The 144179-nt window shown below is 42.7% G+C and overlaps 1 protein-coding gene across 3 annotated transcripts; it reads left to right on the top strand.

Annotated features, from left to right (window-relative positions):
* The first annotated feature begins 48625 nt into the window (after positions 1 to 48625).
* On the top strand, positions 48626 to 113703 carry MINDY4 (MINDY lysine 48 deubiquitinase 4). 3 transcript variants are annotated; one of them, XM_010394806.4, is made up of 18 exons: positions 48626 to 48818; positions 50384 to 50503; positions 51062 to 51264; positions 53831 to 54089; positions 55087 to 55508; positions 66905 to 66963; positions 67303 to 67412; positions 68397 to 68513; positions 71146 to 71234; positions 74840 to 74941; positions 75902 to 75965; positions 76970 to 77035; positions 77332 to 77399; positions 92279 to 92342; positions 94469 to 94630; positions 103923 to 104103; positions 107724 to 107796; positions 112540 to 113703. In XM_010394806.4, exons 1-18 carry the CDS (start codon positions 48780 to 48782, stop codon positions 112586 to 112588), a joined length of 2247 nt encoding a protein of 748 aa, XP_010393108.3. In that variant the 5' UTR covers positions 48626 to 48779; the 3' UTR covers positions 112589 to 113703. The 3 variants fall into 3 exon arrangements, with proteins under 3 accessions (XP_010393108.3, XP_010393107.3, XP_010393109.3); XM_010394805.4 differs by having other exon boundaries at positions 48626 to 48842; XM_010394807.4 differs by lacking the exons at positions 74840 to 74941; positions 75902 to 75965; positions 76970 to 77035; positions 77332 to 77399 and having other exon boundaries at positions 48626 to 48842.
* The last annotated feature ends 30476 nt before the right edge of the window (positions 113704 to 144179 follow it).

The following is a 144179-nucleotide window of genomic DNA, read 5'->3' as shown; positions in this document are numbered from 1 at the left end:
AGAAAATTTGCTTAGATAACAAATCTGCATAGAAATGGGAGATGCTGTCATGCCTGATAGATGATCGTGGGACAGCCCAATTGCATTACCAGGAAGACAGTAAACATTCTTGCTCTCCTTTTTAAAATAAATTATGCCCCTGTTAATACATGTTTTGCTTCCATAATAATGCCAAAAATGAAATTACTGGTCCTGCATCAAAACACATCAAAGCTAAATGTGCTCATTTTCCGTTGCAGCTGTTGGATGCTCCCAGCTCTTCAAAGACCATTTCCTGGGACTTCTTGAGAGCCTCTTCACACTGAGTCACCAAGAGTAATCTTGCTTCCCTGGAGATGTCTGCTAGAAAGCAGAATTTTGGGGAAGCTGCTGAGCTGAGGGAAGTTTTCCCAGCTTCTCCACAGACCTACTGCTGTTATTCCCTCCAAGCTCTGAAGCAAAGATGCACCACAAAGACCATGAGAGGATGGGGCCAGCAAAGCCTCTCTGTGGCCTCTGTGAGTGCAAGATTACCAGAAACCATGGAAAATAAAGTAACTGAGGCGTCATAAATTTTCAAGATGCCTTAACGGGTCAAATTCCTTGAGTTTTTTCTGTGTGCAGCCCAACAGCTCCAGGGTGAAGGGGAGCCTGGTGTGTGGAACTCCTTGCAGTGGGAAAACCCAATGGAAGCTGTTCATGTACCTGCTGGATCTGGTGACCAAAGAGTCCTCTGAGGCTGTGACAACCAAAAATCCATTTCACAACTGCTTTAAGGCAACTGTACAGCAATTCTGCGGGCCCAAAATCTGAGCCTCTGAGATTTTTGAACACTGATGCTGATTATCAGGGAATGCTACAGGAAAGAGTCAAGGTCGGAGTGTGTTTTGGAGAGGCCAGAAGCAATTTGTGCAACCACAGACAGCAGGTCACTTCTTTAGGCTTTGTTCCCTTCAGTGTGGCAGCTCAAAACTATAAGCCAGATGTAAAACACAGGATAATAAAAATATATTTCAAAAGGAACTAAGCACTTCTGTGGAAAAGGGTTGGAAAACTGGAGTTGGAAGCTTTATGGTCCTCTCTTTTTCCAGAAGGACAGCATGAAAACAAAAGGTGACATCCATGGCTGAAGTCATCTCAGGAAAACTGGGAAGGATTTGAAGAATTTTAACAAAATTGTGGCCACTGCCAAGCCATGGTGTCACTGGGGTTCATTATCTGCAATATTGGATCACAAATCTAATCACAAATCAAAGATTGCAAAGGCCCACAGAAGAGCAGTCCTATGCATCAAAAAGTAATCAATCCTTGGACAAAAAAGCAATCTGGATCATATTTCAGTGATACAGTAAGAACCTTGGATGCTAAACTAAGCCGTAGGAATAAATGAAATAAATCAATAAAAAATGAGAGCTCCAGTCATTCTCTTGGCCCACTTTGAATTTGCATTACAAGCACAGGGAGTGGGGGTGAGAGAGAAGAAGGGATAATTAATTACATAACCCCTTCCCAGTTCTCTCCACTCAAGTGACAAAACAGGACTCCTTATGGAATTTGACCAGAAGCCATTTGGATCACAGAGCTGTGTTGTCTTGTGGCACCTCCTAATTACTGTGGTCCCAGTGGTACATTAATTGTGATGGTCACCAGCTGGGGACTCCTTTCAGACACCTTCCATTGAATATTGCTCCAGCATTTTCCAATCAATAGGAAATATGATTACTAGTTCTTTGCCCATGAAACATTTGATTTCTTCCCAAATACACTGCAAGAGCAGGTGACAAACTGTGCACGATGCCAGCCCAGAGCAGAGGGAACAGATTGCAAAGTCATTGCAAGATGGGAGAGGCAATTTCAGGTGGATAGAGCAGTTATTCAGGGTTTTTAGCTGCCCTGATGGGTTAAGACTTGTAAACCATCACGGTTGCGTGTGTTGGCATTTTTTGCATCCAATGGGATGATTTACTGATCTAATTAATTAAGATGCAATCAGTAAGATGAGCTGGGAAATTAAGACTGAGTCCTACCTTGGTTTCAAGGGGTGATGCTGTCAGGAGCTCAGATTTGCCATGTGCAGGAGGTGAGGCAGTTTGGAGCTGCAGGTACTGGCAGTGGGAAATTTCTGGATCTTTCTCCATAGGGTGAGTTGGGATCATGAAAAAATAAGGTTAATGGGAAGATAACACAAGACCAAGGGCTGTGGGAAGGAAAAAAATCTTCTGTTATTTCTGATTCAGTATATTCCAGCAAAAAAAGGATAAAAATTAATTCCCCAGGGAATTAGTGGCTGGACTGTAACATCCCCTCAGTGGGGACACAGATCTGTCCAGATGTCCCACTTCATTGCAGAGCATGCAGGGGTGGTGGCAGCTCATTTTCTTCCCCCTGAGTGCTCCTGGCTGCATTTTATTGCTGTCCCTCCACCTGAAGCATTTGCAAATGCACGAGTGGCTCAGGAAGCTGCCGGCCCTGGGGCAGGTGAACCCATTTCACCCGGACATCAGGGAGCAACGAAGAGGGTTCTCTCTGTGCACAGAACAGATTTCTTTCAGCAGAAAGGCATCACCCCCTCTAGAGAGAGATGCCTTCATTAGCAGACTCTGCTCAGCTTGACACTCACATTTCTAACAGCCCAGAAAAAGCCAGAAGAACAAGGAGCTTCTACCTACAGGGTCTCAGCTGGTGTTTGACACTCAAAGCATGTAAGTAATAATCAAGCTGTGCTAATTTCCAGCAGCCAAAGAGTTGACCTTAACAAGGCATTTTTAGGACTATTTGCTGTTTCTCATATGGACAGGACTCTTTGCTTGATGGCCAGGAACTTCAATTAGGTTTTTTTTGCTTAGAAGAGGTGAGAATTTGGACTGGACGTGATTAAATCTTGGTTACTGACCGTGTGAAGCCTCTGCAGAGCTTCAAAGACAGTTTGCAAAAATCCCACCAGGCATCTATAATAGTTCAGGGCAACATCTCCCACACAACTTCAGGAGTAGCTCACAGACTTCCTACAGTGCTGCAACTCTCTCGATAGGACTGGGGAGAGGTTTATCCCAACAGGAAGGACTTGGTGGTCTTGGAGGTCTTTTCCAACATAAATGAGCCTGTGATTCTATGGTTTTATCTGAGGATTCTAGATGTTTAAGCCTGAAGTAGTAGCAGGAATTTAATTAGTAATTTAAACACGAAGCAGAACCCTTCTCCCTCCAGGTTCTCTCTTTCACTGGCTCTCCTTCTGGTATCATTGCCAAATCTGGTCCCTGAGGAATACAGGGTAGTGAGCTGATCAGTTTAAAACCCACCAGGTATTGGAGGCTGGTTTCCCATAGCAGAGCCATGGCTGGGGACATTTATTTTACTCCTGTGGAGTGATGGGTCTGAAGAAGGGCAAGTTTACTTTAGATATTGGGAAGAAATCCTTCCCTGTGAGGGTGGGGAGGCCCTGGCACAGGGTGCCCAGAGCAGCTGTGGCTGCCCCTGGATCCCTGGAAGTGTCCAAGGCCAGGTTGGATGGGGCTTGGAGCAGCCTGGGATAGTGGAAGGTGTCCCTGCCCATGGCAGGGGGGTGGAACTAAAGGATCTTTAAGGTCCCTTCCAATCCAAACCCTTCTGGGATTCTGTAATTCTAAGTAAATCACTTTGGAATTTGAGAAATGAATTCTACAATTGAAAAGGGACAACACTGGTATCCCAGTGTCCAACACCTGACAACATCCAACACTTGACAATATCCATTAGAGCTGAGCTGGGCTGTAGGGCCAGCCTGGGAGAACTGCAGCAAGTAATAAAATTGATCCTTTTTCCTGCCTTACAGCTTTGATTAATCACCTTAGCATTGACTCTTGCTTAACCAGACATGATTAAGAAGGTGTGAATGTCACCTTTGAGGAATGAGGGGATAACTGGGAGTGTTTAAGTCAAAAGAGTCAGCCCAGAAATGAGTCTGAGTGCACATTTAGATGTGCTAATCACACCATCCTCAGTGCCTGGCTGTGACGTTTCTTTCTGAATTAGTTTTGTGTTTCAGATGAACAACAGGATCCTTTACTCAATTACAGCAGCACTCCTGATGAGTTTGTTGGCATATTTGCTAATTTTCCCATGACAGTGTGTTTTGGAGGGTGCACATACATTATTAATGAACTGAAATTGCCTGGTATTCGATCAGTTCTCTTTTACCCAGATGTTGATACCACATAGAATCAGACTCCTTTCCTGAATGGAATTTCCCCTTTATTTTGCCACAGACTTTTTTTCCTTTAGATGATCCTGGCATGTTAAAAAATACATAAAAAACCAAATATATAAATGAATAAATCCTCAACGTTTCTCATTTTCACTCTCCAGACTAGAATTGCCATCGGAAAGATATTTTTAAGCATTTTGATCATGCTCTGTGTATAAGTTAGGCTGATTTCAAGCAGAAATGGTTGATAAAGTGCATTGGATTGCAGGAGGCACAAGTTTCACTCCTTCCTCTGCCACTGACCCCTGGAAAACCCTGGTCCAGTCACTTAGAGGAAATTTATCTTCCCTAAGTTTAGACTTTGGCCTAAATGAGTTTCCCAGGCAATGGAAAGAGGCAGCTTTCTCCAAGGAGAGGTTCAGTTGATGCTAAAATGGGAGGGAGAAGAATTAATCACCCACTGGAAGTGTCTCTCTGCCTCTAATTAGCACTCACCACAAATAAAAGAAACAAGAGAAATGAGCTGGTAGAGGCAGAACAGGTGGCAGAGCTGCCACCTCACTTGCTCTTCACTTCCAGAGAATTACAGATGAATCACACAGTTATGAGTGAAAACCAGATTTGGTCAAGTTTTAAGCATGAAATATCCTCATTCTGGGGTATGGTTTCGTCCTACTGATAATTTAAGAAAGACAAACCCAAAAACAAACCTGGAAAAAACTCTCCAGTGTAAACTCACTCCCAAACATCTTTGTTCCCAGCCAGATCCAGTTACAGGCTCTGAAAATAAATTTCACTGTTAGGGGATGCAGAAAGGAAAATCTGGCTGCACGAGCTCTTCATGAGCAAATAAAGAGAAAAGATGAGATGGGAGGGAAAAGACCTTTGGAGAAAGGTTTTAACAGGAAAATGTGGAAATGTGCAGCCCTATTCAGCTCCCTGTTTAGCACCTATTGTAATCTCAGGCACTGTGGGTGGATCCTGCCCAGCCTCAGGAGCCTCTGCTACTTCTCCTAAATCCTGTCACCTCCCTGGAAGCACCCGCAGGTCCCCCCGTGTGGGGTAGTGCCACCAGATTGCCACCAGGCAACTGAGTCCAGCCCTGGAGTGCCCTGGAGCTCATGGAATTCTGCTCCTTGAGTTAAATGGGGATTATTTAAGGTCTGCCTGAGCATTCTGGGATATCCAGATTTCAACAAACTTTCAGCAAGTTGAAAGAGTCTGTGGGAACATGGGAAGTATTTTAAGCAGGAGAAGGAATTCACGGTGCCAAAGGCAGAGGGAAGCATCTGGGCCCCGGAGCAGATTGTGAATTTTCACTCTGAGCTGAATCGAGGCTGAGAGTTGTGCAAATCTGACAACATTTTGGTCCAAAGTGATGGAAATAGACATTGCAAAACTATCTCTAATTGGCACACTGATAAATTGTTAAATCTTTCCCTGAGCTCAAACGTGTGCAAGTGCAGTCCAGGTGGAATAGACCAAATTAGGTCAGAGCCTTGAATTCTCTGCATCTCTCTGGCACATTTAAGACACTGATCAGACTAAGCCCAGATAAGCCCATCAGCACTAACAGAACTTGGCTAGACTTCAGCATTTATCATATTCTCCATAGAGTGACTAATAAAATCAGATTATTCCATTGTGGCATTCAAATACATTCACATTCACCAGCTAAACAGAGATTTTGTATGTAGGGCTTGCTGCAACATTCTGATTTTCATTCAAGTTATCATTAAAAAGTATGAATGAGGTCGCTGAAGATTAGAATTTTTCATCCTAAGGAAAACATTTTTAAATTCATTTTCAGGCTGCACTGGTGCCAGCTATTTCATTCTGACAAAACCGAATATTATTGTTTGGATTTTGCTATTAGCCAGCAGGAAATGTCAAAGAAAAGCTGTTAATTTGTTTTTGGAGTGCTTCATCCAAGAGATACATTTCTGCTGGGTACCAGATTCTACTGAATCAACATGTTTAACTTCACTGATACTGTCTCAAGTTTAAAACACACAAATTATAAGTAACAAGGCAACTTCAGCAGAGCAGGCGCACTGATCATCACCTCTTGACATCAGCCCATTAACTGTGGGCTTGCAAACAGTCAGGGTGTGTTTAAATTGGGGATTTAAACAGCAGCAGGCATTCTCTTTGGTGTCACTTTGCCTTGTATCCACATTTGGAGCTGGCAGCAAACATTTCCACCTGAGACAAGTGAAATTCACCTTTTTTCTAAGTGGAACCAAAGCCAAATTTGCACATCGTGGCACTGGGTAGGGCAGCCCACCTGCAGTGTGGGTTCATGTCCTTTAGGACAAAGCAAGGGGGCCTTCCTTATAAAAACCTTATTACAGAGAGGGTTGAAGATCTCTGGAAGGGCTGTGGAAGATGACAGGATGTGGGGATCTCCTGTGCCAGTGCCAGCTTCCCTCGGAGAAACAACCAGTGCCATACAAAATAGACACAATGGCTCTTAACAGAGTAGTGGTCATCATCAGAAACTGGGTTCCAGCAGCTGTCTGCCCATCACCACCTTCCTCTTATCCAGCTGGATGAAACTTTGTGGATCCATGGATACAGCAAGATGTAGAACTTACCTTGGCCTTCTCTGCTTTGGTTTGAGACAGCCCTGAAGCACCTGGGAGCACTGCCAGCACAGGGGTGGCCGTGACAGGGCCTCTATAAAAATACAACAGGAGCCCCAAAGAACTCAGAATTCAGTAGTTTGTATCAGCATCCATGGTCAGTTCATATGTCCAACAAAACCAGATTTTGATTTCTTTCCCTTCTTTCCCACTCTAAGACAATTTTGTTCCTAAACCAGGTGGCATTCTAGACAGGAAGGAGTCAGCTTCAGTTGTATTTGCAAATATATCCCAATTATAATATTAACAGCAGCAATTTCAGTTTTTAGACCTCCTTCCAGTTCTATCCAAGCTCCATCATTATGTATTTGTTGAGTGATTTCCTCATTGCAAGCACTTTGAGGTGGAACTCACCCACATTTGTAACATACTTGGAGTTTCTCTGTTACCAGAATCACCCCAAGCCATTTTGTTCAAGCTCTTTGATTTTGTGCTGGGTTTCACATCTATAAAACACGATTGTAATAAATTGACTGGAAGATGCATGTGCAAAGCACAGAACTTCAGAGAGGTCATAAGGTGAGAAAGGACCCATATGGCGTCTTTTTATGCCTCTCCAGTGCACAGATTTCAGGCATAATGGGTGCTGGATTAAATTAACACTTGTTTATCTCTTGGTCAAGTCAGTGGAATAATAATAATAAGAAAAAACAGCAAACAGGATCAAGTGACCATTTGTCCCTTTGGGTGTTAATTCCAGAAAGTGGGAGGATCAGAGTGCTTGGATGCTCTAACCCCTCAAGACAACACCTTTAATTTTAAATGCAAAGCCCTTCCTCCTCTGGCATCCAACACACAATTATATTGCACTTACCCAAATGGGAAATTCACTTGCCATCAGCTCCCTGAAAACAACCTGCCTTTTTCCTCCCAAGTGTGTCCTGCAGGAAAATAACATTTGTACTCATAGATTTATCTTCATGAACCACAGCTGAATTTCTTTTGGAATCTTCTTTTCTTGTCAGGACACGCCAGCATCATAAATCTCTTGTGAAAATGAAGAGGGCTATTAAAAAAGGGTGTTTCTTGTGGAGTTACCATTCCTGCAGCTCAAGTTGTGTTTTGTTACTCCTTCCTGTCCCAAAGGTGTGTTACACTGAGATTCCTTAATATCTGTCACAAAATTACTGCTGCTCAAATAACAAGAAGCCAACTCAACAATGAAAAAGAAAGAGAATCTGGGAGAAAAACAGCTTTTAGAGCACAAACAAAACAGTGCCCAGACCCATCATGGCCACATCTAGGGACAAACCCAGCATTAGGGCAGGTGACCATTAAACAGCACTGTAGGGGTGTTACAGGGCACTGCTCAGCTCCTTTCCACAGCCAGTGCTTTCCCAGAGTTTTGGCACCCAGCAGGTAAGAAAGAGCAGAGCATCAATCTTTGTGTGCAGTGAGAGCTCGGGGAATTTAGGAGTGGCAGTACTGAGAGGAGCAAAAATCAATCCAAGAATCAAAGGCGGTTCAGCTTCTTGTCACTGCTCAGATCCTTATGTTTTCACTTGGATAAGCACAGAGCTGCCTCATTCCCATCCTCCCTTTCCCCATGAAGTGGAAGGTGATGCCGTTGAAAAGGACACTTGTGTGAGAGCTGGACCAGAAGCACCAAGTGAGTTCACACTTGAATTTACCAGGTGTTGACCTGCTGAAAGGGAGGTGTTGAACTGCTAAAAGGCATCCCTGACCCTCCAGTGGTGCTTAGTCAGGTCTCTGGAATCCCTTAAGGAGGTTTACTTCAGGATTAAAAGGTATTAGGCATGTAGATTAGAGAGAGGTGTTTGATTCATTTCCTCTTTATCTCCGCTTCACTCCTGAAGATCTTTTAGTGCCAGTCAGGCTGCCCTAACTCGTATTTGTGCTCGGGTTGTACTGACTGTAGTGAATTGATCCCACTGCAACCTGCAGCCCTGTTCAGCTCACCCTAAATCAGACTTTAAACCTGATCAGCTGAACTGCCAAACCGTGGCAGGGGGGTTGGAACTGGATGATCTTTAAGGCCCTTTCCAACCCAAAACTTTCCTCGGTTCTCTGATTCTCTGACATCCTTCCCAGAGTTATTATGGATTGTGGGGCTTATACTGAACCCAGCGTTACTGTGATGGGGAAAGGCTCTGTTGCAGTCTTCAGGCTGCTGAGATCCCACTGCAGCACTCTTGGAAGGGCCAGGGACAGAACAAAGCCCCCAGAGGCTGCTGCCTTTGCTGGTGGGAAGTCAGGCACGGCACTTTCCTGCCTGCCAATCTCCAGCATTGCCTGGAGACAGGAGAGAGGACTGTGAGCGAGACGCCAAGGCTGCTGCTTTGCCTCTGAGAGCTGAACTTCCACCTTGGAGGGAGAACAGCCAGGGCCAGGCGAAGAACTGTTTAAAAACACAGCACAAAAGCAATTAAAGAGAAGAGTCCCAGCTGATCAGTCCTTGAAGTACCTCAGCACTGAGAGTGCTCTGACAGCTTCAAGTACTTTGAATTGCAGCATCCACTGGCAATGGCTGTGAAACAGCAGGGAAGTCACAGATGAGATGCTGAATGTGACTGATATTGCCCCATCAGTGACCCCCTGTGACATCTTGATGCCTTTGCTTTAGCAAACAAGGACACTCAAGGTTTGATGGGGCCCTGATCAAGCCCAGGTTTCACTGGAGATCCCCTGAATTTCTTCCTGGGCTTTCTGACTGAACGGAATGTGAGGCTTTATCACAGCTGTGGATTTGTTGATGCTCAGTACAACCAGAAATGTTGGATCTGTCTACACCAGGTGAGAATGAAGCCCAATCCTTCCTGAAAGTGTCAGATTTCCCACATTATACACAGACCCACATGCTGGCCTGCCTGCAAACACTCCAGCTGACAACAACCCTGTGGATTTAACACACCAGACTCAGAATTAACTCCCAAATCTAACACAGATTTTTCTGTGAGAACCTGTGAGGTTTCACTTCATCTCTGTGTGCCCTCTATCTCGACAGAGGAAATGCCACATCTGGTGTCTTGAACCATCTGGAAATAGTTGTCAGCTCTCTGTATTGCCCAGAATATAATTTTCTTGAACTGTTCAACACATGTTACTGTAGTGGATTCATAAATAGTATTATGAAATAGTCAAACTTCACTAAAAACTTTGGATCCCAAAGTTAAAAGCAGGAAGTCTGGACTATGTAAGTTATACTCACCGGGTTTTGGTGTTACCACTTTCTTTGATTTTTAGCACAAAAAACCATTACCAGGATTTCCTTAAGAGATAGGTTTACAAAAAGCAATATTAATAAGAATCATGACGTTTCAATTGAGCTCCAGTTTCTTGCAAACCTGTTGAACTGCCCAGGTTTGCTTCAAATTGGATGCAGCTTTCTCAGGAAAGGTCATGAACCTTGGTAATACCTTTATAACCATCCCAGCTTTAGAAAGGTTTCTGGGGAAAATTAAGTGCCTAAAGGCTAAACTGTATCCTGTCTCAGAGCTCCCACGTTAAGGTCATATTTAGAGGGTATAAATTAGCTGTGTCTGTTAGTAGCTCTCTGACCTTAAGCCTTCAATGTAAAATCCTGTAGTTTTTGGCTTAAAGTGAATTAGAAAAAACACAAAGCAGGTAGTTAAGTGGATAAAATGACAGAGCAGCAACGGCACACAGATGTTGTTATGTTCCTGCAAAGACTGTCCTTTGCAACCTCCAAGCTGTCTTTTCTACTCGTTCTCCAAAATATGCATTATATTTAACATTAAAACGAGAGCTTGTAGCACCGGGTATCTTTGCCCATCTGTTTCTCCTCTGAAGTGCTCAGTATTTTAGGAAACTAATAAAAATAACAGAGTGGTGAGAGCCAAGTTTTTGCCGAAGGGACTCGTTGTTTTGGAGCTGTGCTGGGAGAACTGGCCCCTTCCCAACAAGGTGCACATAAAAGTCCACCCTGTGCTGGGTTATGACAATCCCCCAGCCTCGCCTCTGAGCCTATAGAAGCCATAAAGCTGCTGGATCACCCTGCAGAGAGCTTGAGGCCAAAGCTGTGTGTAATGTGCCCCTCCTAAATGCTGCTCTTTGAAGTCTTTGCAGCTGATGTGTCTCTAAAACTGCCTGTGGGACTGATCCACTGAAATCACTCTGAGCTTTTTCCATTTCCTCCATCCTCTTTTTTAAGCTATAAGCACATGCCCCAGTGTCTCCTTGGGGGATGGAGGGAAGGATTGGGCCTTTTCTGAACTTTTACTGTCCTCTTACCTCCACACTTGAAGGTGCCTGTGGCAGACGGTTCAGCTGCTGGGGTTGTTTCTGCTCCAGGCTGAAACCTTGGATGTTCCCAGCTGTGGTCCTTCTCTCTGGCCCCTCCCTAACCTCCTGATCCTGGTTCTGCTGCTTCCCTCCCCTCTCCTCTCACCTTCTCTCCACCCCAAACTCTGGTATCAACCCACTGACTTCTTCCCAAGCCTGGCAAACTTGTCCTCTAAGCACCAAGAGAAGGAGAGCTGATGGAGAAGATGGAGGTGATGACAGGATAGCATCAACCGGCTCCCTGGATGCCTGTGAGGAGCAACAGGCATCACCAAGGACGTCCTGCTCACTGTCCTCTTGAATTCTCTCCAAACCCATGTTTAAGACCTTGACCCTCAGCCCTGTGTGTCATTTCCTCCCGAGGGGAGAAGGAGGGGCAGGCACTGATCTCTTCTCTCTGGTGACAGTGACAGGACCTGAGAGAATGGCTGGAGCTGTGTCAGGGGAGGTTTAGGTTGGATATTAGGGAAAGGTTCTTTCCCCACAGGGTGCTGGAGCACTGAACAGGCTGCCCAGGGAATGTTACAGCCCCAAGGCTGCCAGAGCTCCAGGAGTGTTTGGACACTGCTCCCAGGCACAGGGTGGGATTGTTGGGGTGTCTGTGCAGGGCCAGGAGCTGGACTCAACCTTGTGGGCCCGACTCAGGAGATTCCATGGTTCTAAGCTATTTCCAGCACAAAAGAGCACAGTCATTATACTCCATGACCTGGAGCGGGTTGGGTTTGGTAGGTGGAGTCGTACCCAGTGGTCCTTCAGGGGAGCAGATGTGCACTTGAGTGGATGCTCCAAATACCTGATTTACCTGCAGGAATGTAGGACTCAACCTCAGCACAAAGAGTCTCATCCAAAGGCCACCAGAGTCACTGAAAAGTCTGCCCTGAACCACAGCTGGGGGAGCTCTGCCAAAAGCCAGAGCTGTGCAGCAAAGAAAGATCGCTTACACTGATTCCTGCCATTCCCATCTTGCTCCTTCCATTAACGCTATTTCCTCCCCTCCTTTCCCCTCTCCTTCCTCTCCTCTTTCAGCATGAAAACGAGCCTGCCAGACAATGCATTCACAAGTTAACACAGTGCAACAGACTGTGACTACATTAAGAGCAGCGCACAGGCAGGTTTTACATGCAGGCTCCGGGGAACGAGCAATGAGATAGGAGGATGGAGCTTGGCACTGCTGTGAAGCTGAGCAGCTTCAGCTATAAAAAGAAGCCTTTTACACGGATATATAAAATGAAATAGTGTCTGAAAGCCTCTCTGCTTTTGGAGAGAAGCATTAAGCAGCAGCACACGAGCACCAAGCTGGTGACCTGGATTGGACATGTGCAGGAGAAAGGTGTCCAGAGGCCTCAGGCTGCCTGCAGCCTGCGGGTGCATTCAGGCTTGACGGTGGTTTATGTGGGCAAGAGGGGTCCCAGGTCTGGCTTGCTGCTTGTGGGCAGGTGCTTCACACATGGCTTTCCCCCTCTGTGGGTTTGGAAGCTGTTTTAGGATGAAATGTGATGATATAACCGTTCACTGCACTCCTCTAAGCAATTCTAAGGAACTGTGGAAACTCTTTGTACAAGCTACAGCTACAGCAGTGGTGACATTGCCCAAAAACGCTCATGTTGTTTTAGGATCCTGGGCCAGGACTTCAAGCAGGGCTTGCAGTGCAAAGGCTCTGGAAGCGTGAACACCAGACAGGGCTTGTCACCCATCACCCATCACCCGTCACTTCCAAGCATCTGTCAATTCACTGCTGCCCTGGGTCACAGCCCAGCAACTCTTGGGAACAGCATTTCTCACACAGAGTATCTGGAGCTCATTTTGAGACTTCAAGAGTTCAGTCCCTCAGCTCCTTGGCTGATAATTTCTTCTTCTGGGGTAAAAAACCAGGGGCCTTGCTGCCCGAGATTTTTTCTTTCATCCAACATTGGTTCTTGATATTTTGTATTAGTTTAATGACCTCTTAAATACTTTGCCCTTTCTTTTGGAACTTGCAGTTCTGGGTTGCAATCAGGTCACCTCTCAATCATCTTTCTGACAAACTGAAGAGACTGAGCTCATTAAATCACTTACTAAAAGTGCTTTCCCCAGCCCTCTAATAATCTTATGTATTGCTTCTCCTCCCTGATTAGTTTATCTGTATGCTGACACCAAAAGACATCATGTGGGTCTGACCAGGGCTCCCAGTTAAGGGGATTTTTTACCCAACTGCTCCTCTCCCAAAACACCAAAAATGTTGATCAGACACCTCCTTCCAAACCACACAAACAACTTCCAGTCTGTGACTACCAGGGCAGACTGAACTTCTCAGATTTACACCCACAAGATTGTCTTCAGAGTCATTGTTTTCCAAAGACTCTATTTATTCTCCAAGAATTACCTGCGTTCTTAGAGGCAGCAGACTGCATTTGTCTGCAATAAAAAGACCATTTGCACAAGGCTTGCTGACAAGCAGTCAGAATTGCCCTCTCTAAATGTCTTGTCTTCATTATTATTTATAGGTGCTTCATCATTTTGACACCCACAAATTTTATCGACTGCAATTGCATATTTGCTTTGGGATCATTAATGACACTGTTGATAGTGCTGGGCTCAGAGCCAATCTTGTAAAACGCCAGTAAAGCATCTAAAAAGTCGTTTCATTAGCGACAGGAATGCTGTCACCCTAGTTCTTAATCATTTGAAAGTGTTTCTAAGGGTAAGAATATCTATTCACATGATCTATTGCTCATTATTGTCCAAAATATTGCTCAATATTAATTAAAAACATTTGAAAGATGCTTTGGAGTATTTATGCACAAAGCTTTCCAATTTCCCTTGATCAAGTGTCCAACAGACCTATGCTCAATAAAGCCACGCTGGCACATGGGATAATTGCATTGTGCCTTCACTAATCAAATCTCATATCAGCTTTTCCATAATTCTGCCCAGGGCTGGAAATCCAATAAACTGGCATGTAGTTAACCGGATTATTTGATACTTAAACTTCTAAAATTAGTTCCTTGCTCATTTCTCAAAATATCCAGCGACACATCCCATTGAATCCCAAAATAATGAAACATTTCCAATTGTTTGGGCTTAATCCACTCTCAGAGATGCTCTGACACAGGGGCTCTAGCAGATTGAGCTGCAGAGGAGCTGCTGAGATTGAATTAAACATACTCCCAGCTCCTCAGCCACTTAAAAACCTTAACACAAACCTAACTTTGTTTATCTACCTATATAATTCTATAATCTGCTCATCACCATAGCAACCAAACTATCACACCCTCAGCATACCGCAAGTAACTGCATTAGGAAGGAATCTTCCCCTCTAGAAATGTCCCTGCTTAGCTTTTCATTAATCCCCATGGCCACTCACTTCACACTAACGCTGCAAGCTCAAGGAAGCACAAATGTGTGAACTCACAGTCACGGAAGAGGTTTCAAGAAATATCTGGCGCTTACCACTTGAATTTATGGATGAGTTAGCCCGCTTCTCTCACTGTGAACAGTTTTGTCTCACAGCTTTAGGGAGCTCTGCTCACAGCTCAGGGCTCACACACTCCCTCTCATGAGAGCAGAAACACATCTTGGGAAATTAAAAGTATTTGTGACCTCCTTTCTTGGTTGGTTTTTTGTTGTTTTTTTTGTTTGGTTTTTTTTTTTAACAGAAAAAGTTTCAGCTCTGTAGACAAAGTCCAGATCTAGAGACAGAATAAAAAAAGTTATACCACTCTAATTGAATTCCACTCTCCTTAAATCCAGAGTTTATAGTGTGCTCCTCCTGGGGTCCTGGACTCCATTATTTCATGGCCATTATTGCCAAGATTGTCAGAGAATAGTTTGGGTTGGAAGGGACCTGAAAGATCATCCAGTTCCAAACCCCTGCCAGGGGCAGGGACACCTTCCACTATCCCAGGCTGCTCCAAGTCCCGTCCAACTTGGCCTTGGACACTTCCAGGATGGGGCAGCCACAGCTTCTCTGGACACCCTGAGCCAGGGCCTCACCACCTTCTAAGTAAAGAACTTCTTCCTAAAATCTAATCTAAATATCTCCTCTTTTAGTTTAAAACTGTGCCCCCTCATCCTATCATTATCTGCCTGTGTCAAAAGCTGCTCTTCCTTTTTTTTATGAGCCCTTTTTAGGTACTGGAAGGCCACAATAATCTCTCCCCAGAGCCTTGTCTTCTCCAGGCTGAACAGCCCCAACTCTCTCAGCCTGTCCCCAGAGCAGAGATGCTCCAGCCCTCAGAGCATCTTAAGGACCAAACATCTCCAGAAGCCACTACCCCCCAAAACCCAGATGAAAACCAAAAGTCAAGGCTGAGGAAAAAGGAAAGAGGGGATCTTTGGAACATACTGTTTCTAAACTTCCTGATTCAAACTGGAGCCAGTGCAGTTTTTAATGTGGCCTCTGGCTAATTAGAGAGGAAAGTGCAAAAAAGCAGCGGATAACCTTTCAGTGACTCTGAAGGGAGGCAAACAGCACACACATTGCTGGAGTCACAGCCAGGATGAGGATCCAGGAAAGGTTCATTTGGGTCTTACACTCCTCTCTATCAAACGTTAAGAAATGCATTTTCTCCTACATAAAGAGGCAGAACTGAAAGTCATCCTCTCATCTCTCCCCAGTCTAGACACAGCTGGCACACCCACATCCACCACAAGGAGAAGAGAAATCCTCAGCTAAGCCAAAACCCTGTACCAGGAGTTCTCAGTCAAGGTATTTCATGGATGAATTTCAATTCCTGACATCTGTAAAATCTGGATAAAGAGCCTCACATGCTGAGTAACAGAGCTCTGAGGATTAAGCAAGTTCTGAGCCATGCCCTGCAGACACCATGTCCTTGCTCCAGAGCTCATTGTACACAGCCTTTGATTCTGCTTTTAGTACCTCTCCAGCAAGCAGTTATACAAATAAATGTCAGGTTACATGACTGTTTAATTATACAGGGAAGAAGAAGGCACAAAAGCCCTCAGTAGAGACACTTTAAATAATTTGTATTAGCTGGAGTGCAGTGAAATATTAAACTGAAAGAAATGGCCTTCAGAAGTTGTGATCTTGCCCTTTGTGGCAAGGACACGCTGTACCCTGGTCTGGATTTTGATTTCTGGCCAAACTGCTGGTTCTTCAACCCAGCCCAGGCCAGTGACCTTCTCTCAAAGGTGGTCCTGGAAACAGCAGGTCTTGGAAAAGGGCAGATCTTCCTGCAGTTTAGAAAGCCAGATTAACAGCTGGTTTAAAGCTTGGTTCATAGAATCACAAAATTGTTTTGGTTGGAGGAGACCTTAAAGATCATCTCATTCCAACCCCCCAAACTGAATATGTGAACCCAACGTTGGTTTGCATGTTCTGGACCAGTGCAAACATGAATTAGTGTTCTGAACACTGTAGCTGTGGCCAAAAGGAGACATCCAGCACCATCTGCCATAATTTGGTCAGGAAGGAGACTCCAGGTCCTTATTCCTGAGCTTGGAAAGAGAGTTTCACACCTGCCATACTGTGACCCCATTTCTTCCACCATGTTTTTCTCCTCAACAACATCTATAATCACTCATTGTTACAACAGTCCTACACTACAAAGAATACTACAAAGGGAAAAAATGGGAAAATAAGAGAAGTTTGGGGAATAAAGGATTAAAAAGAGGGCTATTAAAGGATGCAGGCATATTGCAAGAACAACTCCAGATGAAATATGCTCAGAAAACAGAGGGATAAGGTGAGGGCAGGAGGTCAGAGTGGCTGTGGGGAGGGGACCTGCTGAAGCCCTGGCACAAGGCCGGCTGCTGACGTGTCAGCCTTAACAACCACTTTGTAGAGCAAACACCAGAGGGCATCTCCTGGGTTTTGACTTGTTCATTCCCATCAGCAGGACACTTCTCCTGTCAGTGTTTCTGTCCATAATGGCCAAACCCTCCTGCTTAGTTAGCTCCATGCAGCACCACCATGGACAGAGCCACCTGCCCCCCTGGCTCTGACCCAGCTGGGTTAGAGCTCATTACACTGCAGGCACATTTCCAGGCCAGCACTGACACCCTCCTCCCAACACTATTTCCACCCAGAGACTGCCAGCTGCCTCTGCCAGTGGTCATTCCCAGTGCCACCACCACCAACCATCAGAGGCCGATGGCCCCTCTCACTCCCTTGGGACAGATGGTTCCACCAGAGTAGCTCTCAATCCCAAAATAACACATTTGATGGTGGTGTGAGCAGGTTGGCACAGGAGACAGTTGGTGGCTGTTCTTCAAAGCTGACAGCCACTCTCCACTCCCCCAAACCTGCTCCTGCAGACAGACGCCCACCCCAGTCCAAACCCGAGCCCAGGCAGCTCGGGGGCTGTCCCTGACAGTGCCACTGTGTCACGCATGGCTGGGATGACTGAGCACCTCTTCCCCCTGTAGCAACAGCAGGGTCTATTCTGTGTTTATTTCCTGGCTCAAATCTTTCCATTTGTTAGGTTTGGCTCGATTCCCCGTACAGCTGAAGAGCCAAAAAGCCAAGGGCAGAGGGCTGCTATTTCACCTTTGATAGATGGGAACTGAAGTTACTCTTGGCAGCTGACTTGAGGCTGCTGTAAAGAAAAAATTGGGGCCTGGTCACCACAGGGCAGTGCTCTGCAGGTTCTGGTAACGGGGTTAATTGGGATTACCTGAGCTTGGCTTTAATCAGCACCAGGAACATAGGAACATATTCTTTTCAGGATTATTTTTCTGAAGTGTATTTAGAAATGTCATGGTGGGTTTAGATTATGGTCAGAGCAACTACAGGTTCCATAAATGAGTGAAAAAAACCCCGAAACAACAATGAAACAATGAGATCTCTTCAATATCACCTCAAAGTTGTACTGTAAGTACAGAACTGCGCTAAATACATGAGTCTGATGTAAGAAGAGAGTCTGACAAAGTCAGGGATCTTAAATCTTTTGGAGTTTTCTTAATTACAAGAGCTCTAGTTCCTAAAGTTGTTCAGTCTTTTCCTGCCTTTTGTATAAATTTTAGAAACACAGCAAGTGTTTAAGGTACACATATAATGCTCACAAAGAGCAACGTGAAGTTTTGTAGAGGTTCACACACCGTGAGAAAGAAATGATAATGTCATTTAGTTTTTATATGCTGCCTTTTTATCAGGACACCTCAAAGACAGCCCTCAAGCAAAGGACATTATCTTCTGATTTACACAGATCACAAACTGCAGCACCATTGCTTTGTGCAGCTTCTCCCACCTTGCTCTTGGAAGAGCCACGACCACAAAGGGTGAGTGTGGGGTTGAATTTATTACTTTAACCATCACCCAGTGTGGCCCCTCAGACACCTCCTGGCTACAAAACCTGTACCCCAGCCTCTATCAAACCTGATTTGGATCTTAGCTGATGGAAGCAGCTCCCCAAAACCCAGTGGAGCCATATCTAGGTTTGCCAGCTGAATATCAGGTCCTCTATATTTCATGTTAATGTGTCCCTGCAATCCACCATGTCTGTTCTAAGTGTTTCTTAATCTTTTATTATTTCTACGTCAAGGACTGCAGAATTTTCTGCCTTTATATAATTTAAACGTCTGAGAAGACCAAAAAATTCCATTTTAATTCCTCTTTCTAATGGGTAAGTATTTAAACCCGTTCCTAATCAGTTAGCCTTACTTTGAGGGCCAATCTCTGAGTAAGTAGGCTGTGACAGAAACGAGCTCTGCGATCTAAGTGCCACAGATGCCTCAGGGCAGATTTAGACTTAATGACAGATGAACCCAGCTCCAGCCAAATCCGTGGCAGCCTGTTTTCATCTCAGCAGTCAGCAGGAATGAAATCCCATTGGAATCTGGTGGGGGTTCAGACTGGATTTTTTCACTCTTGGAGAAGAAAGAGGGGAAAAGTCCAGAATACTGAAGTCACTTGGGAGTTAAGGTCTACCTTCCAGCAAGTATTTTTGATCATCTTTCCCCCACAAGTTCTAGGTCTAAAACTGTTGTGTGGAGGTGGCAGATCCTGGGACAGGTGGCAGGGACTTGTGGCAGTATGTAGTGGAGATGTGGGGGGAGAATAAGTGATCTTTAGTCCTCCAGATACCTTGTTAATCCTGAACTCCACATTAACGTTGGAAATGGGCCAGTGACCCCCAGCAGGCCCTTATGTGTTAGAAAACCCTCGTGTGACCCCAAGAGCCCGAACCACACAGGCAGCCCTTTCAGGAACCTGCTTGCCCACAGTTCCAGATTGTCCATAATTCAGGGGTTTTGCATTCTGTGTTATCCTCTGCAATGATATTCTGGTATATTGGCCCAGAGGGCTGATCTGAGATCCCCTACGTGGAAACCCAGAAGGAAGCACAGTCCTGTGGGGCCACATGAAGAAAATAGGCTTGTAAATGTGATTTTCTGTGTTGGGAAAAGCCTTCAGCTTTCCCAGCAGGCATGAGGTCCCCATTACCTCTGCATATGGTAAATTATGCAATAATGCAGGCATTGCTTAGATTTCAAAATTCAACAAATTCAATGAATTTTGAAATTGTTGACCTTCTCAGTGCTTTGATTTATGATTAATGGCTTTAAAGCTCATGGTACAGGGGTTGGAACCAGATCCACCTTGGCTAATGAAAGTGTACCATGACCCACCGGGTTTTAGCATCCTGATTCCTCTTCAGGTTGGTTTGATCACTCCACAAATTCCCTGTTCAGTCAAGGCACTGGGCAGCTGTTGCCAGAGGAAGCCTGTGCTTGTTGCCTCATTCCTCCACGAGCTCAGCAGCTATTCTTTCCAGCTGGAAAAATCTGAATTGTTTCCAAACATTTTCCTTCCTGAAATACCAGAAGCGATATAAAGAGTTTACTTTGCTTGGCAAGCTTGGCTTTCTCAAATCTACCTATTTCCCTTGTGCAGGTCTTCCCTCTCTCTCACAGGACAAGAAAGCTTAACCCAGGAAGCAGATTCACCCCAGGCAAAGGGGGCTGTGGGAGCAACTGTGAGGTGTAGTTAAAAAATGATGAGTGGTTCAGGTGTGCACAGCAGAAATGAGTATTGTACTACAGCCAAATAAATAACAGTAATAACATGTTAATGTTATTGTAGAAACAACAACAACAATAATAATAATAATAATGATGAAATAACTCAATAAATTACTCTTCCTTCTGCCCCAGATGTTTTACAAATGACCTTGCCTGTAACTGGAAGCAATTTCCCTCTATCTGCAAGTTTCCATTGGCTCCTCATGCCAACGTTACATCCAAGTTTTCCAGATATATCAGATTTTTTGCCAGCTGTCTCAGGACAGCATCAGGATTTTGCCTTGGGCTGCACATGTGTGTTAGGTAAACCCTGCACACCCAGAGAGACGCCAGAGTGATTGAGGAGAAACTGGACCCAGCCCAGCATCAATTATTCCTTTGGAGATGGAGATTAATTTCACCTTGCTTCAACCACCTTTGAACTCACATCTCAGACTGCTGGCAGGATTGGACAGGTGTGGTGACAGCAAATGATGCTCAGGTAAAATGCTGCCTGCTTTGGGAAGGCTGTGGAAAGTTATTATTCCTTTCCATGTGGCACACAACTTCTGGAATGTTGTATGGGTCCTCCTGCATAAGCAAGATGTTGACAAATTTGAGTGAGGGCCATGAAGGTAGTTTGGGGTCCACCAACCTGGGGGATGTGATGAATGAGAAGAGCCTGGAAGAGTTTTTTCATCGTGGAGAAGGTCAAGGGGAATCTAAATGACTTCTTTTAACTCTCAAGTAGGGGAAAATAGAGATGAGGAGCCAGACTGCTGAGCAAGGCATGGTAGATGGACGTGAAACAGCAGTTACAGGGTGAAGGGAGGGAAATTCCCACCTGAAAAATGAAAACTGGTTTTGCCATGACAGTGGTGGAGCATGGGAAAAGAGCCTCTGAGAGGCTGGGAAACCTCACAGAATCATGGATTGGTTGGGATTAGCAGGGATTTCTAAAGACCTTCTAGCCCAACCCCTTTTTTTAAGCAGGGTCAGTGACAACAGGTTGCCCAGGACCATGTCCAGATGGGTTTTGAGTATTTCCAAAGAAAGAGACTCCACAGCTTCTTGTGGCAACCTGTTCCAATGTTCAACCACAATGTTCAACCAACAGTCCATCGCTGGAGATTTTCAGAACTGCACTAAAACCTTGAGCAGCCTGGTCTGGGATAGAAGCCAGAACTGGTCTGGGCAAGATTTTGGGAACAGACACTCTAAGGGTGACTTCCAACCTGAAGAGTTTAATGGTTTTCCAAATGATGACCACAGATGTTTCAAGGCTCCAGCTCTATGAATGCAAAAGTCCATTAGATTCCAGTTAAAAGAAAACATGTGCCATTTTTATTGCTATGAAAAACCACAAAATGCAGAGTTAGGGATTCCTCTACACTCATTACTGGCAGCAACAGATTGAGAATTCTCTCCATTTCCCAAATTTCACTCCGGCAACTTCCCCATCATCACCTTGATTCTTAACTTTCCGTCCTACTTTTTGTATCAGTTTAAGTTCATGAACTCCAACTTCCCATGTGCCTTTTAGCTGTAAGTGCACAGTATTATTTTTTAAAACCAGAAATGGATGAGAAACATGTGCAAAGTAAAAGAATAATGCACAGCAGGCAGCTGGGGTCCCGCATCTGACGTGTGCCACATTGTGAGGAAACACCTGGAGGGATACATGGCATTAAATTTGTGCACATAATGAGGGTAAGGTTGGGTGAACATCTGCATTTGGACTCACCGTGACCCAGAAACACTGTAAAATGGGATTGCCGTGAAAGACTGTGGCCAGTCTTACCCATGAAAAAGCTTACCTTCTACTCAAAAGCTCTTAAATTCGTCCCTGCAGCTGCTGGCTGTTCTTGGAACAGGTGGCCCACACCTGTCTTTTTTGCTTCAGTACCAGGGCATTTCCCTAGGAACACATCAGAACCAGTCTTTGAAATATTTTTCCCTCCAGAAGAGTTTGGGTTGGAAGGGACCTGGAAGCCCATCCAGTGCCACCCCCTGCCATGAACAGGGACACCTTCCACTATCCCAGGCTGCTCCAAGCCCCATCCAACCTGGCCTTGGACACTTCCAGGGATCCAGGAGCAGCCACAGCTTCTCTGGGCACCCTGTGCCAGGGCCTCCCCACCCTCACACCGAGGAATTTCTTCATAATACCTCATCTAAACCTCTCCTCTTTCAGTTTTAAGCCATTCCCCCTTGTCCCATCACTCCATGCCCTTGTCCAAAGTCCCTCTCCAGCTTTCTTGGAGACCCTTCAGGCACTGGAAAGAGCTCTAAGGTCTCCCTGGAACCTTCTTGTCTCCAGGCTGAACCACCCCAACTCTTTCAGCCTGTCCTTGTAGAAAGGTGGAGCTAATATTCCATTTTTCTGAGCAATTTTCAAACAAGGACAAGAAATTATACTGACCCCACATGTTGTTAGAGCTGTGAACATATTCACTCCCAAAGAATAAGCAATTTTAAAAATATATATTTAGGTACCTACTTGGGAGAGAACAGAAATGAAATTCAGAGAAGCTCATTATCACAAGTATATGGACACTAAGGCATAATTATACATATCTGCTGAAGACAAAGCCACTGCATTGATTCTTTTCCCATTTTCTAGGTATTTAGCAGCTATTTAACCTTCCTTGCTGAGAGGATGGTACCTGGAATTTGCATCATTTCTGTGTCTGTCCAGTACAGCTTGTGGTAAAAGGACTCATTTGTCAGCACCCAGCGCACTGAGGTAACACTGGTCCTTCAATAAGTGCTTCAACAGCTGGTCTTAGAGCTACTTAGAAATTTCTGTGCAATTAATAGCACATTTTCCCTGAAAGCAAAAGCCTCATCATTTCCATGCTCATTCAGCCTCAAGGTTTTTCACCCATGCTGGTCAGTTTTACACCCAGCACCGGTGCCCTGAGTTACCTGGCAAAATCTCTTTTGAAGAGAAAAAGTTGGTAACAACTGAAATAATTAAAAAGATACAAAAAAAATCACCACCACCACTGCTGCTGCTGGCTGAAGGTCCCTTCCAAAGTGGGATGCAAAATTAAACACTTCCAGGGAAGGATGAAAATATCCATCAATTCTCTTAATTATGAAAGCATCGGGGGTCTTGCTGAGATGGGGCTTTGTTGCTTGAGTTGCTGTAGCATCTTTTGAGGATGGTGCCAAAAGAAAAGAGTGAAGGAGAGCGAGACAGGGACAGTTATTCTTGTTTTATACTGGGAGGCTTGAGGGGCAAAATGATTAAAAGGCTTCTGCAAAGGTTCACCAAAAAATCTTTCAGGCTGAGAACAGAGTCCAGACACCTTTGGTCTCTTCAGAGCACAGCTACAGGCTGTTCATCCTTGGTACCAGTCTGGTAAAGCTTTTTTACTCTATTTTTGCTCAAGGCAGACAGAAAATTCCCTCTTTTACAGCCTGAAGCCTCCATACAATACGTGGAAGTGTCTGACAAAAGCCCTTCAGCCACAACACACAGACTGCTCCCCATCACAGCCCCGGCAACATCATCACCCCAGCGCTGCTTCACACACCGGCCACAGCCTCATCTCAAAGTCCTCTGCAGGAAAAACTAGCTTTGCACCCACCCTGGGACCCTCTGAGTTTTTAGGAGGCCTGGAGTAGCAGAGAAGGGGTTTGTAACTGATTTGGTGCTAATCCTACTCTTAGATGTGAACTGCAATTGAATTAGTGCTGGTAATTTTGTCTCCTCTCTATAGTCATTGTTCTCCAGGCAGCCTGGAAATTGATCTTCCAAATTTGATCAGAAATCGGCCACCAATTCATCCTTGCACAAATTACTGAGTTTTCCTCCCCCCTTTTTTTTTTTTATTTTAATGCAGCCTGAGAGCTATTTCATCTCACAGCAGCAAAATTTTACTGAAATTCGAGTTACAACAACCTATTTCCTCAGAACTATACTAAAAACCGGATTATTTTCTCCCTTATCAAAATGGTTTGAGCAACAATGTTCAGGGTCTCTCTAGGAAAATACCTACTCTGTCTCTTGATGCAAACCCCGGCATTCATTTTTCTACATCTACTCAAAAGTGACACACCAGCCCTAGAGCAGAATGAGGGTTCATGTGGCATCAAGAAAACTCTGTTTTTTCCAAACATCAACATCTCACTTGACCACATCCCACCATAAACATGATTGCTTTAAAGTTGTTCATAGTTATTATGTGAGTATGATACTGCTCAAACCAAGATATAAAATATTCAGAAAACACATGTTTCTCAAACAGAAATGCCAGACTTGGGGATGAAATAACTGAAGGAATTGAAGAAATGAGACATACCAAGGTGCCTAACACCAAAAATATCTCAGTTTTTTAAAAAGTCGTTCATTCCTCTCAAAACACTGTTGTGCATAAATAGCATTGACAGAAAATCATTACAGCCAAAGAAAATTGCCACAGGGGTGATGAAGTCTGATGTCTCAAAATGCTAAAAAACGTCATTTCGGTAATTCCTAAGTTCCGAGGAACAAGTTTTTTATGTTTTTGACAAAATTGGTAGCAGTTATGCCTCACGCAAAAGAAATAATTGAGAGGATGGAATGGTTCTACTCCAAGTGGCTGCTTTCAGTGCAGTGCTTGAAAACAAAACGAGATCCATTGAGCCAAAACAGCGAAATTATTACACGGCGATGGAAGTGCATCCAAGTGGTTGTTTGCTGTTAAAAACTTCAGTGCTAATAATGGAGTGAAAACATGAAATTCTGAGTGAGAGGCGTTCCATGACAGCATTCCCACTCCGAGGCCCTCATTCCCACTCCGAGGCCCTCATTCCCACTCCGAGGCCCTTTCCCCACGCGTGGGTTGAGGTGCTGCTGTTCTGTGTGTGGGGAGGCTGGGATGCACAACGGGTTTTCTGCAGGGTGAACAGCAGAAGGGCACTACAGCCTCCCAAACATCTCTGCCAGGGCACAGCCACCCATCCCAGAGACCCCCCACCCTCCCCAAGGTGCATCTCAGTCTTGGCAGCACATCCAGCGTGTCACAGCCCTCCCAAGAATTCCCCCCTGGCAAGCCCATCCCAAAGGGCACAACCCAGAGGGACAATTGCTCCAGCCACAATCACCCAGGTGGAGGTGGTGGAGCACACAGAGGCCAGCTCAGGTGGCTGATTCTTCTCCCCCACTTGCACATGGGTGCATTCACACTCCAGTTAGTGTGAAGAACAACCTCACGCTGCCACTGAGGGGAACTTTTGTGAAGCCTCCCGTGGCCTGCCCAGGCTCCCAGAGACTGGAGAGTGCAGAAAACTGAGGGGTTTGGGGAAATGGAGGCACCCACATTTCCTTTCCCAAGTGGTGCCTGGCTGAGAGCAGAGCAGGGTGGAAGGGGTCAAAAAATCCCCATGCTAGGGCAGGATGGCAAACAGAGAGAGAAAGAGGCCAACAGACTGTGCTGAGGTAGCCTGTGATCCTTGCAGCTCCGCCATAGGGCTGATCTTCCTGCATCCTGCCCAAGCTCCAGGGAATGAAATGGTGCAGCGTCCATTCCACCCTGCTCCAGCAAGCTGCACCTTAGCAGAAACTTGCTTTAATAGATTTCTCTTTCTGCACCTGCTTTTCCCTCTTTGTTCTCACTGAGAAGTTATCAGAAGGGCAAGGGAGGGTTATCCACAGAATGATGTTCTCATGCAGCCCCGAGACCTGTTCCACCAGGGAACCCAAATTTTACAATTTCTAATCCACTGTGCCATGTCACAGTTTGAGAGGGTGATAAAGAAGTGCAGCTCTCAAGGAGAGAGATTTTGTGGTTAAGTTAGTGCATCTGAGGCTGGTGTATCCTTGCTTTTATTTTTTCTTTTTATCAACTCACTTTCCACCTTGTCCAGCTCCCCTTGTGCTTGCCGTGCTCAGCTGCCAGATCCACGGGGCAGGCACTCCCAGTCTGGGCAGTTTTCACACCAAATAACCACACATCAAGAATGAGAACACAGCTCTTGAGGCAGAGGCTGTTTTCTGTGTCAGGCAGCTCCTGAAGCTTCTCACCAGGGCACAGATTGGAAATTCTCCATTGTCCCAGTCTCAATTATTATGAAAAAGTAGCAGAGAGAAGGCAAATTCTGATAACTGAGTCAGGAGAGCAGAAAAATTAGTTGCTCTGAGTGATTCATCACCTGAGACAACTGATGTAATCCTTCCCAAATTCAATTACAGCTAATTAAAAATAATTCTCTCATCTGAGTTGATCACTTGTGGTTCCAAGTTCCAGTTCAATCCTGCTGTAACAGCGACCATAAAACTGAACAGTCTGAGGGAAGCTGCAAGGTCTTCTCCTGATGCAGCCAGGGTTAAACCACAACACACTGAGCTGGCAGCTTGCTGGCACATGGGTTGGAGTACAGAAAGATGGAATTGCAGTCCTGAGTATCTCATTCCCTTCCCGTTTGCTCTCCCTGTGCCCCCAGCCAAGGTCAGATTGCCTGGGAGAAGCAGCACTGCAGAAAGTGCTGCTGCACTTCACACACAACTTCCCTTGGAATTGCATTATCTAGTGTGCAAATGAGTGCTGCTCTGGCTCCTGACCACATTTCTTTGTTGTCCAGCACCAGCAGACAGATGAATATTTTATTATTTGTCCATACTCAGTCTGAGGTCCAGTTCTGGTGACCAGCTCCAGCATTTGCTCTGGATAAAAATGCCCTGTCCAGTCAGCAATCTTCCTCTGGCATTTGGGATGCACAAAGAGATAATGATGATGATGATGATAAATATAATAATATAGTAGTAGTAGTAGAAGTAGTAACTTGGAGACATAAGCTTAGTTCTTGGAAGGATTTTAAAAGCCATCCCTCTTCCCTGCATTCAGCAGGATCAGATCTCACCCAGTTGCAGGAGTTAGACATACGTACTCTGCTATCATTCACTGGAAAACAACTCAGGAAGCAGCTCCAAGTCATAAAGCACCTTCCTCTGCTTCCTGCCCCACGGCCATAAGTGCTTAACTCCTGGGAGTCTCTATTAGCAATTCTTTGATTGTGTTATCTGGGTAATAAACCAACTACTCACACGGCTTTTACTGACAGCAACTACAGGACTTGCACTAGCAAAACGAAGCTGCTGTTTGCTTTCAAGCTGCCAAGATCAACACAAGCCAGAACGGCAGTGACAGGAAATATATCATGAAAGGACACGGTTCAGGAGGGAAAACAATATTCTGGTGTTTTCACCCTCAACCCAAGCAAGACTCGCTAATGACTGACCTTATTAAAATATTGGAAAATGGATGTTTTGTCCCATGGGCTTCAGGACATGCGAGGCCAGTGATTGTTTTCTGGGTATATCAGGGCACAGAAATGCTTCTCAAAAATGTGATTTTCCCTGGGGCAGTCATTGCTCTCTGACACATCCCTTCTTGAGGGGATCAGAATACGCTGCTTAGAAGAAAACCAGAGTGGATCTCCAATCCAAGGGAAGAACACTTCACGGGGGAGACTTCCTCTGGCTCCTGGAGAGAACAATTAAGCCATGTTGCACATGATGTAATTATCCACATTTTTACAACCTTTTGTGTCTTAATCACTATTACAGTATGCTTGGCAAGGCGTCACTCGGCAGCTCACAATCGCAGCCTTTGACTGCATTATTTCATTCATTAAATTATGAAAGCAGCCAAAGAAAGCTGCAAACACAGGCTCTGGTTTCTGGCCAGCCACAGCCCTCCAAGCACACCCAGCTGACTGGAGGGGCAGGACTATTTACTCATTTTAAATGAATTGTCCTCAATTAGGCTGCACAGCATCTTTTTGGCATGTTTCTACAACAGCTGAGAAACTGCAAGTGTCAGCTTCTGGGTAGATGCTGCTTTCTTCATTTTTATGGTATGTTTTTTTGGTGTTTTGAGATGGGAAGAGAAAGTTCCTGCACGCTCTCAACATGCTGTGTTGACTTCATCCCAAAGGAGAAAAAGAAGTATTTTGCAAGGTTATATAAAAAAAATAAATAAAAATATTCATTGTGATTTTTACATCTTCTGTCCATGTTGTCCTGCTCCAAGCAAGGCTTAGCTTTGAGCTTCTCTTAGCTCCAGAAAGCTCTGCTGGCCGGGCATCTATGGGGTTCCTCACCCACAAAGAATCTCCTGAGGCTGGAAATGGAGCTGGTCTTCTGCACCCACACTGGGGACAGCACTTTCCACAGATTTTCACAGAACTTGTAGGAATGCTAAAGATTTCTGGTCTCTTTCCTGCATCATGTTCCAAATTATGCCATGCTAATAAAGGTATTAAGGATTAACAGATAGGAATCTGAAAGAAAAGAACCCAAAAAAGATTAGCAAGACAGATGGAAAGAGAATTTTAACAAGGGCATGGAAAAATGGCTTTAAACTGACAGAGGGAAGGTTTAGATTTTAGGAAGAAATTCTTCCCTGTGAGGGTGGGGAGACCCTGGCACAGGGTGCCCAGAGAAGCTGTGGCTGCCCCTGGATCCCTGGAAGTGTCCAAGGCCAGGTTGGATGGGGCTTGGAGCAGCCTGGGATAGTGGAAGGTGTCCCTGCCATGGCAGGGGGTGGCACTGGATGATCTTTCAGGTCTTTTGCAACCCAAACCATTCTGTGATTAAGAAAACATTACCTTTACTCAATTACACTAAAAATATTGTTGCATAAATTATAGAATAGAGCAAAATAGAATAGAATGGAATAATTTCAGTGGAGGTGATTTACAATGATCACCTAATCCAACTGCCTGACCAATCTAGGGCTGACCAAAAGTCATGTTAAGGCCATTGTCCAAATGCTTCTTAAACCCTGACAATCTTGGAGCACCAACCACCTCTCTAGGAAGCCTGTTCCAGTGTTTGCCAACCCTCTCAGTAAAGAAATGCTTCCTCCTGTTCCATCTAAGCCTCCTCTGGCACAGCTTTGAATGAGAAATTGTTACTTTTTCACTAAAAGAATCATAATTCTCTCAAACACTTGACAGTCCCTGGCACATACGTCCAGATTAGCTTTTCTCCTGGAATCAAGACTCATCCCTCCATCTTCACTTTGCTGTCAATTTATTGCGGTGATGAAAAAAAGGCACTGGAAAGAAATTCAGCCAATGCCACTGTGATACAAAAAGCATCCAAAAATGAGTCTGAGCCAGAAATATTTTAGTTCTGGAGCACAACGAAAGAGAAGGTGGCACCTGGCTGCATCTTGCCTACGAAGAAGATACAATAATCTTACCAGGAGCCCTGGCAGTGGTGATGTTAGAGGAGACAGGAGCAGAATTTGGCAACATATTAAGATTTTATGTCTAAACCTTTCACCAGGTTGGTGATATTACAAATATCAAAAATATCAAAATTACATATTTTCATGTTTTAGGGAGCAACCTCAGCTGACACCTGATTTGTGATCAAGGAAACAGGAATTAAAATAGAGCCCACACCTTCTGTCATAGTGTTTTACAGCTCTCCACCATTTTGGTCATTCAGTAGTTTCACCTTTCCATCTTTTTGCATATTCAAACAGGTAAGTGCAGGTCCTGTCATTTTATATTGCACCTCAAAACCAGCTGCTTCTTCTACTCTCCACATCCTCAAATCTTCATGGAAAGCTTCCTCTGCTCCTCTCACAAGACATTTTCATAGCAGAAAATTGAATCACAAAATTATTCCACTCTTGGTTTCAAAGTGTGTTTAAGTATGGTATAAATTCACTTCCCAGTAAACATAGAGGGCACCATCACTGATGTAAACTACAAATGTTTAGACTCAGATTGATTTCTGAGATTGATTGTCAAAACAGAGAGATGCTTGTAAATAAGGAAATTTAACAAATGCTTCTTAATAAATAGTTGGGGAAAAAAAATCTGCAGTTACTGGTCTGTTAACACTCTACGAGTGATTGATTATGGACTTATGATAATGGTAGTTCATTTTAAGAGCTTCCACAGGGATGTAAATCAGCTTTAATTTAAAGATGATATGAAAAATCACTTGTTGAAATATGAGTTTGTGAATAAAATTCAGTGATAAATTACATGGTTGATTTAATTGGATCAAAAGCGCTCTGCCGCACTTAATTCAGCTCTATTTATTTTCACATAAATGGATGCACTGAAAGCATTTTAAGGGTAACTCTGGTATGATTTAAAGAAAGAGAAGTCTCAGTTTGTGGCTCAGTAGTGGCACTCAGAGAATACGGGGTGATTTACAGGACTTAAAGTGGTGCTGAGGAAGCACAACTAAAATACAGCAGCGTGTTCTGAAGGATCCTCATTTTAGCAATGGCACAGAATTTCTATGAGGCAACTCTTGTGTTTAAACATTTGGTCTTTAGGAAGACTGAAAACACCAAAAGATGTTTTTGGTGGGTTTTTATCCCTTAATCCTACTTCTGTGCTAGATGCAGGCAACCCAGGGAGCAGTCCCAGTCTCTCAGAGAAGCTCCTGTTGAATGGGCAGCTGAAAACCCTCTCAGTAAAGAAATGCTTCCTCCTGTTCCATCTAAGCTTCCCTGGCACAGATTTCAATGAGAAATTGTTACTTTTTCACTAAAAGAATCATAATTCTCTCAAACACTTGACAGTCCCTGGCACATATGGCGGATTAGCTTTTCTCCTGGAATCATTCTGAGATGTAAATTGGAGGACACACGATACAGAGGCCTGTGTGATCACAGAAATCCTGGAATGAACCAAACCCAGGCTTCACTCCCAAAGGAGCTGATTTTTGCCTCTTTAGAGGGCCTGGGAATTAACCAGCATGGTCAATCACAGCTCATAGAAAGCAGGGAGCCAAGCTGGTTAACAGGGGTAGTCTTGCCCCTCATTAGTATGGCAGACTCTGGAGTGATTTTTTTCCCCAAAAAAGTAAATGAGACCATCAGGGATTGAGTGGCCTGTTGTAACAGGAAGGATTCTTGTTTTTTGAAATAAGTAGAATACCTATTTTCTGCAAGTCAATCCTCCTGGGATAACTGGGCATCTAGGACCTGTCATTTTGTCATCCATATATTTCATACTAAACACAAGTTTTCAGTTTGTTCTGTTCCGAATCAGATACCCCAAAAATATTCCTGAGAAAGTATGCAGGCCAATGATGTGGGTAAATAAATCCTTACATGTTTGGGCAGGACTGTTTTTGTGCTTGATTTCTATTGCCATAGCAATTTGCAGTGGGATGGTTGGTACTGAAAAAACACTGGCTCAGGAGAGGAGCCACCACAGTAAACAGCAATAAAAGAGCTGCAATGTCAGTATCTAAAAGTAAAAACATATCAGCACCTTGTATCAAAGTGGTCACAGCCTGACAGAGTTCAGGGAGGGTTTGGGAAATGCTCTCAGGCACAGGGTGGGATTGTTGGGATGTCTGTGCAGGGCCAGGAGTTGGACTCGATGATCCTGATGGATCCCTTCCAACTCAGCCTATTCTGTGATTCTGTGAGTCCTACTTCTGCAAAAAGCTTAGGGTCTTCCTTTAGGCTGCCCAGAGCAGCTGTGGCTGCCCCATTCCTGGAAGTGTCCAAGGCCAGGTTGGATGGGGCTTGGAGCAACCTGGAATAGTGGAAGGTGTCCCTGCCCATGGCAGGGGGTTGGAATGATGATCTCTCAAGTCCCTTGCAACTCAAACCATTCCAGGATTCTATGATTTATTTACTTGCTGTGGAAATATTTGCATCTGGGCCTTTATGCTCAAATATCAGAGAAAGTGGTTTGGCGTTCAGCTTTTGGAGGTAAATCCATGATTTGGAGTACCAAGAGGATAAAATCCTGATGATGTTTTTTAGACTAGATATACCTAGATGTTGTCTAGTGAAAGGTGTCCCTGCCCATGGCAGAAGGTGGAAGGAGATGCTCTTCATAGTCCCTTCCAACCCAAACCTTTCTGTGATTGCTTTAACTTTCAGTGGAATATCCTGTTTAGTTGTTTCATCATTTTGTCTGGCCAAAGACGGCTAAGAAAGCTAAAATGTCAGCCAAGAAGGTTCAATTCCATTGATTTTTCACTCCTCTTAAGGTGGGCAGTAAGCTCCAGGTGCCCAGTTGGCACAGTGTATCTGGCCATTGGATCCCAACTATTCTTTCAGGTTTCCGTTTCCAGGAAATGGGGAGACTGGCACCTCCAAGAGGTGATTTATCCCACCTATTTGGGATACAATCTGTTCAAGAATAGATGGCACAAATCACTCACCGAATGCCACCTGCTTGCTGCACTGCAAGGCAACTTAGCTCAGCCACCCAGAATTTCAGCATCTTGTTCCAAGTCAGATGATTCCTGTTGCAGGAAGAAATCCATCCAGTTCCCTAAGTCACCTGATGAATTGTGATGTCCTCAACCCGTTGGATTCACTTTGCTGGGAAAATGCAGCACCTGCACAGTTTTTAAAGATCTTGCCTTCAGGGTAGAAGCTCATGGAATAAAAGCCCTCTTGATTTGAAGGCAGGTTGGTTTTGGTACAGGTCTTGTGGACATGCAGAAAAGCCCATTATTAGTTCTCCCAGCATGCCCATGAAAAAAGGATTCTGAAGTGATTAAACACAGTAAATTATAACTCTGTTAAACCCACCTGGCTCCAGGATCCCTTTTATGTGTTGAAAGCAGTACTAAGGACAGTAAGAAATTTAGCTGGGGGCTGATTTCATTGCAAGGAGAGCAAAATGCCACATGTAGGGAGTAACTGGGACCCCTCACTTGCACATCAGGAAGGGACAGGGAAGCCAAAACCCTGCTGTTTGATTTACAAGAGCCATTCTGACTTTTTACAGTTGTGAGGAGAGTCAGAAAAATGCTTGAGCAGAATGTAACAATGGCAAGAGATAAACTTCCTATAATTTTGTATTTTACTATTTTGTTTTCCAATATAGGCACTTACTCTAGAGTATCCTACTGTTTTGAGAGCCCAAAAATGCTGCCAGTCACAATGAAAGAGGACAGAGTGGATCAAATTCAACCCAGGGTCGATACTGCTGGAACAAGCACTTGTTTTGAATGACTAGAAGTGGAGAAAAAAAATAGAAAAAAACCAAGAAGTTGGTCGGAAATTGAACTCAGCTTGCTGATGAAGGGTTCACCAAGGTCTTTAAGTCATTATTGTGGATCTCCTTACTCGTGTCCTCTCACTTGTCCTTCAGTTCCTTTCCAAGCATCTCCAGTTCCCTGTGCTGCTTCTGGATGGGGCAGAGTCTAAACTGGCTCTTCCCCAGTGGCCAGCTGAACTTCAGGGAGTGTATTTTTCAGGCATTATTCAAACACTTCCAGCGAGACTTTCCTTTTCAAGACCCGATTCGAATCAAGAAATCTTTGTTGTCGGTAGTGTTGCATCATAAAATTAGGCAATTACTCTTGTAAATCTGTCAGGGCTCTAAGTAATTATCTAATTTAGAACAGTTAAAAAAAAAAGGCAGGAAAATTCCACTCTCTGGGGTGCGTTGCTTAGAGGAATTAACCTGGGGGATAGGGATGTGCTGATGAAATCTATTCCATGGGGTGAGTTGGGTCAGCAGGCAGAAACGTCCATGAATATATGGCCAACCTAAAATGAGTGCTCCTTTCACTGCAGTCATCCTCTTTTCCTGTTCCAGTTGCACCAAATTAGAAAGGTTATTGCAAGGAATCAAATTCCTGCCTTCAGCTGTCTAGACAAAGGTTATGGGGAAGACAAAACCAGACTGAAAGGACAAGAGGCAATGGACACAAACTGCACCAAGGGGAATTTGGGGAGGAATAAGCAACAGCTTTTTTCAATGTGAGACTGGTGCAGCACTGGGACAGGTGCCTGGAACGCCTGTGGAATCCCTGTCCTTGGGGATTTTCAGCACTCAGCTAATAAAATCCTCAGGCCACATGATCTGCCTTGGAAGTGTATCCTGCTTGAAACCAAGGTTGGACCAAGAGCTCCAGAGATCCCTTCCAACCTAACTGGCTTTGTAATTCTAACAAGCAGAGACACAACTCTGTAATTCTGTACTTCTTACAACCTTGTGAAGTAGAGGCAGGGTTGACCCAAGCAAGACCCTTCACTGTGTCAAGCTGAAACCACAGGAACAGAGTCTCTTGTGCTGGGACCGTGGAAATCCTTCAGCATCTGAGATGAAGTTAACATTGAACCAGAATTTATCAAAATCCTGGGCAGAGCGGGTCTTCGGTGACATTTTCAGAGAATCATAGAATGGTTTGGGTTGGAAGGGACCTGAAAGATCATCTTGTTCCACCTCCTCCCGTGGGCACGGACACCTTCCACTATCCCAGGGTGTTCCAACCTGGCCTTGGACACTTCCAGGGATGTGGCAGCCACAGCTTCTCTGGGCACCCTGTGCCAGGGCCTCACCCGCCTCCCAGTTTCTTGGGAGGAGAAGAATTTCTTCCCAATATCTCTTCCCAATATTTCTTCCTAATATCCTCCTTCCTAATACCTTCCTAATATCTCTTCATAATATCCTCATCTAACCCTGCGCTCCTTCAGCTCAAGGCCATTCCCCCTTGTCCTGTCCCTATAGGCCCCTGTGAAATTTTAGGCCTAAAGGTATCATGCTTTCAAATACCTGGAAAATAAGGAAAAAGAACTACAAACATTTTAGAGCAATTTGTACACACAACCATCCTTCTCCATATTTCCCCCTTCCCAGTGCTCTGTCACCCTGAGACAACAACTCCTGGGCTCGAATCTTGCTGCAAAAACAGCATCTGACATCGGTGAGAGCTTGTCTTTGACAGCAAAGCCTGCTGCTGCTGCAGAAAGCTGCCTTCTCCCCCCATCCATCACGGCAGCACCCGCCCTGTGGATCCACACTGGCAGCCACATATATTCCAAAGTGTCCCTATTTTTCACAAAGCAGATGCACAGTTTCCCAGCCAGTTCTACTCGAGAGAGTCCCTATCCCTCCCTCCATCTGCTCCCCGGGCCTACACAGGCAACAAACTGTGCAACCTTGTAATGAGGAGCTTGGCTTGGTGCCTCCACCAAAAAAAAAAAAAAAAAGAAAAAAAAGAAAAAAAAACCCCTCCTCCACTTCAGCTAGTTTTAGTATCTATAATTAGCTCCCCTCAAAAAAACATGAACATAAGACCGTAGATATTTTTGATAAAGCTTGAGTGATGATCCTAAAGAGAGCACAGGAATATCTTAGAGCCCCAAATGTTTCAAAGCTTCCTTCTGGACGTTTGTAATTTACAATAAGCTTCTAATATGGAAGGCATGCCTTCAGTAGGAAGGGAAACAGGATGGGAAATGCTTGCTAGGGCTGCTGGAAAGGCAGGACACAATTTCCATTGGAATTTTACCTTTCCATTCCCCCCAGTGAAAAATTATAATGTTTCTCCAGAAGAGCAAATTCCAATACCTTTGATGGCTGGGCAGACCTCAAGGTCTTCATTCAAATGAGATGAACATGTGAAGTAGGAACAGCCCTCAGGCACAAGACATTTTAAATCCAAATTTTAAATACCTCTGAATTTCAAAAGAGATTAAGGTTCAGGGACACTCTGTTACAGGAGGGAAGAACAAAACTGACATTGGAGACAAGACTGATTTCATAGAAAATGAATGTTCTTAACAGCCAAACATTTTAGTTGTAGGTTAACTGTAAATCAGAGACTGTCTGAAGGGGAAAGATTTGGCCTTACCTCTTGTCCAGAATCTCAATTAAAAATAATTTTTACTTTCCCCTGAAATTTCTCTGTACCAAATTTCAACTGAATGCTCCTGTTGCAATCAATTCCTGCTCCATTCCCCAATCTAACGCCACTCCCGTGAATGTTTTCACTGAACAATCCCGTAGCACAAACAAAACCTCCCCATGCATCTGGAAGGGGGAAGCAGAGGCTCCAACAATTAGACGTTATCATTAAACAACATCACGCTAATGAGAGCAGTTGTTCAAAAAAGGAAGGGCATTGTTAGAGGGGAATAAACACCCCGGGAAACAGAGCAATCAAAAGAAGTGACACTCACATTAGCAACAACCGTGACCTTACAGTCCTGCTGGAGTAAATAGATATTTGCTCATGCATAAATATTAGGAGGGAAACGTGCCTCAACAAATAAAGGATTAAACTTTGAGAACACCCACAAACAATAGGAGAAAACAAAGAGGCCACAGATACCTCTCTGGAAGCATGTGAAGAGGGTTGTTCTCCGCCATCCTGCGCTCACAGCCTGCTCCTGGGAAGCCTCTGCCACTGGAAGCTTCAGCTGCGTGAGGATTTCTGCCTGTTAAAATGTGGGGAAAGTGACTGGTGAAATGGTAACATCCAAACCAGGCACCTCTTCTTGAGGCTCACCTGTGCAGCAGAATTTGTGTGACCCAGGCTGGTGGCAGGAGAGATGGTGATGAGCTATAAATTCTACTCCCACTCAAATCACGGACCCTTCATGGGCCTCATGAAACTCATTCCTTACTCAATTTCTCTAAATCTTTGTTTTCAAGGCATGGATGGAGCTCCTCACCTCCAGGACTGTTGTTAAGGCGAGAGAATCCACTGGAAATGAGATCTTCTGGGTGCCATTAAAATTTTAGAATAGAAGCAAAGCTTAGCCAGGCCTTGCACTGCAGATTTTCTTGCTCCTTCTTTTGAAATACCCAATATCATAGAAACATAGAATCATAGAAGGGTTTGGATTGGAAGGGACATTAAAAATGATCTCATTCCAATTCCACTGTCAAGGGCAGGGACACCTTCCACTAGACCAGACCTGGGTAGATCTAGTCTAAACCCCAAGTTTTTATCCTCTTGGTACTCCAAAACATGGATTTACCTCCAAAAGTTGAACTCCAGACTTTGTAGTAAGGTCTGGGTCAGTTAATCTGAGTCAAACATACTTTAGAAGACCATGTGGGAACTTGCCATTATCCAGGGGCTGGGGTGCAAATACAGAACAAAATTGTCTTGTTTTTGATGGCAGCAATGCTGAGGGCTGAAAAAAAGGCCAGGACAGCAACCACAATATGTTTTTTCTTCATATATATCTACATACACATGACCACATACACAAGGCTGCACGCTTATGTCTGACTTCAGCCTTATTTCTCAATCCAAACATTAAATATTTTCAATTATTGTGTAGCTCTGCAGCTGTCAATAAACTGAATTTGCCACACAGCCTGGGTACCAAACCCAAACAAGTTTGTAAGCTGCTGGACTGGAAATTATTCAAATTACTGTGTAACAAAAGGCTTGGATTCCTGCAGAAGCCTGGGACAGATAGACTTCAGCTTGGCTCTCAGCAAATATCCAAGCATTCCTTTTTTTAGCAGAAGTACTCATAAGAAATTAGTTTGGAGATCTCAGGGGTGCATATTTGAGGCTCCAGAGAGGATCTGTACACACACAAGAATGTGATTCATGCCAGAGCTGCTCATCCAATCAAGGAACGGAAATGCTGCTACTGCTTGTGGTTCATTTACCCAAACGCTCCCAAATACCACAAAGGAAATTTAGAATAGTTGGGACCACTGTGACAGGGAAGATATTCCAAAAATGCATGATCAAAATTCTTATATTGCAGTAAAACTGCCGTGCTGCTCTCAGAGTGGAATAAAAGGAAAAAGTTGTTTTAAGTGGGTTCTCAACACCTGTAACTGTTACTGGTAAGAAAAAAAAAAAAAATTGGATAAGCAGCAGATGAGGATCTGTAAAATCAGCATTTTCTTAATTCATTACTGAGAAAATTATTTAATTCTTATATTAAATTACATTTCAACTTTAACTAGCCACAAATTTGCTATGATATGGAGTAAAAGGCAATATTCTGTTGAAAGTTTCTCTTTTATTTACAGTTAGGAGAACATGAGGAGGCTCAGCTCTCCAAACAAGCCTCTGGAAAAATGAAATCATGAATCAGGAGCTCTCTCTAGTGTTTCAGTATCAGACTGCAGTGAGGAGCTAAGGAATCCTTCATGTTTCACTTGGCATTTTCATAAATCATTTTAGCTGTCCACCTTGTCCATATTAAAGCCAAAATTCCTTGCCTGAGCTCTGATTTCCTTCTGTTAGTATTTAACAAATACTTCCTCATCTGGCTCTCCCATTTTACAACAAAATGAACATACTCCTGTGTTTTGATGTACATTTTGGTGTCAATTAATATCAAGTCAGTAAATTACAGTTTATTTTGCAGGCTCCAAGGAGAGCAGCATTTATCATGGACAATCCTTAGCAAATTTCTAGTGAGGATTTTACTCTAAAACACAAGACAGAAGAAAGGAGGGCAAAAGCAACAACTAAAAATCTGAAGCAGTTTATGTGGGATTTATACTAAATTCTCAATTCATTCATGACCTCGTTTTTAGAAATGAGTCCATTTACATAAATACAGCCTGCATGCAGCTGTCTTTCTAATTTTTTTTCCTCTTCTTGATTTTTAAATTTTAATTCCCAATAAAATAACACACTTTAGGCAGACAGGTCAATGCCAGGGCATGTAGGGACTGGAAAAGGGGGAATGGCTTTAAGCTGACATAGGGCAGGTTTAGATTGGATATTAGGAAGAAATTCTTCCCTGTGAGGGTGGGGAGGCCCTGGCACAGAGTGCCCAGAGAAGCTGTAGCTGTGCCTGGATCCCTGGAAGTGTCCAAGGCCAGGTTGGATGGGGCTTGGAGCCACCTGGGATAGTGGAAGGTGTCCCTGCCATGGGACCTCTTTAAAGTTTCTTCCAATGCAGCCCAGCCCAACCCAACCCAACCCAACTCAACACAATCCAACCCAACCCACCCAACCCAATCTAACCCAACCCAACCCAACCCAACCCAACCCAACTCAACCCAATCCAACCCAACCCAACCCAATCCAACCCAACCCAACCCAATCCAACCCAATCCAACCCAACCCAACTCAACTCAACTCAATCCAACCCAACTCAACCCAACCCAACCCAACCCAACCCAACTCAACCCAACTCAACCCAATCCAACCCAACCCAACCCAACCCAACCCAATCCAACCCAACCCAATCCAACCCAACCCAATCTAATCCAACCCAACCCAACCCAACCCAACCCAACCCAATCCAATCCAACCCAACCCATTCTGTCATTCTGGGATTCCATGATCATGCACTCCAGCCTAGAGGGAAAAAAAATGGACCCGTGTTTTTTACACGGCCTGTCACCTGTAAATTGGCAAAGTGACCTTCTTCAAGAAGAGGATAGAAAGTACCAGGAGGAGCAGGACACCAAACACTTCAACAGAAGTGTGCAGTGGGCTGCAAATTGTGGGAGAAAAGGAAAAGAAGGAAATGTGAAGCCTTTGAAAACTACAAAAAGAGCCTTTGAAACCTACAGTCGGAAAAGCTTTTTAAGGACAGATGTAAAATCTTCTGCAGTCTGCTCATTGCTGAGAGGAAAAAAAATTAAAAAAGGCACTGGGGATGTTGTCCACAGCAGGTGAATTCCTTAATAGTCAGAAAGTGGTTGGACATTTTAGTGGAAGAAAAGAGTGTCCTGCAGCATGCAGAGTGCTGAACAGCCACCCTGCAGAGATGATGGGGGGAACATTTGCATTTACCTGAGACAAAAGTGCTCCAAAGATGCAGGTAATTTGTACTTTCCCTTAGGAAAGGGACAAAAGGATGGCACCAGGAAGAAAAGTGCTCAGTGTGTCAATGTCTCGGTGGAACTGTGCATAAACCAAACAGAACAGCAACAATTTGGCAGGAGGTGATGATAATTCATACCTGAATTCAAAACCCACAGGAGGAGGAAAAGCTTGAGATGGACTGAAATTTGAGGGCAAAACTTTGGGAAGTAGAGGCCTTTGATTCATCCTTAACAGCTTTACAGGTGTCTGAAAGGACACTAAAGCAGGGCCTTCTGGTTGCTCCATCTTAAGTCTGTCTCAAAATCCCCTCACAAAGGAAAAATAAAAAGGAAAGGGATCTCAAACCCAAATCAAAATCTCTTATTTCTGTCTCAGTCAGAACAACTGGATACTCTAAGAAGTGATGCTCACAGATAAAGGATTGCAGAGGAGATGTAAGAGCAAGGCTAGTCCAGAGTGGGAGCCAGCAGATTCCATCAAGGCCAGCAAAAGCATGATGGGGACAAAGGAAACATCTTATTCTGCTGACAATGATATGCAGAGAAAAAGAAAACATCTCCTGTATTCTTCTGATTCACATTCTTGTATTAAACATATGTTGTACCTTGAGGGAAAAAAATCTTAAAAGAGGAAAAGGATGTTTGAAATATGACTTGACAGCCAGAGTGTGTGTTTGGTCCCTGTAATTTATTCTGCATTTTGTTTATTGCTCAGTCTATGTGCCAAAAGATGTTATTGTTCACCACTGGATTGGAGTTAATTATTTTCCTGACAACAGCGCCAGTTCCTATTTAAATACCAAAATATACTCTTGATTTTCCACACAGCCACATTGGCGGGTACTGGAGCCAATGTGAAATCTCCCCACAGAGTTTCTGTGGATCTTTGAGGGACAGAATGTTGTAGAAAAAGAAAATTATGTAGCCACCAAACTTAGAGAGCTTCTGCTGAGGTCTGTAAGAAGTTGGGGCACTCGGATGAGGTTCAGCCATCTGAACAGACCATGAGAAACTACTGGACACAACATTAGAAACTGCTGGATATAAATAACAGTGAAAAGGTGGAGAAATAGCACCGTGAGGGATGGTTGTATTTCTGTGAGAGCCTCAGCAGACATCAGGACAGTCACCCATAAGACAGGATGGAATAAAAACAGGGAGAATATAAGAGAAACAGGCTATCAGCTACCATGGAACGGCTGCACAAGGAAGAACAGCAAATCCTGCTGTTACCAGATGCTGTGGGAATGCTCCAAGTACAGCCCCACTGTGCACCTGCATGGATTCCATATTTCCAGCAGGATAATGGCCAACATTTGTTCATAACTATTTTCCAAGCACTAAGGTGAGACAATGGTCTCTGCCTCCTGCTCCCTAATACCTTGCATTAGCAAATAGTCCCGGAGATTGTGACTAAATTAGCTTTTAACTATTGAAAATGCAATGTTCATGGGGATATGACAACCTGGTATTAGGAAACTAATAACAGCATTGTACCCAAAAGACACACATGTCATTATACACAAGCTATGGTTAACAGTGATTCAGGATTCCAGCAGTTCCTTAACAACAGGGCTCAGGAAGAACAAAGCATCCATCATATTCCTACATGAAATACTACAACAATATAATAAATTACACAGCTGCTTCCTCTCAAGGCCTTGGATGCAATTATAAAACTCAGTGGTGGGCAAGTACATATTGTTGGCTCTCATTTCTTTTAAGAAGTTTAATTCTTACCTGTGTTTCATAACTTTTCTGTAACAGAAAGCTGAGATTCCAATTAAACCAGTCCTCCTTCACCAGAGGAGTGAGACAAAAAGATGGATGAAGCTCCAGATTGAAACAATGCCACAGCTCAGAGTTCCTGAGTTATAAGGATTGTGATGCTGTATTTCAAACTGTGTCTGGCAGTTCTGTGATTATTTGCTCGCTGTTTGCAACTCTGAAATACTCAGAACTGCACAGAGAAGCAGCCAAGGCTACCAGGCAGTGTAAAAATGAAGGGTTTTTGAAGGCCTGTCCTTTGTTCCCAATCCTCCTGAAACTGATGGGGAGTGACGAATGCTGTAAAAAAAAAGCCTGGTGTCATGCCTTTTCTTTTTTACAGAATGAAACAGCTTTTTAATCCAGCATCAAAACAGTTCTTAAGGAAATATTAACCAAACCACACTGGAGGAATCCAAGCCAACGTGACACTTACCAAAACAGGTCTTTTGATTTGTTTTAATAATAGGGTCTAAAATAACAGGGGCTATAATAATATTAATAGTTTAAAGTTGCTGGGAGAGAGGAACCTCAATCCATCCCATTCCTCACATCCAACAGAAGATGCTCAGTGTCTGGAGAGGGATTACAGCCATCAGGGGAACGCCTGAAGAGCAGGACAAAGGAATTCCAGCCACTCCAGACAGGAAGGCTTCACCAGGGGTCCTGCTTAGTTGTGGCTGCCCCATCCCTGTGTCCAAGTGTCCAAGGCTAAGCTGGACAGGGCTTGGAGCAACCTGGGATAGTGGAAGGTGTCCCTGCCCATGGAAGGGGTGGGACTGGATGAGCTTTAAGGTTCCTTCCAACCCAACCCATTCTGTGATTCTATGATTCAATACTGATTAAACAATACACAACAAGATAAACAGAATCCACTTGTGGCCCAGGCAGATTCTGCTGGTTTCATTCAGCACAGCAGCAGAAAGTTACCTTGATATTGAATTGTTCAGGGGGTGGGTGATATTTTAGTATTTTTTTCCCTAAGAGTGCATTCTTCAGGTATCAACTCGACAGGCTAATAATTTTTGCAGCCCTGATTTACAGCAGCATTCCTGAGCAGGAGAACAGTGTAACAGCTTTCCAGCATCAGCCCAACATCTCATCCTTGAAAAGCTTTATGAAACTTCTTGCCATTATTGTTTTACTCCTCCAGTCATTTCTACCTTTGAGTTCCAACACTTAAATGAAGGTAGGTCTGATAAACACAGGCAACAAGATGATACTTGGATTTAAGTGACAGATTCTTTGGAGGGAGATGCCAGGGCAGGCTCCCAGGGCTGGGACTGCAGCAGCTTCAAAGGCAAATTGTGCTCTGGTTGAATTACTAGAGAATTATACATGTTTGTAGTGTAACAGCATGAAGGTGTTACAGGAAAAGAGAACCCTTGAGGCCAGGAATCCCGTAATCTAATTCCAGTTTAGCACTGGAACTGGATTCCCACCAGGGCAATGACAGTGATCAGGAAATGCTGAGCACAGCAAGTGCAAATTTTGGACTGGGAGCAGTTAAATCACCTAGAGAGAATGGGTCTGGAATTCTTCAAGATGAGAAGCAAACTCAAAACTTCTACAAGAACCTATACAGGAATCCACAGGAAAGATGCTGTTTTGGATTTAGACTCAAGTGGTGCTTGGAAAACAGTTCAAGTGGAATCACTGGAAAAGCTGTTTTTTAGTGGTGCTCACAACAAAATTGTATTGCTGTAGAAAAGAGCTGATGAGTGAAAAAAGCACCAGATAAAAAAACGGGAAGAAATGGAACAATGTAGAAACCAGGCTATAAGACAAGAAAATGATGAAAAGAACAGCCCCAAAAGCAGGAACTATCACATCTACAAACAGTCCAAGGACTACATAGAACACTCTGTTAGAGGGCCAGATAAAACATGGACCAAAGCGAAAAAAAGAAGAAAGAAAATCCAATTAATTTTTGCTTGGCTCAACAGGGAGTTCAGGAGTCTGAAGGAAAAGGTCAGAATTTAAAGAAGTGGAAAGCTTGCCCACATGCAGAGAGCAGAAAAGCATAAAACATGGCAGGTCAAAGCTAAACAAGAAATTAAGAGGATGAGAATTAATTTGAACAGCACCTTACAGTGGACACCCAACTTCCTGGTAAGAAGTTCTTGAAGAACATTAAAGGAGGAGGCCAGCTCAGGAACCACCAGGAATGCTTGATGGAGAAAATGCAGCAAAACCACTCTTTACTGGGCTGTTCTGACACAGACCTTGGCGAGATTCCCACATCTCTGACATCCTTTGTGGTGAATCAAGAAACACTGAACCAAACCAAAGCTGTCAATAACCCCCCAGAACTGATTCTCATTCTCTACAGTGTGAACCTGCAAAGCTGCTGGCAAGGGCAGGTCACCCACACCAAAAACACCTTCCCTCTTTTAATACTTTTTTCAGTGTATCAGCAGTAATTTCCTGTATTCCTGTTCACAGTCAACACAAACTAATGTACATTTTTAAATAAAACGTACAATTGCAGAACTGAAATGGAATTTTTTCTAATCAATACCTGTACCAATGAGCCAAGTTCAAGCTAAATGAGTCATTTTACTCAAACCCAAATTCTATAAATTGAAGGGAGTGTCACAGCCTTCAAGAGCTTAAGCACCACTTTAAAAGAATCTGTCAATTATTTAATAGAGATTCTTCCCTAATACAATGTTGCCAATCTATGTCTCACATCCAAGGTTAATTTAGGGCTTAAAATGGAGCATTTCAAGTACTGTTGCATTAAATAATTTATCTTGGAAAAAAAATGTAAAGAACAAGTAGAAAATTATTCATGTGAATAAAGAACATGAATCACAGAGGAGAGAAAATTATAGCTATATAATGCAGACATGCAATGATCGATCCTTTATATGAAGTGACACGAAGGAAGGAAATTTAAATTGTAGGGTGAAACTATAGCTACATACAGTAATTTTAGGGTTTTTTTAAGCAGCAAAGAATCTGGTTCACCACAGATTCTGGTCCAATCAGTCAAGGTCCTACCAAGCCATCCAGACAACCTCTGTAAATCCACTCAGGTGCATCTTTACTGTCACTACACACTCTGAGAATCACAGAATCTCCTGAGTTGGAAGGGAACCACAAAGACCATCAAAGTCCAGCTCCCAATCGTTCCTTCCAAAGATCTCCAATCTCAAGCACAAACACCACACACAAGCACACAAACACTTCAAGTTCCACAGGAGAACCCACCTCTGTGACATTTAGACAAAGGAAGGTCAGTCCCAAGGCAATTCCAGGGATGGGCATCATAGAATCACGGAATGGTTTGGTGTGGAAGGGACCTTTAAAACTCATTTAGTCCCACCCCCCTGTCATGATCTTCAACCAGATCATGTTGATCTTGTCCAACCTGACCTTGAATGTTTCCAGGGATGGGGCATCCATTGATCTCTGGGCACCCTGTGCCAGCTCCTCTCATGAAGCCTCAAAGGGCAGTTTAATTCTCTTTCCAAAGACACTTCAGAAGGTGGCCAAGAATCACACCATTTATCTGCCCACATTAGTGGTGATCAGGACTCCAAATCATTTCAGACCGCCTACCTGAACATGGAGACCCCCAGAGCCAGATGACAAAGAACCACCTCCCTGTCCAGGGAGTTTTGCTGCTTCCCCTAGGCTTGGACCAGCCATGCTGAGGAGAAGCTGCCAGGCTCATCCAGCCCTTGGGCACTTGCTGCTCCTTCACATGGGTCAAGGGAGACCATGAAAACATCAACACAAGAGGCCTGGAGCTCTGTGATAGACAGCAGGGTGCAATGAAGGAATTGAGGAATGCTGCCAAGGCATGGTCAGAAAAGCCAGAATTATTCACCCCCTTGGCTCTGGGGGGTTTAGATCACACTGGATCACATCCCAATGATCTGTGCATGGGAAATGTCACACACATTTTTGGTACCCCTGGCACACGGAGGACACTGATCAGCAGGACTGAGTTCAGTAGATGGTCATCAGATGGGCAGAGGGTGGAGCACGTGCCCGAGGGGACAGGGCTGCTCCAGCCCGGAGAGGAGAAAGCTGCAGGAAGGAAGAGATCTGCTGTGTCAGGAAAGGTCCAGCTCAGCATATTCTGTGATTCTGTGACCATGTGGAACCACAGAGAGAGTATCAAATGGGACAACCTGAAAAACACACTGCCCTGACTATCACAGGAGTCATCAGCCTGAAAGAGCACAGACGAGTAACAGGCAACAGAGAAGGGAACCCGAATAACTCACCCAGAGAAAAAGAGCCCCAGCAGCATCTCCTCCGAGTCTTGTCACAGAAGAGCCACCAGTGAGACCATGAAAAGGCTCTCCTGCACATCTTTTGGGCTGAGGAGGGGATTTATGTGATGCAGGGAAGAGCTTTACAGCATTTTTCAGAACTCATTGCCAAGTTTAGGGAAGGAACCAAAGGCAGGAGAAGGTAGGGGTCAAGGTGATTTGGGAAAGATGAGCTCCAGGAAAATACAAAGGTGACTCAGGAGTTAGAAGAGGCTGGCTGTGTGCAGCCAGGGCTAGCCAGTGTGTCTGTGTTTGTGCCCGTGGTCAGTGCAGTCTGTCCTGTGTCCTCATTAAACTTTATTTCCAACTACTCTCTCAGGTGAGTTACTCTCTATTCTGTGGCTCTGTGTTTTCAGAGATCTGACTCATCTGTTTCTTTCTTGAACTTTTAACTCATTCCCCCCCCCCCCCCCCAACTTCTCTGAACAAGCTAAGGGCTGTAAAAAAGAGACAGGCAACAGAAAAAGAAATAACTGGACCAAAAGAATGTTTTGGCAACAAGGAGATCAACCAACTTTCTTGTTCCTCACCACAAATACCAGCCAAGTCATTTCCTGTACAAATCAGCCACTCTCCAACCCCCTTATTCACAAAAATGCCTTTTGTTCACAAAAAGTTGCTGGATTTAGCATTTAAATTTCTTTTAATACATTTCACTTTCTGCTGTTACATACAAAGAAATATTCTGCATTTCTACAAAAAACCACAGGAACATTAACTAGACAAATAAAGATCACCTTAAACAGAGTATAAAACATCAAGCTTAAGTGCAATTATGTTCTCCAAAGCACAGAGCAGAGAACAAAGGCAGTCAGCAAACTGCAGCTCACACGTAGCTGTGTACAATTATACAAGCCATGCGTAATTACTTTTGTTCTAATTACTTTGCATTGGTATCAGGCTTTACTGTACTCTAAATTCTCTAGGAAAAAGTTGTCAGCCAACTGCAGGTGCCTCTTAAAAGCCAGAGCTATTACAGTCATTGAGTGTTACCCACTCTGGAAAAAAAAGGTATTTACAGACACCACAATGCTGAAAGAAAACTTTGAGAAGCCTTTCCAGACCTCCCATGCGCTGGATTGCTGGAAGTGTCACATTACTGGAAGCATCTCCCTTAGCCCCTAACCAGAAGAATGTTTTTAGACTGTGTATGACCAGTAGCTGGTGATTCTGAACCAGCCAAATTGTCTCACAGCCCCAGCTGCTGTGTGCCAGGAGGTGAGCTCCACGTGCCTGCCATGACTGCCACCCACTGGGACCCTGAAGCTGGGACAGGGACACTTGTGAGCTTCATGACTGATTAAAAGCAGAAGCCTGTAAGGCAGCCCCAGCTCCTGTTGATTAACAGACCTGCACACACAGGAGTGCCACGTCCCCAGAGTGTGGCGGCTCAGCAGCCCTTTGCTCAGACAGAGATTAGGATATGTGGGAAATGTGCCTCAGGAATCCCTCTGCAGCAGCTGTGAAGATGCTGGAAAATTGGAGCAGGTGGGATGCAGCTGATGGGCTAAGAAAAAAGTGATTAAGTGCACAGGGGTGCAGGTCAGAGCTCAGAGAAACCATTGCAAGCTGGTTTGTCTGTGGATTACAGAGCATCCTGCTGCCGAACTGGGCTTGCTGCACTGGAGGGGGCTGTCACTGACGTGAAGAATAATCAAATTTGTGGGACCAGAGTGATGAGATGGGCAGGCACCCCTGTGCCTCAAGAGCATCACACCTCAGCAGACACTGCCACTCAATGCAACCAAAAATTATTCTGAAGGTCTTGGAGAAAGGCAATCTCAGAGAATGGGAATCTCATCTCCAAAAAGTTGTGCAGGTGGTTAACACAAACCCTGTAGTCCACCACAGTCCACCATTTGAACACCTCAGGCTCAGCTTAACTTGGCAAAAGACTCAGCCTGTTCTGATGACAACCTCCACAACCTGGCCTCCAGAAGTTCTTTCCCAGGCGCAGGGATGGATGGAGCTTGCAGGGCTGGAGGCTTTAAGAAGCAGTGGGCCACAGCTTCTCTGGGGGAGGACATCACAAACTCAGGCAAAATCACCTCCAGGCTGCCCTGAGATAAATGAAACAACACTGGGAAAACCTATTGTATTCTGAAACTTAATCAAGTCAGAGAAGTAATTGAGCTTAACAAAACACCTGGAATTATTTAGGGACCTCTGAAACGGAAAGGACACAGCCAGCCAGGCTGGGTACACTCCAGTGAGAGCTCCAGTCTGTACCTGACATGATGCTGGAGCAGGAACTTCCTGTATTCCTCAAGCTCTGACTGCCCATCCATTCATCAGAGGGACAGGGATGGAGTCCATGCATTGTTCGGTGAAAATAAGGGAATACAAGCCTTGGAAAGGCTTTATATGCTGTACACAGCTACTGAATGTGGGTTAAATAAAAGACAGAGCCACACTCACCTCAGAGAGCACAGTGAAATGGGTGAGACAGAACAGCCAGGAGCTGAAGCAAGAGAAATTTGAAACAGATTGGGAAAATGACCCACACAAGAGTGACCAAATTTTGGGAGAGGTTGGCCAGGCTGTGGAATCTCAACAGCCAGGGGCACAGGGTACTCTGATCAGATCCCCAAGCTGAAGAGTGTCACCATAGTCTCAGCCTTGATCATGTAGGTGTAACCTGAAAGGAAAGGCTCAGCTGATGAATGTCCCGCCCCAGACACTGCCAGTGTGAGAGATTCAGCTTCTCTGAGCAGCTGCTTTTTTTTTGCATTTTTTCGTATTTTTTTAAAAAAAAAATTTATAAAGTTTTATGCAGAGAGTGCCGTTTTACTAAAGGCACGCACATGGTCGGTTAAAAGTCGCATTAGCACAGAATTATTCGACTGCAGATAACTACGCAGAGTTCTTTAAAAATAAAAGAAATAACCATAAATCCGTTCCCTCTCTAAGAGCTGAACACTCCTTTCTTAAATATTTTTATTACTATTTATTTATTTATTTATTTAAATTTAAAGCAACCACCCAGCCGCTCGCTACCAACTCTCTCCATCCCAAACCCCTGCCCAGCTTCCTTCCTTCCTTCTTCCCTCCCTCCCTTCCCAGGGGGAGGAGTTGTCCCCGCTTCCGATGACATGGTACCCACAGCAACATCCCTGCGGGCTCCGTCGCGGTGCGGCCGCCGCGGGCAGCGGCGATGCCGCCGGGCTGCCATGGACTGAACAGCATCCCCGCACCCCAAACCCGCTTTTTTGGGGCTAAAACATGGACAACGCCTTCGTGGAAGAAGTGGCCGCATCACTGGTGAGAGAGTTTCTCAGTAGAAAGGTAAACTTGTCTCGATTTTGTCCCAGCTGAGCCCCGGTGGGGATGGCACTGGGGAAAATGGGAAGGACGGGAAAAATTGAGGGATGCTCGGGGACTTATTCCAGCCTGGAATCAGCTGGATGTGAAGGGTGGGAGGCTCTGGGGTGAGCAGCTGGACTACATCTCCCACAGTGCCCTTTCATTCCCGGCGATGGAGCCGCTTCCTCCCGCTCGGGGAAGCCCCATCCTTACTCGCACAGGGCTGCGAGACTGGAAATTAAATCAAGAAACGCACTTTCAGTTCGGTTTTTCTTGTTGTTTGCAGTTTCAGTTTGATGGTTTTTTATTTTTTAAAATTTGTTTTTGCTTTTTTTCCTTCCTGAATTACCTGTTTTGATGTTGTCCTTCTGTTTGCAAGCGGTATACAAAGCCTAATTTATTTATTTACTTTTTTAAGGCAGAAGGTAACAGTTTTAGAGAAACTGTTCAGCTGTATTTTCCCTCCCAATTTTCAGTAATAACTCAGCAGAAAACCCGTTTTTTAGGGGGGGAAGGAGTTGAGATAAAGGGAGGAAAGAGGCCATTGTATCTGTCACGAATTTAATACTATAAAGGGAATTTTGGACCACACAGGGATATGGGGAGTGTGGGATTGAGCAGACTGAAAACCCACCTTCACATTTCTGTGTAGCAGTGCCTATGACCTTGTATTTCTGTTAAATCCTAGGGAAATACTGCTGATGTCAGACTCCCAGTGTCAGGAATGAGTTGTTTCATATCAGAAATTAAACAGCCACTGTCTCATTAAGTGCTGCACAAAACTCATGTTTTGCATCCGGTCTCCAAATTCACATTTTCAAAACAAGGGGCACTGATAATCCTTTGTGCTTCTGCCTCCCCCACATCTTTCATACCCATCAGAGCCTACAGAGATAATGATCCTTTATTTACCACAACTTGCCCTTAATTTCATAAATCTGAGCCAGACACTCTGTCAGCAGAAAAATAAATCCTTTGTTGTGACAATAACGTCTTCAAAAGGAAGGAATCTGGGCTTTCTCTCTCAAAACAGTAGTCTTGTGTTGTATCACTTAAATTAGTTTGGGATCCAACTCACAATAAATCAGCCTCTCCTCCCAGAAAGTGAGATGCACATAGATTTTGTCTCTGAGGTGCCCATGGGTGCTGACCACAGACTGAAAGTCAAAGTTTGAAGACCCCAAACCAGCTGATGCTGTGGAGATCTGACTGATTTCCAACCTGAAGCTGGCTGGAATAACTTCAGCTCAGGGCCCTTCATACCAACCATCAGTCTTAGGAGGCTGTTTAGCTGCTCAAGTCACCTGCAAAGAGGCTTTTGTTTTTCTGTGTTCAGCAATTTCCATCTCACATAGCACCTTAATTATTTCCACATCCGTGGGCTGTGATAATTCAATATTGTACCATTACAGCACAGGTTCTGAGGGTTACCTGGTTACCAGTTGCTGCCATCCACAAGTTTCATGTCACACCAAACAAAACTGAGAGTGAAAGATTCGGGGTCTGACACTTTTCCTTCTCAGGGTTTGAAGAAAACCATCACCACCATGGACCGGGAGCTTCCCCGCTCTGCACTCAGCATCAATAACAGGAATGAGCTCCGGAATGTCCTGCACCTGCACTCCTTGTACAAACAGAACAAGGTGAGGCAATCCATGGTGCTTCCCTAATTGTGGAAGTATCCTTGCATGCCCATTTCTACTTGTAGCTTTATACATGGCACAGCAGATGAAAATTACTCTCTGAGCATTTATTATCCTTTAAAATTCAATATAAATAGGTCACTCATGACTTCAGGCACACGATGCTTTTGGTCAGCAGCCTGAGATACCTTCATATAAGTCGATAAATGCCACTTCAAAAAACCCTCTCCCAGTGTAGAAAAGGTGCATTTGAGCACAGTTTCCACACTTTGGAATATTGAGATAAAATGAGAGCCAGAAATCGCCATGACAGGTTGCTTTTTTGTGTCGTTCTTCCTTCATTTAACACAGCAGCACCTTTGAGCTCTCGACATTCTCTAGCTGCCATCTTCCAGTTCCCTGGATTGTTTGTACAGTCACACCTGGGATACACCCCCAGGTAACTGTAGGAAATAGTTAAAATGTTCAGTTGCTGTACAGGGTAAAAATAACACCCTGCAGCCAGACCAACACAGCGTTCCAATAGTCACCGAGAGCTTTATTTCTCTTTTTGGCTAGGCAAAGGAGAACCCACTGAAAACACTGCTTGAAATTATTACTAATTACTTCCTGGAGCACCGTGGGACTTCCAGGAGCACGGCTTCCAGCTCTGCTCTGTCAGCTCCTCAGAGTAAGAGCTCAGCATCCCACCCATCCGACCTCCCAGATGAGGACCATGGCAATGCCAATGCACTGGATGAAAGCAAAACTCAGGCCTCCAGGTACAGTCTGATTTATTTCTCTTTGCCCTTTCTATTCACTTAGTTTTTCTTAATTAAGGGAAATAGTGTTAAATGTTTTATCATTTCTTCAGCTCTACCACATTTTTATTAGCTATCCTCGTAACACAAAGCTTAACTTCCCAGATTATTAAAATGTCCTGTGCAAGCCCCCCTTCAAAAATGATCTTTTGTGTTCCCTGACAATTCTGAAGGCTGATAAACTCAGTTGCATCTTTCAGTCACGGAAGTACATAGAAATAGGAGATTTCATGCCTTTTAAATTGGAAATACTCAAATTGAAGCAGGTTTGGAGGTGAAACAAACCCCCTGTGCTCAAAATACAGGTATATTCATGGCTTACACAGGCAAAGGTTTGCTGTCTTAAATTCAGTGTTGTTACAAATTGTGTAGGTTCAGATCTTGCAGAAAACCTGAAAATAGCATATAATCAAGTTTTTCATTTGTTAGTGCCTCAAAGAGGATTAACAGCCCTGTGCTTCCATAGAAAGCTTTTAAAATGGTCAGAGAAGAGTAATTCACCTTCCCAGCTCCACTCTCAGGGAATTAATCAGGTTTTGCTCTTCATCCTAAATGCAGCATGCTCAAAGGAGCCAAGTCAGTGCTTGAAAAAAACCCATGAAGTCATTTCTTATTGGGGAAGAAAGCCAAGATGTTTTAAGTTGAGCTCAGAAGGAACACTTGAAAAGGAGGCAGTGCAAAGGCTTTTTTCCTCTTTTCTTTTTTCTTCCTCTTTTTTTTTTCCTTTTTTCTCGTCCTCTTTTTTTTTTTTTTTCCCCTTTTTCTTTCCCTTTTATGGATCTCTCCCACTGAGGAGTCCCTGACACTGCTCTGTGAGAGCTCAGCTGTGCCCAGCAGTGTTAACATTGGAAGGAACCTTAAAGATCATCTCATTCCACCCCCTTCCTTTATCCCAGGTTGCTCCAAGCCCTGTCCAATCTTACCTTGGACACTTCCAGGGATGGGGCAGCCACAGCTTCTCTGGGCATCCTGTGCCAGGAGCTCACCATCCTCACAGGGAAGAATTCCTTCCCCAATCTCCCATCTAACCCCTCCCTCTGTCAGTTTAAAGCCATCAGCCCTTGTCCTGTGGCTGCAGAGTTGCCATAAAAAGGGTTATTGTGGGCAGGTTGAGAGGTTGGCTCAGCCACGTTCTTTTTCAACCCACAAACTGAACCAGTCAGGGAAACACCACAGCAAAGCACAGCTCTGGATCATCCTCACCACTGCCATCCCCTCTGGGCAAAGGAAAGTCAGGGATTGCCAAGGTCAACCAGCCAGTGCCTGAAATTAGTTTTAGTTTCAACTACCTGGGTAATTGTTAACGATGCTTTCAGGGGTGGAGAGTATAATCAGACAGGACTCTGCACAGTTCCTTATTAACGAGTCTGCTTTCCTTTTAACTTTCCTTTTGGAGGTTTGTGTGAGTGTCTGTAACTGTTAAAAGAGTCTCTAAGCCAGCACCCCTTGGCAATGAGGAGTTATGTGCAGCTGGGTCAGGAGTAGCATTCCTTACTTTTCCTGATGATTCCAGAGGCAGATCATGCTCCCAGAGATGGATCATGCTCCCTTTATTTACATGCACAGCGTGTCCTCACAACACAAGACACACCCCTGGAAAAATGGGTTAAATAAAAGGAACATTTTTGTGGTACAAGATGTTTCAACTTATGGACTTGCTTTACAATGAATTAGGATGGAGGATGACACCCCAGAGTGAAAAACAGGTTCAGGGGCTTGTTTCCTTGTGTTAAGGAAGGTGAGCATTTTTGGGTTACACAGAACATAAATTTATACCCAGAACTCAGTAAAATAATTTCCATCACAAAAGTGCCTTTCTTTCTGGACTGAAATAAGTGTTCTACATCTCAACAAAGAGTGAGAGAGGTCAGTAAAGTCAGTCTAAGTTACATGAGAACAGAAGATGTGAGCAAAAGTGTTAACAAATTTCCAAACAGATGGAGAAGGAATGGGAACTGCTGGTTGTAGTTTAGGACCTGTCTGGTATAACATATAAATTGTGCTTTCTACTATGATACTCAGTCATACAGTCACAGAATGGTTTGGGCTGGAAGGGACCTAAAAGATCATCCAGTCCCACCCCCTGCCGTGGGCAGGGACACCTTCCACTGTCCCAGGCTGCTCCAAGCCCCATCCAACCTGGCCTTGGACACTTCCAGGGATCCAGGGGCAGCCACAGCTTCTCTGGGCACCCTGTGCCAGGGCCTGCCCACCTCCCAGAGAAGAATTTCTTCCCAATATCTCATGTAAATTTCCCCTCTTTCAGTTTGAGCCCTTTTTACATCAAAATATGTAAACATGGGATTGTGTTACCCATATTATAACCAATCGTGGCACATAATAATGATACTGAAAGAATGTCCTCAAGTCCTACATCCAGGTGTTTGAGTGACAAGTGACTGCATTTGATTACCACTCCGAGATAAACTGTTGCTTAATTTGACAGCAGTGCTTTACTTAGCTTGTTTTATTAATCTACTTGTGCATTACTTTGCTGTTTCAAGCTTTTCCTCTTTCTTCCCTCTAGGTATGATGTTGAGAATCCACTGGATAAAATCCCTCCACCCAGAAAACATCAGCACAGGAGTGAAAAATGCCACCCAGGGACAACCCACAGCAGTAACTTACCCTGTGCTTGGGACAAGAAGTTAAAAGACAGTCAAGAGGATTTAAAGGCAGCTCCGGTTTCTGAGGAGCTGAAATCCACAGGGAAGGAGAAGCCAAGGCCCAGGGCTGGTCTCACTGCCAAGGGAATGATGGCTGGACCAGTAGCAAGTCCACCAGAGGTGATTCCCAACACTTAACAAAGTATTTGGCTTGCCCATGGATTTTATATCCAGCCTGCTGGGATAAAAATCATTTGCATAAAGTATTCAGATGACTTCTGCATGTTAATCCATTAAATCTGCAGGCTGAAAAGGTGCAGTGAGTTAGGGAAATTGTTCTGCCTAATTGAGAATTTCAGATATAGACACTGTAGGCAGCTGCCCCTGCATGTCTGTGATCTCAGGTCACCAAATTCCTTTATAAATCTTTCCCTTTCTTGAAATCTCTTGACAGATTTGGTTTTCTGTTTTCCTATGAAAATTGCTTTTTTACCTTCACAGTGTCTGTTTTACTCTGGTTTTCCAAGACCTCACATTTAATCAGTGGCAGTTTGGAACTGGAAATTGCTTTCAGTTCGAAATATGTTTCAGAACTGATCAAATCAGACTATATTGCATCAAGAAGTGCTCTCAAAACACAGTTAAGAATTTCTTGCCCTTTTTTTTTTTTTCCTTTATGCTGCTTTTATATAGACAGGGACTTTTCCAATGTAAAATTAAGCTTGTAATAATGAGAAATTTAACTATTTTAACTGTGACATTTAGATAATACTGAAGAGCATGTGGAAGTTAAATGAATTAGCTGGGTTTTTATAAATATCTCTGATTTAAAAAAAAAGACCAGTGGTAGACACCAGTGAAATATCTTATGTATCTTGATTTCCTGAGCTGTGTACAACCCCAAGATAAGCTTTTAGGAGGTATTTTGCTGATTTTCTTGGGTAAAGGAAAGCGTATTTTAATGGAATGTAGCATCTTTAATACTGGTCAAATTTTAAGTGAAAGTGTTTGTCTTATTTATTACTGATTTTTTAAAAAATCTGATTTACTCCAGAAGCTGTTTCCTAATAACAAATTGTTTAGCCCAGAAATCACTCCTAGAGCTTTCCTTTTCTTCTCATGTTTATTTAAAGATGGTAAAATTTTAATCTGTGGCTGTCATGGCACTTTTTTCCAGGATCTCCAAAAAAGGAGGCTTTCCAAACGATCCACGAGCATCAGCAGCACAGCACAGCTCAGGGGTGAAGGACATCTTGAAGAACAAGACCTGAGTGTCCCAAGCACTGATTTTCAGGAAAGCAAAGCATCTCCAACAAAATCAAATGCGGAATTTACATCAAAAACTCTGCCAAGCTCACACACCAGTTCTGCCTCGGAAAAACCAAGGAACAGCCCCAAAGATCCAGATGACTTTTTTTCCAAGCTGCTGTCTGAGAGAGAGAGGGCCAAGACTGAGGAAAGAAAATCACTTCCAAGCTCTGGTGCAGACAGCAGTGAAAAAAGCCTTAAAGTGAGTGCCCCTCACAGACATTCGGGGGCTGGGAGAGAAAAGAAGGAGAGATCCCTCAAGAAAACTGAGAGTCGGTTGTCAGGTCACAGGTGAGAGTATTTCTGGGAATATTATGCTAAACTAGATTTTTGTTGTTGTTCTGCACGATTTCATAATGATATAAAAGTTTTAGAAGTGTCTCCTGTGAGCTCCAAATATATATTTTTGGCTTTTCTCTCCCTTATATTCTTAATTGATCTTTTTTTAATTTTTTTTTTTTTTCTGGGTGAAATCAAAGAGCGAGAGGCATGGCATTTTGTTTATTTACACACTAAAACAGGAGCCAGATTTCTTAATATTATTATTGCTATTTTGTTTTCCAGTTTAATTTCTTGTAAGCCTGAGATACCACGTGTGGAGGCCCTGTTGAGAAGGAAGCAATTATACATTAGGTCTCTCCACATTTATGTTAAGGGCTGTGGGAATTATCAAACTGGGGATCTGCTGGAGCTGCAGGTGGGCCCGGAGTGGCACTTGCTTCCTCTCTGGAACCAAAAATCAGCTGAGAAAGAGCTGCAAGCATTACACAGTGCATTGGCTTGTTTAATTTGTGAAAGACTACTGTGTAATAGGGCAAAGTACTACAGTCTAAAGTCTTAAAACTTCTGGTTTCATACAGCTTCACTGAGCCTCCAAGGTGGTGCTGCCCCATCACTTCACCCTTTCCACTCACAGGATGGTTTTTTACCTCACACTCAGCATTAATTGAGGTGGAGAAGAGAGCTTCAGTGGCCTTTGGCAGCTCCCTAGCAAAGCTGAGAACATTGAGTGTATTCCTGGTATTTGATAGTCAGTGGATGTATAGTTCATTGGGGACGAGCCTCAGAGGCATGGTGGACTGGACGGAATTCTTTGGGAAAGCTGTTGAGAAAAGCCAGTAACAAAGTCTTGTGCAAACTTCACTTGCTAAGGGCTGGGTCCTACACTGGGCTCACAACAATCCCAGCCAGCCCTGCAGGCTTGGGAAAGTGTCTGGAAAGCTGGCCAGTGGAAAGGACCTGGGGTAATGGTGACAGTGGCTGAATGTGAGCCAGGAGTGACCAGGTGGGCAGGAAGGGCGGTGGCACCTGGATTGGATCGGGAACAGGGTGGCAGCAGGAGCAGGGCAGTGATTGCCCCCTGTGCTGGGCACTGGTGAGGCCACACTTCCAATTCTGGGGTCACTTTTGGGTTCCTCACGACAAGAAGGACATTGAGGGGCTGGAGTGTGTCCAGGGAAGGGAATGGAGTTGACAAGGGGCTGGAGAATTCCTGAGGGAGCTGGGAAAAGGGCTCAGGCTGGAGCAAAGGAGGCTCAGGGGGGACCTTGTGGCTCTGCACAAGTCCCTGACAGGAGGGGGCAGCTGGGGGGGTCGGGCTCTGCTCCCAGGGAACAGGGACAGGAGGAGAGGGAACGGCCTCAGGCTGGGCCAGGGGAGGTGTAGACTGGATCTTAGGGAAAATTTCTTCACTGAAGGCATTGGGACAGGCTGCCCAGGGCAGTGGTGGAGTCACCACTCCTAGAAGTTTTCAAAAGGTGTGTGGATGTGGCGCTTGGGGACAGGGGTTAGTGGTGAACATGGTGATGCTGGGTTACTGGTTGGACTCGATGATCTTAGAGATCTCTTCCAACCTCAACAGTTCTGTAATTCTGTGGTTCACTCAGATGTAGTTGGACATGCTGACGCCTCCCAACCTTTGGCAGAAAGAGCTGAAAAGGAGAAGCTGGGCTGGAAGGGGGGTGACCCACAGCACAGCACACAATGTGCTGCCATCCTGTGCTCCGTCCCCGCAGGGACGGAGTGAAAACAATTCCCTCAGAGCTGGTTTGGTCTCAGCAGGAGCAGGAGAGGGAGCCCTTTCCTAAGCAGAGCCTGTTTGCAGAGGAACACGGGTTCACTCCTGGCAGGCAGCGTGAGTTAGAACCAGCAGAGCCTTGGAATCCGTGCCGAGCTCTGAGCTCCTGGAAGCGCCCACAGAAGCCAGCAGGGCTGCTGAGACTCCTGGAGTTAAGTGGAAGGAGCAGAGACTCCAAATAAACATCCAAAGTACAAGGCCTGGCTATTTCGAGACTTCTATTTCCCTTCAGCCAAATCCTGCAGTGTTTGAGAGCCCTGCAGATTTTGGCCAAAGTGATTAAGCATTTTAAAGAATAAAAAATTACAATGTGGGAGCAGATATTTGTCTGGATCCTCTTCCGTTCTCTGTTACCTGACATTAATGCTAATCTAAGTATTTAGATGAGTAGCTGAAAACCTCTATAATATTAACCACAGCTGGTTCATTCACAGCATCTGCAATTCTGGTTTTGTTTCCCATAGAAAACTGAAGATAAATCTTATTTCTCCTTCCATTTGCTTTACCTTTTCATTCTCTTTTCTCCCATGCCAAAAGTGCTGTTGCAGCATAGTCTGCAGGCATCCTGTGCACACATAGCAGAAAAAATTGGAAGTAAAACCACTGCCATGCTTTAAAAGAATACCTGGCCATCAAAATATCCTGGGGAAATGCAGATGCACAGCATTTTGACTCACACCTTTTAATGAAAGAAATTACAGGGGTCAGCGATGGTTCTTTATGTCATGATTGTATTTTTTGCCATGTCCTGAGGGGTTATTTCGTAAAAAAATACAACATGGTGTAGAGTTTGCATACCTACCCAGATTCTACAACTGGGTTTTTTTTTAGAATTTTTGTTTTTAATTAATCCAGGAGAAAAGCAATATACAGGTGGCAGCAAATCTTCATTTATCCCCAGCTGTAAGCAGACAGCAGCCAATTTAATTTCTCAATTCACAGAATCCCAGCACACCAGGTTGGAAGGGACCTCAAGGATCACCTGGTCCAACCTTCCCTGGCAAAAGCAAGGTCCAGACAAGGTGACCCAGCACCCTGTCCAGCCAAATCTTAAAAGTGCCCAGGATTTGGGAACTCAGCACTTCCCTTGGGGGATGGTTTCATTGGCTGGTTGTTCTCTTGCAAAATTTTCCTTTTTCTCTCCAATGGGAAAATCCCCAGGAGCTATTTGTACCCATGGCCCCTTGTCTTTTCCATGTGATTCCTTGGAAAAAGGGAGTCTCCATCTTACTTGTAGCCAGCCTTTAAATGCTGGGATGTGGTGATGTTGTACAGGCAGTGCACACACATTTATCCAGAATTATGTCAGTGATTCCTCCATGCTCCTTCACAGCAATTTAATTTGACTTAACAAATTAAAAATGACATTTATGTCTCAGTGCCACTTCAGTGGAGAATTTGAAACCCCTTTCAGGTCATTTTGATGCTGTTGTTTATGGTTCATCTTCAAAGGAGTATTCACCTCTTGTTGTTGAGTCCCTGTTCCTCTCAGTTGTGTGCAAGGCCAAGTGAAATGTGAATTACTCACTATGTTTTTCATTTTTTTTCTTTTTATTTAGAGATTCTTAAGGGAATAAAAACCTAAATTTAAAAGTACCCAGTCAAGTGTCTTATCCATGACTCCAACAAAAAACTGCTGTATCTGTAGTTTCTTAAGATCTGTAGGAACTTGGGAGAGATGATGTTGAAGGAACAAACTCAGGTCACAGATAAGCAAATTATTAAAGACTTTCCTGAGTCTTTTATCCTGGCCAGAGCCTCGAATGGCAGCAAGGAAAGGTTCTCTGCTTCCTTTGATATCTTGAGGTGGGGTTGGGCCTTGTGGCCTCTAAATCATTCTGTGATTCTCCTTAGTGCTGAATATTTATCTGGGAATATTTATCGTTAACCTGAGCACACAGAGGGAAGAATGAGTGGAATGGAATTCATGATCTTTAGAAATTGTAAAAATATAAACAGGTGTTGAACTTGATGCCTGTCCTTGCGTTAAAGACTTTCTATTGCTTTTCCAGAAAAAACCCACGATGAATAATGACTTTTTTGGGAAGGTTACATGGGGTTAGAAGGTCAAGATTTCCCCATTTCACAGCTTGAGCAAACAAAATTGGGGAAAGGCAAGAAAAAGCCACTTCAGAACAGTTGAGAAACAATTCTTTGGTCTTGGCTACAGAAACGTGTTGGAGTTGTTGCTCATGCAGCCCCTGAAGTTGAAGTGTTTTCCTAATTTTCCATATTCCCTTAAGTCTATCAGTGCAAAGTGTGGTGGTGCCGTGGAAACCCTTCAGTTGTCAGCTGAATAAATAATTTCTAGATGAGTAAATCTGAGCTGGCAGTTCTGCAGTGGGGTGGAACCACCTTTTGCTGAGTTAGATGGGCAGATTTGGTCTGTACAGCTCCATTTCTGTTCTGGTAGTTAAGAAGAAGAGCATGTGGTGCTTGAAATTCTGGTTTTCACATATAAAGCCAACCAACTTCCCTCCCCCAGTTTCAAGAAAAACGGCATAAAATTAGAGTCAGAGCACTGAAATCAGAAAAAAAAAGGGTAAAACGGGACCAAGGGAGCAAAAGGACTTTGCAATCAGGACCTGAAGTTAAGGATATTTCCTAGGAGCTCAAAGGGAATGACTCAGAATCAGAAAGGCACAAAGAATTGGGAGTATCGTGACGTCAGGACAGAAATTTCCTGCTGCCATTAGCGAGCAGAGGGAGGCAGCAGTGAATCCCATTGTCCAGAGGCAGAGATCTGTGCAGTTGCAGGAGCAGGGAGGATAATTGATTCTGCACTCATCCTTCTATTGTGAGCAATCACCTGAATTATCCCCGATTGCGCCTGCCTTTCCCCCTGTGCCTGGCCACTGCTGCTTTGCTGCCAGCATTCTGCCAGTGCAGAGGGATATTCCAGGCACCAGGGACTGGTTTATGGCTCTGGAACTTGGCTTCAAGGTGCCTTTTCCAACCAAAAGCTGACTCTCTCCGAGGTGCTTCAGCTCCACTACCAGGAAAGTGCCAGTGAGCTCAGAGCCAGGATTTCTCTTCCTGCCAGAGTCTCTCAGCTGAGTTCACCTCAGCTGGGCACTGTTTAGTGCTTCCCATTCCCAAAATATCCCTCGTTATTTGGTAAGAAGCCTTTTTTTCTAGCAGTGCCCTGCATTCTGACACAGATAGGGTTGGGTTAGGGAATTGCCATAGACACCAAGCAGAACGTTACTCATATTTCATAGGATCTTAGAAATTACGGATGGAAAAGGACTTTTAAGGTCATTTCTATGGCAGATGAATCACTGCTATATATATTTATATTTGCTGTAATACTTTTTCCAGGTTTTGTCTGGTCCAGTCTTAGATGACTCAAGTGACACCTCTCCCCTGATAATACATTCCAGTTTCTAGCAGTCCTTATTATAAGGATTTTTTTTGTTGTATTCACCTTCCATTTGCTATTTTTTTCCCTGTTTCCCACAGCTGAAGTTAATTTTTGACTAGTGTTTCTGTTCCTTGCTATATATCACCTCTGTTAAAATACTTAAAGTATTTTTCATGTTCCTTCAGGGTTTTTTACAAGACAGGCTTGTACTGTCTGCTCAATATTTTTCTCTTTCTTGCTCTGAACTTTTGCTGTTGTTTTTCTGCTAGGTTTTATTGATTTGTTTTTTATTTCCTCCATGTATTTAAGGATTTCTCTACCATTGTCACACTGTGACTCTCACAGATAACAGGGCAAGATCTGTCACCTTCTGCTCCTGGCCTGGTCCTCAGCATTATAAATCACAGTACAGGTGAACCCATCGTGTTAGTGAAAATTCTGCTTTTTCTCTCTCATATGTTCCAAAAAAAAAAAAAAAAAGGCCCTGAAAACATCTTTATAGAAATAGGAAATCCTTAGAGGAAAAAAATGCAGATCTTCAGAAAGATCCCTTAAGTCCTTTACAAATATATTCAGGCTTGTTTAGTTGTTTTGGGTTTTTATTCTTTTCGATATCTGACACTTTCAAAATATTGTTGTATAAATATTATAAGGACCATAACGCTTTCAAAATACTATTTTGAAAGCGTTATGGTCCTTAAAGGATTGATATTCATGCTCTCCGTTATTAACAGGAATAAAAAAGCTTATTTTCCATGTGAGGACTGAGCCAATACCTGTCAATTACAGATGGTTGAGTGCCTAAAGCTGCAAAGAGCCTCTCCTATCTTTTTATCCTGCATCATCCGCAGCCACAATCTGTGCTGACCTGCATTAGGAGATTGGCAGAGAACATAGGCCATGAGTGTCTGAGCAAGTCCCAGGCAGGATTTGATGTTCCCTTGGTCAGTGTAAGCAGCAACGCAGAGCACAAGCAACCCGGGAGGTTTCTGGACTGCACTGGTGGTAATTTCTTGACACACTGGGACAGGAAAATTCATTGCCTGTTGAAGGTTAATATGTGAATGTCTCATTTCACAAGGAATACTGATCAACACTCCAGTTTTAGTGCTATTTTTTTAAAAAATAAAGTTGAATTTCCAAGTCAAAGGAAAAATAGTTCCAGCAAAGTTATGTAATGTACATTATTTACTCTGCAGCTTTGGTTGGCTCCAGTCTTTCCTACTGTGCATTTTGGTGTAAAAGTAGGTTTTCTAGGAATATTCTGTATGGTTTGCCTGGTGGGCTGCAATATTTCAGTGTCACGTACAAAATTGGTGCGTAGGATGGGATGGCTTTGTCTAAAATAGCACCTGGCAGTTTGGTGAGTAATGAAGCTTTGATCCTGGGAGGTGTTGAGCAGTTCCTAAAAGTCCTCACCACCTGGATAGCTTGTTCTGTGGGATGAGGTCTGAGCTCCCATGGCTGTATCATTTTGGACTCGATCTTGTTTAAAACCAGCCAGAAAGCCCCAGATTATTCCAGGATTCTCAGTGTGTGTGTGTGAGCAATGCCTGAGGAATTAATTCAGTTTTTCCGCCTGTGAGAGGAAGAGGATGCACTGGGCTGGGGTGGCATTTCTAGGAAGTGGGAGTTTAGTCAGAGTGCGGCGTTCCAGACGAGAGAACGGAAAGGAACGCGGGGCTGGAGCAGCCCAGGAGTAAATTACGTTGGCACATTTCCTTCCACCTTTGTCTGGGAGCTCTGTGTTGTCCTTCAGCCACACTTTGCATCATCTCCAGCTTCCCCCCGTGCTTTGGAGTGGATTTGGAGGCAGGAAACATGAGAATAGTGCAGCCACACCTTCCTGGAGAGAGCAACCAAACCCTCCTGGAGGGCTTCTGATCCCTTACTCCAGGGAGTAAGTCTGGGTTTGACTCTTACAGCCAGCAGCAGAGGAACATCTGTCAAACTGGGCTCATCTGTGGGGAATATGGATTTAACCCGCCCATGGATGAAAAGAAAGGTCATGGTTGCCAAATCAGGAGTGAAAACCTTCAAGAGCCTGGAGTTGTGTAACACCTTTTATAACATAATGCTTGGACCGGAAAAAAGGACCTAAAATAAAAGTTATGAACTATTGTGACTTTTGTGCGGTGCCAACGGATTTATGGCACCAGAGCCCACGGTGTAACATCTGTGGGGCTGCCATTGGCCCTTTTAGTATTTTTCCAGCACTCCATAGGAAGAGGCACTTTGCAATTGCTGGAAATGACAAACGGCTTCTGTATCATTTCTTTCTTTTTGGAGAGGAGGTAAATCTGGAGAGGTCCAGCCCATTGCCTGAAAAGCAGTCAGTGAGTTGAGAATTTGCATTAGAGGATCATTGAGGTATCTTCCAGCTCCATGACTGTGGAATTACTTGCTCCTTAAAAAAAAATCAGTTTGTGTGCAGATATCATGAGGAATTTTTTTTACCCCTATTTATCCCTCAGATTACTTTACCAGGAGGTAAAATCTCTGTGGGGTCACCTGTGGGGTCTCTGTTTTTTGAACTCACCTTTTTTTATAATGGGATAAGAGAATTACCCCATCCTCAGCATAAGCTTTTGTTTCCCAATTTAACAGTTGATATTAGCTCTCAGGAAAATCATTTATATTGCTAATACCTGTCAGGTTACAGTGGTTCGGACTGTTAAAAATCTGAGGTTTCTGACAGGAAATGGAAGACCACGAATATTCCACATCCTTAAAAATTAAGTGGCCTCGGAGTTGAAGGCCCAAACCAGAGAGAGTGGGTACTTCATGGATGGTAAATGGAGCAGAGGGTTGGATTCACCTCCACTGATGTGAATTGATTGAGTGCCAAAATCTGGGACCCCTTTTCTGTGCTTTGTGTCTTGTAGGTGCTGTGCATTTTTATTTATTGGAAATTTATCTCCCTTTCTTAAATTTTACTGATTCTAGTTCATTTTGCTGGCAGCAGTTTTGAGTTGCTGAACATAATGGTGAGTTCACACAGGTGGTACTGAGTTCTTTGGAAATCCCAGTGTGAGGGTGTCACACTCCAAAATCTCTGGTGGAGGACGGTAGGAACAAAGCAGCTCCACTTTTATTACAATTCTGATTTTGTAGTTGGTGATAAATATTCATTCATAGCGTGTGGATGAGCTTTGTGTTCAGGCAAGCCCAAGTCATCAGGCACTTCAAACCATCTTGTAGTTCAACCTGTGATTATGGTCATCCCTTTTTTACGTACAAACCTTCTCAACAAAGATTTCAAATTGTCACAGTTAATAAAATTCGGCAGGACAAATTCCTGTTCATGTGTGAGGGAATCTGTTTCTATCAGAAGTGACCACTTCTGTTAGAAATGACCCTTTCAATGACAAGTTTCTCATTTACCTGTTTTATATCTGCCAGTGTTCACAAATCTGTCTGTCATCTGTTCACAAGCTAATTTTTCATATTGCAAATGTGCAAATCAGATCAGATGCAGGTCTTCACTAAAAAGGAACTTTGGAGAAATTAAGCGTATGAGCCTCTGTTACCTTTGTCAACCAGACTTGCCAAAACGATAGAATTTATATTAAATCTTCATGACAAGACCTTTTCCCTGTAGAAAAATATTGCCTGGCATTGATTGTGATCATGTCCTTTGCATCTTTACAATTGCTTTTAGTAATTCTGGTTTTGTAATTGTGCCCCAAAACAGTGGCAAGCTGCACCACAGAGAATGGCCTTTTTTACCCTTTTGCAAACAGCAATAGAGGTTATTTTTTAATTACCTGCTCTGCAGATTTTACTCACTATCCCAAGAATATTGGATATGTCTCCCTGTTCTACATGCAGTAAAAAAGCTGTTGTAATCTGGCAATGAAAATAAGTTTTACCACCACAATCACCTTAAAGGTACTGATGTTTAATTTTTAAGCCCCTTTGTTTATTTGACCTCTTGTGAGTGTTGGTGTAAATAGGAAATGGTGGAATGCACATCCATTATTGTGCCAAGGAGCTCCCTCTCTGCGAGTTCAGCTCTCCTCTGTAAATCCATTTTTCTACAATGCTTGGAGGCCAGAGAGGAATGTTCAAATATTTAGAGAAAGTACTGTATAGTATGTTTAGAATGAAGCATATTTTCTTCCTGTCCCATTTTCCTGCCGTGATGGATGACTTCCCCCTTCCCTAAGTATTCCAACGGAATGGTTTTACACCTACAGTAAATTTTCCTGGAACAGCAGCCCTCTGCTGAAATGGAAATTGCAGTAAATGTCCTGGCTGTTTTGAGAAACACAACCTGCAAAAATACCCCACTTAAGCAGAAAACACCCAACATTAATCTTGGATGTCAGTGCTTTCCTCAGCTTGATGGGAATTCTCAGCCTTGAGAATTCAGAGCACTTTGCATCCCGGGCTTGGTTCTTCCTGGAATGGGTGTAGAACCAACATCTTTTAGACTTCCCAGAGAGAATTAACACTACAAAAACTGGTGCCAGGTGGGCTGTATGTGAATTGTACCATGGGTGGCTGTATTTTCATTTATATATAGAAACTGTAGCGCAGCATTCAGTGTCTGAATCACAGGATCACAGAATGGTTTTGTTGAAAAGGACCTTAAAGATCATCCTGCCACAGGCAGGGACACCTCCCACTAGACCAGCTTGCTCCAAGCCCTGTCCAACCTGGCCTTGGAAGGTTTTAAAAACTCTTGCAAAATTAGATAGAAATGGGCTGATTGCAAAGAAACGCTAGGAAAGAAGAGAGAATAGTGTGCAATCTCAGACAAAACAAAAATGTGGCTCTTGGTTATGCCTGAGAGACATGACTTGGCTGAGAAACGTTTTATTGGTGAATTTATTGCCATTAAGACCCTCTCCTTGACCAGGAGAGAGGGAAATAGTAGCAAGTAGCTGTGGGAAGGGAATCTCAGCTGAAATTCGTGTTAGGAAACACCAAGGGGAGATCTGATTGTGTTGTAAAATACACCACAATCAACTCTATTAAATTCTATATCACATAAAATCACTGTAATATTCAGTGGGAGCTCAGTGCTGCTTGTGTCACTGTATAAATTTGTTCTCAGTCCTCTTATTTTTATTGACCTGCTGGGCCTCCCATTTATTTTTACCTGAAGTTCCTAGAATGTGGGTGATTCATTTCTATTCTGTCTGTCCCAAATTGGGGCCACCCACATTTCCTTGCTTCAGTCCTTTAACTTATTTATAGATAAAAAGAGAAGTGTTTCTGTTCTTATAGTATCAAATACTGTCAGTGAGAAAGCTGCCAAAATGCCTTTAAACTGGGCAAATCCTGAGTGTGATATGTCTGTGTCCTGCTTTTATTATTTCATACTCTGAAAAGGAAATTAAGCTCATGGAAAGTATGTGACATGACAGCAGTCATTGCTGTAATATCATGCATACAAAGAATGTTGCTGAGGAAATTATTCCATACTATTTTTGAAAGGATTGTCAGTGCAATACCTTTTTTTCCCAAAGCAAAAGACAGTGATACAGTATTGCTTTTTTGGGAAAAAAGATAAAAAAAGTCAATTTCTAGCATTTTTAGAAATAGTTATTCAAAGTTTTCCTTGATTCTGAATTTGTTTTGGTGTGAATTCAACAGGAAGAATAAAACCCGTCTCATCTCCAAAAATCTGACATTTTATTTCAGCTCTGACTTCACAGCCGAGTTTAAATGCTTAGTCCTTTTAGTAGTTACTCATATGAATTTTAACCTTTTAATTGTTCATATACAATTAAATCACAAGAGAAGTTGAACAACTGATCCCTCTTAGTGGATTAAAAAATAACCCAGGTAAAGGAGCCAGTCTAAGACCTATTCCCACTTTCATTATTTGGATATTTCAGGTCGTTTAATGACTAATTTGAATCTTACTCTGATCCCTATCAGGGATGTACATTTTATTTTATGGCCTGATCTGTCATACCACACAAATGAAATGAAATTGATGCTGAAACAGGACTGAAATCCAAAATCAAACACAGGGTGTTCCTCTGTGCTGGCTGCTTTTCCTGATGAGCTCCTGGAGTGCAGCTTTCTTCCATTGAGAAAAATTTTGCTCTGAGACCATTTATTTCTTACACCATGTATTTATTTTTTTATATATGTTTATATACACACACACAGAGCTAAAAGTTATATCCTTGTGTGGGAATGCTCCCTATTTCTTACTGTTTATTCAAACACCTTTTCTCATTTAAAATGAATGTTTTGTCATTCATTTTTTGATTAATTTTCATGTAGGAAGTCTCCAACATCCACTGGCTATAAAGAAGACCAGATGAAAGAAGTCCTAGAATTGGGTAAGTTCTGTCAAGTTTCAGTTTGGCTTTTGCCAAATCTTTTTGTATTGTTCAGAGCAGCTGTGACCAAATAAATACGTAGGAGGGGCTTCTTTTGTAACTCTTGGTTGATTTAGAGCAATTGCACTTGCTATAAACTTCTAGGTAAGACAAATCATTAAGAGATAATAAACCAAAGCTGGCTCGTGTATTTTGATCTGCCCTTTCTGGCTAAAACTGTCTTTTCCTTTTTATAAAGACAGTAAGTGTTAATTTTCACCTTGATGACCCCTGGCACTGAGCGTGCTGGGGAAAACAACTCTTTTCATCCAACTCTTGCATGATTTTCTTTTATTTCAGTCGATGTTGAGGATGAAGAGACAACTGGAGAACTTAATAAGACCCCAGATCTTTCAACAATTTATATGCTTCAAATCATGTCAAAGGCAATTGATATTTCTCTTGCAAAAGTAAGACTGATTATGGTAAATATAAATAGATGTGTGGGGTCGTTAATTGAGTTTCCTTAGCCAAAGTTGCAGTGGGTTGCTCTGCGTTGTGCTTTTGAACATGTGCTGTGTTCCTGAGTACATTCCTTATCCAGGTGACAAAGTAATTTAGGGGTGCCTAAATTCAGAAAAATACCCTCATGCATCAGCCCACCTGAAGCACAGATAATAGCTTTAATTAGTGAAGCTTGTATTATTTTCTTAATGCCTCTAGTCAGTTATTCATGTGCTTATTCTCCAGTCCTTTCCACTGACAGTGATTATTCCCCCGTCACTGTTTCTGCCTTGCTTATCTCCCCTATTTTGAGCAGAGATGAAATTATTAAATACTTTCCTTCCCATTCAGACAGAGGAGAAAAAAACCCAGACCAAATAACGAGAGTGTCTTCCAATTTAATTTCTAGCTCAAAGAGGTTGGAGTAACTACCAGCCCTGAGTAGTCTTTTTTATTTACTGAGCTCTGCTTTAGCATGAATGCAATTTATTCAGTGTGGCCATTGCTGAATTATTGTGGTCTGCAGTTGTTCAGGACCAAGGTCTGGATTTGTGCCACCTGAAATGCAGAAATCAAGCATTTAATTAACATCTCATCCAAGGTTCTTTTCTCCCTCATGTCACCATTGGTAGGCGTTGCTCTCCCAGCTGTTAAACTTCAGGCAATGTTCTGGGATGCTTTCATGGGAAACTGTGCCCCAGACATCAGACATAAATATTTTCCAGTGCTGAGCAGCTCCCAGCATTATGAGTGGAAGGAATATGGCAGGAAAAGGAAAATCTTGCTCCTTTTCATTGGGGTGTTGCTATTTACAGTATGGATAAAACAGAAGAGGGTGGTTATACGCAGTTAGTCATTACCCTTCCACACTCCTCCTTCCTTTTCTACAAATTGCTGTGTTTTGGATTTGTTTTTAAAATGAGAAATTTTTTTCTTTCCTTCTTTTATAGGAATTAAAAAATCTGCTGTTTGGTTCTAGTCTTTGTTGCTTCAGTGAAGAGTGGAAAATCCAGAGTTTTACATTTAACAATATCCCACAGCTAAAATACGGCATTGTGCAGAAAAAGGTGCTGTAAATTCCTTCCTAACAGCGATCTTTGCTTTTTACACTGACTTTACAAAGGCTGTGTATTTCAGCAGTGGAAAAAATTCATTTTCTAAAGACTTTGCTCTTTCTTTAAGTTCTCTGGTTCCCAGTGGATGATGTCACCTTGTGAAGTCATGGTGGGAGACTTGAGGCGGATGGAGGAGAACTTGAAGGAGCTGCAGAAAGTGTGCAAGTGTGTGTGTGTGTGTGTGATGGGGAATTATTCACAGGGAGGAAGAGGAGCCACTGCAGCTGAAAGCTGGTGGTGGTAAAAGAACAGAAGAGCAAAAATCAAGGGTGGAGTTAAAGAAGATATGTGGGGCTAAACAACTTAAGATGCAGCTTGATCTGTCTCAAAATGAGACATAGCAGGAGTTGCCTGGAAAATCACGTGGAGATTTTGATTTCCTAAAGCTACTGGGGTCAGGTGATGAGGCTCATTCCTAAAATAAAAGGAACAAACACCCTGCAGGGTCCCTGGGACCCTGGCACTGCTGGTGGGCTCATCTCTCTTGCAGCCACCTTTCTGTAATTCTGGCCTGCAGCCACAAGATGCCAACTCCTCCCTGCAACGAGGTTTTCATCAATTCCCTGGCAACATCTCCCAGGTGGACAGATCTGGAATGGCCAGCAGGTCCCTGTGATGACCACAGCTGGTAAAAGCACCGTGCCTGGACTTGGGCCAGCCTGGACAGCACGTGCCCAATCCATGGAAATTTTTGGTGCTAATGAAGATTTCTGTTCCAGGGTATTCAGTCACTTCTCCGGCCTCTCCCTTTTAGCCCTGTCTGGGCACCTGGCTCAAACACTGAGCCTGCAGTGCTTCACACCCCTCTGTGCTGCTCACCTTGGTTTCACAGGCTCAGACCAGGGACCCCCCTCGTGCCACAGGGTCATGGAGCTGCCCCCAAAATCCAACAGATCCCTTGTAAGAATGGATCCTCCCCAGCTGCTTGGTGCTTTTGTGCCTGCCCTTGTGGCTGTGTGTGTGCTCCTGGGGTATCCACAGCAGGTCTCTCCCCTCAGGAGCAGGGATCTGAGGAATTCAGTGAACACTTGTAGGCTCCTCTTTACAAAACACTCATTAAGCCTCTGTGCTGATGCAGAAAATCTTGATCTGACCTGAGAGAAGTAGACCATTATACAGAAATGAGAGGGAGAGAGGCTTTGAGGCAAGGACAATGGCTAATAAACATGTCATTAAGATGTTTAATTAACTTACCTCATCTAGTCAAATATTTCATTAGGCTGGTGATCTCGGAAGAAAGCTGCTTATCTTACAAGGCCTAGCAGAAAAAGAAGATATTAAATGTTAATTTAAACTCCAAAAGGAACCGTGGCAGTGGTGTTCACTGGCCCACAGTAAATGTCACTTTGGTGTTTCCAGCCCCTGCTGCTGGAGAAAGGATATCTCATCACTACTGGCCATTAAATTCCCCACCATAAATTGCAGTGCCGGAATGGTGCTTTGCTTAGACTGTGCCTGTTTCAGCTCGTTAACATATTTCCTCCTCACTTCCAAAATTCATTTCAGCTGAACAACTGTTTGGTTCTTTCTTACCTTAAATTTTTGTGGTGCTCTAAGAAGGTATTTAGAATAGATCCTGTAATTTTTACTTTGACTTCAAGGCTTTCCCTGAGGGACTGAAACAAACCTTGCTTTTTTCCTTGATATATTTCAAATTATTCACTCATCAGGTATTTAAATAAATCTAGAGAGGCAGTGTGTGTATAATATAAATGAGAAATGGGAAGGTGTCAATATCTAGGCTGTTTCCTAATTCCAGGACCTTTGTTCTCTAGGTTCCTCTCAGCATTTACCTGCAGGTCCTGTTCCCTTGGTGCTGCACATAGGACAACCAGAGAATTAAATTGATCCCTTTAATCACATTGCTGTGTGAAAACAGCAGTGCTGGCTGCCCTTTCCCTTCTTCTCCAGGGTTTTGGGAGGAGTTTGATGGGTGGCACTGTGGTGTAGCCTTGTGTCCTGCATATAGCCCAAACCAGCTATGAATCTACTTCCCATAAAATTTATAGTTAATACAGCATTTCTTGGTTTTGTGATTTTTTTTTTCCCTCTGAGATTAATAATTTGAAAGGTTCGAACTTTCTTGGTTTTCTTTCTCTTCCCCACTGAGAGGGAGAGAGAGGAAGGATCTCCCTGGTGCAGAGGGCTGTACTGAAAGCTGAAATCTTTGTTAACTGATGCAGGTGGGAACTCGAGGTGCTGAGAGGAGGTACAAGAGCAAGGCTTGTTTTCAGTCCATGGAAAACACTCAGATTTGATTTCTCCCTGAAAATTAAACTGCAGCTCAGTAGGGATCAGGAGATATTTAATTTGTATATCCCAGATTAAAAAAAAGCCCCACTTTCTTTTGACATTGTAGATGTCTAGGTCTCTTCAGGAAAAACAGGCAGGAACCCCAAGAACACTTAAAACCAGTGATTTTCCTTGGCTTGCACAAAACCCCAGAGCTCTAGAGAGCACTGTAAAAGTCATGGCTGGAAAGAGAGAGGTGAAAGGATGCCTTTGGGCTGGATGGGAGCTCACAGAGGTTTCCCCCAGCATCCATCCAGTTTTTTGCTCATGGAGTGTCCCATTTTCCCCCCAGGGTGGCCCATGTGGAGTTCTGGCTGCAGTCCAAGCCTGTGTCCTGCAGCAGCTGATCTTTGCAGACAGCAACAGGAACAGAGACCCCCGGTAAGTCAGAGAATTTCACCAATTTTTCCCTACAGGAGTAAAAAAAAATTATTTCTCTGCTGCAGCCACTCAGGAGCCTTTTGAGTTTGAACTTGCTGAACTTCTTTTTGTCTCAGAGAGAGAGAAAGAAAGCAGCATCTGATTTACTTGTGTTTACTTCCCACTGAACTGTAGGAATGTAGAAGTTGGTGTCTTATTGGTGTAATTGCTTGTGATTAACCCAAGAACCTCTGCAAAAACCCAACAGCTTGAATTGAGGCCAATGAAAATTATTTCGCCTCGAGGTCTTCATGGAAATCTGATTTCAAACAAAAAAGTAATCAAGGTTTGAAAGAGCACGAAGTTCATCCAGTGTTTGACACTAAGAATCTCAACAGGGTTGAAAAATTAAAGTTATAACAATTTTTTTCCTTGTGACTGTATTTGATCATCCATGTTTAAACTCCTTAATGGAATTTGAATTTATATGCTGTGTATTTTCTACTTGCTTTAAAGGGATTTTGTTAAGTGTTGCTACTGACAAGGAAATTGCTCGGACTGCTACAATAATAATAATGTACTTGTCACACTGCTAAAGGAACAGGGGTTATTGAATTAAATTCTGGAAATTAATGCCTCAAAAATGACTTTATTACCAGCTTTCACGTATTTACCTTTTGTTTTCAATACGAAATTAAGTCCATTACAAAAGAAAAATTCCACAAAGCTTCCCTGTGCCTTAAAGGAACAGAATGTTAAATAGGGAAAATTATTTTGCTGGGTTGTGCTGCCACCACCTTGTTTTATTTGTGACCTCCATTAGTCTGACCTCGATTTAGTCTGAAGAGAAGCTTTCATGCTGAGATCTTTCTTGAACTTCATTACCTTACAACATAAAAATGTTCCTCTTGTATTAAATTTTGGCCTTAAACACCCATTTTTCTGCTTGGAACTGTGTAAGAAAATGCTGTGGTCTCTGTTGATATTCCGTAGTGTTGTCTGGCTTCCACTTAATGTAAATTCACTGTTTGGGCTGTTTTTCATCAATATTGGAAAGAAAAAGGTACCTGTAGAGCATCATTATTTGTCTTCAGCATCCAGGATGGGAAGTGACAGAAATTACCCTGCAAAACTTTAGGATTCTAATTCAGATTATAATGAGGGCAGACTTCTCAAGGTTCTTGCCTGCATAAAAGGAAGACCTCAGAAACTTCCTTGCAAGAAGCTCGGTACATACTTAGGTTTTATGACCAGGGATCTCCACAGAAGAATTATTTCTGGTTGTGAAAACCAAGAATTTCTTTCAGCTTTGAGGGCGGCCTTTGATCATCTGCTCCTTGGTCCCTTTGTGTCTCAGGTCATCCTTAGTAAAAACAGAGATGGTAATTTTCCTCTTGCAGCATGGTTCAGAGATCAGAAATGAAATAAAATTGTGTGGCACCCAAAGAAGTGGATGGAGGCCAGGTTGTCTAAACTGTGTGTCCCAACTTGTGCCAGCTCCAGCCCATCCTGTTTACTTGGCAGAATTTGCCTCTCCTGTTTTTCCCCTCTTATTGTCCACATGGTTTTAAAAGATTTTTGTTTTTTATTCATGAGATAAACATAACTTTCCTTATGCTGTGTTTGCCATGGGCAGAAACTTTGAGTCAGGGAGAAAGAAAGGGAAGTCTCAAAGCTTGAAATAAGAGGATAAATACTCCTTTCTAATTCTAACCTGGATTTTCAAATTATCAACCACTTCACATGAAGTGTTTGATTTCAGGCTTCTTTCACATTCAAGAAATAATTATCATGTCTCCTTCTTCCTCTGCTGTCTCTCTCAGACACATAAATTAGTTGTGATTCCCATAAACTTCTGGGTGTCTGTATTAGAACACAGGCAGAGATAAGAGAAAGTTGTGATTATATTTTTTTTTCACTTGAAAACTCTCACCAATTATTTCCCATATCTCACATCCTTCAGAGGGGGAAACGTTCTCTAAGTGAATGTTACATTCAAGGCAGACATTGAACTTGAAAGGCTGTTTAATTTTTTTGTTGATTGGTGTTTCTTGTTTAGTCTTTTGAATTATTAGATCTTTTACTCAAACGCTGGGAACAGGTTTTGTCCTCTTCTCCCATGCTGGTAACACTCTAAAACTGATAAAATCTGAATTTCAAAGAGTGCCATTCTTGAAGCCACCAGAGAAAACTCCAGTTAGGTTCTCCCCAGTGGCGTGGGATCTTTTGGCCGCTTCTTCAATCTCATGAATATTTGGTTTATTCTGAATTCTGCCAGTTTTCCCATTTTGTGACTTTTAGCTTCCTGGTCCTGTAATGTTTGAGGTCCTGACTTCAGGGCACACCTTCTTTAAGAAAATGCAAGCCCTGTGTTTATTGCTGATGGTACTTTGGAGAAAGTGGAGTAGTGGGTAAAAACATTACGGTGTAGATTTGTTTAAAAGGGTTAAGAAGTAAAAACTTCAGAAAGAAATGAAATGTGAATGCCTTTAGAAACTAAAAATTATATTTAAAACATAAAACAATTCTGTTGGAGAATATTGAAAGTTTTATTACAGATTTAAGGATGAGGTAGCTTCTCTTGTCCATTATTTGACAATGTGGTATTGTTCCCTGAAACATTTACCTGCTTTTTTGTCCAAGCAATTAAAAATATGTTCTGTGAAAGAACAGCTCTTTCTTTTAGAAGATCAGGGTGTGATAACAGATCTGTGCATAACCAGTTCCTGTTGTTGACCCTACCTTATTTGGTCTTCTCTTGATTTTCATCCATTGCTTTTAATGATAAAAGCAGTTTTATTTTAATTATTTTTTGTAAATCAGACACCAGATTACGTAATGATCTCCTAGAAGAAGAGATGTGCATTTCATCACTTAAATCCACCTGTATGACAGGAGCAGTGTCACAGAAGACAGAGACATAGCAAGCTTGCAACTGCTTAAGTGCCCATCAGCAGGTTAGCCATCATTAGGAGCAACAAAAACTCATCCAGGCCCCCAAAAAGCAGCCCAGAGCTGTTAACACTTGACCTTGGTGAATTAGTCCTGAGTCCTTCTGACTTCAGAGGAGACCCACCCAGTGCGCCCAGTTTGTTCTGCAGCAATCTAAAGACAGAGTTGTTCTCCCTACAGCTCTGTTCACTGGGTGTGTTTATCTTCAGGGTACTCTGAAATGCCCAAAATGAGGTTTCTCCTCAGAGAATGGTTCCAGGAAGCCCAGTGGTGACATCAATTGCATCTCCTCCTCGAGAGCTCTGTGGGTGCTGAGAAGTCTCAGTGCAGGGTGTGCAGTGGGTGCTCTTGTGGCCGCTCACTCTGCTGCTTGATTCCCAGAGAAAGGGGGGATCCAGCTGTACCTTCACACCTGGAATGTCTCCCCAGTGACAATACCAGCTCCCTCTTCAACTCACAGGATTTGTGGCCATCCAGGTTGTCTCTTTCCCATCTGTAGAAGAACTGAGGTACCCAAATGATGATTTTCTGAGGCAACTCACTGGAGCCTTGTTATTAATCAGTACAAAATTGTCTCTAAAGATGCTTTTGTTCTTTTAGGGACAAACCTGCCATGAATCTGTTTGCCCTCAAATTTTGGTGCTTGTCTCTCTCCTTTATTTCCTGGACTGCAGTTGCCTCCAGCCCTCAGAAGCTCACAGGACCAAGTGCCTCTCCTTGGCTCTCGCTGACATTCTGTGGCGTGCGGGGGGCCACGAGAAAGCCCTCGTGGCACTGTGAGTAGGACAAGCCCTTTTAGTCACTGCACACTGCTCTTACACCTTTATCTGTCCCAAATCTACATAATTCACAATATAAAAGCCTTGTAAGCTGCATTTATGCTCCCTAAAACAGCCTAAGGAGAAATGCAAAATGTGGTTTCTGCTGCCCCAGTAGCTGGGACAGAGTAGACAAAACACTTCGAAGTTGCTGTGGAGGATCCTGTGGATGTAATTGAATGTAGGAATCCTCCAAAATGTTTTCAGCAAGAGTTATTTTTTTCCAGATGCAGCATTCTGCTCCTGTGTTGCAGGATATTCCATTATGGCTGGAATTAAGTTCCTTTTGCTGTATTTGCCTGCTTAGTTTATGCAGTGCAAGTAGGCTGCTTGTTCACAAAACATCCAACTTCTAGATCCCTGGCTTTGGCTGCACTGGAACCTAAAGGATATTTTTAAGTGAGTTTGGTTTTGTGAGCATAATTAATGTCTTTTAAAGATTTAATATAGCTAAAAAGCAGCAGAGAGGCTTTGGGACACAGAAATCCTTAAACCTGAAATAGAAGCAGCAAATTCAAAGACCTTTCAAATGATATTTCACATATTTTACATCTCAAAACTGCTTCCTCTGTGATATTTTACATATGTTCTGCTTGTTTGAATGTCATTGCTCTAAAAATATTTTTCAATAAAAACTGTCATTAACATCTTAAATTTATATTTATCCTCTTTCTGTGTGGAGAAACTTGTAATCCATGTTAGACTGAGCGAGCACAGCACAGATAAAGTGTTTGTTTCACTGATAGAGGTTTGATTTGCAATATGAACGTATTTACAAGAAATCTCTTTTTTAAAAATCATTAAAAATAATAATAATGCAAATCTTTGGCTCATCATTCAGCTCATATAACATGCTGATTCCTCTTTAATGCCATTTTCTTCCTTTTAACGTGAGTTTCATCCGAATATCCCCTTCAGGCCATCAGGAAGACAGCAGTTCACTCCCACAGGAAAATACAAGGCAGATGGAATCCTAGAAACTGTAAGGCTCTGTGTGACTCCTGTTCTCCAGATCCTCTTTCTTGCTTTCCCTGCTTTAGTTCAGTGAATCTGATTTCCATTGCTCTCCTAAGGTTTTAAAATCTGTTATGTTAAATTAGTTATGATCCAAAACCCAACAGGAAATAAAATCCCACAGCCTGCCTGGCTCTGACTTGTCCCAGTGGCTGTGGGAAGTTGGGCTCTCCGAAATCCTTTTTTGTCCCATTTACCTTCCAAACCTAAAAACTCTGCCTGTTTTTAATGATACACAGTAAAAATGAACGTGCTCCCCTCCAGTCGACCATGAGCATGAAAAGGCACTATTTTCTTCTTGTCTTAGACAGAATTTTTGCCTTTTTTTCCCTCTCCAGGAGCTCCAAATGGCAGAACACTTTCCAGTTATTCCTTGTTTCCATCTGAGGCTTTCAGATGGCTTTGCAAGCAGTGGTGCCATCAGCCAGGCTTTAGTGGTTGGAGGAAATGCTGTTGGCCTCCTAAAAGGGGAATGGACGTCTCAAAATCTGAAGATGGAAAAACAGGCAAAGAATATTGAAGTGAGGGCCTGGATCTGTGAGCTCTCCTGGAATTCATGTTAAATAGGAGTACTCAATTCTCTGAGTAGGATAAATGCCTCACCCTATAGATACAAACCCCTGAGCTTCTTGCCCATCCTGTGTCTTGTACACCTTCAGTATTCCTCTGTTCTAGGAATTGTTTCTCATTGCATAAACAATGCTTAAAATTGAGTCAAAAGGTCTGTTCAACAAGCTTTAAAACACCAAGAAGCAGCATTGAAAAATTCAGAATATACGGGGTGCTGAGATACAATTCAATGCCAAATGACCGCAGTAAGGGGTAGATTTCATTAGATCTTTATTTCCTTTTGTCAGGTCAGATCTTTCCAGGCAGTTTGAAAGTTTTGGCTACTTTGTTTCAGCTTTCAGGATATAAAAATGAGTTGCTGTTTTTTAAGTCCCCTTTTTTCCTTCTTGCATTTGTTCCCAGCTAATACTTCACAGTGCCACAAGATACGAGGATCTGGTCCTATTTCTACAGCAGAATATCCACCAGGTACTGTGCTTAATTATATATTAATTAAACAAATGATGGTTCAGACTTTCTGTGTCTGTTAGTCTCACCCAATGTGTTCTGAACAGTTTCAAACACTGTATGGACATGTCTTGCATTTTAACAAGCACAGCAACAAATTCAGTTTTAGCATAAATCACAGCAGTTCCTTCTGCCTTCAGTTCCATTTGCATTTCTGGAGGATTGGGCAAAAAAATATATACACAACAAACAAAATAGCACCAGAATCCTAGGCAAACAAACAAACAAACACCAAAATAACACCTTTTCTTTTCCAGTTTGAAATTGGTCCCTATGGGTGCATCCTCCTGACTGTGTCTGTCATCTTATCAAGATCCATCAACCTGTGAGTGCCTCTCTAGCCTTGTTTCCTAAACTGCAGAGCAAAGTGAGCCGTGAAAAGTGAGAAAAAATCCATGGTGTGCTTAAATCTCTGGCCTTTTTAACCCATTGTGGTGTTTGCTCTGATAAATACGGGGGAGTGATGCAGATTTACTCAACTCATCTTGGCTTTTCTTGTTGTATACACACACTTGTGTGTGTGAACATGTATATATATCTATATATATCTATTTTAGTGATCAGTCCACCACATCTGATATCAAATACTCCATCTAAACTTTAGGTATCTATCATATCTGAGGTACTTTTCTGTGCTCCCTACCTTGTCAGTTTAAGCAAGACTTATTTAGAGGGTTACTTATTTCACATTTGAGGCATCTTAGGTAGGGGGGAATAACTTGCCTGTGATGCCCCAGTCTCTCTGCCAATGATAGTGATAAGGAAAAGCTAGAAAAAAAATGGGTTAGGCAGCTCAATTTTAGGTAGTTGTAAGTAATGTGTGGCAAATCTGGTCTCAGTTTATTGCTGTAATGAATATTCTGAACTCTAACCCATGGAAAGTCATCATAACCTCTTTAAAAACTTGGGGCTTGCCCAGGCACAGTGGCACTTAACTGTGCTTTTATACAGACTGAAGGTGTTGCTGTGATGCTGTGAGTGTCAGTGGGTTGGAATAGAAAGGCTTCCTTGGTTTAATCAAGCTCCACTCCTGTGAAAATCCCCAGGAGCAAGGGGAAGCTGCTCCCGGGCAGTTTGCAAGGACAGGTGACACAGAGAGAGCAGCTGCGCTTGAAAGCAGCACGAGTCTGGTTTGTGGAAGCTTTTATTTCTTACATGTCTGCATTGTCTTGACAAGAAACAGCAACTTAGTCCAAATTTGAGATCCACAATCAGTTGCTCACCTGCTGGGATCTCAGAAAGTGTTTCCAGATTGAGTTCTTTTGGTTTTATTGTAATTTATTCCTTTCTATTGCTTGTAGTAACACTTCAGCCTTTGGCTTGGCTCTGCTTTTGTACTCTAACACAAATGATGTGATAATTCCAAGGCATATGCCATTTATTCTCATTTTTCTGAGCTGGTTACAACAGAGAGGTTCAGACTAGTAAAGGTATTTGTGCAAGTAATGATCTGTTTGGCATTTGGTAGGTCCATAATTGCTGCTGTCTGCCCTGCTTTGCTTGCTATAAAATGATAAATATTCTTTAATAATAAAAGCAAGGATATATTCTCCCTCATCACCTCCCAGTTCCTAACAGATGGATTATGACAAGGCCAATCAATCATCTGTGTTTTTATTTGGGGGAGCAGTGTCTAAAGTGAACATGACAATTCCTTATGGTGCCTGTTTGCGTTTTAAGCTATCTAAATATTGTTACAGATCTGATCCAGAATGTCAGAACAGTTTATGAAGTGCAGCTCGAGGAATTGTCATGATTTTCTCACAAAACTTCATTTTAAAGTACTGTTACTCCTCTAGCTTGTACTGTGTGAGACACTGAGCTGGTACCTATCTTTTGGTTACAAGAAACAGGATTTTTTCTGTCTTTAAACACAATGGAAAGTGGTTTTAGACCTTGGCATAATTTTTTTTTTTAGAAGTGCAAACTGAATTTTGTTTATATAATCCCCAGCAATCGATTTAGCTGCCTATGTCACAGTGCTTCTCTTAGGATATTAAGAATATCAAGACAAGTAAGTCAGTGCTGATACCCTCAAGAAATATGTACCATTCAGAGAGTGTTACCAGCATGGTAAGCAATTATTTACATAACTGGCATAGTTCTGGATGAGCAGCTGAAGGCAAATAAGAGCTGGTTTAGATAATGGAATTTTCAGCCAGTAAGGGATCTCCCTGGGATTGTTCTGTCCCAGTTTTTTGTTTTTTTTTTTATTTAACAGAAAATCAGATTTTTTTACAAAAAAAACTCCATGGAAGTTTCAGTTGTCTGTATTTTTGTGTGAGGAAAAAAAATATTATTTAACTTTAATTAGGGAGTAGGCAGCACTTAGATTTTTCCTATTTTGAGTGTGATTATTTATCTTAATGATCTTTATTGCCCAGAGAGGTTGTGGGCTCCCCATCCCTGGAAGTGTCCAAGACCAGGTTGGACGGGGCTTGCAGCAACCTGGGATAGTGGAAGGTGTCCCTGCACCTGGCAGGGGTGGGTCTGGATGAGCTTTCAGGTCCCTTCCAACCAAAACCATTCCAGGATTCTGTGATTTATTTACTTTCTATGGAAACATTTGCATCTAGGCCTTTTTATACTCAAAAAACCAGAAAGAAATCATGATTAATTTGACTTACTTTGGGTGTCTAGCTTAGAACGATATAAATCATCTCCAGAAGTGCTTGGTTATCTCCCCTCTAAAGTGAGAAAATCTAAATAACCTACTCCTGAAGAAATTTTACACTATAAATATCAAGTCATGAAATGAAATCTGTTTCATAGTGACAGGTCAATGAAAAATGGGAGATTAAATGTCAGTAATGCAGAGCATTATACGTGATGAGAACAGTCTCAACTATCCTCACCTAGCCATGGGCTTTAAATAGGCTGTTATAAAAAAAGGAGAGAAATTCTGGCACCACCACTAGAAATTCAATTATCTGAACACATCAGTTCAATTTTCTGTGATAGACAGAAGATAAATCATATGTTGGGAGTTGAGAACAGAATAAAAACACATTAATGGCTTTATATAAATATATGATCTTGCATATTTTATCTTGCATGTAGTCCTGTCTCCCCAGGCCAGTAAAGTCACATTAATACTGGAGAAAAGTGGAAGACAAAAATGAAGTTTCCCTTTAATTTGGACAGATTAAAAAAGTCCTTTTTCTTCCCCAATGAAGAGGAATAACTTGGAAGTAATAAAAATTCAGGCACCCATGATAAGGTTTTCCCTCAGAGTCCAAAAACTTGGGTGCTCTCAGGGAAACACTCGGACTTTGATGTTAAAACAAGCCACAGTTCTGGGGTTTTTTTTCCCACAGCATAAGTCACTTTCAATACTGGGAGATGAGGAGGCCAAAAGTATCAAGAGGTTCAAGCAAATTTAGAGCAATTCCTGGAAGGTGCAAGCTCCAGTATCCCTAAACCCCCTGGCCTTGATGTTATCTCCGTGTCCCCCATTTTGTTCTGCCTTGATGTTTGCTGCTGCTGCTGCTGCTGGTGCTTTTTTGGTCCAGCTCCATAATTTTTACATTGTTACAGATTTTCCCTCACAAATGGAAATTCCAGCTTTCAGCCAGCTCTGTTGGGCAGTTGTTCCAGAATCACTGGCAATCTTAAGTATTTTTATTTCGTGGGGATGCATGCCAGGAAATGCAGGAGTTTGCACTGCTTTGTAGATTTTGGGTAATGAGTTTTTCATGCTCCAAGTGCTAATGATCATCACTGCCTGAACTGATAACAAATGACCAGAGAGGAGTGAGAATTCCTGAGGAAGTTGCTGAGAACGCGTTGTTGCTTCTGGTACAGGAAGGAATGCTGGGCCCTAACAATTGTAACCTCTTTTTTTAAATTTTTTTTTTTCTTTCTTAACTAGCCAGTGAAAAATTAAAAAAATAATTATATTATAGCAGCTCAGGGGAGTAATTTTTCTGAGTGTGCAAGATGTGTACTGGAACCTTCACGCTGATGAGAGCTACAGGATATTTTCCATGCATGTGGGAGAGAGAATGAGCTCAAAGCTGGGCTGCAAGCCCCCACTGAGCCTCACCACTGAGTGTAGGAAAGTTGTGAATATTCAGGAGTGATTTTAATGACAGCTTGAGTGATGCCCACAGTCTGACTGAATTTCCAGCCTGCAGTGGAACTGCAGCACAGCTTTCCCTGCTGGATGCTGCCTCATCCTCTCCCAGCCCTTGGCACCTTCCTCGCTGTGCTTGCTCATGCAAAGCCATTCCTGGAGTGGGATGTGGTGCCTTTGGATCCTCTCACTGGATCCTCAGCTTTCCTTAAATTCCAGCTCCTCAGCAACCATCTGTTTGCACATTTTTCCTAATCACTGCAATAACCTTACAGCATAAAAGCATCACTACTAGATTGCTACATTGGAGCAAAGAAAACGTGGAACGAGAAAATTCCTTGGGTCGAATCCCTCTGTGGAAAAGCAGTGTATTGCCATTTTCAGGCTACCTGGAGCCAGTGCACAGAGCCTGATCTGAAACACAGGCTCATTGTGTTGCTCACACCTCAAAATGCCCCTGTGTGCATAACTTCTGTCGACTTGGGGGTACTTTTATCAGTTACTGATATCAGGTCACGTGTCACTCTCTGGTCAGGATTGGTCACTGGCTGTCTTTTCCATGTTTTCTCTGAAGTGTTTCTATGAGAATAAGTAAAACAATGGCTTTAGCTGTGGGAAAAATAAAAAAGAACACTGATTCTGCAAGTCAAGAGGAGGCTGTGTACTTCATTAAGGTTGGCTGCTCATAAAACCTTGGAAAATACACGTCAACATCTTCCTTGTCGTGCTCCCACAACTCTATTAACTACACTCCTGTAGTCCTTACTGCTCCAGAAAAGGGTGTTCAGACCTGTTCCAAAATTATCTGTGCTGTTCCCATTTTGGTGTTGGGGAATTTTGTTTGTTTGGAGTTGGTTGTTTTGTGTGTTTATTTAGTTTATTTATTTCACAAGGCAGTTGTTATTAAATTGAATAAATCACATTATGACTCCTTATCAGTCTAGGATTTCTTACACCTGGTAGCTCTGTCCTTGATTATTACCAATTCACCTCATTCTCCAAAATCTGTTAATGAACAATTTTTCACTCAAGGGAATCAAATGATTAAAGTGATGTTGTTCTGTGCACTTGAGCACTTACTCTTCCTTCCTGTGGTACTATTCTACCTAACTGGGGAAGTTAAATCTCCTTAATCTGCCATCCTAATCCATCCTTGACATAAACACACAGAAGCACCAAATCATGTTAAATGCTGCCCATTATTATGCCCTTTACCATGGTCAAATGTATCTTTTTATCATCTTGGGTTTACTTCTGTAATCATTTGTCCGGTTGCAGACAGTATTCCAAGAATCTTCCTCTTTTGATCCATTGGCAAACCATTTTTACTATTTTTAAAAGATTTTGAACAGTTCTGTCTGCCTTTACTCAGCGAGAGAAGTTTTTATTGAGATGTGTAACAGGCAGTGATCATCACTGCAGTAATCCCTATCAAACCATTTTTTCCTGTAGTATTTCCTATATCCCTTCTGTATCATTTACTGTAAATAACCCCAATTCTGACACATTACCTGACCTTAAATGTCTTCCAGTCATGCAGGACATTGAAAAGGAAAGTGATGCTCTGCTGGCTGATGGGCTGTGGGTGGAACAAAGGATCCCCCACCCTCAGTCCGCTTTCCTTTGCTGACACCTTTTCCTGTCCCAGAGCCAATCTCTAATTTGGAGTTCCCCTGAAATGCACCTTCTCTCCTCACGCTGTTTGGCTGCTAAGAAAGGCTTTCTGTGAAGTGTCCATTTGGCTGGGCCAGGGGTAAAATTCCAATTCCAACTTCGTGTGAAAGATCCAATCACATGGGGCACTCTCAGCTCTTGATGGAAGTACATTTTTCCGTGAGCCAGTTTTCTGGGAAAACCTCTCCAGAGGTAGTTTCCTCTCCACTTGAGAGTGCCTGGGAGACCAATAGCTGGGGAAGTTGTGTCTGTGAGCAGTTTTCACTCAGGGCTTGCAGTTATGTAATAGAAATAGATGTCATTGTGTTTTTTACAGCTTTTGGTCCTTGAAAAAGACAGGGAAGCTGCTGGTTTTGAGGGGAAACTGCTGTCAATTATGTTACAGTGCTAAAAAACAAGGAGCTGGACACAAGTGAAAAAAAAAAATACTTGAGGATCTCAGAGCTCTCCAAGAGCTATTTGGGATTTTGCGACATGAAGGGAGCAGGTTAGATTTCAGGAACAGTGGGAGGAGCAAATAGGAAAGACTTTGTGGGATCCAGACCTTGGTAGGGAAGAATTGAGCCCTCTTTTGTTGGGGTGAGTGAACTTCTGTGCCTCCTGCTCGATGGGCTGCATGCAATTCCTGATTTTCAGGATCTTCCCTGCTTTTGAAGTTCTGTTGTGGGAATTGGACAGAGGCCCTTGTAGCCAGAGTGTTCACTGGGCAGGAGTTGCTTGCAACATTAATGAATTAATAAATGCAGAGCCTTGATGAAGCACAGCTTGCAGCTGCTAAAAGGTAATAAAGAGGGGAGTTTGCTTGAGTTTAATGTTTTTCCTTCAAAGAAAGGCAAGAATACAGGGGCAATCAGTGGCACAGCCCTGGCAATATTTGTGGGAGGATGTGAGACCACGATTTGAAGCTCTGAGATTGATGTGCTTTCCAAAGGGGATAGGAAGTGGAACATACTGGTGTGTGAAATGTCACCTTCTAATGCTTGAGAGAGAGAGGACCCAGGGACACAAGGTGGTGGGAAAAGGGGGTTTTGAAGACAAGATACAGGAAAGGAGAGTAGGGTCTCACTAAAGGGAAATGTGTAGGATTTGCCAAATAAAATGTGAATATAAGGAAGCTATTTAACATTGTAGATTAGGAGTGTGACCCAGGTGGAAACGTGACCACAGAGGCAAAGAAGAGGAGAGGTTGAATTAGGTTTGAGGATGTTTGCTACACTGGAGGACAAGGAGCAAAGGTTAGTGGTAGAGAAAGGTGAAAAAATGAGGCTCCACTCAGAAAAAAAGGGAAGAATCAAGAAGAATCAAGAAGACAAAGAGGTTGTTATGCTGGTTCTGTTTGTTACCTTGATAGGTAAGGGATTGGGAATTGGGAAACAATGCCAAAAATAAGAAAGGGGGGAAAACGTGGAGTTTGCACTGATAATTGAGACATGTGACTCTTGTCCCCCTGGTAAGGAAATTCAGGAAGCTGTCACCAGCTGTGTTCACAGAAGTGGACTAGAGACTGAGTGACAGCAAATTTTGGTGTGGATGTGCAGCAGAAAGATCACCTGTGGGAATAAATCCAGATTGCTGCCCTGAGACATCCAGCTCCTTGTGGAACAGGTCAGGATAAATCATAAAGCTGAGGAACAATACTGCAGAGAAGGAAGATGATTAGCTCGTTCCCTGGGGAGTTTTCTGACTTCTTAAAATAGTGCAGAGGAATGAAAAAGTGTGGTGAGCAACAACCTTCTCTGTCATTAGTGGTCTGAGTGCTGGTGTTGGAAAATGGAGAAAAAATGTGGTTCAGGCGAGGTCAGACCTGAGGAAATGAAACAACAAGTGATTTCCTTATCATATTAATACAAAGATATCAGGGAAATATGTGAGGTGTGTGTGTGTAGAGTGGAGGTGGCTGATACCAGGAATAATGTAAAGAATGCTCCAAGTCTAAATTAGTGTTCTGCCTTTTAGGAAGGAGAGGAACACGGTGCAGAGTCAGCATGGCTAATTGGGATTCATGCATAATAACTGAATTAAGTTTGTGGGAGGTAGAATTTTACCTGAAAAAGTGATGGCTACACAACAAGAAGAGAAAAAGAAACCAGGTAGCTTTGTACCTACACCTCATTCCTAAATTTATTCAGCGCTTTCAAGCTCTCTCTTGCTTCCAGACTTTATGAATGGACCTGATCCTAAAAGCTTACTTTTGTCATGCCTTATTTAAATATAGAGTAACTTGACTTGCAATTATAGGACTGAATGGGGAACTGTTAGTTAAACTCAAAAAAAAAAAAAAAACCGAATAAAATTAGTTAATGGAGACCTAATAAGAGATTTTTATTTGGTATTTCAAGTGAAAAATCGTTTGCTGATGTGAAAATAGCACATCTTTTAAGAACTGTAAAGGTGCTAAAAGAGAGAGACTCAGAAAAGAGTTGTTAGCACGGGGAAGGTGACTGATGGAGTTTGTCAATGATCAGTCTGGGATTAAAAATGTTTTATTCCTTACAATAATGCTGGAAAAAGGGAGTGGTGTGCTAATGAAGTGACCTGGTGACTGAAAAGCTGAAAGGCCCTGTCAATACAGAGAACAAATCTGCTGTAAAAAAGAGATGGCTCAGCCTCATGATGAGGGCAATAAAAAAGAATTTATTTTCACTACAGAAACTGCAAGGTCTTGTAAACAGAGGTTGCTCACTACTGTACTGGGGGGTTCATCAGCTGTAAATGGCAGGATGAGGAGCTGAAGAGCAGCAGAGCACACAATGACTCTGAGCCAGCACTAAAAAATACCCTTGGATCTGCTCTTGGGGTGTATCAACATAAATAGTTTTAGGAGGTGAAGAAATGTTAATGGATTGTGCAAGGCACTGATGTGTCCTCAGAGAAACACCATGTCAGGCTGGGTTCACTCATTAAAGCCAGGAGAAGTGTAGGAAAAGCACAGACCAGGGGAAGGAGAAATCTGTTTTGTCAAAGAGGAATTCTAAAAGAACAAAAGGTTTTTATATTTTCTAGCCTTAAAAAAAGCAAATTTTGAGGCGGGACATAACTATTTTCTCAAAAATGGCATGGTAGTGGCTGTAAATAAACAGGAAACACAGGGAAAAGTTATTTAATTTAAAGATGGGTGTTAGTACAGAGTGAAAGTGCATCAGTGGACGGCCTGTTGAGTCAATAAAGCTCATCAAAGCATGACCAGATTTCAGGTTCCTGAGCTACCACTGAGAAAATATGGAAAGCTGAGAAAGCAGCTAAGAAGTGTGGATTTCTGTGCAAGAGAGTAACTGGGATGGCTGGGTTTTACCTGCCAGATGCAGAGAACACCATCTTCCCTTCTCCCTCCCCACAATTCTGCTTTATCCCAGTGTGGGATATGGCTGCAGTCCACACCAGGGCTGATGTAAACATGGAATATTGTGAGATCTGTGGGTTTAACTGTCCCTTGGTTCCATTAGACTGCCCCTATAGGATCGAGGAAAGGTTCTTCAAGCATGCTATCCTGTGTTTGATAAGGGGGAGATAGGAAACTCTCTAAGAAGCACAGTGAAGAATCCTTCTGCTGGAATATTCTCCATGTTTCCAGCAGTAATTCCAAGTTGGCAGTTGTGTCCAGGTCACTGAGTTCCTTAGGCCTTGATGAAACCTGTCCTCCATGAATTTTTCTAAGCCCTTTAATCCTTTTGGCCTCCACAACCTCCTGTGGCAATGAGCTCCCTGCTGCATTAATGTGTTTTGTGAAAGAGTTTTTCCTTTTTTTTGCCTTGAATTGCCCAGTAAGTCTAAGGATTGCTGTGGAATTCATGTTATGAAAAGTAGTGAGGAAATGTTCCTTAATCATCTCTTTACCATTTGAAGATCTCTTGCAGTCCATCAGTTGTGTCCTGCTGTAGTGAAACAGTCCTGGTCTCTGTAGCCTCTTCCCACAGGAAAGCTGCTCCATTTCTCAGCTATGGTTTCCTCTCACCATTAGAAATCCCTCTGATCCTGCAATATCTAAATGCTCAAATTCTGTTGAGCTAAAATTTGTATCAAATTAACTAAATGTAATCGAGTCTTCATGCATTGCTTTTAATGGGGTTTGTCCAATCAAAGAGTCTTTCTCGAAGGGTTTTTTTTTTATTTCTATATCAATCTTATTTCTCGCTTCTCAGCTTTTAATCTAAAAAAAAACCCCAAATAGACTCTGTCTGTCTGCAGTACCAGAATATTTGTGATTTATCCCTCTGGTGCTTGGTATTTAGCAGGGGCCATGGCAGGCTCCTTTGACTGTGTGTTCATCAGATGGAGATAAGGAATTTTCCTGTAGTTTCCTCCTCTGCTCTGCAGATTACCTGAGCAAGGTCACCTAATTTGCCTTCAGGATGTACCAGTTTCTCTCCATGTACACAAATTTAAAGAATTCCAGAGTTATTGCCTGTTCATGTGTCCATCTTTAGATATAAAAATTAGTGATATGAATCCTGCCCAGAAGTGATTGATCATCTTTCCAATCCTGTTTTTTCCCTTTCCTTTAGCGAATCAGAGCATTTCAGAAATTAAATCTTTTTATTTTAGGGGAATAAAGTATGTTGATTAAAAGTCTGCAGAGGTGTGGAAGAAGAAGTGTGATTCTACTACAAAATGTAGCAGTAACAAATAGATTGTCAGATTTTGTCCTAATTTCATCAGGCTACTCTCGTTACATTCAGAGTATTCAGCTGTTTGCAGAAGGGTCAGTATGGTGAGGTAGATACAGGTTCAATATCTTTGCTTGATTTCTTGCACTCAGTAAGAAAGGCTTTTTCTTAAAAAAAAATAAAATAGTGGGTTGAATATGCCAATAGATGAATTATTTTTCCCATCAGATCTATCCCTGTGAAATATAAATTCTTCCTATAGTACATCAGCACCCTGGGGCAGCAGAGCTGATGAATTAACTGGCATGAGCACCCCAGTACATTTTAAGAACTCTGTGAAATTAGCAGATATGTGGCAAAAGTGATAAATAAAGAATGAATCCACTTCCTTGCTTTCACTGTCTGAATCCCAAACTATTTACTTTTTTTTTTTTGAGAGGCTCTTCCCTTCTTTGAACATTCATTTGAAACCTTTGCCATGAGCCAATATTAAAAAAAAAAGAAATATTCTGGAACATTTAGACAATAAGGCAGTCACCCATGCTGACATTTTCCACATCCCCATTGTAATTATTTGAAATCCTTATGCTTGAAGATGAGTTTTTTCTCCCTCCCAGCCCCAAATCTATTTTGGGAGGAGACTTGTAATTGTGTGTTTGTTAATGTGACTGTCTGTTGCCATGAACAAAGTGAGGTCACCAATTTTCTGAGGCAGCTTTGTGTCAGAGTTAAGGACTGTAAACCAGCCAGCACTTACTCAAATGCACTATTTTTTCTTTTATATTATTTTATTTTGTTCTGTTATCAAGGCAAACGGTATCTATGGCATGAACTAACTCACATTGTGATAGTCTGGGATTATTCCTGCTATTACAGTTTGTGTGGGACTTTTGTATTCAGTATTTAATTATTCTCCATTTAAGACTTGTCGAGAATTTTCCTGGAAATAAACTGAGAATAAATGTATGTGAAGCATTTTAAAAATGTCTTATTTACTGAACTCAGTTTTTACTAAGGAAAAGTTCATCTGATTGCAGATTATGCTATATTGGAGATTGCAGTGTTCAAAATATTTCTATTTTGGGCTTGTATTTATGCATTTCTAAAACATTATAGAGTCTGTACGGATCACTGAAGTTTATTTCATCAATGCACCATCAGTGCTAAGGTTTATAATGACTTTACAGTTTCTGTCTAATGGTGGCTTTGTCCATCTGTCTTCAACCCTTAGATTATTTTTTTTTTTGTTATATCCCAGAGTGGATTGATCTCTAGGCAGATTTCTAACAACTGGAAGTCAGCAAATTGTGTCAGTATGGCTGTGACAATTCAAAGCAGTCAAAGGCTTGGCTCAGAACATCTCTCCACATTCAGTACTTAACATCCTTTATAAACACATTTTTTATAACTTGAAACAAAGAGTTACAAATAGGCTGAAGATAAACACAGATTCACCAACAGGAGCATGGAGAGAAAATGAATTTATAATATATAAAGATATTTTTTGGAAGGACTTTCAGGCATCCCTGCCCTAAACCCAGCAGCATTAAAAAGCATGAAAATGTAGGTATAATTCATGCCAGCTGTATTTTGGTGATTTCTGTCACGAGGACATTTCTCCAGTTGCTATATATTAATTCTTTTCTCTGAAGCCACTTGACACATCTTTTGGTTTCACCACATAATGATGTTCATTTTGTGTGATAATAATGTTAGAAAAAATGTTCACTTGTATGAGGAATGAAAGGACAGTTAAACCCCAGGATAAAGGCCCACAATCACCCTTTTTTTGGGGAAAAAAAGGCTTTAATAGAAATATTTTTTAAAAGAACAGCAGAAAGTGAATAAAGCATATGGAGCTGAGTTTTGCCATGTAAGTTCTGTGAGCATATTAAAACATCCCCATTTTGCAAATATATTAGAATCCAAACTCTCTCTTCCCTGGTTTCATACAGGCATCAACCACATCACACACATTACAACTAAAACCAAAAATCAAGCTGAGAGATTTTACAAGAGATCTGAAATTTAACGAAGTCTTGTTGTCAACTTTTTGATTTGTATCAGCACAGGGAATGATTTCTGCTGAAAAATGCACATGAAGCATATGCTTGATTTAAAATCCTTATTCAGGAGATTTAAAAAATCAATATCTTGCTTTCTGCCTGAATAATTTTTCTCAAACAGACTTTATAATATTACCAGGAGAGGCAAACCCCACTGTTCTGCTCTAGCAGCCAACATGCTCCTTCCCCACTCTCCAGCTGGGATAATGAACTGGAAAATAGTGATAATACAACACAAGAAAGGAATATTTACCATTAACACTGTTGCTTTTTAGTGTCTGTGTACTGATCTGTGATTCTGTTAAAACTCCACATGGAGCGTTGGGCTGTAAATTAAAAAGAAGGGATTCATGGAATCAGGCCTTAAAACGTTGTCTGATGATCACTGGGATACTTAAAAGACTCCTGGCTTAAAATGAGGGTCTTTTTTCTGTTCTAAAGTGATTTAAAAATTATAAATGGAAAATTCCATGCTGGGGCAGTCATATTAGTGATAATGATTTATTGATTATGTCTGCGTTGACATCTCATAGCCAGGACAGCAGAACAAACAAACCCTTTGGATTTGCTTATCACCAATAAATTGTCTCCAACACCCCAGCAGAAAACCAACCTCAGAATTATCACCATCTGGTATTTTTACAATGCATGAAGTGCACTTGCACCTGAAACACAACAAACACACCTGCAGAGAAGCTGGGGAGCCTTGGGCAGGCAGGAATAAGAGCCCCAAACGCGTTCAGCAGAGGCGTCAATCCCGTGGCCACGCTCCTGATGTCGCTTTCCTCGTCAGCAGGGCTGATTGCAAAGGCAGATGTTGTCCTCCTTCTGGAGGAGCTGGGATCCACCTCCACACTCCCATATTGTTTGTGCCTACAGATGGAATTAGAGCTTCCTGCCATTGTGTGTGGCGTATGTCCCCTCGTCCCCGACTGACGCATGTTGGACATTCTGCCCGCGGCTCTGGTGAGATGAAACCGTTGCTAAAACTGAAAAATGGCCAAAATCCAAAGATTTTTATCATCCCATCCATGCCTTGCAGTGGTGCACGAGAGAGTTTTCCGTGTCACGGGCACACTTTCCCCGGCCTTTCCTTTGATTTCACACCGGCAACGGACGTCAGTGGCACTTTGTTATGTCTGACACTGACTTGTAAATTACCTTTAAAATAAGAGTTTTAAAAAGGGGTAAAATATGTTTTTGCAAAAGGGATAAAATGCATTTATCAAAGTAGGAAATGTGGTTCCATGACTATGACTTTTTCTGAATTATTTTAAATACTTTTAGGTCTGTAAACCTCGAAAATATATGTTACATTCTGATTTTGGCATTCAGAGAAATCCTGAGAAAATAATTACCTAAAGTTTGGGAATTGGGATTCCATGACTATGACTTTATTTGAATGATTTTAATTTATCTTTAGCGCTGTCAACCTTGAAATTATATGTTACATTCTGATTTTGGCCTTCAATGAAATCCTGTGAGAAAATAATTATCTACAGTTTGGGATGAAGACAGGAAACATCCTGGGTTTTTACTTAATAAATAAATTTTTAATGGAGCATGTGTAGGAATGTCAAGGGGAAATTCCCAGCTGGCTTTACCCTGACCACATCAATTCAACTCCTGCTTTGTCACAAACAAAATACCGTTTTTTTAAAATAAAAGTAATTGTGCCAATTGTCAAGAAACATGGATATTTGTATAGATGGATTTCCCAAGTCAAATAAGAAGCCTGGATGTGTGTAAAATAACTAAGTTTTAGCTGATGATCATTCAGGCATTCTCTCTACCTCAGTAGCAATACCAAAATAAGGATGGAGTCACAACAATTGAGATCAGCATATTTTATGCTGAAAGAAAAGAGCTTCTTTATGACCCGCAGAATTAATCTGTGGATTTTATTGCCATAACTCTCCCAGAATATAGTGCATTGCTTTTCCTCAAAGCTAGATTAAACATTTATTGATGTACAAAGTAGTGTTTGCAATTCCATTATATCTGCAGGATAAAAAACGACCGCAGTTACAACCTTTATCGTTTAGGCCGTCAGCCAATCCCTAATTCAATAATTCCACGGGTTAGGAGAGAGTGAACTTAGTTTGGGGAGACATTACTCCATAATTATGGGTACTGCAGTTTCAGACTTTTCTCTTTGGTGTCACAACATATCACTGGGGGTCACACAGCACCACTATAAATGTGGACACCTGGAGGGCTTTTTTCTTTTCTTCTTCTTTTCATGGCCAATGTGGTGTATAGATGGTATGGATATATTACAAGGAATAGCAAATGGAAAATCTTATCTGACTACTGGAATATGTTGCCCAGGTACATTTTGGAGTCTGTCTCTTTAGAGATATTCAGAAACCATCCAGATGTGGACCTGGCTGCAGGTACCAGAGGTGGGGTGGACAAAGGGATCTCCAGAGGTCCCTTCCAACCTCAACCATTCTGTGATTCTGTCACCTAAATAGTGCAGTAATTCTAACTTCTAAAATTCTACCTAGTGATGACAATGACTTCTTTTCTCCTCTACAGCTGTTTCATTCAAGCCTAGCTCTACCAAACTTTTGCTTCCCACAGGTTTAGTTGATATATTAATGTTTTTTTGCCGTGTAAAAAATCACCTTGAAAGGACTCAGAAAATACAGAGCTGTATTTATGGTTGGGAAACAGTTTGGTTTTGTTTTTCTGTAAGATTTAGAGATGTTGTGCCTAACGAAAAGAAGCAATTGCATTTAAATTTAATTGTATTTAAATATAATTGTACTTTCCTCTTCAGGGTGCGCAATGACTTCGATGTGCTCACAAACCGCCTGATTGGCAGCCATGGCTACTGCACTCAGGTGAGTCAGAGGTACAGTTTTGGGCTGTCCTGTGCCTCTTCTGTGAACTGACGTCTGGGATGAGATGGCATTTCTTATTTTTAAGTCCCAGAGTCAAGGAATCACAGAATGGTTTAAGTTGGAAGGGACCTTAAAGTTCATCTTGTTCCAAACCTTCCCCTAGTTCAGGCTGCTCCAAGCCCTATCCAGCCTGTTCTTGAACATATCCAGGGACGGGAAGTCCACATCCTCTCAGGGCAACCTGTGCCAGGGCCTCACCATCCTCACAGTAAAGAATTTCTTCCTAATATCCCATCTAAACCTCCACTCCTTCAGCTGAAGGCCATTTCCCCTTGTCCTGTCACTCCATCCACTTGTGAAATGTCCCTCTCCAGCTCTTTTGGAGCCCCTTTAGGTATGGGAAGGCTGCTATAAAATCTCCACCAATTTCCTTTTGTGTTTTCCCTTATCCCCATAACGTCAAGCTCCTTCATCCTTTATTCTTTTTCCTCATGTTTTGGCACATTGTTGTCTTTGCTTTCAGAGGTTCTGCTTTTCAGGCTGGTTTTCTGGCCTGCGCGTTCCTCTACCTGTGTGTCCATGTCCTCACACTCCTCTGATCTGCCTCTTTTGGACTCCTTGGTTGATTTTAGTGCTGAGATATCGCTGTGTTCCCTCCCTGCCCTTTCAGAAAGGTGCCTGAGGTTCCATGTCTGATACTACAGCTCCTCAGTGATTCCATGATTCTATCTATTGCCCTTCTGGCTGCCAAAGACAAGCTTCATGTTCTTCTCTTGTTGCTAGAGGACTTTTGTACTGTGACCACACAATGGTTCCTCAGGAAGGTGGTGGAACACCCCTGGTGGATTAGAAATACTAAAAACATCTGTAAGAACCTATAAACTCTGGGGAATCCTTCAGGAGAAACACAGAGCTATAATTGTGTGCAGTATTTTTAAGACCAATTCCAAACTGGCCATACCAGAGTTATTCATGTCTTTGGACATGGTAATTCACAGTATTTTTTCTGGAAACTTTTCTCTTTGTTATTTCCCCTCCTGTTTCTAACCATATGTTATTTATTAATAGTGAGCTGTTCACTGCTGCAGCACAGCCTGCTCTTAGCTCTGGTTTCATGCTGTTGCACCCCAGCTGGCCCTGGTGGGATGTTAGCTAAGAAAAATACCCCATATCTCTGTTCTTGAACTTCAGGCATGCTCACATGTGCACATGCCCCCCTGTCACGTGTGTTTAGCCTCTAACACACCCTGCTTCCATTGGAGAGGAAATAATCAACAATCATCTCTAAGAATCAGTATCTTAGTGATCTGGATCCATATGGGTAAAAGTCTTACTGAATGAGACTTTAGTTCATGCAGAAATAATGATAATTTAACAAATCATGTCCAACATACAAAATACATCACTAAGCACATACAGAGATGTCATACAGTACTGTACAGGCTTTGAGTTTTTATCATTCATGCCATACTTTTCATTGTAGAGAAGAAGGGAAACCAAAATGTTTTCATTAAAAAAAAACCCCAAACCCAAGACTTACATGAGGTGTTTGAGAGTTGGATGTGAGAGTAAATTGATTATCAGCCGTTTGCCTCTGGAAGGATGAAAATTGAAAACTCCTTCAATATTTGGGCTTCAGCAAAGCTTTCAGTACTGTCTCTCACAGCATCCTTCTGGACAAAAAGTCCAGCACACAGCTGGCAAAGGTTTTTTTCCCCAGCGGGTGCTGGGGCACTGCCCAGGCTCCCCAGGGAATGGGCACAGCCCCAGGGCTGCCAGAGCTCCAGGAGTGTTTGGACAATGCTTTGAGGGACAGGGTGGGATCATTGGGGTGTCCTTTGTAGGGCCAGGAGTGGGACTGGATGATCCTTGCGGGTCCCTCCCAACTCAGGATACTCCCTGATTTTCTGATTTCCTCATTTTACTTCGGAAGACTTTGACCCAAATGTCTGGAATCTTTTTATAAGCAGTCCTGATCCCAACCATAAACCTAAAGCAACCACGTAAATTAGGGGTCATGTAGATGTGTAACTCTATCAATCCTGAATCAGTCTTGTGCTGATGTTCAACTACTGTTTGGTTTTTGTTTTGTTTTTGTTTTTGTTTTTTTAACATGTCCCAAACAGGAATTGGTGAACTTGCTTTTGACTGGCAAAGCTGTGTCCAATGTTTTCAACAACGTGATAGAGCTGGACTCTGGGAATGGCAACATCACCATTCTGAAAGGCATCACGAGTCGCAGTGATATCGGTTTGCTGTCCCTCTTTGAGCACTATGATGTCTGTCAGGTATGTTTTCCATTCCCCTGGTTTAATTAAAAAGAAAACAATTACTTTTAAAATCAGCTTGGAGTGAGTAAAGCAGCAGAGAAATTACTGCCTTGGTTCAGTTTATCTCTTCTGTGCTGTAGTGGTGATTCTATTACCAGTAAAAAAAAATTACAGACAATTCAAATAGCTGTTAATGCAATGGGATTGTTCCCTTTAATTGCTTTTGGTAGTTGTATTTCAATTGTAGTCATTATGAAAATGGAGAGATAGATTAAAACTTTAAAAGGAGTGACAGCTGTTAGTTTTCCTCGGGAAAAACTTGTGTGAGCATTTCACTAGTTCTTCATCAAGAGGAGATGGAGGATGTCAGGATGGACATGTTTCCTAAAGACCTGTTCTGTTCTAAACAGCCAATTTTGTGTTTGATGCAAGAATATTATTTGAAATTCTCTTGCTTTTATGAGATGCTAGATTAGATACTTGTAGCAGTCCCACCTGCATTTGCAGCATCATCACCTCTGTAAAAGTTTGGAAGTGATTACCAAAGGATTTGTTTGTACTGATCTGATCTAAATGTGAGATTGAAAACAAAGCTTGATTTTAACTCCTTCCCATAAGGTTGAAGTCAGCTACATTCTTCTGCTACTGGCAAATTATAACTTTTGTTATTTTTAATTAACACAATCATTTACATTATTCACCAGATTACAAAAGGCTTGAATTCAGTCAGGACAGTTTATCAGTGTACCCAAATCAGATTAATTCAGAATAGAATGGACTATAAATAAATAAGCTTCTGTGTCTGGTTCACGCTTCTTTTTCTTTTCTATAAACAATGTAAACCCTCAAAAAATGGTTATGCACCACTCCAGAATTTGTTCCATTCTCTAGTGAGGAAAATGACTCGGGAGTAGCAAAATGGTAAACGAGGTCAGGGCAGGTAAGAGCTATTTCTTACCCACCTGCCCTCTAAAAATAAAATGTTGCCCAGAGATTCAGACACCATTTTCCACTTATTCTGTAAATTATGTGGTAGAGGGGATCTGTTTCTACTGCTGTGCTCTTGCATGGGAGCTGGACTCGTGAGCCGGGATCTGTTTTTCCAGGCCAGTGACTTAATCAGTTACAGAAACTCCAGCAGACGTAGTTTCCTTTTTTTAAAGAGTCTACCCTAGTTGGGCATCTGCTGCAAATTGTCCTGGTTTTTATTAAGAACATCTGGGTGTTCTCTGCATTTCATTTCAGAGGCAATGTCTGCTTAGGACTGGGACAAAAGTCCGATTCTGGTGGACTTTGGCCCCAAACTGGGGAGTCTCCACTGTGGCTTCAGCGTGAGGAGCCAGTGTGAGGAGCCAGATTCTGCTTCCTGGTACAAAATTTAGAGCAGTTCAGGAAAAAGAAATGTCAGTGGCAGTTTGCAGCAGTGGAACCGAGAATAGAATTTGTCTTTCAAAGTGACTCTTTCATTCCTCTCAGTATCCAATTACAGCGTGGCTCTGAGGCTGGTAACTGAAACCAGCCATGGAAAAGGACTGTCATTTTTGGTTGGGTTTATTTTTTGTTTCCAGCAGTAAGAAAATCCTGAGCGTGCTATATGGTGAATCACAGACACTGGAGTCAGAAAACTCCCTTTAGGTCATATCCAGCCAATCTCTCAAGGGAAAACTCAGGATATTTTTGTGTCCTGTTATATAGCAGGGTTTCTTTTAAAAATCTGTATCTATTAAGTCCCTTTTTGCTCAGATGGTCATTTTCTCATTGATTTTAGTGCATATAACTGTCATCTTACAGTTTTACTCACCCATCTCTACTCTAAAACATGAATAAATGCAAATAAAGATTTGCAGGTCCTTGTGAATTTGGAGATTTTAATATCTACCACACAGCCCGTGTTTGGAAATACTATTAATAAATCAGACTCTTCATTTACTTAGTTTCCTCTGATTATAATTTTACTCCTAATCCAACCTGCCCCCTAAACAATTCATCCCCATCCGCTGGGCATTTGCAGCTGATGTAACAGTTCCTCCCTTTTTCATCAGCACATCCTGTCCAAAGCTTGTTTTTATTGCCCTGCTCTAGACTTGTTCCAACTGACCGACACATTTAGGATGGGCTATTCAAGATTCCAGGCCAGATGCACCAAATGCACATGGAGGAAGACTTCTCTACCATTTTATCTCATTTTTCTGACATGTGGAGCATTCTGTGTGTAATCCACAGTTCCCTTGGCGTGGCTGCTGAGTTGCAGATACTGTGAGGGCACGTGAATTAATCCTCCTGTCAAACTCCAGCAGTGGCAAATCAAAACAAAATGATCCTTCCTTCTTCTCCAGCGACTGCCTGGAGAATCCCTCTGTTCCCCACCCATTCATCTCTTCCAGTGGATCGTGTGTTGTCTTTGCTGATGAGAAAAACGTGTGCCCCAAGTAATTTGTCTGGAGTTGTTAATGTTTAACCATCACTCTCAGTCCTGACATATCACCGAGCTCCGTGGAGTTTTTGCAGTGTAATTACTTGCTGCAAATTGTTTCACAATGACAGATGGATCCATTCCATCTGTTTCATGTGCAAATGTTTAGTTTCACAGTGAGAGTCCTTATTGTAATGGGAAAAAAAAAAAGCTAAAAGTCCAATTCTGCTACTTTTCAGTCGGCAAGTTACACATCTTTGGGTTTCTTTTCTTTGTGCTAAGCCCATATTTAAGCAATATCAATTCCGTGTGATCTTACACATTTAATTTAGAAGTCCAAATCAAGATTTTAGGTTTCCTGGGATTTATTTAGAGCACTTCATGCAATAGAAACATTTCCACATGAAATTGGTGGGGGTTTCCTCTGTCTGCTGACCTGCAGGATGCAGCAGTTCAGTCTCAGGGAAGCTGAGTGGTTTCTCAGCAGGGACAAGACCTCAGAGAAGGGGATGAGGCACAGGAGTGGGCAGGACCAATTTTAGCACTTCTGGATGAGAAAATCCCTGCATTTGGGTCAGAGCCTTTGGCCTAAATGCCACATTAAAATTGCAGGTGAAAAGACTTAGAATGATGAAATTCTTTCTTTCAAAATGTCTTGTGACATTAAAAGTAGAAAGGGATGGAAACAGAGGCTCCTCGTGTTTATGCCAGGTCATTTAATAACAGTGAAAAGGGGAAAAATAATCTGCATTCTCAGGTAATAAATTTAACAGATGCTGTTATTATCATTATTATTAATAACTTGCTAATTCTTTAATAATATTAATAACCAATTAATAAACACCACAATTAACTTGAATAATGATAATAATAACAGTAATGTATAGCATTTAAATGCCATTTCCTGTTAGCAGATCTGTGCTTTGCAAGAGGGGCATTTTCACTTTGCAGAGAGGGGTAACAGGTGAATAAAAGTCAAAGTGCTTATCCCAGTAAATCTTCCAGTAAGCTCCTGGCTGAACTGGGATGAGTACAGGTCTGAATCTTTCATTTTAAAGGCAGTGTGGTGCTGGCTGATGAATTTCACCATCCTGCAGAAATGTTTTTTGAAACCACTTTAGGTGTGTGCTGTTGTATGTGAAATAATGGAAATATTCAAGGTTATTTGTCTCTTTTGAACCTTCTCTCTGATTTGTCTTTGTTTTCACCAATTCTCTCCTGCTTTAAGCTGTCCTGGCAGTTAAACCTCCTGTTGTCTGACCTCCCAAATTCACCCTACTCTGACTCCTGACAGTGTCCCAATCCCTGCCCAGCACTTCAAGGGACTGGTGCTTTTTAGTTTTTGCTTCTCTGAAAACAGAGAGGGCATTGACAAAGAAGCTACGCACATTTTCCCTGTCTCTTTTCAAAATGAAAAAGTAACAGAAATAAACAGAATTTATTCATTAAAATTCCACAGATGGGAAATATTATCTTTGGTCCTTTTGAAGAAACCACTCTGTGCTCTGACAAGGCCTGCTTGAATTATGGAATTCAGCACACATGCTCTGTCTCCTGGCACGTCACCTGGTTTGTTTTTTTTTTTTGCCCTGTGCAGTGTCCCTCCTATAGCCATCTTCCCAGGGAAATGTGTCTCCCAAACAATCTCTTGTCCCCATCAGATGGGCTGGATTCAAGCCAGGCCATTGGTGGGGTTGTGGAGGGGAAAGTTGAGAAAGAAGGATTTAACCACCTCTTTTGAGAAACCAGCCACAAAAACATGCAAGGGCAAACTGGAAACTGATGGTTGGCTTCAATTTTCCATTTATTTTTTGGGAATGGGGGGTAAATATTGTGCCCTGTAGATACAGCAAAGGAAGCTGCTATTTATGTAAGACTTTTGTGAGCATCACTGCGGGCAAAAACACGAAGTATATTCAAATGTGACTGAAACAAGGCTGACAAAGCATTGGCCTTTGAGAAAGTCTGTTCTTCATTCCTTGTTTTTACATCCCCCTTTCTAGCCTGGAACTGAAATTTTCTTTAATGAAGTCCTATTGTCCTCTGAGTTATGGCCAGTTATTTTTCCCAGGGGCCACTCACTGTTGATGGGGTATTGGCATTGCTTCCCTGTCAACATCCTTCCAAATGAAACAGAATGGCAGAGTTTTTGTTTTAAGACCATAGGAATAACAAAGCCCACATGTTTAGAAGAGCTCTGCGTGCTTTGCAAACAGATAAAGCAGAAAATGATGTCAGATACTGCCCACCTGTCTCTCTGGATTATAAACACCTGCATTTGGATCTGGACTTATCCCATCTCACTTTAGGTGCTTTTTAGGCTGAAAGTCCTTCAGGTAAGAGTCCAGCCAACTCCCTGCATCACTAGTGAATGGCAGGGGTCTAAATTTCTGACAATACCCACCTCTTCCTTATTTGATTTTATAGCCAAAGCCTAAAGGCCAACCTGTATTAGAGGGCCTAGAAATAGATACAGAAGAGGTCAGTGGGATGAATCCTGCCCTGTCCTCGTCATTGCAGGGATATAACTCCCTGAAGTGGGCTATAAACTCTGAGGGAATGGCAAAATGCTGACATCTGAGTGAGGGTCTGAATCTCCCTCAAAATTTCTTCACTTGGTGGGACATTCCAGAAGAGCAGCAGAGTGGGACAGGGATAAAGAAAAGCTCTTGAAGCTGCCTGGCACCCTGAGGTCTGTTTTCTGTGCCACATCTGCTGCTTTTTACATCATGGCAGCATAAGGGAACTTTAATCAGAAGTCAGTGCTTTCCAGGAGTCTCTTCTTTGGGAGTCCTAGGATTTAACACATCTCTTTCTGTTCTTCTTCAGTCATGTCCTTTCCCCGCCCCCCTCCCAATTCATGATCAGAAAGATTTCCTTTTCTATTAAAAAAAAAAAAAGGATCCAAAGCTGCAGAGAAGTTACCAAGGGCTCCAGTGTAGCAGTAGTGTTTGCTATTATTTTATAAATATATGGCTAAAACCTCCTCAATTTCTGTCTCACCTGGCACAGTGCATACTCTGAATGGCAGATCTCATAAGCCTTAATTTTATTTTTCTCAAGCTGATTGAGATCAAATACTCAGCAATGGCAATAACTTTACCCTCACAGTGTCCCCTAATTATTTGCAAATACAGTAGTGATGGGGCTGACCTGGTGTTTCAGTGGGGCTGGTGGAATGGGTGACCTGGGTCAACGGGGTTCCTGCTCCCCCAAGGGCTGTTGAAGAGGTTTTTACACCGCTGACACTTCACTCTTAACACCCCTGGAACACTGTTTAATATTCATTCAGTAAAGGTCATTGCAGCTGTGGGGAATAAAACACTGACAGGACAAACAATAGGCTGCTGCCTGTAACTCTGAAAGCTTTGTGTAATTATCCTTTTGTCTGTCAATCCTACTGGATTCAGTACTACCAGAAATTCCTCAGTTTGACAGAACCCAGCCCTTCATGGAACCATTACACACTGTGATTACTTCTCAAATAAACATCTCTAGCAGCTGTATTCAAGGAAAGACACATAAAGCAAGGAATGATTGATAACTCGAAAATGAATAGTAAAATCCCACAAGCAAGGAGGTGAAATTACATGAAGTGATAAAACTCCTGGAGAAAAATGCCATCAGATTGGCCATATCCAGTTATCCTGCTTGGTTTTGATCCCACGTTCTCTTGTTCCTTTTGGAATGCACATGGCAGAAGATGGCCTTGTTCAAGGGACAAATTAAAGCCAAATGGTGAGGTACCATCCACTCACTCTGGCAGATCTATTGGAATAATTTTCCAGCAATAAATACTTGTCTGTAGGTTGAGTTTCACCATCGTGTGAATACACGCCAAAGTCAGAGGTCAGATGGGGAATGAGCCCTTTGAAGGGGCTTGCTTTTGAAAACTTGATGTTTCCCAAAGATCAGAATGGTGTCCCTGAAACTTATGAGCATTTTTGAGGGCTTTGTAAGGGAGAGGATCGGGGTTAGGGAAGTCTCCATAGGAACTGGAAACATGCAGCACAAAAGGACACCTCATTCATTCCCCCCTTACTCTCCTTCCACCTGAAGGTGATTAATGAGCCTGCTTGAAAACCAATACTTGAATAGTGATAAAAATACAGCCATTGAGCCCTTATCAAAAATAGTATTTAATAAAAAGGATGCAAGTCACATATCCCTGATTTGCCTTTGGAATTCAGCCTTACAGTCGTAGGGAACACACTGCAAAGAAGGGGTCTCTGTCAGCCCCGATCTCTGTCAGGTTCTTGCTGGATCACACAGACACTGCTGAGTTTGAGCAGTTTGCTGAGGAGTCAAAACACTGGGTGTTTTGAACTGCCTGTTCTTGTCCTGCTTCCAGGTTTTATTCCAGGTCTGATTCCAGGTTTTATTCCAGGATCACTACCACCAGCCAGGCTGGTCAGGCGGCTGAGGAAGCACTCAGGCCTCACCAGTAAAATAGGGCATAATTCTGTGTGTGGGGAAGAGTCTGGAGAGTGAGTCCTGTGAGAGCTGCTGAGGGAGCTGGGGGTGTTTAGCCTGGAGAAAAGGAGGCTCAGGGATGACCTTACTGCTCTCTAGAACTCTCTGACAGGAGGGTGTAGTGAGGTGAGGGTCGGCTTCTTCCCCCTGGCAACAAGGGGCAGGACAAGAGGAAACGGCCTCAAGCTGCACCAGGGGAGGTTCAGGTCGGACATCAGCAAGAATTTCTTCACTGAAAATGTGGTCAGATGTTGGAGTGGGCTGCCCAGGGAGGTGGTGGAGTCCCCATTCCTGGGAGTATTCAAGAAACCACTGGATGTGGCACTCAGTGCTCTGGTTGTCAAGGTGGTGCTCGGTCAGAGGTTGGACTCAATGGTCCTGGAGGTCTTTTCCAGCCTAAATGACTCAGTGACTCTACTCCACTCAACAGCTGATGCTTGAAGAAGCAGCCAAAGGAATCCTCACAGCGAGGATGGTCCTTACTTTGTCAGCAGCACGGTTCCATGTTGTATTTTCTACAAAATATGTTTTGCATCTCGATGTCAAAGGCAGCAGCTAATCCTCAGCTGGTTAAATTGATGTAACCAAAACAGAGACTTCTCCCTTCCTAGGGAGAGGAGGATTTGAGCTACAATATTTTTAGACTCTCCTTGTTGTCTCAGAGTTCATGCCCTCGCTGCTTTCTGCAAAGATTGTAATTGAAAACTACACATTTTTGGAGAATGTTCCTACAGCCCTCAATCATCTGCACAGTTTGTCCTGGCTTCGGTGGGGGGGGATGGTTCATGTGAGAGAGCTGGAGTGGATGTGGCTTTGAAAGTTCTGTATCTCTCTAATCTTTGTCAAATGCTGTTTGATGAAGCTGGGAAGTTGCTTTTGCAGACAAACGTAGGAAGAACACATTTTTAGGAGGAGACTGGCTGTTCTTTTTGGCTTTGACTTATCTGCATATTAAAATATGCATGTTAGTGAGACTGAATCTTTTCATCTGTGTCCCTCTAATTTGCCATCTTTTGTTGAAACTCTGTATTTTCTTTTTTGATAACTCCTCTTACGAGTATTATTGGAAGCTTGTAAAAAAAATTCTTTACTTCTGAGCCAAGAATTTACTTAAAAAGCAAAACTGTTGTATAAAAGGCTGTTTTAAATAGATATTAGCAAAGTAATGAGTCAGGGAACAGTTACTTAATTAGCTGGAGACTTGTTATCTAACATCAGAAGAAATTCTCATTGGGGAAGGCAGCTGAATTTACACTGGTAACACTTTAGATATAAAGTCTAAACCTCAATCAAGATGAAAACACAAACTCCTTATCGCTTAGGGTGAACTCCTTATCACTTAGGGTGCTGGTTAGAGTTTTGATTGCAACAGAATTAATGTTGGCTTCTTCCTCCTGGCATTTGCCATTTGCCCCTGTGCCCATGGTGAAGACCTGAGGGCTGCACTGTAGGACCTGCATGCACAAATCTCTATCTAGAAATCATGTGTAAGAATTTTTCTGTTAAAAGTCACTCACTTTCCACTAGGGGTTTTTCAGTGAAAAAAGTCCTGAGAGCAAAATGGCTGAAAGCAAAATGTTTAATTTCAGATTTCAGTTTCCCTAAGCAGTTTCTCCAAGGTATGAAGCCCAGCTGCAGTGCTGTTGGTACCCCCTTCCTCCATCCCTTATAGATTAAATCTCTGGAGTATTCTAGTTTAAAATATCTGTGAATGACTATGGAAGTTGTTTTTATGCACTTTCTTACAGAATATTCAGGTTATTTATAGATACACTTTCAAAAGAAGGACAAAGGTTTAGAAAAGGCTTTTGTTAACGTTTTTTTTTCACCTGAGCCTATTTCATTTTTAAGAATAACGAAGCAAAACAAATTCTGTATTGCATTCTTCTATAGCTTAAAATACATGTTTGGACTGTGAACTAGAAGATGATAAAGTGAAGGGAATGTTTTACATTTTTTATCCAGGAAGAGATTTTGGGCTCATTTCAGTTGCCCAGGCAGGGATGTCTCATGGCACCTGAGATCCTGTAAGTCTCTTACCTGGTTTCCAGTTATTGTTGAATGGCAGCACAGCCTCCCATTGATCCAGTGTCCTATTCCTGACCTAAAATCACTGTGGTTTTACAGCTGTTGCAGAGGACAGGCTTCTTTTGGTTCAGCTCATCTGGGATCTGATCTTACAGCTGTAAGAGCACGACAGCTGCATTTCATTACCTGCCATAACTCAAGGCCTAATACTTGCTTTATATGCTCCCTGATTTACCAGAGCTATTCTGGTCTGCTTCATCAACAGTCTATAATGAGCCTTCATTAGTGTTTGTAGATTACAATAAACAAATGATCTTACAAATTCTATGTTTTCCACAATGAATTTTTCTCTCCCCAACCCCTATGATACCCTAATATTTTCTATTTTTCTTCTAGGTTGGTTGTTACTTGAAGACCCCCAAGTTCCCAATTTGGCTGGTTTGCAGTGAAAGCCACTTCAGTGTGCTGTTTTGTTTGGAAAAGGATTTGCTCAGTGACTGGAAAACGGGACGGAGGTTTGATCTCTATTACTACGATGGCTTGGCCAACCAGGATGAAGAGATACGGTTGACAGTGGGTATGTGCAGCTCCCTGACTCTGCATTTCACCTCGGGATGGGGGCAGAAAGGAGGATCCAATAATAGAAAAAGTGATGGTTGCAGGCAGTGAATGTTAATTTCCCTAATCTGCGTAATTGGTTGTGGTGATTAATTATATTTCGCAAGGAGGTTTTGAGGATAAGCTCTTGAAAGGGTTAAAAGTGATTGTGTATCACTTTATACACACTGGCAAATGTTTCAGTGGCACTGATTCCCAAGGAACAGGTTGTGATCTCTGCCTTACTCATACTCCCAGGACCATAAAATGTATTTTACTACTCCCATTCTCCTTCACATCATCTCACATCGTTTCTACAGGCAGAAAGTGCAGGCCTCCCATTCCTCACCCTAAATGCCAGTAGGAAAATGAGCACACAGGATGAGGAAACATGAAAATCCTTGCCTCCAAGGCAAGAAGATGCCAGTAATCTGCTAAAAGAGTTTTGTCTCTTACCTGCCTGGAAGCACAAGCCTGCAAAAGGTCTTCCAGCTTGTTACACTCCTTTCAGGGAACCATGCCAAATTACACAGCTGCTTTTACAGTAACTACGTATTTCTCCAACTGGAGGGCATTTGGATGAGTATTCTGATCCTTAGAAAGCACCTACTTCAGTATGTTCTCCACCACTAAATCCCTGTTTGCTAATAATACCCTACCTACCTTTTGTTTTCTTTCCTTTGGTATTTTTACACAATCTCATCTGTGATTCTTTGATAACCACATTCCTTCTCAATTTTAAGGAGCCACTCTATTGTAGTCTGCTCTTTAGAAATAAGTTGTCTTTATTCCTTATTTGCACCAACATCCAGGTTTTTGGGCAGGATGGGTGTTGTATGTTCTGCCTGAGTCCCTGGGGCAAAGCTGTTCATGTGCTGGGAGTGCTGGGGGCTTGAGAACCTCACGAGATGTGGTAGTGAGTTCAGTCATCTTTCTGCCTGTTATTTGTCCTCTAAAGAAAGCCCCTGTCATTCTGCTGTAGGGGTCACATGCTCAAAAAATGATCAGTTTTCCCAGGACTTTGGTTGCCAGCTGGTTCCCACATCCCAGATAAAATTGACATGGGTGATGAAGCTCAGCACAGGACTAGAGGCACATTTTTTCTATTGTGTTCTACCACATAACATCTGGTCCAAATCAGGTATCCTAATCTGTCTTTCCATCACCAGGAATGTTTCCAAAATCTAGAGCTGCCAAGCCCTCTAAGATCCCTGGATGAGAAATTCCCCAGAGCACGTATAAATTTTTCCCTTTGCTGTCCAGCCTGCCATGGCATTCCTGTGTGTTTCTCTCCAAAGCCTAAACGTGCATGGAGTTGTAGATATCTCTTTGTTGTGGCCATAGCCCCTTCCAGGGTTTGTCCCAGTAAATCCTTTGTTATCTGTGAAATTCTGCAAAAGGCAGTAAAAATGCAAATATTTTCATCATTCCACAAAAACGCTGTCCTGGCTCTGGCTGTGCAGTAATCCCTTGGTAGGTCTGGAGAAAACTCTAATTATTTTACATCCAGAAGGTAACACTGGTCAAACATCTAAACCCAGAGCACAGGAGCAGATGGAAATACCAGAATGCTGAATATTGCTGGTATTTTCCTTGTGGAAATCCCAGGCAGGGGTGATGTTTAGGCAGCATTACCTGGAGATGCAGCACGAGGAGCTGGGCACTGCCCCAGCCACATCTCCCTGCTGTTGATTAGTAAAGCTGGTTGCTTTACCTGAGCAAGAAGGTGAATTCCTTGAAATGGGAATCTTGGTTATAATTAGGTAAAATTACCATCAAGGTCACATTTCAGGAAATAGTGAAGAAATTGTGCTGGGCAAGAAAGGCAAAAAAGACAGAAGAGTAGAATTATATTTTGGGAGTAGCAGCAATTGCTACTCATATTGAGAATTTGCCCTGCTTTTCATACTTAACCATTTCCCAAAATGGAGACAAGAAATATAAAGTTCCTTCATAAAAGCAGGTTAATGACATCAACATACCATCATAAAGAGAGGAAAATAATATAAATCTTTGCATTTATTAGAAATTCTGGATAGGCAGAGAAGAGCTGTAACAGTGCTGGTGCTCAGTTTCTCACTACCTAGAAGTTGAATATACATATTCCTTGCCTGTTACTGTAAGATACACCTTTATGATACTTTTTTTCATATTTCTTCGTTATGGAAACGTTCCATTCAAACCTTTTGTTGGAAGAATTCAAGTCTAAAAATGACAAAATTCATCAAAGTTGGCAATGGAAGGGCAGTCACGCCATTGTGCCTGTCCTCTTACCAGCGCTATGGTCAGGACAGTGGCCTAAGTTGCACCAGGAGAGGTTTAGAGAAAAATTTCTTCACAGAAGGGGTTGTCAGGCCTTGGAATAGGCTGCCCAGGGAAGTGGTGGAGTCACCAGCCCTGGAAGTTTTCAAAAAACGTGTACATGTGGCACTTGAGTGTTACAGTATTTCCACACTTGGAGTCATGGGTTACGTGGTGAACGTGGTGGTGCTGCTGGGTTGATGCTTGGACTTGATGATCTTAGAGGTTCCAACTTCTATTATTCTGAAATTTTGAGTTACAAACTCTTCAATATTATGACAAAAAAAGGTTCATTTAAACTTAAAAGATTCCTGTGTGTCTCTTAAGTTCCTGAGGATCTAGAGGAAAAACACCAGTACTTGATGTACTTTTAAATATTGTCCATTTCCCTCTACTCCAGCCCTTGCAGTCATCCAGAGTTCTCTGCATGCGTTTGTACCCAGCAGATCAACACACAAGGGAGAGCCAGGTCCTTTCTGTGACACAAGAGAGCCAGATAGATCTGAGACTGGCAGTTGTGAATGTCAGAACAATCCCCTCCCATCCTGTCTACATCAGTCTCACTGAAGCAGACCCAAATCCTACACCCTGCTTTGGCAACGTGCGCTGCTCACAGTCCATTGGCTGGGTGACAGACAGAAAAGAAGAAAGAAAGAAAAAAACCCTGGTCTGCTGCAGTTTAAATGTTTGACTCCAAAACAGGAAACAGCTGAGCAGACTGACATCCAAGCTGGTGGCAGGATGTTTTGTCCCTGGGAAGCTCAGCTCTACTTTCACTGTTGACAGATGCCATGTCTGAGACAGTGACCTCTCTGTTTTCCCCGAACACTGCAATTGCCTCTCGGTCCCAAGGGAATGCTCACAGCCTGGGGAGGCTTTCTGATATCCCACACAGCATCATCTTCTCCTGTCTGTGCATTGCTTGCTGAACAGTCAAGGGGCAATCTTCTTCTCCAGAGTGAAAGAGTCCTAATCCAGTTCAAACTGGACTTGTGGTTTCCTATTCAAGTGTAGCGCTACCACTGTCCTTAGCATCTGAGTAACAAAAGTTACTCAGTAATTACAACATCAGTTGCAAAATAAAAGCCTCGTGACAGCCCTGCAGCACAGTATTTCATTTTCTGATCTGTGGTTTTCCTTGAAACCATCTCTGTGAGTCATCCAACCTGGCTCAGGCGTGGTGATCAGTGGTGGATGTGGCAGCAGTGGGGCTCAAATCATCTGAGAGGTCTTTTCTGTGAGGTTCTGTATGAGTAGAAATTTCCCCAGCCACTAACAATGTCTATTATCTCTCTGCAGATACAACTCAGGTGTGCCCTGAAAATAAAGAAAATGATCTTACTCCTCCACTTGAGCACTGTATTAGGACAAAGTAAGTGAAATTACAGTTTTTCATACAGATATATTCAGTTGTTGATACAAGTCACACATGTGAGGCTGTAGAGTCAAAAAGAATATTTCAGCAAGTAAAGCTGAAAAATCACTGCTTAAAAATCAGAAGGTATCTGAATGGGCCGGGCTGTGGTAAGTATTACACATTTAATTATGTGTTACTGTAATTCACATTGAACTGTCCAAGGTGTTCATTCTTAGAGGGACCTTCACTACATCACCAAGAACTGACTGAGCCAAATTCAGTCAGAGAGCACAGCTTGGCTGCAGTAGATCTAAATTTAGATTCCCAAAAGTGCTTGATGCCTGTTGCAGAGGTATAATGAGAAAAGGAGAAAATTTATTCCGTTTTCATCAGTCTTTTCTGAAGAACAAAAGGGGCAACCTGGGTGTTATTTTCAATATCATGAAGCCCCATTGAACAGTCTCAGTTTTCTCCAGCTGTCTGAGGACAGCACAGGCTTTGTCAGGGCCACAAAACAGCACATTTTGTGCAGTCATTCATGACAGTTCTTAGCTCATATTCTCTCCTTAAATACGGGGTTAGTTCCTGTCATTTTGGGATTTTCGTGGGCACTTTGAGGCCTGTGTAAGCAATTCATCCAAGTCATACTGAAGTTAATGGGAACATTTTCAGCTTAGTGAGGCATGGAGGAAGCCAAATGGAGAAATTTAACTGGGCAGAAAATTCATCTTTATATGAATTCCAGCCTGGCTTTGGAAGTTACTATCTGAATATCTCTGGAGCAAGAAGTGAAAGCCTCATTGTCAGAGACCATAACATTTGTTCTGTCAGCGAGCCAGGCAGCTTCAGGTTTCTCCTGCAGTTCCTCTCCTGTCCTTGCTACAATTTGCTCTGTAAAAAAAAACCCAGCAGAAAACAAATAAATAAGGACAGTGGCTGCCAACGATCAGAAAGTCACTGAAAGTTAGAAGAGGCATCCTGCAAGGTGACAGCAGTGACATCAGTCCAGCCTTCCTGCACATACAGATTTTATTGATTCTTCATTTCCAGTGACACTTAAGCATGATTGCAAACTCAAATAAATAATGTATAACCTCGGAAAGCCCCACGGGGAGAATAATGCATGCAACTACTTAAAGTCTTAGAATATCTTCCATTCCTGGCATTGTGTCAGAGTTATACAGTGTTGGTAGTGCTGCTTTTTGTTTGTTTTAAGTTCCCTGCTTTAATCTGCTGGAGAAGTACATTACCAGCAAATTCCAGTGTCAATTTATTTTGTTTGTAGCATTCTCAGCACTGTCTGATTTACCCTGGGCAGTCTGGCTCCTTGTTTTCAGTGTTCTCCCTTTGCTTTGAGGGTATTTATTTAAGCGTGGCCTTGCTGCAAAAGGTTTTTCATGTTAAATTTTTCCTGTTTGTTTTAAGAATTTTTTCTTCCAGCTGTGGAACAGTATATAAAGGAAACGTAAAAACCAACCCAAATAACCAAAATTTTAACAATTTGGCAGGTAAAGAAAGGGGTGTTTTCTATCATACAGCCATGGAAAATACTCCTGAATTAATTTTTCATAAAGCAAAGAGCTGTTACTTATTTTGATGAAGAATTCATGATGAAGCTCTGTATCAGACTTCTCTCATCAAAAAATGCAGGATAATTTCTCAGGCAGAGTGGAGAATTTCACAGTCTGAAGAATCAAACTAGGACAATTAACTATCATTAATTGGTTTTATTGTTAATTGGGGGTTTTTCCTTCCGTTCACATGCCTCAGTTCTGGTTTAATCCATGACAAGCCCATTGCTTATCCCAATATCTGAGCACCACCATCCTGTAACACACTGAGTTCTGTGCCTCACATCTGCCTGATGTTTGTTCTCTTACCCTCTCCTAAAGGGAAAACTCCATAGGTAGTAGGCTGGTTTGGCATTCAGATAATAATAACAGTAATAATAATAATAATATCAAAAGAATACTGTTAATGTTATTATTATCAGAAGAGAAGGGTGGTTTTGCTTCTGCCAGACAAGGAGGCTCATGTTTTCAGTCCCTATTGTATAAAACATCAGAGCAGTTTAGTTCTGAGTTTAAAGCAGGTAACCCTTCAGCTGGCTCTGGAATGACCAGTCACCACCAGGTATCACTGTAACCAAAAAATGGACAAGTTACAAGTGCTTTTCTTGTGGCTCTCAGCCCCAGACATCTGTGGCAGCAGTCGGATTCTGGCCCAGGGATGTCTGGAATGTGCATCCCTGAGTTGTTTTGGAGCTGCCGTGCAGACAACTTATCCTGTTCTTCCCTGAGGAATACTCTTATATCACAGTCCTGATCCTCAGCATTGGGGGAAATAATACCTGTTGGCTCTGCCTGAGGGGAACCAAACTCTGATCTGATATTTTAACCTGAATTCAGCAGTGTGTTTTGTTAACCCTCTGTGGTAGTGGCGCTGTGGGATACATGAGTTCACCTGTTGGCTGTGAAGTGAAACACCCAGAGGGAATTTAGTGGATAAGAGAAGAGCAGAGCCTGGGCATTCCACCCTGAGATACTGATGTGCTCCAAAACAAAACCAAATTATCAGCACAGGAGATGCTCACTGAGTGCTATTCCAGGCTGAGCATTGTTCAGGGCCTGGCCTGTTCCTCTTCAGTTCCCGTTAACTCTGTGACCCTTGGGTGAGGTTGTGCTTGAAGCAGATGGGTCAAATGTAGTTTTCCTTTTGCTAATCTGATAAATCATAATTGAATCAGCAGCTAGAAAATGCCTCACTGTGAATTACACTGTGGCAGGATAGTTTGGGGAAGTGATCCCCTGCACTGCCCAGGAGGTTTTGTATCTGTTTGTAAATAAGACTTGTTCAGCACCTGGAGTGAGATTCCTCACTCCTTGACACCTTTTCTTGTGCAGATAGATGCAAGAGGGGAAAAAAGTTTTGTCTCATAGAAGCAAACAGCCAAAGGCTGCTTTGCAATCTAAAAAATGGTTTGAAAATAAACCCAGGAGATGAGGCTTGTTCTGAAATTTACCTTCAGTCCTGCTTCAGAATTATGTTCTGTTGGAGCTCTTTGTGGAAAGCCTGTTTTAAAAAAGGCCAGTTCCTCACTGCACAGTGATTAACAACATCCTTACCAACCACAAAAGTGGTGTCAGCAATGTGGGTAATTCCACAGGGCACAGTGCAGGCTCAGAGCAGATTTCATCTGGTGTCTTTTGGCCTCTGTGGGGCCTCTGTGGATCCCTCTCAAAACTTTAATCACCCTGGTGAGATAGAAAATTGCGCCTTGGGAAGATTGGAGACAAAGATAAGGGATGATTTGATGCCATTACCTGAAAAATCCAATGGGGACAGAAGGTGGCAATTTTATTTTCCATTTGGTTTTTTAAGGGGTGACATTCCTAACCTCTGGCAGGGACAGCTCTCACCTCTGACAAATGCCAGACTAAACTGAATATCCACACATGAAACATACTTTAACTTAAGATCTGAGGCATCTCTGCTGTGTATTCCTGCTAAGTATTCCTGGGATGGAGACAATCTCTGCAATTTTTTCGATTTTTATTTTCTCAGCAGTGTAAAAAACAGAAGGGAAAAATTTCACAACAGCCCTCAGATGGTCACTTCCTTTGAGACACTGCCCTGAAGACTGCATGAATTCAGCTTTTGGTTTTGCTTTACGCTTAATTGGCTTGCTCAGCACAAGGACTGAGCTGCCATACCCTTGCTGACACATCCTGTCCTCAGTGACAGAAAGAATGTGGCACTGGCAGCTCCCTGTTCCCTCCACCCCCTCACCAATGTCTTACTACTCTGAGACAGATTTTCAGAATAGGTATTTTGAATAGATCTACTCAGTACTGGGAATGCAACAGTTTAGTTCCTAGAAAATGGGGACCATGACCTTGCAAATGAGAAAAGCCACAGCCAAGGGTGAATTCATGCCATGAGGGGTCAGTTGACTCACTTCAGGGATGTGACTGGAGAGCATCATCCTGCTTTCACCAGGTTTGGGGGCAGATCTTTGTCTTTTGCCATGGTTTGCAAACACATTTTGTGGCAAATTCAGGGTTGATGCCTCTTTTGCATTCAGTCACATTCCTGAGGTGGGAAGCTGAGATGTGGCAGCCAGTGCAGAGCCAGGAATTAAGAACATGGAAGGGTCCAGACTGGCCTGGAAACACTGTTCCCAGTGTACATCTTCAGTGCCATTCTGAAGGAGGAGTAAGGGCAGAGAAAAGCAAAACCTCAGCACAGGAAAAGTGAAACATCACCATTAAAATGAGCCGTGGAATGCTTGGAGGAGCCAAGGTCAGGACAAAGAGAGGTGCTCAGTGAAGTGATCCAGGCACAGGATCTCAGAGTCAGAGGGTTCCTAATCAGAGCTGAACAGGAGGGTGCAAATTACCTCCTGACAGCTGACACTGAGTGTTCTGGTTATTTGGGGTTAATTCTTGTACCCATCTGGGGCATTCCCTAAGTATTCTGTCCAACGTGAGGGTTCTTGTTGTGAATCAGCTGCTGCTGAGGACTTTCTGTTGCCCAGGAGAGGCTGGAGGAAGGGTCAGGACAGGGACCTCCAACCCTGGCACCTCAAATCAGGGGGTCCAACTCCCTCACTTCTGCCCCGTTTCCCACTGAGATGTGGTTAGTTATCCCAAACAAGCCCATCCCAATCTCTCTGAGGTTCCTTGGGTGGTTGAGGGCTGTGGGTTTGCCTTTCCAGCGATGAACTGATGGTTGTCAAAGGCTTGCTTTCGTTTCTAGGTGGCAAGGAGCTGTCATCGACTGGAACGGCACGGAACCCATCTTGTGACTGATGTGAGCTGCGCTTTATTTGAGAAGACCAAGAGGAAACGACTGAATTAGCACATTCCTATTCCCACCAATGCAGGAAATGGGGCAGTTTGAGATGAGGAAGAATGACAAGGTTACAGGCTGGCAGAGTTTCACCTCAGTCACCTCGTGCTTCAGATATTTTGCTTACAATATAAACAACACTGACGTAAATTCCTCGTCACTGCCTTTAGCATAAAGCTCCTGAGGGCAGGCTGGGTTCCCACCACCAAGTCAAGGTTACAGATGAAGCAGAGAAGTCGTCAACGTCCCCTTGAGGTCTCCTTCTGGATCCACTCTGTATCCTGCAATTGTTTGGAAGCATCTGATGGGAGATGCTGAACCCAGATTTCTCTCACTTTTACAGCCTTCTCTGTCCTGCCTTGTTCTCCCCTGACAGAACTCCAGTGCCACTACAAAACATCATCCAAGGAACAGATGTTCACCTCTTTACCTGGTGTTAGCAAGCCTCATTTTGCACTAAATAGGTTGGTGACCACCTGGGCTTTTCAGGGGAAGCCTGGCCTAGACCAAGTCCTCATTGTGTCATAAAATTGCAGTAAGGATTGTGGTTCTGTGTTCCCAAAATAATGCCATTAGTACGTTCCTAGTACTGGGTGCAGTTGGTGTGTAACAGTGCCTCGTGCTGATATAGCTCATTTTTCTTTCTGGTAAGAGGCAGCTGTATCGGTATCTTTACATTTATACCTTTATTTCTACACAAGGGTTTATTTACACCCAAGTGGCAGGTTAGATCTGTGGTTTGCTTCTTCATAACTACAAGAAAACAGAAGAGTTGTGTCGCTTTGAAATTCAACTGGTGCCTATCTGTGATAGGTGCCAGTTTCCATGGTAAAATAAAGTGTGTGTGCTGGAATGAGGTGGAGATGGATCCTGAAGTACTGAAGCCACAATTTGTATTCTGATTAATTCTGTTTTAGCAACACTCTACCAAAATTGGAGCAAGTTACTGTACTGAAGGATGGAAAAAATGCCTTGGGAAAAAAAGGCAGATAAATGGTGTTTCTAGAGTTATTCCTCTCTCCTGAGACTGAATATTTCATGAGAGTTCAATAAAGGACTTTTAGTTTCTGATGTTTATTGTAGCACCTTCTTCCTAGTCAGTGTGGAAACTCCTCTGGGTCCTGAAAAATGAGTGCAAAATCAATTTCCAGCAAAAATTCAGTGTTGTTCTGGGTGTAGGGTGGAGATACCAAACTGACTGTGCAAATGGGGATCTTGGGGAGTTAGCACTGGAGTTAGATTTGAAAACCAACTTGAATATAAGTTATAAAGGAGTACCAGAAAGGTTTAGATGGGCTTTGGATGAAGATCTGCCTCCCCCTTTGCTTCCCATTCAACCAAACTGTCTGTCATAGAATCACAGAATGGTTTGGGTTGGAAGGGAAATTAAAGATCATCTCATTCCACCCCCCTGCCATGGGCAGGGACACCTTCCACTATCCCAGGCTGCTCCAAGCCCCATCCAACCTGGCCTTGGACACTTCCAGGGATCCAGGGCAGCCACAGCTTCTGTGCCAGAGCCTCCCCACCCTCACAGGGAAGAATGTCTTCATTGTACCCAATCTAAACCTGCTTTCTATCAGTTTAAAGCCATTATATGCAGTAAAGCATCTCAGGGTTCCAGTTATTTTAATTTTATTTATTCCAGTGGAATAAAATTCGTTTAATTCATATCACATAGACAAACTTCTTAAAACTTGGTGAGATCTGATCTCCCAAAGAGATTCAGCCTCTGAGACATCAGCAGCATCAGATCCATGCTCGTTCCTGACTCTGCTGCAGGGATGTTACATGGCCTCTGGCAAACCCTGTCATCCCTGTGTATTTGGGGATGTGTTTGTGCTGTCAGCTGCAGGCAGATTCAGTAATGCCTTTAGGATACCTCAGCTTGAGCTTCAGTGTTTCTGGGGAGTCCCAAACAGCCAAAGATCCCAGATGTAAAACCTTTTTCCCTCTTGAAATTTCTGTGTTCTGTAGTCCACACTTCGTTTCATGAAACAAATGCAGGTTTGATTTTCCCACCTGCCTCACAGGGCATCTGTAATATAAAATTTTGAAGGGTGCATTTGGACAGAAAATACCGTGGAGATGACAAATGTTGGAAGATTTCTGGAACCAAGAAATTCCTTTCTGGTTTTTCCAGTCTAGTAAACCCACACCATTTATTTCAAAGCTTTAAACTATGTCAGATTGGAGATAACCTCCCACTCCCTGATAGCAGAGCAGCACAGATAAGGGCTCCTCTGGGGCAGGAGGGAGCTGCTTTGGGACAGCCCAGATTTTATCTGACTGAAATCTGGATGTCTGCAGTGCAGACGTGTTCAGGGGATCTGTTCTCTGTCCAGAGGAGGGGAGGGTGTGGTGTGTCTTTGCTTTAGGATGAGAAGAACTGTTCCTATGAAGGGAGCCCAAGAGGATTGTCTCCTGTGGATTGCACCCATGCAGATGTAAGGATTTTTAGCATGTGAGAAAGAGGATGTGTTTGTTGGAAGTGGTGGTTTATGGGTTCTTGTGGAGGGTAAATGAAGATGAGGAGAGGCCCTGAACTCTGTCCCTCTTTCTAAAACAGACTCCAAATAGCTTTGAGGCTCCTTCATCACTGGTTATGGAGAATCTTTTTGTTAAAACAGGTTTTTCTTACCTATTATCTATCATTGAGCCCTTGTATATTTGTTTGCAAAGTCCACTGCCCTCCTGACAGTGAATTAACTCCAGATTTACCTACCCCTCACTCACAAAGGTGGAAAAAAAGAACCTGGGCCACCTCCCCAAACCACCACCTGTGCAGGACACCTCAGCACTGACAAGCTCCTTCCACCATCCTTGCTCCTGGAACCTGAAAGCAGCAGGTTCCTTCAGCAGGGCTCAGTGCCAGTGCCTTTTATCAGGCAAAAGGAGTGGCTCTTTGGAAGAAATCTGCAACCAGAACATTAATTTAGATCTAAATACTCTCAAAAAATAATGCCAGAGCATTACCTGGTTGCTGCCTGCATCAGGACTTGTGTGTTTTTATTCAATGTAAAGCACCAGCAATTATTTCCCTTAAGACATTACAGGGCTTTTTGGGTCAATCACACAAGGCAATGCAAAATGTTATGTGGCAGTGCACAGACCTTTGCACAGATCTGTGTAGAAACACATCCTGTGCACAACATGCATCCAATCTTTTTAAATTTTATTTTCCTCTTCGTTGTTTCTCTTTCTTTTTTTTTCATTTCCCAAACAATGTGACTTCCTGAACGGAACAAAACAGTGACCATTTGGTAACTGAGCATTAAAAGACACCAGTGACGTTGGCACTTGGTCTGCACGGTGTCTTCATTTCATTCTCTTTCCTTTTGTGGTATAAAAAATTACACCCTGTGCTGAAAACTGACCCCTTAACTAATAACAAACATGGCTTATTGTGCATGGAGATGAAGATGTGAGCAGAGTTACTATTTTGGCAGGGTGTCATATCTACCACCTCTGTACAAAGTGTTTATTTGGCTTTGTCTTGTACAGAATGTCCCGGACAATTAAAACATTTAAAGCACTGGTCAGGCAAAAGCCCAGATTTCCTCCTTGTTTTTTAATAATTGATTTGCTAGTGGAAATTAATCTGGGAGATTGAGTTGTGAATGTTTCATGGGCCTCATCAGGTCAGTGGAGAAATAACGGCAAGAGCAAAAAATGATGGTTGTGGGTAAAAAATTCACAGTTTTATAGACGTGATGTTTGTTTTTTACATGCCTGTTCTTATTCTAGTTAAATCTTGGAAAACTTTGAGATATGATGACTGATACCATGAATGAATCCCTGCAGTCACTGTGGGTTTGATTCCCAGGTAAACTAAAAATGACAACTTGAGTCTGTTGCTTTCAAGTTTTCCCTTTCCTGGGGCAGATTTCTGTTTGTTTCTGTTTGTGATGTATCCACGGGGCCAGTTTGAAATGGCAGGAAATGGCCACTTTAGTAATCAAGGAAAGCTGAAGAGCTTGGAAGAATGACACCACCATAAGCCAAGTTTTCCATCAGGGATAAGTGGTTTAGGGGCTCTGAGGATTCAGTTGCTCAAAGTGAAGTACTTGGAGAAGGCAGGATTTTTTCTGGTGCTGGTTGGGAGCTACATTAAAAAACAAAGACATCAAATCACCGTTTTTCTCCCTGAAAATGGCTTGCACCAATCTTTTGAAGGAGTCCAATAGTCAGTTCTTCAGAGGGTCTACATGATTTGGGGTATGATTGCGAAAACATAATGTGGTAAAAAATACTGATTTCAATTATTTTGGGAACTCTGCTTTATTTTCCTGTCCCAGGGTAAGTTTACTATGGAGGAAACTGCGCTGAATTTCTCATTGTCCATACCTGGGGTATGCAGAGTTACTGTTCAGGTGATAAAAACTTAACCCTCACCAAAGTTTGTCCTGTGATAATTTGTCTCTTCAGCTCGTGTTTGTAGAAATGTAAAAATCAAGACTCGAGCACCAAAGCTTTAATGTTCATAGTTTTATTTTACTTTTCATCAAAAAGATCATGTAGGAAACAGAGATTTTTTTATGGAATGGAAGTGGTTGCTCCTGCATCTCCGTATGATCCCATCTGCTGCATCTCCTAAGGAAAAGTCACTCCATTAAGGACACTTTGAATACACTCACACTCTTCACTTATTTGTTTTCATTGGCTATAAAATAATAAATCCAACACCAGCTCAGAAATAAGGAAGCACTTCCTCCTTAGCAGCCTTGTTTATAAAATCAGAAAAGGGAAAAGGGCTTAATCAGGTATTTTGTCATTTCAAACAGGGTGGGGAGGGATTGTTGGTACAGTGGAAAACAACCAGATTTTGTGACATCCCTCACTAATAGTTGCTGACTATATCAGCAAGGAATCAAGCATGGATTTTAGAAGGAAAAAGTTGGGGTTTTTTCTGAGATAAATAATTATGAGTACTTCAAGATTTTGAGTTTCATCTGCTGTGGGTTATTTTAATTAAAATTCATTTTTTTCTGAAGGAATTATGGATAACTCCAGCTGTTGATCTTTGAGGAAGTTGTGCTTAAAGGTACAGCTCAACTATCCATAGGATGATAGCACTGAGACTTCTCCAGACCATTAAGTTAAAGCACTTTCTCTGTTCTCTGGCTCTTGGCCTCACGGTGAGTTTCAGGTGGTGTTTCAGTGTTTTCCATGGCACTGTGCACATCCCATGCACTCCACATCCTTGCTCAACACAGATTAAAATGTCTTCTAGCAACTCCTGGATCTGGGTGCCTTGATTTTCAAGACCAATTTATGAAAAACTAGAGCACAATGAGTTGGCTGTGGCCAGCTGGAGGTGAGGTGTTTCATGCAGAGATACTCAGAGGTGATAAATCTGCAGGGTGACTTTAATATGGCCCTGAAGCTGAATTCCAGCTGAGCTGGAGCGAGTCCAGAGCAGGTCCATGAGGATGATTAGAGGGATGAAATACCTCTCCTTCGAGGAAAAGCTGAAAGATTTGGGGTTGTTTAGCCTGGAGAAGGCTTAGAGAAGGGGAGACCTTAGAGCCCTTTCCAGTGCCTAAAGGGGCTCCAAGAGAGCTGGAGAGGGACTTGGGACAAGGGCCTGGAGTGACAGGACACAGGGAATGGCTTCAGACTGAGAGAGGACAGGGATGGATGAGATATTGGGAAGGAATTGTTCCCTGTGAGGGTGGTGAGGCTCTGGCACAGGATGCCCAGAGAAACTGTGGCTGCCCCATCCCTGGAAATGTCATCATCATCAAAATATCTCCCCACAGGAGTTTACAGGGCAGATATCTCCATGTAAAACAGTGACCCAGGAATATCTTTAAAGCCACTGGTGAGAAACAGGCACTGGTGGACTTCAGCCAGCCGGTCTGGTTTAGGTGCTACAAAAAGAATTGCGTTTTTCACTTCCTTGCCTGCTGCTCTCTGGGCCTCCACAGATTATACTGACTATTGGAGGAGTCCAGGATGACTGATTCAAGTGAATCCCACTGTGTGTGAATGATAAAGCCTGACAAGAAGGAAGTTGTGTTTATGGAGCTTGACAGAACAAGTGAATGAGATGATGGGTTAGAGATTCCTCCTGCCTCCTGTACCATCCTCACCTCTGGGTTCCACTTCTCAGCTTTCACCTGTGAGACAGAGAATCATCTCTGTGGAAGGAAGCACGGGGTTGAGTAGCAGGAATTGCCAGCTTTTGGAACAGAAGTTGCTGATAAATCAAGTTACTCACGTGGGCACACAGGAAGCTTATCAGAGGTGGGACCTGGAAGGTGTCCTGGACATGAGAGTTTGTAAGCACAGATTTCTTGTATAACAGCACTGGGGCTGTGTCACAACCCTAAATCCTGATAAAACACCCAAGATAACTGTACCTTGTGTGGGTGTTCTGCTTGCTTCCTTATCATCATCTTATCATTTGGCAAGGCCTTCCGAATTAATCTAAGAAATATTCTGGGCATTCGTAAAAATACTCCGTGCACTGGAATCCAGCAAATATTTATTAATTGACAAAACAGCGGCGAAGAATGCATAACCAAAAAAAGAACAGAAGTTTTCAGCTCCTCTCTGTAAAATACACAAAGAATAGGAGGTTAAAAGTTACATTCCACAAACATACCTTTGGCTGAGATGTACTTGGTTTGGTGAGTGGTGTGGATGGGAGCCAAGATCTCCAGACCCTGAGTTCTGAATCATTGCTGCAGGGAGAGTGGAAAAACATCCTTTGTGGCTGAGGGAAAGGAGCAGTCCAGGGTCTCCACCTGTGCAGGTCTGTGCGAGACAGCTCCCCTGAGGATGGAAGGGTTTCTGCAAGGTTGTTTCCCAAGAGATGTGAAAATCCAAACTGAAGATCACAGGTACTGAGCAGCCCCTTGGCTGTGGATGAGCTGTGAGCGTGACATGGGTCACATTAGTGAAGTTTTGGTAGGGATTAAATCCTAAACACTATAAAAACATCGTCATGGGGTGGTGGAAGGTGCAACAGTAAATTAATTTTAGTATCGCAAGCAAGAAATAAAAATCCACCTTAAACATTGAACATGGAAGGTGATATAAATTGTTTTACTCCGAGGTACAGGACTTGACCAATCTGTTACTCAGATGATTTTTTATTTGTGCTGCAGTTTTAGGCCTGTGCTTCATTTGCCTTATTGACCATTAAAGTCAGGAGAAAAACATACTGAGGGCCAAGCTCATTCCAAGTGTAGATCTGGAGCTATTCCAGAACTGTCTGGATACAATCCTCACTGCAATGAGCTCTGGGATGGCCCTGCTGGAGCAGGAGGTTGGACCAGGTGACCCACAGTGGTCCCTTCCAACCTGACCCATTTCTGTTGAAATCAAGTAAACACCATTTTCAGTGGGCCCCACATTTTTATCTCTCAGATGGAAGATCACTCCCTTGCATGCTGTGACATCTTGGCTGAGAAAAACCTTCATGGTCCGTGTTTTATGTCTTGCTGTCAGTGATCCATGGCCCTATTCCTGTTTTGAAGTGGCTGCAACACGCTGTTGATGCGATCTCAAATCTGCTGTCATGAATTGTTTACATTTGGTCAATAGGAGCAAAAGGGGAAAAATATCACAATGGCAAATTGCAGCTGGTAAATGTCACTCCCAGACAGGGTGACAAATGAGGAATGAGTGCTCTGCTGTGGCGTGTGAAGAAAGCCGGTCTTTTACAAGCACTTCAATGCAGAACAATTTTATTATGACTGACATCCTTCTCAGGGCTGAATTCCTATCACCATATCCTTCCTGAGTCGCTCCTGCTCAGGTCAGTCCCGTGAAACAATCCAGCCTTTCTGAAATCGTTACTCCAGTGTGCAAAGCTGACAAACACAACACGAGCATCAGAAGCTGCTCTGGGGTTGTTAGGGTTGGTTTTCGGTCAGTAGCAGTGAATATAATAGGTGAAAATCTGAAAATTAGGCACTTTTTATATTTTTACAGTATGAAATATAGCTCTGGATACCCAAGTGTTGAGCCATCTGGGAGAGAAAATAGGTGTTTAATTGGTGCATGACATGAACTTTGAGAAATACATAAAATCACAGAATCACAGAATATCCTGAGCTGGAAGGGACCCATAAGGATTGAGTCCAACTCTTGGCCCTGCACAGGATACCCCCAAAAATCGCACCATGTGTCTGAATGTATGGGTAGCAGAGGCCCCAGAAAGGGGAACTAGAACTATAATTATTATATTTATTTTAATTTTGAGTAGAATCTAGATAAGCATCTAATAAAGCAATCGTGCTAAGGCACCCACAAATTAATTTTTAACAGAACAGTGAGTGAAAACATAGGGCACTATTGTGATGAGTGAGAGGCTGTATTGAGAGCCATGAGAAAAGGCTAAAAGAATTGGGATTATTCAGCCTGGAGAAGTGAGTGACTTAACTGCAGCCTTCCAGTACCTGATGGGAGCCTGCAAGAAAGATGGAGAGGGACTATTTCCAACAGCATGGAGTGACAGGACAAGGGTGAATGGCTTTGAACTGCCAGAGGACATGTTCCAACTGGGTATTAGGAAGAATTTCTTCCCTGTGAGGGTGGGGAGGCCCTGGCACAGGGTGCCCAGAGAAGCTGTGGTTGCCCCTGGATCCCCAGAAATGTCCAAGGCCAGGTTGGATGGGGCTTGGAGCAGCCTGGGGTAGTGGAAGGTGTCCCTGCCCATGGCAGGGGGTGGCACTGAATAATCTTTAAGGTCCCTTCAAACCCAAACCGTTCTGGGATTCTGTTAGAGCCTCCTCTAATAGCACCAGCCTGGTTTAAATTCTTATAACATGTGGTGCTCTCTAAATACATGGTGCTCCTTCTCCTTTCAAGTTTTCTCAACTGCTAACAGCAAAGAAAGGCACTTTGTAACTTAAAGTATAAAAACAGCATTAATTTTTACTCTCTCCTTGTTTTTTTCCACTTCACATGTTCCGTGTTTAATGTGTAACTGAATTAAGAAGCTTCTTTATTTTGTGGTCTCTGACAGCAAATAGTCAGCTCAGTCAGCGAGGAGAAAGGTGATTTATGAGGTTTCCAAGATGCAGGGAACAGGTGACTTTTGCTTAAAGGAAAAAAAATCGTGTTCCTGGCTTAAAAAAATAATCAAGTAAAAGTAAAGCCATACAGAGAATATATGTTATCTCCAATCGTTCCAGAAAGCGTTTCCTACACAACAACAATTACAAGTCATTGTGAGTCTCTTGGGGACAGCAGTCAAAAACATCAGCAGTTAATTACTAGAACTTCCTAAATCAACCTTCTTTGGCATGACATGAAGTGAATGAGAGCAATAAAAGCAAGGAAGTGCATTGTGCTTTGTCCTGTTCAGCTCCTGTTCGGACAAATGTAACCAGGCATGAATTGTTGGGGTTTTTTTTAATATATTAATTCTTGGCCTTGGGTTAAATTAAACCCAAGCATGCTGGAAAGGCCAAGGTAAAATGCAGGGCCAGGTCTTGAGGCTGCGTAAATCCTCTGAGTTGTGCCATGGCCACACCTTCGGAGCAGAGTCCCTGCTCCAGTAAAGCATCGAAGAGTACGGAAAAAATATGTCCCAGAGTAGCTGGTAAAATAAAGGGAGAAAATGAACAATCTGTTCTTATTGGGGTTTTCAGGGCTGTATTTTGGGGTGCTGCTAAATTTTCTGATATGCAGCTCAGGCAGGGGGAGCTTTTTCTTTGCCTTGCCCCATTTGGCTGCTGGGGTAAGTCTGGAAGGAAGAGATACCCTCAGGTTTGTTACCAGCTATAGGAAAGGGAAAATATTTCAGGTGGACCCTGCCTCAAAATCGATTTCTTTGTTTTAAAACAAGTCTGCAAGATCTAGAATATTTCTCTGATAAAGCAGTTCCTGCTGGTTTTCACCAATCTCCTCATTCTTGCCCTTTTATCTCACAGTGGGGTGGAGAAAACGTTTCACCAGCTGATTCGGTGAGTCTTCCCGGGAAAAGGAGCTTTGAGTAGGGATGTGAATGGGGCAGAGTTGTCAGCATCACACATCTTTGGCTCAGAGTGAATGAGAAATAAAACTCGTGGCTTAATTGAAGGGAGGGAGCTGCATGGCAAGGCACACACCAACAGATGGAACAGAAGCTGTTTATCAGGAAGAGGTTTATAGGTTCTCAAATCTTCACAGATGTGGGTGAGGAGAAGCTGGTGATTGATATAGGGTGGCTGAAAGGAAGAAGCACAACGAGATGTTGGCCAGACAGGGCTCCCCAGACCTTGGGAAATTATTTTTGGATTAGCAGTTGTGCAAGTCATGCTTGGTGCAATGGAAGGGCTGGCCAGAGAGAGCAATAAAGCAGGCAGAATGTTTCCCTAAGCCATTAGCATAGGCGATTAACAGCTAATCACCATAAACCCAAAGGCTCATCAAGGAGTTGAGGAGCTACAATTAGGTGGAAGAAACCCAATAACATGATTGGTGCCAATGGAATTCTCAGTCTCAGTCACTCCTGGGGCTGGTGAGCAGCTGAGACCCACTGAGATGGCTTGGCTTGGCCAAAGAAATGCCCCCCAAGGGGATCCTGAGGGCTGTGGGGCTTACTGCCCTCACAGGAACAGAGATGCAAGGGAGGAGCGTTTGAAGTTTGCATAAAAGTCACCATGGGATGATTTTACAGGAGCTGTGAGAGTGTGTGAAAGTTATTGTAGGATATTTGGAAGAGGACCAATCAATGTGGCTTTGGGAGGAGCAAATGTGGGAAAACAGAGAGATAAGGGGATAAAAGCTGTCGAACATGTGCAAAGCCCCAGGCTGGCCACACTCTGCACTTGCTCGGCTCACTCTGCCCTAGCTCCTTATTTAGCTCCATTCCCAGGTATTTTTCTGGGCAAGGGGCCCCCACAGGTTTGTGTGGTCTCTTAGGGCCAGCATGTGGAGAAGGGGCTGTGGCTCACAGGGCTCGTGTGCCTGTGGGTCCAGGAACTGGAGAGACCAGGCTATGAGTGTTTCCCTGAGGAACTGCAGTCCTGCACACATGGATATGCCTGGTTTGTTCAGAGAACTTCAAACCAGCTGGTGAGAAGGGGAGAGGTCTGTGAGCCGGGCCTTGGAGAGACATGGCCCTGGGACAGATGCTGGAGGGGCCAGAGGGTGGCAAGTTGTCTCCTGGAGGGTCTGAAGGTCTCAGGCAGCTTCTGGGGAGGTTGTGGGGTGTGTGCACAGCTGTGGGGACACACACTGGACCTCACAGCAGGCAGGGCTGAGGGATGTGGAGCTGTGGCCACTTCACATCCACTGGGATCTCAGATCCAAATGCCTCTGACATCCATCATCCTGACCCATGGTCCCCCATCATCATCCTTCTGATCCTCACTGAGCCTTGGTGCTTGTGGTGATTGGCTTTCAATCATGGTGTGAGTCCTCAAGGGAGAGACCAAGCTTTTGGGTACCTATTTGAAGCTATTTTTTAAAAAGGAAATAAATTTCATGTTAATACTTTTGTAAGGTTTTAACAGCACTACTGGACAGCTGCAACCTCCTGAGGACTCCCTGTGCTCTGAACCTCTGGAATGGGAACGTGTTGCTCCATCAACAAACATTCCTGAAAGGAGTTGTAGGACTCTGTGTGTTGACTTCAGCAAGTCAAGGGAGATCTCCTTTGCTCCTTCATTCCACCATAGACATATGTAAAAGTCGCATCACCACTCTTGGTCTGGGGAGCCTTCAGATTTCCTCTTCCATGAGATCATCTCTGTCTTTTTGCTTGCTAAGCAATCCAGGTTATTTTTTTCTCCCATGTCTCTACAGTGCTGGAAGTGTTTCAGACCAGGCTGGACAGGGCTTGGAGCAATCTGGTCTAGTGGAAGGTGTCCCTGCCCATTAGAGGGTGGAACTGGATGGGCTTTAAGGTCCCTTCCAACCCAGCCATTCTGAGATTCTGTGTGATTCTGTGGCCAGTGGTTTTCTGATTTAATATTTCCTCCCATCCTTTCCATTATAAAGGTGAACAGTTATGAAATGGCAAACCAGTGCCTCACATCCAATATTAATCACAAATCCAAAATTAAATTCCAGGTGCCTGAACTAGAGTTTCATTCCTGATTTTTAACTCCATGGCACCCCAGTGAAACTCTAAGATCAGCTTCTGCTTTGCTGTGAGTTTTAATGGCAATTAATATAAAAATATTCTCATTACCAGAAAACATTCAACATGCAGACAGATACAAGCAACGAGAATTTATATTATGGATATGATCTGTGATCAAAATCCAAAGGCAAGCCACTGCCCAGAGTCTCATAGCAAACACAGATCTACTCTCTTCTTCTATTATGTTCAGAAATATTTTGTTTAGATGTGCTTACCTGCTGTTCACCATTGCATGACCTTTATTTTCATCTGTGGTTTGTACTTTTCAGTTTATTGCTAAGGATTTTGAAAAATAAAGGACTTTTTTTTAATGAACAAGCTCATTAACATGCCTCAATCAGTGTTTCCTGGGAAAACTCAGGGTTAGTTGTTGTTCTCTATAAGCCTGCAAATCAGACACAAATTCTGACTGTGAAAACAGAGGACTGGAGAAACAAACTGCAGATCAGGAAAGTGATGCTTAGCCAGGAGATTTGATCTGGGTTTAAGTCAAAATCGTAGCTAACGTGTTTCTTGTAATCACTTTTATGTTCAAAAAGCAGTGTCCCTTCCTGCTGAAGCAAAGTTGCATTTTGTTTACTGCAGCACAGGTCTGCTTTCCATTTTATACCAAAAATGGAGCAAAATGAGGGGAAAAGCTTTACTTTTCCATCCCCTGTGACAGACAGATGGTTCTCTTGGGCTGTGAGGATGTGTTTGAAGAGCTACTCTGGTCTGAGCACCCCTGACACAGACCGATACCTGAATATCAGAATTGTGTGAAATGCTGCTTTCCTTTTGAGGTAAAACCTGTCAATTTTAATTTTATCCTTGAACTGTTTTGTCTGAACTCATCACCTGACACAACTTTTAGGGCCAGATGAACGGACGGCCCATCCTGACCCACCTTTTAGAGTTGGGAATACACAAAAGTGGAGTCCAGCACACAGGATGCATCGTGACTTCAGAGGCATTTTCTCTGTGCTCTTTCTGAGCTTGCAGAGTCTTTAACCACTTGTCCCAGCATCAGGATCGGTGTCATTTATGCATGAGGAGCCCTTTATGATCTCAGGGCTCAGCAGGCTCTTTTCCAGCAGGGATTTTTGCACAATCCCAGTGCTGTGTGTAGGAAACGGCCTCTGGTGACATTTTTCTGCTGTCAGTGCCAGTGCCAGGCTGTGCCAAGATGTTTGCTGCTATACCAAATAAACTCAGCCATGCTGCAGTTGCCTTTTGTGTAAATTAGGAGTGAGAACGGTGAATGCTCCAATGTCCTCCAGAGCTGGAGTGTAAAACTGCTGCTTTATCCAAAATTAGCAGCATGTGGCAGCCCAATTCAGCCTGCACGTCTCTCTGAAAGCACTCATGTTCTAAATGACATCACAAGTTATTATTAAATTAAAAGGGACTACATAAAATGTCCTGTCTGCCCTTTTATAATTTGAAATTGAAATAAAGAATATAATAACAGCAGCAATACATGACTGCAGTAAGGGAAAGGGAAATTGAGAGAAGAAAGAAACTAACTTCAAAACTTCAAATAACTTTGAATAAAGTTCCCCCATCCAATTGTCTTTTGTTTACTTCTGTCCTAATATGCTTAAGGATATTCTGGGAAATCTTTATTGACTGAGTTTAATTTTTCAATTCCTATTTCTTCATAGCATGGAGTTTGAGAACGAAACTGGCGCCTTCGTACTCTGACATGCAGGATTCCATTGCAAACTAAAAATCAAAATTCCCCTGTGATTTTGAGTGGATGCTGTAAAATTAGAAATGAAGCAGTTCAAGACCAGGTTGGACAGGGCTTGGAGCAACCTGGGATAGTGGAAGGTGTCCCTGCCCATGGCAGGGGGTGGAACTGGTTGGTCTTCAAGATCTCTTCCAACCCAAAACATTTTGGGATTCTCTCAGAATTAATGAGGGAACTTCTGTCTTGCCTTTAATACTTTTCAGTATCCATCAGTATCGTGCCTTAAGTACCTTCTGTCCCCATTGGCATAAGATGTGTAGAGTACTTCATAGCAGAGCCTTACAGGCCTACACATTCCTAATTCCCAGCTAACAAGTCTGACTGACCTCCACCCATCACTTCTTTGAGGAGAAAACAGTTTTGGCATTGGAATGAAGGAAACTCAATGTGAAAGATAATGTATCCCATTAAAAGGCTTTAAAGGTGAAACTTCACTCCTGTTGAAATCAATATGATTTGATTTCAAAATGAAGAGCATTTCACTAAAAATCAGCTTTGAGGTATCTGGAATCAAATGAAAATCCATACTTGAGAATGGGTTCTTAATTTGGAAGCTCCCAAAGCATGAAATAAATACATAAAATAATCTTAAGCCAACTGAAGTCAAAGATCTGTGTGTTATTCCATTGGGCTGGCCTGTTTCAGCTGGAGTTTTACAGCCATGGTGCACTTTCAGTGCTAAGTCAGTGATAGATGGTTCCTCACAAAAATAATCTTATGGTCTTTTTCAGATTAATTAACTGGGTGAGCAATTATGGTATTCCCAGACAAAATGTAGCCTTGACTTAAACAGAAAAATTCCAATCACTTCGTGTAAAAAAAAAAGTACAACCATTTGGCTACATCAAGATCTTGGTTTTTATCTGTTAATTTGGGTTTCCTATCAGAAATGAATGCCTACATCCATGAAGTTTTTACCAAAGAAGGAAAAAAAAAAGAGTCTTTAGCCAGGTGAAAATAATCAGTCAGGACCTGACAACTGAAGGACTGTTTACCAAAGTTAGCAGGCAAAAAAAAAAAAACATTAAGAAAACTTGGAACTGAAACAACCAAATCACTGATTCAATGGAAAATGGGGATGTGAAAAAAGCAGTGCTGCTACCAAGGCAAACGTGCTGAAAAACCAGCCTGGGCCAGAGCAAACAGGACCTTTCCTTGCACCAGGAGGCACAGGAGGGTCATTAGTGCCTAATCACTCCCTGAACATTCCCTAGGAAGCACTTTGTAGAGAGCACGGCATGCTCCTTGTCTCCTTTTTAGGGAAGCAGTGTGGAGTGGATGATCCTGGAGCCTTCCCTTGCCAAGGAGCCAAAAGAATAATTTCTCTGTATTTAATCAACCTCCTTAGGCTTGTTCAGTAAGAGTTAGAGCTGAGAAGAGGCAGAAATTGGTCACATGCAGATTGCTTTAATACTGGAATCTCCAAGACATCCCAGCTCCCTACTTTTTAAAGATATTTTTGGAAACTTCATGACATTTTAATTGGTTTTCACGATTTTAGAGCTGTCAAGGTAAGGAGAGTTTTGGGCTGTTGTTATGATGGCAGAACTCCCTTGCTTTCTGACTTTGTGCTTGGAAGCAGCAGAGCAGGTTGAATCCATTTCCATTTTAACATCTATTCGAGATGTCTCAGGTATAACATAGCTGCCTTAAGCTTCCAATAATGTCCAGAGACATTTTATTTCCAAAAAATGATGGGGATTTCACATTCTCCTCTAATGACTGAATCATTAGGCTGAGCCAATCATACCCTGGGCAGCAGACAGAGGGAGAGGATTCTGCCTCTCTGCCCCGGTCAGGTGAGACCCCACCTGCAGAGCTGCCTCCAGCCCTGGATCCAGCATGGGAAGGATGTGGAGGTGCTGGACAGAGTCCAGAGGAGGCACCAGGATGAGCAGAGGGATGGAGCAGCTCTGCTGTGAGGAAAAGCTGTGAAAATTGGGATTGTTCAGCTTGGAGAAGATTTCAGGGTGACCTCATTGTGGCCTTCCAGGGCCTGAAGGGTACTACAGGAAAGATTGGAAGAGACTGTTTACAAGAGTGTGGAGTGACAGGACAAGGGGGAATGGCTCCAAACTGACAGACAGCAGGTTTAGATGAGATATTAGAAAGAAATTCTTCCCTCTGAGGGTGGGGAGGCCCTGGCACAGGGTGCCCAGAGAAGCTGTGACTGCCCCTGGATCCCTGGCAGTGTCCAAGGCCAGGTTGGACGGGGCTTGGAGCAGCCTGGGATAGTGGAAGGTGTCCCTGCCCATGGCAGGGGGATTGAAAGGAGATGAGCTTTCAGATCACTTCCAAATCAAACCCTTCTGTGATTCTGTAAATGCAGCAAGATTTCGCTGTCAGATAACGGGGTCTGAGTGTTTGGCTTCCATGTTTTGAATCCCAATGTCCCAGATTTTTCTTTTCTAACAACTTAGATGTGAGTAGGTAAATAATATTCAAATTCACACTGAGAACAAAAAAATGTTCTGGAAACTAAGGGTACAGCAAGGCCAGAAGGTGCCTTAAAATTCTTCCTTTTCCATGTGTCTCTGCTGACGTTATGTCATAACCAAAACTCAGAAACCACAATCTAAACTACATCATAGTATCCAGCACAGGTCATTCTTATCCATTACTGGCCCCACAACATTTTGGAAATGAAAAAAAAATAATATTCCCCTTTCCCTTCCCATAAATCAATGGTAACTTCTCAATTTACATGTCAGAAGAAAACTTGAAAAAGGTTCCAGGGTGCACAGAGTCCCAGGCAACACTTTAGTTTTATTAAAATTATTTGCATCTGTTAAGATGCATATGAAGATTACTTGATTCTTTTTTTTTCCTCTTTCCAAAATACTTGGCACTGAACCAAAGTGATGGAATTTAGAGTTCTGACCCTTAAGACTCCTGTCAGCAAGCTGAGCATGTAATTTGCTTTGGGGTTATCATAGCTCTGAAAAGCCTGAGCTAGATTTAACCTGGTGTTGTTTGAATCAGTTTGCAGTCAAATAGAAAAACAAAAATAGAATAAAGACTCATATTTTTTTAATGTAGGCATCTGAGATTCTTTTTTTTTCTTTTTTTTTTTTTGTCAGCCTAAATCAGCACTGGTGGAACATTGGAGGGCTTTAGAGATTATTTTATTTTTCATTTACCCGACAGGTTTGGTCAGAGATGTTGAAGATTTTTTGCTAGATACTTCTGAAAAGATAAAGTTTGGCAGCTACAGAAGATCTCACAGGGGGGCCTGAAGCTAAACAGACCTCTGTGTGCAGAGAAGATCAACAGGTCTCCACAGGTAGTTCTTGTCAAGGACCTGGAGGTTCAGCTCAGGTGATCCCTCAGAAGTTGATTATTCGGGTTTGAAACTTAAATGTTCTGGAAATCAGCCCGGAACTTGCATCGTTTAAGGACAAAACAAAACAAATCAAAACTTTCTGGAAGTTTTTTCTGAGGTGATTGCTGTGTTCTGTGAATTTAAAATAGAACAAAGCTGGCTTAATTGTGTTGACTGGGTCTGAAATACCACGAATCCTACGCCTTCCGCATAATCCTGGCAGGTTGGTGCTCTGTCCTGGCCAAATCTCAGTTGTACCAAAGAAGGAAAACATGTAAGAAAATGTTATTTCATGGAATTAGTTAATTTTTCACTTGTCAGGAAAGCTACAGATGAAAATTGAAGTGGATTTTTGTTTGTTCAAAAGTAGATTATCATCAAAAGAACAGAGCAGAAAGAAAAGTCTATTTTTCCCTAGAACTGAATCTGTAACTTGCAAATAAACCTTTGACAACATTTCAATTTATGTTGAGCTGATTCAATTTCTATGCTCAAATTTTATGCAATATTTGGCTACAAAAGAGAGAGAGAGAGCATCAAAGGGGGAGATAAATTGACAGACAAACCACAGGCTCTGCCTAGAAGTGCAGAATGTGTCTTGTGATTTCTGTCAAAGGTGTTTATGAGACCCTGTAACATGCAGCTAATTGGAAGAATCTGCCACTAAATTCACTAAACGACTAAATCAAAAATTCTGAGCATTTCCTCTGGGTTTGGGGAAAAGTGCTCTTTTAGATAGAGCAGAAATAATATGTAAAGAAAACAAAGCAGCAAAAGCAGAGCAGATTGTAAAAGAGAAGTGTAGCCCAACAGAACTCCAGCAAAGAGTGCTACAAGCAAGCCTTCAGCCAGACTGCCTCTGACAAAACACTTTCCCAACTGCTCCCAGCTATGTGCTTTTCTGCCAAGGCACATGAAGCAGTTCATTACGAAGAAATGCCTTTATCTATTGGCCCAGAGTTGGGAATGTAGGTGGGGTCACACGACTGTGTCCCACAGAAGGGGCCAAGCCCCCACGAGAGGTGAGGTTCAGACTGTGTGGTTGCCCCTTCTTGTTCCCTGTTGAGCCTTTCGTGGTCAAACCTGCCACCTTGGCCTCTCCTCGTCTTTTTCCTTTTGGAAGTCACCTCCAGCTATGTCTCTCCTGCAACCCAATCTGCTTTCCTGGTTCCACGCCTCACACTACATAACAACATTTCATCAAAACATTTCTAATTAATATGTGCTGGATTTGGTCCTGCCTTGGAGAAAAAGTCCAACTGATTTGGGTGGGAGGAGGATCAACCTTTGTTGTGTTCTTTTTGGACAGGAATGTACCAAGATCCTGTGAAGCCTAATCAAATAAAGGGATTTGTCTCTGACAGCCTCTCTGTCTCTCCTGAGTCTTTAGGAGGCTGTTCAGTTCATTAAAAGCACCTTGGAAAATGTTGCTCTTGGAGACGGCGAAAGGCACAAACATGATTAGGTGCAGATGAGCAATTTCTTTTTGAAGATCAGGAAATTAGAATCCAAGCTTTGGAAATCTTTTCTGCTCTGTGGCACCAGCAGTTCCTTCTCACTGCACTTGGGAAGGATTATCTGAGTGATGGTTCTTTCCTCGCTGCGTGTTTTGAAGTGCGCCACATCCAAGCCAAGCAATGCACACCAGCACTGCTCTGTCGAGAGTCATGTTCTTTAATGGCATTTCCCCCTCAAGAACCAGTGAAAAATATTCTGCTGGAAACACATATTTCCAGGGCTGGAAAACCAAGCAAAGAATGGCTGGGAGTGAACCAGAGCATGTGCTGGATTTTGTAGGGGCTGCCTGCTGCCTTCGAGTCGGTATTTTCCTTCTGGGAGGTGCTCACAACCAGTGACTTTGAGTTAGCAGCAGCCAAACCAAAAACAGAATTGGAAAAATCCTATTTGCTCTTTCTTTTCTAGTAACACCACCAGGTCCAAATCAACCTTCTGTCTTTTTGTCTTGGGCATTGTACACTTAAGCTGGGTTTATGCTGTTAAAGCTGACCAGGGCTGGTCCTACAATCTTCTGTCGCAATCTACTCCCTGAAACATTTTCACTCCATGCCATTTTTCTCTTTCCCAGAAAATGCTCAGAGATGGTTCAAATACTACCACGGGTCAGAGCCTGTTCCCAGGAGGAGGTGTGGGTGAGGCCACTCTTTTTTTTTTTCACATGGACAAAAGTTTAGCCATATGGCCATAAGATGAATCACACCACTTGGCTTCAGGGCCAAGGAGCAGGTCCTGGACTGTTTGTCCTGCTTGTGTTGATGTATCCTTTTGTAATCAGAGAAAGGGCTTGCCTTTTAATACTTGCAATCTCAACAGAAAAGGAAATCAAAAGGGAAAAATAAAAGAAATATTATTTTCCAGATGGTACAGAGAGATTAAAGACGTGTTTGCTTAGTGCAACGGAGCATTGTACAGATGTCCTCGAGCTAGTGCTGACCCGTGGTTGATACATGCTCACCACAATGATGAATAGAATATCTTTGTTGGCCTGACAAACTTTAGAAGTCAGCTCAGATTCCATATAAACCAAAGACCACTGAGAAAACAGTCAATAAAGTAGCAAAAAGACAGCTGAGAGGAGGCATAAAAGGAGGGGACTTCATTACAATTCTTGTGTTGCATCTGGAGTGTGACTCCAGAAGGTTTGGTTCCATGCAAAACCTCAACTGCCGAGCAGTTGCCAGTATCATTTTCTGGTGCCATTTCCCTGCCTCAGAGATGCAAGTCCCTTCAATTTTTCACAGAAGGATCATCAGACCACAGCAGTGCCTGTGATGCTCATTCATCACCTTCCTTTTTTATCTCCTAGAATTATAAGTTTTTTCACCCTTTTAGAGTTCTGAAAGAGTCTGGTCTTGATAGAACTGTAACATGAATTCTTTAATATGAGAATTACATATTATGCTCATCATGGGCCAGTCCACCCCTTCTGCAGAAAGACACCTCCAATCAAAGTATACTGAAACATCCCAACTCAGCTTCCCTTTGCTGTGGGTGGATGAGCTGGGGGCTTATGACTTCGTCCTACATTAATTTTAATGCCAACCATATTTCCTTGATTTTTGCCCCTTTGCCTTAACCACTGGTAATTTTCCCTAAAAACCTTCTGGCTGAAGACTTGTTCTATATCTTGACTGTCCACCCAGTAAAATACTTGTGACTAAATTTATCTGCCTTTTAAGTTGTTTTTAAATTGCCTTTAGCGTGTGATGTTTCCTTATCTTGGACAAGAGAGAGGAAAAAGGAAGGAGGCTATTTCTGCCATCTCTTTCCTCCTGCAAGAAACCCTCCTCCCCCTTCCCTTCTCCCTGCCTTCCAAAGCTTTTGTTCATTTAAAATTAGCCCTTTGAGGTGTTCTTGGGAAAATCAGGCTGAGCACAGTGAGCAACTCCCTGTGGGGAGGTTTCTTGCAGTAAACACGGGGCAGAACCTCAGTGAGTCACCTGGCTGGCGTCCCCCCCACTGCAGGAGGGACAGGGCAGTAGGAAACCCATAAAGAAACATGCCACCACCACCAGGGATACCTCAGTAAAACCATTTCCCATCCCATCCAGCATCCTACCAGCAATCCCCTCAAGCATCAGTCCACTGAGTAATTAGCAGGCACTGGATGCCTGGCTCTGATCTCATTGCCATTGTTTGACCAAAGGAAGGATTCAAAACAAGGCTTTGGGCCAAAAATAAGGTCTGGAATGCTTTTAAAATTCAGGTTCTCTTGCCCCCATGCTTTTTTTTTTTCTAATTTCCCTTGCAGCTTAATTTTAGTGACACCCACTGGCCAAGGCTCAACTATAATGAATCCCTGGTAGCCCTGGTGGGCTTGGAGAGAAGGTGCTGGCCTGCAGTGCATCAGAGCAGTCTGATCTATCTGTCTACCCACACCTGCTGCTCAGCTCAGCCACCCAGAAATGCTTGGGAGCGCTGTTGCTTCCAAAAATCCCTCTGCTACAGCTTTTCCCAATAAAGGCATTGCAGGAGGGATGCAGCAAACAAATTATCCTTTGTCAGCCTTTGATGAAAAAATCAAAGTATGTGGGATGTTTTATTCAAACCACCTGTCAGGATCTTTCACAGAAGCTGCGTGAAACAGGAAGGAGAAGAATACACAAAATGACCTTTCTTGGCATCTCCATTATCTGTTTTGCTGCTCTGCAGTGGAACACATGGATGGAGGGTTTGTTTCGCAGGAGAGGGAGGATGACAAATGCTAACAGCCTGTTACAGGGGATCTGCGGGGTGGAAGGTTTATAGCAGCTTCTGACAGTTTTTAGGACAGAGGGAAAGGGCTTTATTTGATATTTGAGTGGTACCGGGGCAGCTTGGATGATAAACTTCTTTCCCATTCTCTTGCTTTTCTCTACATGTAGACCAAACTCCAGGTTCTAGGACTCCCAAACCTCACCTAACACTGCAGTTATGTAGATCTTCAGTGCTTGCCTCATAACACCGATGACTTAAAGCTTACTTACATCAATAAAACCTTGTTTTCAACGAGTAAATGGGATTTTAACTCCAAAGTCTTGCTGTGCACTGTAAATAAGGCACATCTGGTGTCATGGCACATATTTATCACCTCTTTTCAGCTCCTACCTTCAACCAAGCCAGCTCTTGTTCTGGAGGTGGAGCAGCCAGGGCAGCACAGATCTCAGCATGGGGGAATTGTTCTGCCAAGGGGTGTTTTGGTCTGGTCCATCAGACACTGACCCCACAGGGCTGGCATTCACTGCTCACAGCAAACAAGGGCTGGGAACAGGACATGGCTTTGATAGGCTGGATAAATGGGTGGACTGTTCCTGAGCAAATGCCCATTCCTGTGACACTGGAAGTTTACAGCTGGTGGTGGAAATGGATGTGTGTTTGCTGCCCCACCAAATAGAGAGCCTTTCTTCAGCTGAAGCTGGATATTTTATTGATCTGTTAAGAGTTCTGTGGTTTTATGGCACAGACATGGTTATCACGAAGGAAAAGAAACACCGAATCAATGGTAGGTCTGATATTCCATCCAAAATAGAGCAATGGCACAGAACCAGGACATTTCATATTACATTTTCATCTTCTGTTTTAATAGACATCTTTTAAATTTAACTTTTAAAACCATCTCTAAGATCCTTTTCAAAAAAATACCCTCAAAGACACAAAGAAAGCATGTATCACCTGTCAGAGCAGTAATAATAGTGTTTTCAAAGAATAGTGTTTTCAAATCAAAGATTTTATGAAAATGAGTAAATATCAGAGCTCAGAAGTGATGCATAGGTGCACCACCGGGAAAGTATTTCCTGATTTAATATTTTTATAATTCATTCATTTCTAACGAATTTTTTAATTAAAAAGTGAATTTTGCAGCTGTAACATTTCAGAACATTGCTCAAATACGAAAAAGAGCAACAAATAGAAATCCATGGCTGAGTGAAAGAATAACAAAGAAGTAAAGGACAGCAAATTGTTGCCTTGAAGTAAAACACAAAAACAAACAGGGGAACGAATACAAAGAAGAAACCCAAAAGGCTTCATAGGCTGAGACCTTGCAGTGATGAGGATGAACTGATGTGTCACTCTTGCTTGGGTTTGAGTGACCTTTACAGAGTTCTATATTTACGTGTATTTCTATTTATAGAACATATATTTATGTTCTATATAAATTCAGGCAGAGTAAAGAAATGCAGAACTCAGCTGTCTATGGCTGAATTCCACCAGATTTCCATTGTGATGACTAAGAGAAGGTGGACTTTTATCCAAGAGAAAATTTCATCTACCTTAAAAGAATTCTGCTTCTCCTTCCCATTTCAGGTGGGAGGAGAAGTCATATGTCAGAATTTCTTCTGCCTCAAAGATTTTACACAGAAGAACTGTTGATGGCTCTTACTCTGATGATATCACACAAAGTAAATATTAAGACTGTTTAGAAATTTTTAAAGGGAAATTTTCTCAGCATTTGAAACTTTTGCCTTCCTGAGCATTGAAATTTAATGTCCATTGATTTTGCTGCCCAGAACTGTGCAGCCCTGTATAAGCTAATGGGGAATTCCCTTCATTTTGTATTTGAAAATAAACAATAAAGCAAAAAATAAGATTTCCCTCTTCTCCCATTTTGCTTAGAATAGAGTTTTTATAACCTTTTCATTTCAGGAACAGAGCAGTAGATAAAACTTTTTCCTTAATATCCCTGATTTCCTCTTGTATTCTGGTCTCTCCTGAGTCATGGCCCTGTACTGACTAATTGAGCAGGATGAACATTGTGCCTTTGAGGTTCAAGACAACACACAGACAGGTTCTGTTGTTATCTACATGGGAAAGATGAAGTTGAGGGCTGTCACTAGATTCCCAATGGTGTCACCAAACACTGGCAGAAGTCCTTGGAGGGTTTGGAAGTTGCTGTTCATAGCTGGTCTCTGGTGTGAGCTTGTTGACCTCAATGTGAGTGCCTTTCTTGGGTCATTCTCTTTCCTGGGTCGTGAGCAGCCCTTCTGAGCTTTCTGACATCTCCTTGCTCCATCCTGCCTCGCTGGTTTGTGTATCTTGGAAATATTTCCAGGCTAAGCAGTGGATGTGTGATAGTTCAATGAACTGTAAACCACCCACTTAGATCACCTTCTGTATGCCCTGAAATGAATTCCACACTTGCCTTCAACAGTTTCAGTGTTTTTTTTCTGAGGAGAGTAAAGAATTCAATCAGGCTATAGAGGATGACACCTTCTCCAGCAATGTCCAGCAAAGACTTCATTTTGAAGTTAAGTAAATACAGGTGCATGCTGGAGCTGGTTGCAACAATACATTTTATTTATTATCACAGAAAAATAAAACATGCTGAGTTTGAAGGGACTCATCAGGGTCATTGAATCCAGCTCCTGGCCCTGCACAGACACCCCAAGAATCCCACCCTGGGCATGAGAGTGTTTTCCAAATGCTTCTTGAACCCAGAGAGACTGGAGCTGTGACCATTCCCTGGGGAGCCTGTTCAGTGCCCAACCACCCTCTGGAGGAAGAACCTTTTCCTGATAACAACCTACACCAAAATTTCTATTTGTCTCCATCCAAAAAGGACACTTAGGCAAGAGGGACTCAGTGTTTAGAGGAACCCGAGGTCTGCCATCCCCATGCACACCTGGGATGCTGGAAACACTTTTTGTTAAAGGGAAGAAGCAGGTGACACCCCTTTGCCTCTATCATGAATCCCCAGGACTCACTCCTATCCATGAAGGAAAGAGTGGGGGGAAGAAAATAAAACAGAAAAAAGTCCAGGGCATTCCCAGGAGCACCTTTAGGACTGTCAGGAAAATCAGATGGGACACGAACTCAAGCTCTGTAGCTACAAGTAATACTTGTTGCTTCCTTTTTTGGAAAATCATTACAGATGTTCAAACAAATTGAAGAAAACTTAGTAAGAGCTTGTGAAATGAAATCATGTCTTCCGTTATGAAGCTTGTTTGCTTTTTTCCCTGAGCCCCAGAGAGGATTTTAAAATGCTTTAAATTGTTTATTTTGACTTAAGTCAAGATTAATTAAGTTTTCCTTGGATACAGCTGGGCATGCCCAGAAACAATTGGATGATCATGAGACAAAAGTGTCCATAGTAGGTAAGAACTCTAACTTTTCACATAATTCATAAATCCTGAGGCAGATGATTCCCAAATTCAATATTGACTTGAGAATTATTAAAGGAATAGGGAACTTTTTATTCTCTTGATGCTTTTTAAGCCTTTCTTTGCAAATAATTTCCTGAAAAAAACCAGCAGAAACTGATATTGTCCCATGAATTCCAGAGAAGTTAGCAAGTTCAATAGCTGCAAGGATAGGTGGATTTTAAAGCTAAAAGAGACTGTTTTAATCATGTGGCTTGAATACTTCCTAACCCAGGCCCACATTTCTAAGCCAGTAATTCCTGTGGTGAGTTTAGTAACATCTGGTTGAGACAACCCAAGTGTTTCTTAACTGGGTTTCATAAGACACCTCTTCATCTCAGCCCTCACCTCTTATCAGTACATGTTATTCTATGAAATATTCCTGTTTTATCAGTAGAATAATGGAAGGAATTTTCAGGGGTGTCCCAGAGAGGGAAGCCCCCGAATTTCAGCTGACAGAGACTTGAGAACATGAAGGACTTCAACGGAGGTTTGAAAAGGGTGTCTCCCCAGTCCTGGGGATGAGGAGGTGAATAATGAGGAAGATCTCCTCTTAAGCCTTTCAAATTTGCCCAGAGTGCTCATTTTTCATCTGCTGGAAAACCTGAAGTTGGTAAGAATATCCTGCAAAGCAGGAACAGTTCGTTCCGAGCTTTTCAACACTTTTCTCCCTCTGTTTTCTCCACATTATCAGTACACTGGCTTTGGTTTCAAACTCGAATTAATCACTTTGCAGGAGAGCAGGCTGGCTCTAGAAGTTTGCAGTCTTTTCTTCAGAGGGTGGGTTTATTTTGGAGGTCGAGGGAAGACTTGCCAAGCAGCTGCCAGAGCTGATGGATAGAAGGCAATTGCAGGAATGTCCAGAAATGTTTCATTGTTCTTTATTTGTTTAAACAAATGAATGCAGGATGAACTCCAGGGTGTGCTGGGTGTGGGCGTTGGCCAAAAGAGGAGTTTGCAAATATACGTGTATTTTTTTTTTTTTTTTTAAGGAATTTTGTTGTTATTTCCACTGTTTCTGCATTTCTGGAGAATTCCAGAACATAATAACTTTACTTTTTGTTGTTGTTGTTGAAACAACGATTTGAATCCAGAAATTGCGTTGAGAAAGGATTTGTAAGAAGCTGAGACCTAATGGGCCTAAATTATTACACTCTGTTACAGTGATTGCTGGAAGTGCTGCTGATACCACCAAAAAGCCCTGACTATTTTCATCAGAAAACAGTAACTCCACATGCAGTGGTGTCTTTATATTAGAAGATTAAAATGGGCTGACACATCAGCACACACCATGAGAGCATTTCACATTCTGGGCTGAAGACGTTTCATACCAAACTTGTTCCCGGAAAAAATGCCCCTTCCAGGAGTTTGGTTGAATTGGAAAAGAAGTGGAAGCACAACTTGTAAACCTGAAATTTCTCACATGCATAAACTGCATACTGAACACAAGTAGTTTATCCCTCCATCGTGCCCTGGGATTAATTAATTCAGGGATATTCATTTGCAGAATGAAGACAAATAATGATGACCAAGGATCACTGAAGTGCCTGGTATTTAAACAACACATATATTACAAGAAAATGCTGTCAGCCCTGAAATTAGGCTTCAAAATCTAGAAACCAGCTGCTGCTGCTGAAAAGAATGGTGTTGCCCATCTGGAAAGTCAGAGAGTGTTCAAGTGCCTAAAAATGGCAATTGGGTTATGATTTAGCTTGAAATAAATGGTAAAAAATTCCTTTACCCCACTGAGGCAGCACCAGGCCTTTAGGCAGATTAATTAAATGTTGACAGTGGTACTGGCAGATTAAGGGATATTTTACCTATAGAGGATTTGCTACTAATAATGGAAGCTGTTACCAGTTATTGGGTTTTATAGGCTGAGTATTGCCTGAATAGGAGACTGAGGCCCTCTGTAAGTGGAGTCGTTCCCTGCTATCTTCAAAGGTATTTGCAAACTTTCTCATGTGGTTTTGGAGTTGTTGAAAAGGAATGCAATGACTCTGCAACCTGCAGCATGAAATATTGTTCATCATTCTGACCTTTTGAGAGGGTTTTGGGTTTTGGGATGGTGTTTTTTGTTGTTGGTGGGTTTTTTTTTTTGGTCTGGCTTATTCCGTGGAAAAATGGAGATTAAAAAATCAGAGGAGGAAACAGTGAAGTGAAAAATGATGTTTTTTTTAAATATTTGCTGTGTTAGAGACAAGAGTTTCTTCTCCACCTCATATTTCTTGCTTCGGGGACGCCCTGTTTTCTTGCATTGACTTGTTCTGAAAATATTTTGGTCACATTAAGCAGGCACGGAAAAATTAACTAAATAAGTCAGGATCAAGTCTTATCAGGGGGAATATGCTCCTTGGAGTGTCTTACTTCTCAGTTATCATGTTTGCAGAACTATGTGCATCCCTCTGTAAGCTCCATAATTCAGGGAACAGATATTGTGGGGAGGGAGATGTTCCTGTCACCTCATTTTAAGAACCAAAGCTTGACACAAAAGTCAGCAGTTTAGGTTCCATGCACTTATTCAAAGGAGAGGGATGTGTTTGGTGACAGCCCCTGGAGAAGCCTCTCTTTCAATCTAGGAGAAAAATCACGTAACTGTGATCCTGTTCCCATAATAATCAGTCCTGAGGGACCATGGTACAGGGATCTGCAGCCCAGAAAAGGCAAAACCTGAAGAAAATGATTAATCTTTGCAAAGATGACAACTTCCCAGGGAGGACAGTTTGTCCTGCTGGCATTGGCTTGGACCCAGTCTCTCTGTAGCAGAATTTCAGCCCAGAGTCAAAGATGTTACTTCTTGCAAGGGCTGAGCAAAGAAATTCTGTGTCTGGAGTAAATCCTCGTGGGTGAAACACCAGGGTTGGTTATGGAGGTTGTGTGCACTGTGAAACCTGGATGTAGGGCTGTATGGAGTGAAAGAAGTTTTAGTGAAGAAAAACTTTCCTTCCTTTGGTGTGTTCTTAATGCAACTGGTCCTGTGCCTGTGATGTCCCAAGACCCTCAGGACTTTCCCTTCTTTCTGCTTCCTCTGGCAAAAATATTTTGCCTCTCAAATAACTTGTCTGTGTTTAGTTAGCAAGTAGGAGCAGCTTCCTTTGAGATTCATTCCCCTGCTTTGAGGCTGATCCCCTCTGTATCTGCATCAGTGACCATTGCATTCCTATCTGGTCAGGGGATGGGTCTAACTTCCAGTGAAGCCAACAGGATCCGTTTCGTAGCCTTCAGTGGCCAGCTTTGATTATCCTCTGCAGTCCAAAAGACAAACATAAATAAAAATGTTGATCTATCACATCATCAGCAACACAGAGCGAAGCATCAGGAAGGCATTTATTTCACATTAAGGATAAAACTGTCAGAGAAGCCAGAATCATTAAATCTGACAGGACATTAACAGACAGGAATGATTTGGAGGAGGTTGTCAGGGAAATCCCAAGACTGAAATATAAATGATGTTGAAACAGTGCCAATTCAGCGATAAGTTAATGCTCAGAAACACATCTGCACGGATTTCTCAGACCCATAAGCCCCGAAGCAATTCCATCTGAAATTACAGCTTCTTCTATCAAGACATCTTTCGTCTCATATTTATCCCACTCTTGGAATGGTTTTAATACATGCACAGAAATATCTGGAGTGACACCAGCAGGTGATTCATAGGCAAAACCCACGTGCAGAGGGTACACAAGTTTGTTTTCTTGGGCAAAGACACTGCCCTTGGCTCTCTGGTCTGGAGATAGGTGGGTCTGGAGATAGGTGGGTCAGCAGGGATGCACCGGAAGGGAGCTTGGAAAATAAGAAATGTTGTTCCTCTGCCTCATCAGTTTTGATTATCTTCCTCCTTGTTTTTCTGAATTTTCCCCATGAAATCATAAGGAATTACAATAATTAGGAAAAAAACAATGTCCTTGTTAATGACAGACCATAGGTCTTTACAGCAGAGCAGATCTTCCATGGCATTAGCCACTTCCACTCTTGGCTCCATCATGTTCCAGGGTGACAGGCTGATTAGAATTATCTGGTTTGGGAAATTCCATGAGCTGCTCTAGGAACTCTCCAGCTGTTTCCTCCCTTTGGACTGATAGCAAACTACTGGAAAGCGTTGTCAACATCCCTGTGGCTCCTTCAGTCCCCAGAGATCTTCACAAACCAGAGATGGGAGAGGACTATTAAATGCTCCAAGTCCTGGCCAGCACAGGTTTTCTCTCCAGGGCACACTTGTTGGTTTGGAAAAAACCTCATGTTTATTATTTCAAGAACTTTGTACTCATCACTTCCTCAGGGGAGTTATTGTACAATAGGTCTTGTTGGGAAAGCTTCTCCTCCTCCTTGATAATTTATCCTAGATTTTCTCTACCTAGGGGTGTATATATAAAAATTTATATGTGATATATGATTATTTATATATATATGATTCTAAGAAGTTCCTGATTCTGTTCTTTTAACACATGATTAAATCATGATACCCCAAAGCTCTGTATATCCTACAGCCTGGATAAACTACTCACTCTCATGAGCCTTTTATTAATATTCATTATTTTTTTCCAGCTTGCTTTGCAAGAAGCCAGCACAGCCCTGTGGCTGCAGGTCTGGGAAGACCTAAATTCAGTTTCTTTCTCTGCCATACTTTCTATCACACTCTGAGTATTCGTTGTTAGTTCTCTTCATTCCTTGTCAGTGCAAATATTTTGGTTGCTTTTCTTTTTCGCAGCTGTCTCAGCTTTATCAAGATTGAATCTCTCTCTGTTCTTTTCCCGTCTCTTTTCTTGTCCCTATTCACAGTAGGTTCTTCTTCAATTTTTTTTTTTTTTTTTTTTTTTTTTTTTTTTTTTTTTTTACTGGTGGCCTTCCCCAAATTAATCTCCCCCATACTTACAATGCCATTTAAAGGCTCCCATTTGCTTTTGCCTCCCTGACTCTCTGGACTAAAGTTTTTGCTCAGAAACACTGACAGTTCTGGCCAACAAGTGCTGCTCTAGAGAGGAGCAAAACTTTCTTGTCTTTATTTGTGGCATGTTTTTGGTACAGGAAATACCCCACTCCCTCACTTCTCATCTGATTCATCCAGTGATTTCAAAGAAAATAACAGCAGATAATTTGAAAGGAATTACGGCAATTTGTGCCTGGTGGGCTTGAGAAATTTTGCGGTACCTTTCCTTTACTTTTGATGAGAACTCTAAAGGTTTCTGTGCGGGGAGAGATTGGCAGGCTGTTTTTGTTGTTAAGCTGAGACAGCAATGTGTGGGTGGAAGAAGGTTTTGTTTGATTCAGTGCTGGGAAATGGGGGGGACTTAATCTTGCCTCCAATATCCTGCTTCCCTCTGTTCAGTGGAAAACTCTTGCCTGAGTGAAGAGCTGAAAGTCTCTGAGAGCAGCAAAGTGCTGGACAGTCTTGGTCAGCGTCCAAGGACAATGCCCAGAGCACATCTAAAATAGTGTTCTGGGTCTGAAAGCCAAGGAGAAAAGAGGTCTGGAGGCATCAGCTGCAGCAGCAAGGCTTGCATTGCCACGGTTAAGCTACCTAAGCCTCATGGAAATTGGGATATTTTAGCCAGGGTCACCACCTTCCTCTTTGTCCTGCCCAGTGTGCCTGAACTGTGCAGGTCCCAAATCCTAAATGAGCCAGGGGGAATCTGCTCCATGACTTGCTCATATTGCACACGTGGAAGTGAATTGAATTCCTCATCCCAACGAGCAGTACAAGCTTAGGTCTGAAACAGGTTACCTGATAGTTAGGGGCCAGAAAAGACACTGGTAAAAATTTAATTCAAGTCCGTAAAAAACAAGAGAGAGAAATACCTTTTGAATCTGCCAGCAAAGAAGGGTTGGCTGGACATGGTGCCCCTCTACTGGAAGCAGGAGTATGGGCAGCAGGAGGGAAAAAGGAAGGAAGCGCTTCCTGGGAAGAATATTAACCAAAAAAAGAATTATATTATTTTCCCCCAAACATGATTTTATTTAATATAAAGGTCATTCAGACTGCATGAGGACTCTGTCAGGCTCTTCACACGATACCAGAGGATGCTCCATATGGAAGTAGTCTGGATTAGCCTGAGAAACCAGGCTGGCTGCTTGAGTTCAGTGCTGGAATCCTTGATAACTGTGAGATTTCTAGAAATTTTATATAGTTTAAAAGGGTATCCTAAGATACAGAATGAACTTTAGCAGAAATACAATTTAATTTGAGCCAAAGCTCACCTTTATAAAGTTTTTATATCTTGCATATATAGAGGTCTCCTCTCTGGCATTGTTCTATGTCTTGTTTTAAATTGGTCATCTTGGCTTCAAAGCAGAAAATATAAAATCTTGCCTAAAAGCAGTGATTGAGAAAGGCTTGGGCTGGTTTTTTTGTAATAACTTTGAGGGAAGATGGAGGGGTGAAGAAGAAGAATTGTTTAAGGTAAAGCATGGCATGGGAATAGTGGGGATTATCTGAAGAGTAATATATATGTATTTTGAAATGAAATGTTCCTGGCCATGCTTGCTCCGAAGTTTGGGAACAGCTTTGTAATGGGAGAAACAGAGGAAGGGGAGGAAGAGGTAACTGTGAGCTGGAGCTTTATGCATTTACTGAAGTAAGAATATGATATGGATTCTTTTTAACAGCAGTGATTCCAATTTAATTATGGAAGAGGTCATGCAACTCACTGCACTTCCAAGAAACAGATGCTGACAAAACCACATGGGCCAGCGAAGAGATTGTGAATGCCATTCACATCCACGCAGAGGAAGCACACGGAATGAAAATGTATCTCCCTGTTTTTCTCTAATATT

This window comes from Corvus cornix, chromosome 2 (genome assembly GCF_000738735.6).
Source record: "Corvus cornix cornix isolate S_Up_H32 chromosome 2, ASM73873v5, whole genome shotgun sequence".
Lineage (NCBI taxonomy): Eukaryota > Metazoa > Chordata > Aves > Passeriformes > Corvidae > Corvus > Corvus cornix.
Note: the sequence above shows the minus strand (reverse complement) of the source record. Positions and strands in the feature narration are given on the sequence as shown.

Excerpts from the sequence above, each read along its gene's own strand:
- MINDY4 (XM_010394805.4), top strand. The coding sequence starts at position 48,780 with ATGGACAACGCCTTCGTGGAAGAAGTGGCCGCATCACTGGTGAGAGAG. Across the intron at positions 67,413-68,396 it reads TTGATATTTCTCTTGCAAAA|GAATTAAAAAATCTGCTGTT; the intron begins GTAAGACTGATT and ends CTTCTTTTATAG. Across the intron at positions 94,631-103,922 it reads AGCACTATGATGTCTGTCAG|GTTGGTTGTTACTTGAAGAC; the intron begins GTATGTTTTCCA and ends TTTTTCTTCTAG.